Source organism: Podarcis cretensis, assembly GCF_951804945.1.
Source record: "Podarcis cretensis genome assembly, chromosome: 1".
Lineage (NCBI taxonomy): Eukaryota > Metazoa > Chordata > Lepidosauria > Squamata > Lacertidae > Podarcis > Podarcis cretensis.
The window spans coordinates 68,331,141-68,472,826 of NC_137170.1; the positions used below are offsets into that span (position 1 = coordinate 68,331,141).

Consider the following 141,686-nt stretch of genomic DNA (forward strand, 5'->3'; position numbering starts at 1 on the left):
GGGGCGGAGAACCTGTGTGTGAAGGAAAACTGTGTTGCGAAAAGGAAACTTTTTATGAGAGAATTGTTTTGAAAAGCACCAAGATTAGGAATCAGCTTTGTTTTATTTGCCTCAAGAAAACAGCGCTTTCTCTTCATGTGGCTCCCCAAGTACTTGAGGAGAATTCCGCGTGTGTGCTCGGAACGTCAGGTCTCCAGGGAAATGTTGTTCCAGAAAAAGAAGGGTGGGGAAAGAAGGGCGATAGCTGACAATCTTCGGGAAGGGGAGACACGGGGAAACGCCGAGCTCGCCTCAGCCTGGGCGCTGAGCGGAAGGAGGCGCCTTCCCTATTGGCGCCGGGCTGCTGCAGTGAGGCTCGCGGCCGCCAGGGAGAGCCGTTCGGGCGCCGCCTGCAGCCGAGCGAGGCGCGGCTGGCTGGCTGGGCGCCTGGCTTTGCGCGCAACTGGTGGCGGGGTCCTCCTTCTCCTGCTCGTCCGGGCGGGGTGGTCACGCCCGGCGGTGGCGGCTCCTGCCCAGTGCCGAGGCCGGCCAGGCGAAGTTGGGCAGCGGCGAGGAGGGGCGGCGTTGCTGCTGCTGCTGCTGCTGCTCCCTCTTCCCAGTATGCCGGCGTCTCCCCAGTTGCCTCGGCGGCGACGGCAAGCGGGCGGCCGGCAGCGGCAGCCGAAGAAGCGCGTGTGAGCGCCCGGAGAGCTCCTCTCCACTCACAAGGATGCTGGGGGGCGATGCCTGGCGGCAGGGAGGACGAGATTTGCCAGAAAGCGCTGAAGCTGCTGGTCGAGCTCTGCTCCGACGGGACGGTGGAGAACGACCGCTGCCTCGAGTTCAACTACTACCTGCGGGACAGCGGCAGACCCCGGCCCACAGACTCCGGTAAGCGCCGCGATCCTGGGTGGTGGGGGGCCGGGAAGGAACTTAAGCGGGACAAGGGGCGTCCATCGCAGGCTGGCTTTGGAGAGGTGGCGCGTCAGTGATCGCCCGATCCCATCCCTCCATTTTTCAGAAATCTCCCTCCGCCCTGATTTTGAGGCGACCAGGACTTTACTCCTACATGGTGAGGCCGGGGTTGATGTTCCCGGTCTGTGCAGCCAGAGAGCACGCCGTCCTCCTGGACACAGCGCCCAACCCTAGTCACATTTAGGCGCCAAACCCATTGGTTTCAATGGAATCTTACGTGCTGATTTGAATGGATGCAGAAATGAATCCTGTTGATTTTCACAGAACTTGCTCTTAAGCATGGCTTTAGGGTCATGCGTTTGCATCCTGATATTGGACCTGCTCACTCAGAGGGAAGTCCCTGGGAGTTGAGTGAGAGTTGCTCCCATGTAACACGTGTGTGTGTGCAGCGTTGCAGACATGGTCATGGGGCAGAGTTAAGGTACCATCTCTGAACTATTTTTAGATCCTGTGAATTTCTGTTGCTGCTGTAAGACCAGCACTTATGCAGGACTGTCGGAATAAAGACATCTCCAGGAACCAAATCATGGCTGTGGCTCTGGTTGAACTCAGAGTGGGACCAGGGCGGTGTGTCCAAAAGGCATCGCATGCTGGGAAGCTCTTAAGCTATTCAGATCTTACAGGAATTGTTTCTTTACCTTGCTTACACAAGCACGCGCGCGTGCACAACAATCAAATAAAATGTGACAGAGCGTTAAATTGCTCTTCTATATCTCCTACGAGTAATATAAGCATTTTGCAATATAACACATCTCTGTACCATTGGTTTCATTATGGAAATCAATTGGCAGCATACCTTGTTTTCTCTAAAACATGTTTCAGGGGTGGGGGCTGATTGTATTGGGACTAAAGGAGCAAAGGGATGCTACCACCATTTAATTAGTTGTAATCCTTTCACTGGGTAGGGTAGAAGTTGCTTGCTTCCTGAGCTATTTGAAAGCTAGCAGCTAACTTTGGTAAGTTGATTTGACCAGGATCAGGATTTAAGTGAGGTGGGCATGCTGAATTGTTAAACTGATAGGTGCTTCTGTTCTGTCTTGAAATGACTACTGAGCTCGCTCTGATCCTGAGTATACTTGTTTGGAAATAAGTCCTACTGAAATCACAGAGGATTGACTTATGCATAAACACACTTAAGATGTTGCAGGGTGGAAGGTAGAGGCAGGATGTTATACTTTGCAGCAGATGGGTTTTTACGTTACTGCTTTTCTTAGGAACAATCCTAAACTATGTCCCATGGTAGCATTTTTTTATTCACTGACAAGCTTTTGAGTCCCCTCCCTCTTGTTTCCTACCAGAGAGACTGCTTACCAGCCTTTTGGGCTGATTATGGGATTTATGTTGGATTATGTCTTTAGTGCAGTGCCTTTGGTTTATTTTTGATAAACGTTCTGATTTAAATGTTTCTTTCTTAAAGAAGCACCTCCAGCTGCTTTGTTGCTGCTCTACTTTCTGCAAGAATGTTGACCCATTGTGGCTGCTGAAGAAGATCAGATACAAATATGCACATGTATTTCCCAGATAAATCACCAAAGGCCTAAGCTAAATGTGCGTTGTTTCTGTGTGTGAAATTTTATCTAGTGCACATGCAGCTCCCAAGCACAAGTCTTTATTCTGTATTGCTCTTCAACCCATTTGCACTGGAAGCATAACTGTTCAGAGGGCTATCGTAGATCATGCACCTAACACAATATGATGCACATGAAGTGCTCTCATTGTATATAATACCTGCCTCGGCTTTTCTGATGATAACTTTACTACTAAGCTGTGAGTATGGGAAGCTACAAAGAAGTGCCTCCTTAGTGGCATTTATATTCTTCTGAAACTGGGGGTTACTAACCACAAAGTTTATTCTGCTGAACTTAGCGGGACTTCAAGGGGGGGAATTTTTGGATCACGCTACTGAAGTCATCCGATTTACTTACAAATGGAGCCCTGCAACAAGATGTTACAGTGTGCCACAGGTGTTACCAGGGCCTGTAGCTAAGTAGAATTGGGGGTGGGGAGTTAACATTGAATACAGGAGTCCCTCTCTGTTGTAACTTGGAACTTGATTCATGTATGTTTTATTTATATTGTTAGTTCTTGGACATTTAAAGGGGAATGCAATTCAATTGAACTGATGGATTTGGCCTGGAATGAGGTTCCAGAAGGAAGCTTAAGGAGCTGGATTTTTACTTCAACCTGAGATGTATGGGGTATTTTCGACTGGAAATCCAGAGCAGCCTCAGTAGCTCTGTCCAGCAATGTTAACAGAAGACTACTGTGTCCCGTAAGTCTGCAGTGAGGATGCAACAATGAACTGCACTGCATATTTCTCAAGCCGACCAGCAATGTGGGAATAAAGGCAATGGATAATACCTCAGCAGTGCTGTTGAAAACTGCTCACTTAGCTTGAATCCAACCTTCGATTGGGGTCTAATACTTCTGGAGATCACTGCAGAGTTGTTGTAGATCACTCAGAGCCTAAGCTGCAATAGTTCACATGAACTACACTGCAGGCCTGTCATAAACCATTTCCTCATCCACAGCCTTTCCAACTTGCAATATGGTGACGATGAATTGCATTTGGGGAAAGTGGGATGTGGTGGCTACACTGGTGTCCAATCCTGGTTACACAGAAACCTTGGATTTCTCCATTGGTTTCTTTGGGAAGCTCTCACTTCTTCTGTTCCTAACAACATTTAAAAATAGCTTCTCGGTGTGAACCAGCAAATGAATTCTCTTTAGACTATAAGAAGATTCTCTCTATGCTTCTTGTATCTGTGTCTGTTTTTCCCCATTCCTTTTAGAGGATGAAGGAGAAAGTGACAAATAGACTGAAGGACAATGGAGGAAAAGACCTAATGATATTACTGTGTACCTTCTACTCTCTCCTTTAATCTTCTTGCCTTGTTTCTCAGCTAGCTGATCAGCAGTTCTTAAAGCTGAGCAGCCATGTCCATTTTCTTTTCCAGTTTTCTGTGGCTATTGAGCATACTTGTTCTGTGTTGGGCTGTTCTTGGGTTCCCCGCCTGCCCTGGGGGTGCTTTTCTTCTAAACATTTTTTGTACATCTGCAAACCTTGAGGTTTCCTTAAGCCTGCTGATACCTCCTCTTGTGTGTGGATGCCCCCATTTTAGCTAAATAAGAATTGACACTCCACCTTGAATCTTGGAAACAGAGTAAATAATTTTCTTTATGGCGAGTCAGAAGCAAATTAGGTTCCACTGATTTTACTGTACAGTTATGCCCACAGTTTTATCATTTGATGTTGAGTGGCTGCTACGTTATACAAATTCTTCACTATTTTGTAATCCATTGGTATTCAGCTGCTGGGTTGAGATCCACACTGGGTAGTGGGCTGACCTTGGGTGGGTTGCAACAGCAACATTCCCACTGTACAAGTATATAGTGTAGAATTAAAAATAGGGTCTTTTTGCATCTTTGGGCTAAAGGTGGATCCTTGTTCTCAAAAGGTTCAGGACCATTTGATTTAGTGAATACGGCCTGTGAGTATATATGCAAAAGTGATCAATCCATGGAGATGTTTTCTAGATCACCAGTGCATGCACACCTGTGCATTTGTGGCACATTGACATCATTACAAGAACTAACTTTTCTTCATTTTAACTAAGCTTCCTTGCCTGGTCATCCAGAAGCAACAGTTATTTGCCACAAGCAGTCAATTAATTGGTTATTCACAAACCAAGCTTATTTTGTTGAGCCATTTCCTGCATTAAAATTAATGTCGAATAAGTTAAGTTTTAGTAGGGTTTACACAACCTTTATTTAAAATAATATTAAGTATTTCAAGTAAGAACACTTAAACATAAAGTTAAACCTAAGTTGGCAGGTGTAAAACAATTTGAGCATGGGCTTCACAAGTTAAACTATAGCTATTTAGTTTGTACTTGGTGTGATTGATAGAAATCTGTCAAAAGGAATTCATAGAAATACCATTTCACTTGTTCTTTGTCATGCTCCTGAGTTCCAAGTGACATTTCTGAGATGTCCAGGATGCTTTTCACTTGGACTGTACTGAAAGGCTTTCTCTGCCATCCACAGTGCTCTTGTACATACAGCTTTAGCCATATCCTAGGGAGGATATTGGTACAGTGGTGCCTCGCAAGACGAAAAGAATCCGTTCCGCGATTCTCTTCGTCTAGCGGTTTTTTCGTCTTGCGAAGCAAGCCCATTGACGGCTTAGCGGATTAGCGCTATTAGCAGCTTAGCGGCTTTTAGCGGCTTAGAAAAGGGGGGGGGAAACCCCCGCAGGAACTCGCAAGACATTTTCGTCTTGCGGAGCAAGCCCATAGGAAATTCGTTTTGCGAAGCACCTCCAAAACGGAAAACTGTTTCGTCTAGCGGGTTTTCCGTCTTGCGAGGCATTCGTCTTGCGGGGCACCACTGTATTGCTTCAGTCAGCTGCAATATAAGTTAGTTGAGTTTTAAAACCGTTGATAGCTTGTAGTTGCAGGCAAGAGGGTCCCATCGATAATGTAAGGTGGGGTATAGGTGTAAGGTGGGGTATAGATTTTACAAATAATGTGGTGGTTATTTGAGAACAAATAATGAGGTGGTGTCTCACAAGTAGCATGTGGTTAATAATGGCTCCCAGCATTCCCCATCTGCAACAGAAAAAGGATGGAGGCACAAGTCCACCCACATTCATGTGATTATGATTATAACCTGTTAATAGTACTGCTAGTTTAAGAGGGAGGAAAGGGTCAATCCAATTCCTCTCACCAGCAAATATTTCAATATCACGATATATCGCCAGCTAAACATTGCAATATCTCAGTATATCATGGTGTCTGAAATAAGGTTGGAGCTTATAATAATCTGGGGAAATATTTTTTTAAAAATAAAAATCTGAATTTGATGCATATAATTAAATGAAAATTTACTCAGCAATAGCATGCTTAACTAAACCATTAAAGATTTCTGGAGAATATATTACTGTTCTGTTAAGGGTTTTATATACCCATAGTAATACCTTGAACTTGGCCCCTTAACAGATTTGGAACTGGTGTAGATCAGTGCTAGAAAGCCTGGTCTAGGTGCCACGTGTCGCCTGAAAACTAGGTTACAGATGGCCATCCAACCTCTGCTTAAAAACTTCCAAGGGAGGAGAGTGTACCACCTACCAAGGGAGTCCTTTCCACTGTCGAACAGCTCTTTCTGTCAAAAAGTTCTTCCTGTTGTTTAGTCAGAATCGCCTTTCTTGTCACTTGGAACCATTCATTCGGGTCCTCCCCCTCCACAGCAGGAGAAAACATGCTGCCTCCATCTTCCAGGTGACACCCCCTCAGATATTTGAAGGTGGCTACTCTTATCTCCTCTCAATCTCTTTTCCAGGCTAAACATACCCAGCTCCCTCAACCGTTCCCCACAAGGCTGGGTTTCCAAGACCCATGATCATCTTGGTTGCCCTCCTCTGCACGTGTTACAGCTTATTAATATCCTTCTTAAATTGTGGCACCCAGAACTGGACACAGTACTCCAGGTGTGGTCTGACCAAGGCAAAATAGAGCGGGTGGCACTGTGGTCTAAACCACAGAGCCTAGGGCTTGCCGATCAGAAGGTCGACGGTTCGAATGCCCGTGACAGGTGAGCTCCCGTTGCTCGGTCCCTGCTCCTGCCAACCTAGCAGTTTGAAAGCACGTCAAAGTGCAAGTAGATAAATAGGTACCGCTCTGGCGGGAAGGTAAATGGCGTTTCCGTGCGCTGCTCTGGTTCGCCAGAAGTGGCTTAGTCATGCTGGAACCATGACCTGGAAGCTGTATGCTGGCTCCCTTGGCCAATAAAGCGAGATGAGCGCCACAACCCCAGAGTTGTCCACGACTGGACCTAACAGTCAGGGGTCCCTTTACCTTCATGACACTATATTTCTGTTGATGCAGCCTAGTATAGCATTAGCTTTTTTGCTGCTGCATCACACTGTTGACTCATGTTAAGCCTGTGGTCTACTAAGACCCCTAGATCCTTTTCAGAACAGAAGCTGGAGCCAAGCCACACTGATCTTAAAATGAAGAACGGAATCTTCTCCCACAGCACTGCTGAGGAACAAAAATTCCAATAAGCAAAGTTTCTTTTTCTGCCAATAAGCTCCACACTGTGGCTCTTGCTAGGCAGAGTAGAGACCCTGATACCATTCTTAGCTGGATATCGAGCTGGGTCTCTATTCTGCCTAGCAAGAGGCAAGGTGTGTGCCTCAAAGCAACGTGAATCTTATGGGGAGAAAATAAACTTTTTTTGCTGATCAAAATCTCCCTGCCTCAGCAAGGAAGCCTATTGTTATGCTAGGTCTGTCTCTAGCAAGAGGCATGGGGCTTGCACCTTGCAGATTGTGCAAGCAGAAAGCAGCTTTTACTGCAAAGTAAAGCCCTTTAGGCAGCTGAGTGGTGGCAGTGGCTTATGCCTTGCAGATGGGCAGGCAGGAAATGGCCATTTACTTTGCAGTAAAGTGCTGCTTTACAGAGTGAAAAAATATGAAACCTTTATTGCGGTCTGGAGTTCATACCGATAAGAGACAAAATAACGATATATCGCCCACCCTAACTTTCCTGTGACAGCCCTTAAGATATTTGAAGATGGCTATCACATCTCCTCTCAGTCTCCTCTTCTCCAGGCTAAATGTACCTGTGTTGACTGTGTTTGGTGCTGTTTGCCTGGCTTATATTATATTATTGGGGGTTGTACACGCAGTCCTCATAGAGTGTGGACATTCAGCTAAGAGCCCTATGTATGCAGGACCTCGTTGCATCTTCCAGTACAGAAATATGCACAGGTCTTGTTTGCTGTGGATGCCGGGACTTAATAAAACCATGTATAAATACAACCTTTTGGGGTGGTTCTTGACACATTGCTTTCCTAAATAATGAGATACACTTCTGTGCTTTCAAAGTAAAACCTATGCATTCACATGGCTTTATATTTGTTGCTATACATGAAGTGATATGTACATGTTTTAGGACTTTGTGTTTAACTCACTTTTCAGTGCTTGAAATATCACTGTGTGAAGAACACATTAAAAGAAATCCCTGTGCTGTGTGCTTTTCTGGCCATGAAGTTGAATGTCTCATCCTAGTTGGAAAACAATATATTGAGTTTACAAAAAAAAAGGGAAGGTAGTGTTCTCTGTAGCTCGGCAGAAACCCATCAATAGTAGACAGGCCAAAGACAGCTTGATTTATTCAGACAAGCCGTCTCATTGAGTTAGTAGAAGGCAATTAATGGGCTCTGAAGAATGTCTCTTCAGGTTTTCGAGGACTGGAAGAATGGTGGCAACAGCATGGAGCCAACTGAGGAAAAAAATACCTTTCTAATTAGTAGCTTGACTCCAACATTATTAATATTTTAGCTTAATTCAGGTAAAAATGTTTGCATTAGGGGATTTGGTCATTATAGGGAAGGTTGCTAAGAAGTATATAAGATGGTTGATGTTTCAGATGAATAAAATAAATGAAGAGCAATCATTTTTACTACTCTTTTACATACTGCACATAGTGAGTTCTCAGTTAAATCAATACTTCATTTAAAGCCCATGGTTTCCTGAGTGAGAATGAGCCTCTGTACAAGCAAGTGCCCCTGCTTAGGAATGTACTTCCATATGTATGGCAGGGTGGATGCATGTATGGAAAACCTGTTTTGCTTCCACATGCCCTTACAGGATCCTTCACTGTGCAGAAAATGTGTATCCATAGCTTAATGCAGTGCTTTTTTCTGGGGGGACACAGGGGGACGCATACCCCTAAAGATTTTGTGAATCTAAGTTTGGCCTCATTGAGGGGCAGTATTTCAGTATGAGTAGGAAAATGAGTACCCCTAAACATTTTTTTTTTTTAGGGAAAAAAAGCACTGGCTTAATGTAAAACAATTTATTTGATTTGCTATATTTCTTTGATTAGTGTATATATTTCTCATTCAAATGAATCCCAATAAATCCCAAATGTAAATCCCAGTTTACAAACAAGGAATAACAATAACATGGTGGAACGTAATCGAACATCACAAATACAGCTTAAATCATATAGCATAATTAACAGATCATCGGTGAAACAGTTACACTCTATAAAACACTGTTAACAAAACAGCACCTAAAAGAATAAGTCAAACATCACAATTAAAGCAAAAATCATATTATGCGTTTAGCAAATCAATACAGCATTTATCATCTATAAAACAATACTAACAACATTAACAGTATAGCAGCCAAAAAATAAACAAAGCACTGTTAAGTTCATACACACACTCTCTGCACTCTAAACTTTCACTCTATTTATCTCATTAAAACACATCCACATGATGCCTGTGGCAGCAACTCCCTTCTGAAGGTTCTTCAGGCTGGAGGTGGGGCAGCACAAGTGAAACCAAACAAGAGTATCTTTCCCTTCACAGTTCTTCCTCTGGAAACAGCTCCCTTATGAAGGCTCCCGGGGCTGGAGAATAGGCAAGGCAGGTAGGAAAAGCCATTACCTGCTGGCCAACACAGAGTCACGTAGTCCTACAGCATGTGACACTAGCAGCAGGCAGCACTATGGCAATGCACTGCTGTTAAGCTGTCATTTTCCTTGTAAATATTGACCAGCTACTGTCTGAAATATGATGAGTACAGATTCAGCCTAACTGATCTTGAAGCATCAGTTTGTTTTTACAGAAATGAAGAAATGTGGCACTGTCATTGAACTAGTTTCAACATATAGTTTATAATAATCATAATAATAATTTATTATTTATACCCCGCCCATCTGGCTAAGTTTTCCAAGCCACTCTGGGCAGCTTCCAATCAAGGGTTAAAAACAATACAGCATTAAATATTAAAAACTTCCCTAAACAGGGATGCCTTCAGATGTCTTTTAAAGAGAAGATAGCTGCTTATTTCCTTCACATCTGAAGGGAGGGCGTTCCACAGGGCGGGCGCCACTACCAAGAAGGCCCTCTGTCTGATTCCCTGTAACCTCACTTCTCGCAATGAGGGAACTGCCAGAAGACCCTTGGCGCTGGATCTCAGTGTCCGGGCTGAACGATGGGGGTGGAGACGCTCCTTCAGGTATACAGGACCGAGGCCATATCATGATGGGAATGAGTTGCACTGAGCCTCAGTCTCATTTTCCCTCTGTTTCTGATCACAAGATCAAAAGCTTTCATTTCGGATTAGCCACAGCTTGTCATTTTGTCCAAACCCAATAAACTGTAGTAAGTCTAAACTATGGTTTGTTTGAAATAAGCCAATTTTGAAGGTGTTGGCTGGTTAAGGAAAAGTCTCAGGAAATTTATCTGATATTTTCTTACATTTATATTCTCTCTCTTTTTCCGTCATGGAGCCCAAGGCAGTGTACATGTGGTTCCCAGGAAGTCTCCCATAGATCAAATCCAACCCTGCTTAGCTTCAGCAAGGTGGTAACGTCATATGCAGCTTCGCACCATGCCCTGGGATGTTGTGTGTTTACCCCTCTAAGGTAATTGCATCGGTGCAAGAGCTGTAGTTACAGTAGAAGCTTCTCTCCTATCAGCTTTTTAAATGGTCAAAGTCCATAGTGCCATGTCGAATGTGCCCCTTGTGGAAGACGAGGGCTGCCTTCCATGTGGGCAAACTTCTGGGAGTTGCATGACAATGCTGGGGGGGCGGGCAGAGGCAAAATGGGTGGAGCAGCAGATATGACTGTTACTTTTGCATGGTAGGCTGCATTCCAGCCATGGAAAAGTCAGGTTTCTACACACATGCGCGCACACACACACACACACACAGCCCTCCATGCAGGCAAGCAAGAGACATTTTCAAAGAGTACACTTTAAACAAGCAAAGGTACTCAAGAGAGAGTGGAACAGCAGTTGGTAAGGAGTGTAGCTGTCAGGGACTGGCTGGATGAGGAAGAGTGGTGGGAGCCAAAATATCTGATGGGAATTGGACTGCAAAACATCTGGATAACGCCAAGTTGGGGAAAGGTTGCATATTCTCTGTTTTTAAGAGCCAAGCATTGCTATTGCTATTGTTATTGTTGTTATTTACCTGGGCCTTTGGACCTCAATTTTCTGCATATTTTTTAGTTGGGGAAGAGTGGAGTTGGAGCTAGTGTGTGTGTGTGTTGTTGATGGGCATTTTGTAAATTGTCCAAGTAGTAACATTTACAGGTTTATGGATGCCTGTCTTCCTGCAAGTATCCTCAACCCCACCTGCCCAACAAATTCCAGGGATATGGAGCCAGTGCAGGAACACTGAGTATTCAATGGCTGTATTTAGTGCAGTAACAGCTTCTTAAGTCCCATCTCCTGAGTGAACATCCCACGCTTGTTCCTGTTGCAGGAGTAACAAGGCACATAACAACCTGGAGTTATCAAATGTTTTGCACTCCAATTCCCATCAAATAATCTGGACTACTGTGAGCATTTTCTCTAGTAATACTAGGATAGCACCTGTTAACATTGGTGGGCATGCATGACCTGGACCAAAGGTGTGACCTGAGATTGTCAGCCATGAAAAATGGTTTTTAGCAACTGCTGTGCTCCATACTCTTCCCCCAGAATGGGCCTCTTCCTTGAGAAACTGGTAAGGATCTGACCCTAGGAACTTTCCATTACAAATTCATAAAGGTCATAGGAGACAGCGGTGAAGCCCCAGAATAGGATGAAAAGAGAGATCAGGAAATACTTATGCAGATAAGGATGATAAATAGAAAGGCCAGACCATTAATCATGCTGAATTTCATTAATGCCACACTGAGTGGAAGAATGAGACTACCAAAACCAAATAAAGCTTTCTCTTCCTTATTGCCATGCTGGGCTGCATATTTTTGAAGCCCAGAAAACAAGCCAGTGGGCCCGCTGCTACTTATTTATATTAAAAACAGCTTCTGACAAATTACAGTGTAAATAGATGCTGTTGGTTTAACAGAGGATATAGGATTTTTGGAGCTTATGAGCAAAAGGAATGAAAAGTCACATTTGATCATTTATTCAAGTTAGGAGCAGATGCTTAGATCTAGGAAATTAAAAACCCCACAAAGTCAAGGATGTCAGATAGGCTCTGAATGAACTGTGTGAGACATTTTTATGCCAGTGGAATCAGGGTCTTGTCATTAATATTTTACTTGTATATGTGTGCTCTTATTTCTGCATGCAGGGCGGGCGGGGGAATAACCTAGCAGCATAAATTATCAACAGGAAAACTAAAAGTGAAAACACCCTGGATAGCATGTATTTTGAATGTTCTCTTGTTTGTATAGCCTCTTACTGTATGTGTATCATATGTGCACAAAATACCTAATTCAGTTTTGCTTTGCATTATGCTTGATAAAGCTAGTGGGTAGGGTGTGTTTTGCTTGATCTGTCATAGAGCAGAATATTTCTAGCAGAGAAGCCTAGCCATATAAGTGGGGAAGAAGCTTATTCCTGTGCAGCATGTGACCTGGTCCTGACTTGAGGCATATATTGCAATTTGGATGACACTAGTTGCTCTGTGGCTGTCCGTTGTGTTAGTACCATTATGTAACACTAGGGCTTTCACATTTAAATTTCAATAAACTGGCACTCCATATTCTGGAACAGGAGAAGAACTAGGGTGGAATCTGGTGGATCATGGTTGCTGAGACCAGGAAGGTGGGTCAATAGTGAAAAGAAAAGAAAGAAGAAGAAAGAAGAAAAGAGAAGAGAAGAGAAAAGCTTAGTTCAGCTGGGCCTGAAATTTACTGACTTATCAGAGCCAGATATTGGGGACTTACAAAGACAGTTTTACTGTCAGGACCATTAAAATAATGAATGTTAGGCATCCATTGATTCTGTGATATTTATGAATAAGAGGCTGGATTTTTCAAACAGGGCTTAAGTAAAGATAACTAAGTCTATGCAACCTTACACTCCCATGCCTCCCTTTTGGCAATCTGAGGGATTGCAGCTGCTGCCCCTGCCCTCTTTAGTTAGTGACTTTCCAAGAAAGGATGAGGGATCACACTTTAGATCGCCTCCTTTTAATATGGCAGGTTGCAAGCACTTTGCTACTTTAGAAAGAAAATTGTGCTGGGGTGGGGCATGTAATTGGCTAGGATAGCTCTAGGCCACAGGGATCTAATTTGGCCCACAAGTCCATTCTCTGCAAAGCACATCCGTTGGCCCCATGTGACCTGTGGGGCAGGTCAAGATGTAGCTGCAGGGGAACAATTGGGAATTGAAAGGGCACTCCCAGTTGTTCCTTAGCAAGTGGGAATCACTGATAGTACCTATCAGCTGATCGGCACCACCACTGAGCCCATTTGAAGTTGTCCATTTGCAGGTTTGGTTTGAATTCAGTCTGCACAAGCAAACCTTCACCTGCAGCTTTGCAGTCAGCTAGCTTGCCACTGGAATTAAGCAGCACAATGTAGTTGCAAAGAGCTTGCAAGACGCCACTTTAAATGAGGCAGTCTGTGCCACTTAGGACCCTCACGTCAATTTTCATGAGGTTTGGCAGCTCAGAGGGGCATTATGTTCCTAATTAAAATCACCGGTCCAAGAGGAATTGCTCTCAATATAATATTTTCCCTCTGTGATGTTACCTCACCCTCCATGCCTATTGACTGGCTGAGATGAAAAAGAGATTAGAGGAATTAAATAATGCTGCAACAGCATAGGGAAATAATGGCTGTAAACAGTGCTGGAGTAAAAAGGATTTAGGAAAATGTTTGGGGAATAAATGCCCACAATGCCCTGAAATTGTTCCCTTGCAGACATTTGGTGCAGCCTATTTCACTTCCTTCATAGACCTTTGTTTAATGTGAAGAATCCTTAACTGGGGTTAAATCCTTAGCAAATGTGAAGCTGAAATAAGCTAAAAGAAATAACCTTTTCTTTTAAAAGATGCCTTAATTTTAAAAGAAGGAATATATATAAAATTTTATGCTTGAGTAACTCAAAAGTGATTCAACTGATTTTGGTCAAACATTTTCATAACAGCACGAGCTCTTAAAGATTAATTTAAGCATGACAAATTTCAGCCGAAGGGGAAGAACATTTATAAAGTCGAGATAGTGTGGAATTGTGGGTTTATAGGTGGAGTAACTCTTTCAAGCTGAGGCTTAGGTTGTAGTAAGTTAGCTATGATGGGACTCAATGAGGAGCACACTTACCAACATTTTGACGCCTCTGCCAAAGTGCAAATGGACTCTAAATGAGACAGATATCCGGGTTTGGTAGCATTTTATCCGTGTTGCGCACAGTTATAAAGAATTAAATGAAGTGCAGGTTGGCAGCAACTTGAGCATTCTGGGCAAAGCTTGCAAATGAGCCAGTAGCTCTAAAATACCATAGTTTCCCCCTCCCTGTGTTTATGTAGGGCATGGGTAGGTAAACTAAGGCCCGGGGGCTGGATCCGGCCCAATCGCCTTCTAAATCCGGCCTGCGGACAGTCCGGGAATCAGCTTGTTTTTTCATGAGTAGAATTTGTCCTTTTATTTAAAATGCATCTCTGGGTTATTTGTGGGGCATAGGAATTTGTTCATCCCCCCCCAAAAAAAATATAGTCCAGCCCCCCACAAGGTCTGAGGGACAGTGGACCGGCCCCCTGCTGAAAATGTTTAAAGGTCCCCGACTCTGGGGGTTGCGGCGCTCATCTCGCTTTATTGGCCAAGGGAGCCGGCGAACAGCTTCCGGGTCATGTGGCCAGCATGACTAAGCCGCTTCTGGCGAACCAGAGCAGCGCATGGAAAAGCTGTTTACCTTTCCACCGGAGCAGTACCTATTTATCTACTTGTACTTTGACATGCTTTCGAACTGCTAGGTTGGCAGGAGCAAGGACCGAGCAACTGGAGCTCACCTCGTTGCGAGGATTCAAACCGCCGACCTTCTGATTGGCAAGTCCTAGGCTCTGTGGTTTAACCCTGACCCCTACTGTAGGGCATCATCACTGATCCCAAAGGGCTACACAGATTGTATAAAACTCTCCTCTCCAACCTGTTCCACTTAATACTCCATGACGTGCTCGTCCTTCCTTCACTTGAATCTGAAGCTTTCATTAATGACATTGTGGTCAGACTCAAATGAAAATAAATGGGGGGACGACGACAAAACACTGTACACTGAAAATATACAGGATCTAAACTGATGCAGCAGTGAAGGTGTTAAAATATTTTCAAAATATGCATTTCTGGAAGATTTGAGTTGAAAGGAAGTGACCTATTATACATATAGAAACTAATGGGGGAAATCATTAAAGACCCCAAATACTATAGCTGTACCCTCTATGCTATAAAACATTTAATACAGTTTTATTGTTTAACATTGGTAAATTGGAATGATTTTGTCAAATATATCTCACTGGTCGTTTTAAAACTATAATTAAATTGGGACATTTTTGACCCAGATATTGCATTAATCAGTGCTTTTTTTCTGGAGGTATTCAAGCAGTACCAGTACTTTTTTCTAGAAAAAAAGCTCTGTCATTAATAACATGTATTTTACAAGGGAAGGAGGGTTTAAAGCATGCCCCCAAACATGGTTCCATCATCTTTTTTTTTTTTTTTAGGCACTTAAAAGAGATATGTTCAACTTGTCTTTAACATTGTACTTGAATTAATTGGCTACAGTGAACATTAACAGTAAAGGGACAGGCTCTTAACCTAATTAGTGTCAGTGGCTAATGTTTAAGTACTCGGGTTGCAAGGCAGAAAAAGCAGTAACTGCCAAATATCTTTGGAGACACTGGCTAAAAGATGTCTGTTAATGGGGGTCTTCTGGCTTCCTGCAAGCAAGGTTGGGTCCTTCTAATTACTGTTTTACATAACTGTGACAATGTGGATTTTAATGGTATTTGTGGCTTCTACCAGCAGGCTCATAACTTTCGAATAATACCATTTAACTGAGAAATGGGGAAAGCTTTGTCCTGATACTTGTGAGGAACTTGTTTGTTTGTTTGTTTGTTTGTTTGTGTGTGTGATGTCTTTTTACTTCTCTTCGTCAGTGCTGTGGCAGCTCTGCTATGCCCTTACAGACCTGTCAGTCTGCCTCTGTTCCCCTCATCTGTCCTATGGAAGGTGGTAACAAGAGCCTAGTTTACAGGTAATGCAAGTGACAAGCTTTAAGCATTTAGGGGGAATGTCGTTTGAAAAGGAATTGCTTCCATAATTAAAATAGATGCCAAGGATGGGTGAAAAGGCTAGAGGCAGCTTCAAGGTGGAACCCAGAACAGGGCAATACAGTACCCCCCTCTCACCCACAGTCCTCCTTATGTGGTCATGTGAGGAGCAGGAAAGGAGGAGGGACCTGGTATTCAGGGATTGTTCTGGATCCGCATACCCTCCAATATTCTGCAGATGAAAACAGGAAGATTTCTCACCGCCCCCCCCCCCCCAACTGAACGTCATTTGTGTCTCCCCCTCAAGCATTTCCTAACAGAAGAAGGGCAAGTGCCACCACAACTACAACAACAGGACACAGCACACACACCTTCTACTGTCCTGAGAAAACTCCTTAAACCCAATTTTGTGTTATTCTTTGCTAGATTTACAAAAAGAAAAACACACACCAATAAATACATTTTAGAAAGGGGCAAGATTAGATGCAGGCGCACAAAGCACTTAATAAGCGCTCCACTCCCCCTTTCTTTCCGCCCAGGGCAGCCCTGCCCTCTGCCTGCCTCTCAGAGCTGGCACGTCACTAGGGGCTGGGCCTCGGTGGCCACAGCCTCTCATCCTTCTCGCCTTCTCTTCAGCAGCCACTGTGAGTTACCCAGGGAGGAGGCTGGTAGTGGCAACCATGGAGAGGCCACGGAGAGGCAATGGGGTGCTCCTTTACAGCCACAGCCGCTGGCATCGCTTGGGACAAATGCCAACTTATTCTCCTCCCCAAGCTCAACAGCAGTTGCACTGGCAGGGAAAATGGGGACATTCAGGGATCAAATCAGCAGCCCTGTTTAGGGAAGTTTTTAATGTCTGATGTTTTATCATTTTTTAAATATTATTATTATTATTATCATTAATTCTGTTGGGAGCCACCCAGAGTGGCTTGGAAAACCCAGCCAGATGGGTGGGGTATAAATAATAAACTATATTATTATTAATAATCATAATCATAATTCCAGGACTGTCCCTGGAAAATCAGGACATTTGGAGGGTATGGATCCCTCTCTCCTAAATTGGCCAGAAGACAAGCCTGAGGCTGACTTTTGACTACCATTTCCTAAAGAATAAGAATAAGAACTGTATACCTCCCTTCACCTGTAAATCTCAGCGGTTCACCACATAAAAATGCAAGATAAAAAAACCACAAAATACATAGTAAAATAAAGAATTAAAACAAAATGAATGAAGGTCATGATTTTACCTACCTTCCACCTGACATCACATATGATGATGGGAAGGGGCAAGTGGGTGTGGTTTGGGAAAAATCCAAATGAATTAGGCCCACGGAGTGGATATTCCCAAACTCTGGGCTAGATGGACTAATAGTCTGAATTAGTATAAGGCAACTTCCTATATTCCTATAAGTTGCTATGTATTAAGTTTCCAAGAGGCAAAAAATATTATTTGCATGCCTAGATTTCATTCGCAGGTGAATCACCTTTGCCTTGACCAAGAGTGGATTTCAACGTAGCCCTAAATGGGGTCCGCACTGCCCTTCGATCACAGCATGTTGAATCAGACCCTGTTGCAAAGCACAACTTAAATGTTCTCCCGCAGCCTCAGTACCCAGTCTGTAAAATGGAATTACAGCAACTGCTATTGGAGCATTTGCCAGCACTGTTGTAAGAACAGGCAAAGAAGTTTTACAAGCACTTTGCGCATTTATATTACACAGGTGCTTATGTATTAGGTGAAATCTTCTGCTCTTAAATTACTGACCCTCCATAAGGGGAAGGGCGTGAGCCTCTCCCAAGTCCTGCCCTGCCCCTGCTGTTCCCACCTGCCTTTTTTATGCCATCTTCAGAATAAAAGGCAACGTGTTGCACAAGCCTGTGGTTCCTTTGAAAACATTTGACTCCAGAGGAGGACATCTGGGATAAATGAATTGTAAATGCTGCCATTAATTATTCATCTTAAAAACTAAAGCAAATGTCACAAGAAAATAATAATAGGAGTCAAACTGCAGGTCACAGTTGTTTTAAGTATTTCTGTAGGCATGTTTGACTCCGGTTAGGCATTAGAGTATCAAATCAATCAATTTATTTTCCCCCCAGTATAAACCAAAACCACCAAAACAAAAGAAACCCAAATTAAATAGATCTCAGATTTATAATTTTCTGATCGAGTTATTAGTAAAGACAACCAGTTCAGTAAAGCTGCTCACCTTGTTTCATCTTTTTAAGAGAGATGTCAGGGAGAAATGCCAGCCTTTAAGCCTAACCCATTGAAGTTATGATTTTTATCTTTGGGGGAGATCCTGTACTTACTTACCTAGAATCCACCTCATTGAAGCAGCAGTGACACTCAGAAACTGGGAGAGCAATGCAGCCCTACCCATGCCACCCCACCAGTCACTACTAACTATAGCAATGGTACACCCCCAACCCTTTTAAAAGCAAAGGTTTTTGTGCTTTGGGAGCGATGTGTTAGCCTGCAATACAGGCACTCCTGAAAAATAATTTCATGTGGCTTGAACACATCAGAGGATTGCCCTCTGCCTTCTCTAATGGTTCCCAATCTAGACCTCTTTGCACATGGGAATAGGCTGTTGGTTTGCTTCTGTATCTGAGGATTTTCACTTGTGAAAATATGATGATCTCTCTCATCTTTGGCTTGGTCTGAAACGTTTTCCTTCAGCTGACAGTGCTGGAGCAGAGTGTATTATTTAGGGAGTCTCAGGGTGTATGTATGTACTAGCAAAATGGTGGCATTCGCCACCAAAACAAGTAAATCATGTTTCTCATCTCAGTGGTTTATGCTTAGTGGTGAAGAGGGCCTATACTAAGACCAACTTTGAGAAAACAGGACCTATATGCTCCAATTGTGACTACAGACAGATCTCTGCTTTAAAATGTGAGCTGTTTTGTGAATAAACATTTTTTCTTTTACTGCTTATGTGTTAAAAGTATAATAGCAACATAAGTATCAGTGAAGATATATACACTACATCTTTAACATTTGTTTTGAAAGACTGACAAATTATTCTGTGCAAGCAAACATAGTAGAAAATTGAATTGTGTGTTGGGCTTTCCTTCTGGTGTTTTTGGCTACTTACGATCTTCTACTCTTCTCCTGTGACCTCATGAAGAGGACACCCACACATTGTAATAATTGCTGTTTTTACCCCCATTTTATAATGCTGTTATGCTGTTTTATTGTTTCAGTTATGGTCTTCCATTGTTTCTTTGTTATTTCATGCATACCCGTAGAGACTTTTAAATATTAAGTTGCTTAGAAATGTTTTGAAATCTATAAATAGAAAATAAATTGGGGTGGGAAGAAGCTTCATTTTGTTAAACTGGTGATTTGTGGAAAGCTGCATTCAGTAAAATCTGTGATACCCAAATGCTAGTGAGGATGAAAACGGGCCAATGCATCTTTCGTTGCTATATTTCCAAAGGGAATATATATTTATCATTTCCTGCTGATCCTGGAAAGTCTTTTAGTACTTGAATCATCTCAGTTATGGCCCTTCTATAGTCCAATTGACTCCTGCTTCAACTTTGTATTTTTGTAAAGCCCCCTGCCCCACTCCTTCCAATCAGAGATCTGTTTTATTAGCCTGTTTTGTGCTTGCTTAGTACAAAGCTGTATTTTAAAACTTTCTGTATTGTGGATTTCAGCTGCATTTTTTGCATTAGTTTAAGCTGTTTCGCAGCTTTATTTGTTGGGGGGAAACAAAGAGATTATTTCAGTTTAAAGCTGTATTTTGCTTTTGATGTGCATCTTGTGACACGTCTGTTTTCAAATTGATAGAAAAACAAATGAGTGAATCTACATGACTGCTGCCTTAATTAACTTGGTTTTTGCTATGGGTTTTTGCTTTACTTTGGCTTACTCCCACCCACCCCCAAAATGTTTTCCCAACTACATAATTTATTTTCAGATATATTATTACCTCTGTGAAGGAAATATTGGAAGTTTATTTTGTTGTTCTTATATCTCCAGCAAATAAAGTAAAAAGAAAAGTGAGATACTCTTGCATAACAGTTAGTACTTTATATACTTAATATTGCTACCACACTGAAACTATTGGATTGATCGTGATGATGGTTAGCAGTCTTGGCACATAGCCATGATATGCCCATTGGTCAATTTTGCTTCCTTCTCTAACTTACAAAACTAGAATTCATAGAAAACAATACATAGGGACATGGCTGCGGTGTATTGTTCAATGTTGGATTAGATCTATTGCCAGATTTTAGGAAATTTGAAGAATAAATAAAGATTAAGAAATAAAGAAATGATTTGTTGCTTGATTTACTGGTCTATTAAAGAAGAAAAAAGTTCCTCACTTTTAGAGGACACCTGGTTTATTTCCACTTATTTATTAAATTTATATCCTACCCTTCCTGCAAAAGGAACAGCAGGTACCGCATTAGAAGCATTTACTTATGTGCAAGTATAAAGGGAGAATGACTTTTCTAAGATGGAGCCTGTCCTCTACAGGCTTCATATGCTGTTGTATTTTAAACAGCTCAGCAAATCTACCAGTCAGTTAATCGGGGCACCTTTTTAGTCAATGAATTTAATCTGTTAATGTAGCAAATTAACTCACTCAATGTTGTCATGCTATTTAAGTGCTCTTTTCCTCAGTTCTCCGGGACGCAGGTGGCGCTGTGGGTTAAAAGCCTCAGCGCCTAGGGCTTGCCGATCGAACGGTCGGCGGTTCGAATCCCTGCGGCGGGGTGTGCTCCCGCTGCTCGGTCCCAGCGCCTGCCAACCTAGCAGTTCGAAAGCACCTCCGGGTGCAAGTAGATAAATAGGGACCGCTTACCAGCGGGAAGGTAAACGGCGTTTCCGTGTGCGGCTCTGGCTCTGGCTCTGGCCAGAGCAGCGATGTCACGCTGGCCACGTGACCCGGAAGTGTCTCCGGACAGCGCTGGCCCCTGGCCTCTTAAGTGAGATGGGCGCACAACCCCAGAGTCTGTCAAGACTGGCCCGTACGGGCAGGGGTACCTTTACCTTTACCTTTCCTCAGTTCTGTTCCCTGCTTGTGGGCAAACGCAACACCATGTAACTTTCCTGTATCTTCCTGACCGACATTCGCCCCAAGCCGGACCATTGTGTGTCTTTGGATGGAGCTGCCATATTGAGGATTTCCCGTTTTCTTATGCGGAGAAGGAAACTCTGAGCACACACAACATGTGCCTGGAGTTGCTTCCTCCAAAGTGAAGAATAGGAAATTTCTTGTGGACAGGACAGTCCTATACGCATAGCCTGGACACCTGAAGCAAATTGTTCCATATATCTTATCTCCATTGTCCCAAGAGTAACTCATGTGTGTGTGTATAAATCTTTAGATCTTTAAATTAAGATTTCAAAAGACAGAATTAAATGCTTTGTCTGTCATGCTTTATAACTGCTAATTAAAGGTGGTAGCGAAGTAACATGCCATCCAGCCTTCAAAGCTCTTGTCTTAGCACAAGCCTTCTTGTTTTCTTGTATGCATTTCTTGTTTGTTCATTTGATATTATCCATTCTTTTCTTCTCGTATCGCTTTAGGGATTAAAAAGAGTGGAAATGAGTCATCTCAATATTTCCGCAGCCTCATTTTCACTCTTTTCTTTTCATTGTGCCTTTTTTCTTTCTTTCTCTGACCTTCTCCCACGTAATTAATACTAATTAATTAATTAATTAATTAATGTCTGGAAGTGCAGTTTAGTATACCAGGCATCAAATAGAGCTAAATAGATAAGAGTTTGTACCAGAAAGGGCATGTGGGAAAGACAGCAGAGGAAATGGTATATTCCATTGGACCAGCTTGGGGATTTAAAAGCGAGACAAGTTTCAAAAATTGGGATTCAGAAATCCATGGCCAGGGGTGATGGGGCTCAATAGGGAGGCATAGCCATTTCTATAACTGTTGCTTGTGCCAGACTAAAGGTGAGACCCAGTAGGTCCTGCGCTAGCCCTGAGCCCTGTGTCAAAATGCTCCATTTCAGGGTTTTCCGCAGGCTGGTACCAGTGGCATCACTGCCGACACTACCTTCAGCCTACTAGTTTGGCAGGCATGATAGGGCTCACCTTTTTGGTGGGACTTCCCTGCCAATGGCAGAGTTCTTCCAATGGTGATGGCCAGGATGGGGGACACTTCCACTCCATTCAACTCCTCCCTCCACATCGAGGGTTTGGATTATCCTGTTATTTATTTTATTTAGAGCCTCTCTAGTCCACTCTTCATTAAAAATAATCCCAGCATAGGGTACAATGTGCAAAACAAATACTTAATGAAAAAGCAGATTTCACAAAATCAGTATGATATTAAAGCTTATCATTGCAAACCACAAATCAACAAGTCAGGGCAAGCTGCTGAACTTCAGAACTAGTTCAGCTAAATACTGATAGGGGTGTGTGTGTGTGTGTGTGTGGTTTTTAATTGGCACTCAAAAGTCTCATGGGTTGGTGCCAGTCAAATCTGTGAGAGGTGGGCATAACACAATAGGTTACATCACTCTATCCATCCTTGTACTTTCTATTATTTTATATAGACGAACTCTGTCTCACATATACAGTCACAAGCTGTGAGTCCTAATTTGGATCAGAATCTCCACATCACCTCCACTTCATTGAAAAGGTGAGAGAAATCCATTCTTTCACCACCCACACTGTGTATGACAGGTTTACTAAGGGGTGCTATGGAGTGATTAATTCGTGTTAAGTTAACTCAAGTGTGAACTCTTAAGAAGTGGCTATAATACACGTACAGCAAACATGATGAAACACATTTAACAATAGTACTAAGTATTCATACTGCATTTTAGAAGAGCTTTAATGTTTTTGGTGCTTCCTAAAAATATTCTTGTTCAGACGAGCCTATACAGATGCTTAGAAAGTTGAGGTAATTTTATTCGGCTTTAGTACTTTAACTTTTGTACGTTTTAAAGTAGGGTTGTAATTTTTTTGTTTTATTGTCTTGTCTTTTTGTAAACCACTTTGAGGTTTCTTACAATCAAGCAATGTATAAATTGTGTGAAATAAATTAAGGAAGGAAGACTTATGGTTTCCAAAAAGGGTGATTTTTCCTAAAGTTGTGACCAATTTTCAGGGCACATTCTAAGCATTCTGATTAAGAGACACACCCAAGGTATTTTTTTGAGGGAAACTAAAACTTGTGAACTTTTTCCAGAGGAACTGGATCTGCATATCTTTTCCAAACTTGGAAATTAGTGTAGCTGTCTTCTATCAGAAGCTTTTATTGTGTCCATTTCGGTAGAGGCTTCCCATACAGTTTTCCCTTTCTCTGGGTTCAGACAGCTGCCCATTCGCACCACCTTCGTTTTCAGGCTTAAATTAATAAATGTGAGCCATAATGATCTGCGGCCTTAAAAACCCCTCATTGCCTTCTCCTCCTCCAGTTAGTTGTTCATATGAGGTACTGACATATCATACCTGGTTGAACAGCTGACTGGCCTTGCGGGTGTGGAGGAACTTATGAAGAGCTAATAATAAAGACCCATCTGACCAGCACTGCTATGGGGAAAATTTGCCTTCCTTCCATCAAAAACTACTGCTTTCTCCTTTCATTGTAGTCTCCCCTGACCTGCAACTCCTGTTGTTTCTTCTTTTGCTGACAAGCTGCCACTGTGAGCAGAGATCGTGAACATTTAACTCATGACCGTATATAAAAAGTTATTTCCTATTGTACCCAGAAGTTAATTCCTTCTGAACTGCCAACTGAAAAAATACTCATAACATCTACTTCTGGCATGCCAGATGTTTTTAAGAGCAAAAGAAAAGCAAAAGTACATCAGGCATTAAAATGGCTAATGTGGTATCTTAGGTATTATTCCCTGGGCTGTGGAGTCAAGAATGTATTTTTATTTTTCTATTTTTTATTATTAATTTTCAAGAAACAGGATATAAGCATAAGCATGACATTATCCAATGGCCAGGTCAGTAAGTATTTTGTATAAAATTTATAATATTTTGTTCATTCATATTCACAATCAGATTTTCAAATGGTGTCTATGGTCTAATTGCCTGAAACTACTGAATGTGAGATAGACTAATAGCCAATTCACATCACACCCCTCCATTCTTTCCATGATCTATGGAAGTATGTGAATGAAACTTTTATCAAGTAGGCTACCATCCACAGTCCTTACATTGAACTGGGTACCTTAAAAATCTGTATAGAAGCAACGTTAGCTATGCTCCAAAGATTCAAGTGATGTAGAGATTGAGACACCAGCCTTGATTGTTTTTGTCACTGGTATGAAGTGCTCTACTAACATGAGCAATGCAACACCTGAAATGGAAATTTGTCCACCTAACCCACAGTGGGTTTTTAGCGAACTTCTATTGAAGTTCTAGGGACGCAGGTGGCGCTGTGGGTTAAAGCCTCAGCGCCTAGGGCTTGCCGATCGAAAGGTCGGCGGTTTGAATCCCTGCGGCGGGGTGCGCTCCCGCTGCTCGGTCCCAGCGCCTGCCAACCTAGCAGTTCGAAAGCACCTCCGGGTGCAAGTAGATAAATAGGGACCGCTTACCAGCGGGAAGGTAAACGGCGTTTCCGTGTGCGGCTCTGGCTCTGGCTCTGGCTCTGGCCAGAGCAGCGATGTCACGCTGGCCACGTGACCCAGAAGTGTCTGCGGACAGCGCTGGCCCCTGGCCTCTTAAGTGAGATGGGCGCACAACCCCAGAGTCTGTCAAGACTGGCCCGTACGGGCAGGGGTACCTTTACCTTTATTGAAGTTCTAAATGTACATTCACATGGGCTAGCTCTGCCGTTAGACACAGTGAGATGGCTGTCTTAGGCAGTGGAGATATGAAGTGCTGTTCAGGTGTGAGCAGACAGACCCGTGCTGCACCCCATTAGCTAGACTGCACCCCTAAGATAACGTGGAGAACACTGTCCCATCACCAGTTCAGATGGCTTTTGTACATGGAGCTGTGGAGCAGGGGGAAGAGGAGCTTGCTCTTTTTTTTCAGGCGGTAAAATTTCTTGGGCCAGCCCTGACTTTCACAGATTTTTTACAGGTAGAAATCATTAGCTCTTGGTTTATATGTTACATTGCTCCACTAATGCTAGTTGATGCCAGTAATAGAATAACTAAAAGCTGCAACTGAAAGAACAACAATCATAAAAGACACCATACCTCTTTGTTTGTAAACTGTTACAGTTGTGGTGTTTCTGGTAACAGAACTCTGTAACAAAGAGGGAGTCGCCTTTTTGGACTGAGGCTGTCAGTATTAATGTCCTGGATTCTTAAAAACTGAAAAAACAGGATGGGATTCACCCAGTGAACCTCATCCGTGGAAACCTTGCTTGCGCAGTGGGGATTTCCTCCCTCTCCTTCCCCCTTCCATGTCCCCACACACCTGAAATTGGCCCTGGGGGTGGGTTTGGGAGCACCCCCAAGAAACAGGGCAAGCTTTCTGTTTGGCAAGCTGAAATGCTTGCACAGGATCGAATTCCACCCTTAGCTTTCTTGAGTTCTGGCACCTATTACTGCAGAAAGTTTCTCTGAGGAGTTTGCTGAGTCATGCTTAAAAGTCAAATAATTGGACGGCAGTGACACATCTTGTTTAGAAGGTGAGGAAGTATGAAAAAGCACTTTTGAATTATAAAGTGTTAATGCATTCCTAATTGCACTAGAGTTCTTCTTAAGATGCCCTGTGAATCAGATTTTCCCTGTTATTACAGCAGGGTAGTACATTTGGTGAGCTTGAAAAGAGAATGTATAACTGGTGCAGGTTTTCCCAAAACAAGACCTGACTAAATAAGAGGGTGGGTACAAAAGCAGCCACAGATTCAGGGAGAAAACTGAAGCTCCTCCTTAATGTTTTTTGAAAGTATGGAATTATAGATGAGTTTTCATAAAAAAATTGTTTAGTGAAGTGTTGAAAGATGCTTTGAATTGCTCCCACCTCCAGCCATCATCTTCCTTCTGTTGGCCTCTTGAGTAAAAGCGAATGTGGTCATTCCTGTTGCTTCTAACACTTTATAGCTTATGCATTTGGTTAAGTCTCTGGACCAAAGTAGATGAGATGTTTAGAGATTCTGAATGGAAACACTCTCTTCCCCCCAGCATCACTCGCTTGGTCCAGTTGGGAGCCCTTTGAATCTACTTTAAATTAAAAGATGGGGAGACCTGCTCTGAATTGATAGTAAACCTTTTCAACCTCCCACTGATAAATTTTGAGTGTGAAGGAAGCACCCATTGGTTATGCATGGTATGTGCCCATCCAACCTCACCTGTTCACAGTCTCATTAAATTGGAGTATTTCAGGATTTAGATAGCCTGCAATTCTATCAGTGCACTCCCATTAGCACTTTGTATTGATGTGTATGTAACATTACCCCAGTATAGCTATGGAAATACCCTATTTTAAGCTGCCTATGTGGTACAGCTTTTAAGATTCATCTATTACTTCCATTGAGTGCAATAGGGCCACATGAGCTTACATTCTAGCATTTCATTCAGATCTGTGTATAATACCTAGTCCACTTGCCCATGCTCTTCCTTTCATCCTCAGAAGCGTGTGTCTTCAGCTACTGTAGCAAATCCGTCCGACCCTCCTGTGAATCAGTGGGAGGCAGAAGAATAGAGTCACATGGCAATTTTCAACATTGAAACACTTAACTGTGGCATGTCAGCTGTCACATGGTTTGCCCTTTGCTAGCAGAAGCCAATAGGTGCTTCAAATACCTGTGAAGCACTGGAGAATGAATGGGTCATAATGTAGATTTAATTGCAGTTGCAGTCCTTTTCTTGTTGCTGCTGAAAAGCCGCAGGCCAAGGACTGTGGGCCAAATTGTTCATTTGCAATGCAGACATTCATATTAATCCAGGCAAGGCAATATGAGGGGGTGCTGCTTCAAAAAGTGTTAGAAGGATTTCTGAACATCTCCTGTCCTATGTAAACAAAGTATGAAAATACAAGGTGATCAGTAATGCTGTTGACAATCCCCAAGGAGGCCAGCAGCATTTACTTTAAGTGCCAGTATACATCAAGGCAAAATCAGGATTATTTACTAAATTCTATCAAGCAGTGCGAACATGTAGGTAAATGCTTGAAGTTTTATTTTCTCTCCTAAATGGCACCAATCTTCATATGTGACTGTCCCTTGGGAGGTAACTGAAGAAAGGCAACATTACTTGTGACTGAGCAGGTTCCTTTATGCTCTGGCTTTCTTTAAAATATTTTTGAAATCTTAGAACACAGAGTTCTTCCCAGCTTCCTTCATACAGAGAGGCAAAGCTATATAATTGTGTTAGGAGTTTTGTTCGCAACAAATCAAAAATAATCATAGTGCTGCTGCTTTGCAAGACATTTTTGCTCTCTTAAATTGCATTAGCTTGGTAATTTGTAGAAATACCTCCTGTACCTGTCCTAACTGATTTATGATGTGGTTTTATCCAGTCTCTGGGTTGAACACAGCCTGTATTTTTATTCTATTAGCATGTACCCACTTACAGCTAAATAATTTGTGTTATTGTTTGTTCAGATTTTATTCCTCCTGTGTCCCTCATACTCAGGGTGCATTATGACACAGGCACAAGCCCCCCCCCCCACAGAAGACTACATTAATTTAAATGTTACAGTAAGATTAAAAACTATAAAACAAAAATAGTGTCATGTAACATTTATTATATTTATGATGATAAAATTCTCTAGATGCCATACAAATAACAAGAGAATAAAGACATTACAACCAAACTACACTGCAGTGAAAACAGAATAAATGTAAGGGAGAAAGTAAGCTGAAAAGCAATATCCCATTCTCCTCAGTCTTGCTCCTACCATTATTTTGAAATACTTATTGATTGCCTTATTATTAAAAACCCTCAAAGCAGTGTATGCACTAAAATTATTGGTAAAATATCATTGCTCTTTAGGGCTAAGGTGAGCTGCTTTTCAAATCCAGAAAGAATGGTGAAGGCTCTCTTGCCTTCTCTCAGGACAATTTAAGTCTGTGGCTTTTGGTAATTTCTAAATTGGCAAGCTATGGTTTGCAGTTGGATGGCTCACAGCTTAACTATGGTTTGAACCTTGCCCACAGTAGGGCATGCTCAAGACAACGAGGTTAACATCAAGAGTGGTGTGGTGTGGCAAGATAGCTGGTCTGTCTGAGGTAGTGAGATGGGGCTCCTTCCTACTGCTAACAAATCTTTGCAATGATTTGTTGTTTTGAGGAGGGAACTGGCAGGGGAATAATAGAATCATAGAATTGTAGATCTGGAAGGGACCATGAGGGTCACCTAGTCCAACACTTTACAAAGCAGGAATCTTTCTGCCCCACGTGGGTCTTGAACCTATGACCCTGAGATTATGAATCTCATGCGCTACCAACTGATCTGCCATTGGGGGTTGTAATCATTTCTTGCATGCACTTCTAATATGTTGGTGGGTTGTTGTTTTTTAGACTTTGCAAAGAATAATTGATTTGTAGCTGTGGAGAATCAAAGCCTGAAGAAAAAATCTTTTAAAATGTTGTGTTAATATAAAAATATGATTTTTTAAAAAGGTAATAGGTAAAGGTAAAGGGACCGCTGACCGTTAAGTCCAGTTGCGGACGACTCTGGGGTTGCAGCGCTCATCTCATTTTATTGGCCGAGGGAGCCGGCGTACAGCTTCCGCGTCATGTGGCCAGCAGGACTAAGCCGCTTCTAGCGAACCAGAGCAGTGCACGGAAACGCTGTTTACCTTCCTGCCGGAGCGGTACCTATTTATCTACTTGCACTTTGATGTGCTTCTAAACTGCTAGGTTGGCAGGAGCAAGGACCGAACAACGGAACCGCCAACCTTCTGATCGGCAAGCCCTAGGCTCTGTGGTATAGAGTGACCACAGCGCCACCTGCGTCCCTTTAAAAAGAAAAAAGAAAAAGGTAATACCTGTGTGTAAACAACAGTAACAGTGAGAGTGAAAAGATCAGCTCTAGCTGAATCCTAACTGCTACTTCACGGGGCCTCTAACTGCCAGCTGCTACAAGGCACCTGTTCAAAGAATTTAGGATTCAGTATGACCTGTCAGCTTATCGAAAAACTTGAAAGGTCAGTGCCAGGTTAGATTTTGGGGATTGCAGATTCTTGTAGGTTGGAATTCAACATTTCATTTTTCCAGTAGTTCTGTCTGCACAAGTATTCATCCTTGCCAGATGGGACAATCCTCCCTTCTCCCCTGAACCCTGTTCTCCACCCAGCCGCCCAAGCCAATTTCAGTAACACAGAGGGCAGAGACGGAGGGAAATCCATGTTGCACAAGCAGGAAGTCCTTCAGCTGATGTGGTTGGTTAGCTGAATCCCATCTGTAATTAGTATTCAGCCATTAGCAGAACTGCTACTCCAATTTTTCACTGAAAGTAACTGTGACAAAGAGGCAAATAAAGCTTTTGAACACCAACAGGCCCCATTTCTGAGCTTTATTGCATGCCCAGTCACTATGAGTGGGTATCAGTGACGCAAGAACATTGCTTTCCCTATCGCTGCCTATTTTGTAGATTCTCTCTTTTAAGCTATGATCACACAGTGCTGTTTACATTCCCTGTGGGAGCTCCTCTTGCTTAATTTGCTGCCCTAAATGGGAAAGCTTTTATGTAAAGCTTAATTGGATGCGTGTTTTAGAAATGGTACAAGAAGAGGTTAAATGGATGTTGCAGGAAATGCAGGTAAATTGGCCTGGTTGCTGGCAGTTGTTTTATCCTGCAACATTTTTCAAAACCAGCTGTTCCGGAACCAGGAATGAGGATCCATCCCCTTCCACAGCAGAATAAGGTAGTGTCGAAAGAATAGCATTTCATATGCAAAAGGTACTTTGAACCTGTTTGAAAAAAAATCCCATGCACTTGGTTTGATTTCAGATTCCTAATACTGGTGTATCTTTGCTGGTAACACTGGCCTCTTAGCACATTTCCCAGCGCTTGAAGGAAGCTCCCTTGTGGATTCTATCTCTCTCAGTCTCAGTCTCCTTCCTAGGCTGGGTACTTAGCATTGATTGCTTTGGCTTTATATGGCATTCTCAGATTCACAGCCTAATCAAGTATTCATAAATATTGGTTTTCTCCATGAATTTTACATTTTGAATGGGATCCAGTTTCTGCCATCTCTTAGGCAATGATATAATGAAGCCTCCATGAATTTGCAAACATGCAACGTGACAATTTAGTATTTTATAATGAAGGATATAATGATCAAGGATTTTTGTGTTTGTGTTGGACAGATCAAATACCAACCTTCAGTTCTGTGAGCTCAAGACAATGCATAAACTACCACCAACAAAAACTGTTCCATAAAATAACATTTATGAGAATTTAATCTCTCTTTGGGGTGGGAGGTTAAGCACAATAATGCCTTTTTATATGAGAATTTTGGAGGTAGCTGGGGTGGGGGGAGAACCAGCTTTGTTGCTCCAGTGTGGAGTTTTCAAGTATTGATTTATTTTTTCAAAGTAAGCTGTTACAAGCTTTAACCTTGTAAAATTTATGGTGCAAGTTTTCAACATTGTAAACCACTCTGATGGGGCATAAGCAAAAATATATTTATTTATTATTCTACCTGTGGTTGTAATTAGATTAGAACAATTCAAGAGTAGCAATTTGTTGTCTGTCTGCGAAGACGTCCTAAACAATCCATTCTGTGTGTTTGATTGTGTTTGCACTAAACTGTTATTACTATATGATTGGGGCTGCTTTGTGCTAGATTTTATATGGATGTGTGTCTCACTCCCAGCAGGATCCTTTAAAATTGTATACAAGAAAAATACTTCATTATTCTCTCTTCTCCCCACTAACTGGATACAAGGCAGTGCCTACTATCAGTCGGTTGAAAAGACACAATAAGCATTCTGATTGGTACAATTAACTTTTCTCTATTTTACACATTGCCGTCACTTGGCTACTGAAATTGAGACTGTGTAAAAACATCAGCATACATACACAGAGTTCCTATTGGAACAACTAGTCTGCAAATAACAAATAATTACTATGCTGTCCTTATTCTGAAAGTATGTGTAATATCTACATTAAGTAGTTGAAAGGTAATTTGCTTTTTAAGATGTTAGTTCAAATGACTGGAAGGAAAGACGAAGGAGTACTAAAGAGCAAGAAATGTGTGTAATGTCTCTTGACTCGTATCTGAAATATGGCTGTGTTACTCTATGCTTTATTTAGAACGCACAGATGATTGACATGAATAGCTGTATCCTTCATGTTGCCTGTGGCAGCATTACTGTGAAGAGATTAAGTAGGCCTTTAGGTAAGAATTGTAATCTAATGGAAAAAAGAACTGGAAAATGACAGGGTTTTTTTTTAAAAAAAGGGGGGGGGCCTCCACTATCAGTTCTCTAGTCTGTACAGTGGTACCTCGGGTTAAGTACTTAATTCGTTCCGGAAGTCCGTTCTTAACCTGAAACTGTTCTTAACCTGAGGCACCACTTTAGCTAATGGGGCCTCCTGCTGCCGGCGTGCCACTGGAGCACGATTTCTGTTCTCATCCTGAAGCAAAGTTCTTAACCCGAGGTAATATTTCTGGGTTAACAGAGTCTGTAATCTGAAGCGTATGTAACCTGAAGCGTATGTAACCTGAGGTACCACTGTATTAGTATAGTCAGTTCTTACTTATCATATAAAATGGTTGGAGAGCATAGTGTTCTCTGCATGATATTCTTGGATATAAAATGCAAAGTTTTTTTCCCTGGAAGACTTCCTGTCTACTTAGATTGTGGGCCCTTGCTGCACTATACAGTATATTTAAAAGATTGTCAATCCCTTTTATCAGTTGTTACTTCCTCCAAAGAATCCTGGGAATTGTAGTTTGTTAAGGGTGTGGAAAATCATTGGAAGACCTATCTTGTCCTTACATAGCTGCAATTGGTAGAGTTCCCTGGGAAGGATTTATAAACCACTTATGAGTTTCCCTCAGACTAGAATGTTGCTTCCTTGTTACCATATAGGACCAGAGCAGAGCAGCAAGTTAAAATGGACCCTGTTCCTTGTTTTGCAATTGACCAGCTTCATTGTTTTAATTACCGTACTTCTTTTAACAGCCTGATTCAAAGTTCCATGTGTGCTTCCATAGTCATTAGGAAATGTTCTGTCCATTTTAATTATTGTTAGCAATCTGCAAAACCAGTCTCTAAAAGCAATATACTTTTAGAGACAGATTAAACCTAGGCATTTCTACTTGGAAGTAAATCCCATTGTGTTCAATAGTGCTTACTCCCTATGTCTGCTGCCCTTTCCAAATTGCAGAGTTCTGGATTAACATAACTAAGAATTGCAAATTAGTGATGGATCAATGTCTTCTTGTTGTATAGTAAAGGTGCCTATAGCTGCAAGCCTATAGACCCACTTGCCTGGAAGAATCTGACAGAAGTTTATAACCTATTCAATTATTTTAAGAATCCTGCATTGTTTTGTTTTGTTGCAAGGTGAGAAGCAATAGGCTGCAATGGGATAATATCATGCATTAATCCTGGCTGAGACCCTACCTGCTCGCAGACTATCTCGCCAGAGAAGTGCATGCTCTGGTTATTTCCCACTTAGACTACTGCAATGCGCTCTATGTGGGCTACCTTTGAAGGTGACCTGGAAACTACAACTAATCCACAATGTGGCAGCTAGAATGGTGACTGGGATTGGCCACCAGAACCATATAACACCAGTCCTAAAGGATCTTCACTGGCTCCCAGTACGTTTCTGTAATGGTTATAAGCGGTTACTTGATGAACTTCCGGTAGAAGTTGCTGAACCCGAGGAACCTCTGCACATCCTGAGCTCGCCTTTCATCCAGCCGCGCCGTCAGCAGAGCTACACACTGTTCCAAATCCCGCTTCCTCTCCACCAGATTCTGCACACTCGCAGCTTGCTCCGCGGCGCCGGCACCTCCAGTCTGACTCATGGTCTCCTGCCTGTGCACAAGTAACGTCAGAGACTGACGGATTGCTGTAATGGTTATAAGGGGTTACTTGTGCGTAAGTTGCCGTTACTTTTGGCTAGATCGCCTGGCTAACCATGCCTCGGCTGACAGCCCTCACTCCGTGGCTGTTCAGTCGCTTGCAGAATCCATCAGTGGGCGTTTCTTGAACCTCTTCCAGCATAGAAGCTGTTTGACGCCAAGTCTCCGCCTACTCTCCCTGCGCGGGACTCTTCTGCGCAAAGAAGGAGTGGGCAGAGGCGTGCCCGTGCTCTCTCCACTGGTCTCGGGTGAAGAGTCTTGGAGACCCCTCTCCGAATCCTCCACCTCCCTCCCTTCTCTACTGGTGTTAGTTGAATTCCTTCCCCCCTGCTGGTCCGCTCTCATGCATCGCTTTGGAGCCTTGCCTCCACCTCTCACTCCGATGTCAGTTCCCTGACATCCACCTCCCTCCCAGGACCCCCTCCACCCCCGGCCCGGCCCTGTGCCGTAACTTCGTCTCTCTCTTCGGCCGACGATGCAGGAAATCCCCAGAAGGAGCTGCCGTCATCCTCCGAGGACTCAAACCCCGCTTTCCACCCGCTCTGATTTCTTCCCGCGGGATGGGTTTCCCAGTTCGATTCCTCCTCCTCTGACGTTTCTCCCCCTTCCTCTTTGGAAGCAGGAAAACCCACAAAATCCTCTTCCTCGTCTGTGGTCCCAAATTGCTCCTCCCAGAATCTCTCTATTGGTTTGGGCTTACCCGGATACCTGTCATGGAACTCTTCCACCAGATATCCATCATCTATCTCCCCCGCGGGAACCCATGTGTTTTCTGACTCGGGCTCCCCTTCCCAAGCTACCAGGTACTCCACCTGCCGCCCCCGCCACCGCGAATCTAGGATCTCCATAGCCTGGTTGTGGTGTTCCCTCTCCTCTACTTGCGGGTGTGTGATGCCTTCTGCCCCTTCCCCCCGGAACTCTCGTTCCCCCCTGTACAGTGAGAGTAGGGACCTATGGAACACCGGGGTGGATCTTCATGTTGTCTGGCAACTTGAGCCTAAATGCCACAGGGTTCACTTGCTGCATCACCTCAAAATGTCCTAGTCGTTTCGGCCATAGCTTCTTGCACCCTCCCTTAAAGGGTAGCCCTTGGGTGGACAACCACACCCGGTCCCCCACCCTTATAGTCTCCCCTTCCCGGCGGCGCTTGTCTGCTTGCCTCTTATAAACTTCCTTGGCCCTCTCCAAGTTCATCTTAAGTTGCTGGTGCAGAGCCTCCATTTCTTCCACAAACTGTTCTGCCACAGGCATGCTCCACCCTTCCTCCCCCCCTCCCGGGAAAGGCCCTGGGGTGACACCCATAATTAGCCATGAATGGGCTCATCCCCGTGGACACATGCTCAGCGTTATTGTACGCAAATTCAGCCAGCGCTAGTCTCTCTACCCAATCGTTCTGTCTCTCGTTGACGTAGCAGCATAGGTATTGCTGTAAAATACTGTTTGCTCTCTCTGCTTGCCCGTTGGTCTCCGGGTGTCTCGCCGTCGAGAATCCCACCTCCACCTGCAATAAGTTCATGAGCCTCCTCCAGAACCTCGAGGTAAATTGTTTCCCGCGATCCGAGATGACCCTCGAAGGAGCTCCATGCAGCCTGAAGATGTGGTCAACAAACAACCTGGCCGTTTCCTCTGCCGTTACTGCATGAGAGCAAGCTATGAAGTGGCACATTTTGGTTAGCAGATCCACTACTACCATGACTGCTGTTTTCCCTCTAGACTTGGGCAAATCTGTCATGAAATCGATAGATACCACCTCCCAGGGTCTTCCCGGTGTAGGCAAGGGTTCCAGCAACTCTGCCGGGGCAGCCCTCTCCCCTTTAGCCCGTTGACAGCGGTCACACCCACGTACATACTCTCGTACATCTTCCCTCACCCTTGGCCACCAGAACTGCCTGGTAACCAGCAACATAGTTTTGTGTTGACCAAAGTGCCCTGCTTTTGGGTTGTCGTGAAGCTGTTTGAGCACCCTTTCCCTCAAGGTTTCCCCTGGTATGTACATCGCCCCCTTGTAGTACAGCAGCCCTTCCCTTTCCTCAAAGCCTCCCTGGTCTCCCCTCGCTTCCCTGAGTTCCCTAATTCTGGTTTGGGCGAATTCGTCGTGGCGAATCAGCTCGGTTAGTTCTCGTTTCCCAACCAACACTCCCCCACACACCCATCGTTCCTCTGGGAACACGTGTCTCACTTCCGGCGGTCCCTCTCCTTCCGTGTACTCCGGTTTCCTGGACAGCGCGTCTGCCCTCACGTTCTCTTCTCCTGGCACGTACCGGATCTCGAAGAAGAACTTGGAGAACTCCTGTGCCCACCGAATCTTTCTCTGGTTGAGAACCCGAGCCGTCCTCCAGTATTCCAAGTTCTTGTGGTCCGGGGACACCTGGATCTTGTGCTGGGCTCCTATTAGCAGATGTCTCCACTGCTGAAAGGCTGCGTAAATTGCAAGCAGTTCGCGATGATACACCGTGTAGTTTTGTTCCGACTTGCTCAGCTTCTGCGAGAGAAAGGCACACGGCCTCCAGCTCTCCTGCTGGGGCCCCGGCTGCAACAACACCGCTCCGAGGGCCCGATCCGGTGCGTCTGTCTCCAGCCTCATTGGCTTCTGCAGATCCACGTGCAGGAGTTGCTCCTCCGAAGCGAATGCCTTCTTTAGTCTTTCGAAGGATTGTTGGGTACTTTCGGTCCAGACGAACTTCCTCTTGCTACTGAGACAATCCGTGATGGGTGCGGTCAAGTGGGCGAAGTTTTTGATGAACTTCCGGTAGAAGTTGCTGAACCCGAGGAAACCCGTGCTCTCTCCACTGGTCTCGGGTGAAGAGTCTTGGAGACCCCTCTCCGAATCCTCCACCTCCCTCCCTTCTCTACTGGTGTTACGTTGAATTCCTTCCCCCCTGCTGGTCCACTCTCCTGCATCGCTTTGGAGCCTTGCCTCCACCTCTCGATCCGATGTCAGTTCCCTGACAGTTTCTGAGTACAATTCGAATTGTTGGTGCTGACATTTAAAGCCCTAAATGGCCTCAGTCCTGTATACCCATAGGAGCGTCTCCACCCCTATCACTCAGCCCGGACACTGAGGTCCAGCTCCAAGGGCCTTCTGCTGGTTCCCTCGCTGCGAGAAGTGAAGTTACAGTCAGAGGGCCTTCTCGGTAGTGGCACCCTCCCTGTGGAATGCCCTCTCTTCAGATGTCATAAACAACTATCTGACTTTTAGAAGACATCTGAAAGCAACCCTGTTTAGAGAAGTTTTTAAGGATTGATGTTTTTATTATGTTTTTAGATATGTTATAAGCCTCCCAGAGTGGCTGGGAAAGCCCAGCCAGATGGGCGGGGTATAAATAATAAAATTATTATTATTCCATCACCCTTTTTAGTAGAAAAGATGCTATGTGAATAAAGAAGTCAGATCATGAATAAGTAATAAAAAGTATTCCCATTGCTGTAGTTCATGGTAACCTATCAAATTTTATATTCTAGCCCTAGTGAGGATTAAAGGCTTCTTGCCTTTTTCATGCAAAAGTGGATAGATTTCAGAGTGCCCTTTCTCTTTCAGTGGGTTGGCACAGTAAGCTCATTTTACATTTTCTGACATTTGCATCTTTTCATACTTCAAGGGGATAAAGGTCCCTTCTTACAGAAATCTCTGCAGAGGTCTGTATGTGGCATCTTTTCTTTTTGTAAAGGGTGTTTAATATTTCTATAGTAAATTCAATAACATTTTGAATCCAAGCAGAATGGGAGGTGAACAGCAGGTGCAGAGAAATGTCCAGCATGAATGTATTTGCTGTTTTCAAACAAGCGGCTTCCTTCTTGGCGTAAACTCAATAGCAACTCAGCAATCTGCAGACAACCTTTTTTGGCTCATAAAGTGGGAAACTTGAAACATGGTACTTAGCTTTACAGAAAAATATTAGTGTTTTATTCTGAGCTATAGTATTAATGCTGGACTGTGTACTTTCTGCAGTATAGCACTCCAGGTTCGGAGAAAATTATCCAAAATAACCATAATTACACAGGTGTGTGCTGCCCATGGTCTGTTTGTCCCAGGATCTGCTGTGAAATTATTAAATAGAGCACATATTCTGCATGCAGAAAATCCCAGATTCGGTCCCAGTTTTTCCAGGGATGGCTGGAAAACTTGCCTGGAGTTCTGCTGCCAGGGAGTGTAAGCAGTACTGAGCCAGAGGAAACAGTGGTCTGACTTGATATAAGCCAGCTGCTTACATTCCTATTATTTGAGGCAAAGAATGGAGGGTATGTGGATTGGTGGACTTTAACGGCATGTTCCAGGAAATAGGAGGCAGTGTAAGGTAAGGTTTAAAAAAGCTGAAAATGCCTTTGAAAATTTACTTCCTGGCCATGAGAAGTGTTACTTGCTTCTCATCTGGCTTCTTCCACTAGGTATTGCCGATGTGTTAGTTTTCTGTATCCGTGAAGCAAGGTAAGCGGAATTTTGTGCTATATATCCAATTCCACATGTGTTGCAATCCCACAGATGCACTTGCTGTTGGCTATACAGTACTTCTCTTCCCCCTCACCCCCATTACAACTGGCTTTCTGCAGTGTAATGTGGAAAGTTTATGAGGGCTGGTTCCCAAATGACTTGCTGCTCTTTTCATACTTTAAGGGGATAAAAGGAGGGCAACCAAAGACCGAGGACTTCCGGGACGCCGCGGCCGCTGAAAAGGAGTGTGAGATAACTCCTCTGGGGGAGTCTCGAACAGTATGGAGATTTAGAGGGGTCGCGAAGGCTACGTGAACCCTGAAACCACAGGAGGGAATCCTGCGGGACAAGGTACCCTGCGACGCTGCCTGTGCTCGCCTGTGTTGCCGGCGTTTAACAAGGCTGGAGCTGCAGTGTAAAGGGGAGGCAACAGACTCCATGCTGTGAAGCCTCAAACTCCGAGGGAAAGCGGCGGACCTCCAACAACAGCGGAGAAGCTGGGAAGTAGCTATAAATCACTGTGGAAAAAGCAGTGGGGATAAAGAAAAACTGGAAATTACTTAGATAAGATTAAAGGAACGTTTTGATAAGAACCCAGCAGAGAAGAAATAATTGGTGAAAAGGAGGAGGAGTCCATTCCTGGCGGTAAGGTGAAAAGAAAGTATAGCAAGACGCTGGCAGAGAGGAAACAAAAGAGGAAAAGAGGAAACAAGCTGCCAGTGAGTGTGTGGTGGAAAGACCTCAGACACAAAGTATAAAGTGTCAGAGGCAAGGTAATAGTTGAACTACTATATCGATTAGGGAGAGGGGAAAAAGACTTTTCTGTTTCATCGGGACGGAGAGCGCTTTAACCAGCACGGGTTTCGGTGGAGGACTTTTGCTTTTAAACCTCAGGATTGGGGAGAATTGGGACTTAAACGGAGTGTGGAATATAGGTGCCTTAGCAGCGCTCTGTGTCTAAAGACAGGGACTGTGAGACTGTGTTTAAAGTTTGCTTAAAGTTTGCTTAAAGATGGTGAGACTCTGAAAGGACTGCCATATTGAGTGAGTTAAAGGGGACCCGCCTTCTTCATCCCCAACCGGATACGTTCTTGAGTTTCAGAGACAGCTGTGATTCTCTTGATTCTTCGGGATTTAAAGAGACATACACCCCGGGATGCAAAGTTAAAGAATACATTTTCGCAGGACCTTCCTTGCTCATGAGTTTGATAACCCCCTGAATCTGGAAGTGTTTCTGGAGGTTCAGGTGTTTACTACATTTAATTATAAGACTCTGAGGATTTAAATACGTGTCTGAATTTAGGTACAGTTAAAACTGTATTATTAATATCTGATCTTAATTAAGGGTTAATTTTTGTGCTGTACCAATTTAGTCAATTTTGGACTCTTGTTGCAATATCTGAGAGACGTTAACCTTGTTAACTTTGTTACCTCTATATCTTATCCACATAGTATATTACATTATACAGTATACTAGGAAGAACTAAACTTAAATATACAAATGCCGAACGGTTCTAAGAAGGGGGTGGCAACACCAGCGGAAAGGAGGCCTTCAAAACAAGAAGAGGGGAAGGAGGCAAGAGATATTAGAGATTATGACAGCTTGATGGCCGAAATAAGAAAAGAATTTAAAAATAATGAACAGTATATTGAGAGAAAATTGATGGAGGTACAAGATACTCTAGACAAAAAATTGGAGGAAGTGGTAGGGGAACTGAAAGGGAAAGTTAAGGATCTCTCGGTAAAAGCTAAGGTTTTGGAGGATTCAGTGAAAAGGGTTCAAAAGGACACGAAAGACAGTAGGAAAGAGATGGACAGGATTAGATTAGAAGTTAAAGAAATAGGAGCAACACAGGAAGAGTTGTTGGACAACATGGCTATGACGCAGATGCGTCAAAATCAATCTAACCTAAAACTTAGAGGAATACCAGAGGATTTAAATGAGAATATTAGAGTTAAAGTGGTGAAAGAGCTGGCAATATGGCTAGATAGAAAAGAAGAAGAGATAAACCATTGCTTGGTAAACATATTTCGAATAAGAACAAAATCGGCCAAGGCCAGAGGGAAAAAATTGCCAGGAGATGTAATAGCCATGTTTAACTCATTGGAGATAAGAAACAAAATTTTGAAACAGAACTATGTCAAAAGGTTATATATTGAAGAAAACCCAATTATTATTTACAAAGAGATTCCTTCGAGATTTCTTCTAAGGAGGGACCCATATAAAAAATTAACAAATCAACTGAAGAAAAATGGGATCTTGTATAGATGGGAGTTTCCGGAAGGTATTTCATTCTATTTCAAAGAAAAAAAGTTTAAACTGTCCACTATCTCAGAACTTCAAAAATTTGCAAGGAGATACGAGAAGGACCTGGGGAAAATGGGGGAGGGGGGAGAGGATGAACAAAGTGAAGAAGAAGAAAGAGAGATAAAATTAAGAGAAGTAACAGAAGAAAGGGAAGAAGTAGAGAAAGAAGATAAATAGTAACTCTTATTCAGATTTGATAACCTATTTATAACGCATAATAATGGCATTAAAAGCGTTGACTTGGAATGTGAATGGCATGAACAATAAAAATAAAAGGAATCAGATTGTACATATATTAGGGAAAAGGAATCTTGACTTAATCTGTCTACAGGAGACTCATGTAACCAATAAGCATAAGAGAATTTTAAGTAATAAGAAACTAGGACTTGATTTTGTGACTTCTGACAAGGTTAAGAAGAGAGGCGTGGTTCTATATATAAAGGAAAAATTTGATCCACGATTACTGTATAAAGATGATCAAGGGAGGGTGATAGTAGTACAGATGGTGTTTCAAGGAGAAAAAATAATTGTGGTAGGAATATATGCTCCAAATGATAAAAAATCAGATTTCTTCCTTGAATTAGGCAATAAGTTAACGGAATGGATGGACCAAAAAATAATACTAATGGGAGATTTCAACGGGGTGGTTTCACCAAACTTGGATAAATCAACAAAAAAACAAGATTCGAAAGAAGGTAAACTACCCAGGTCATTTTTTGACCTGATTAACAATCTAGGTTTGATAGATGCTTGGAGATTTAAAAACCCCACGACAAAGCAATATACCTTTTTTTCAAACCCAAAGCAGAGTTGGGGAAGAATAGATAGTATTTGGGTATCTAAAGAACTAACTCAGAATCTAAGTAAGGCGGAAATTTCCGCCCAAACTATATCCGATCATAATTCAGTCTTTATGGAAATAAAAGGTAAAGATAATAGACCAGGCAGATGGAGAATGAACGAATCTTTATTCAATGATCAGGGGGTAGTAACTAAGGCTAAGGAAACCATTGAGGAATACTTTAAGTGGAACTTGAATGGGGAAACAGCGGTAGAGACAGTATGGGATGCGGGAAAGGCAGTCATGAGGGGCTTCCTGATTCAGAAAAACTGCCATTTAAGAAAAGAAAGAGAGAAAAATAAAGAGCAAATTCTAATACAGATTATGGAAAACGAAAGAAAATTAACTATTAATCCTGATGAAGAGAACATAAAGCATAACATAAAGATATTGCAAACTAAATTCTCTATGATAATTAATCAAGAGATTGAGTGGAAAATAAAAATGATGAAACAGAGAAACTTTGAATCAGCTAATAAGATAGGGAAATACTTGGCGTGGCAAATAAGAGAGAGGAGGAAACAAAATACGATCTGTAAGATAAAGGATGGAGATAGAATCGTAGAGCAACCAAAAGAAATAAAAAAGATATTCCAGAACTACTACAAGAATTTATATAAAAGAGGAAAGGAAACGGACGACGAAATAAATAACTTTCTCCAAAAACAACATCTACCACAAATCGCAAAGGAAGAAAAAGAGCTCTTAGACCAGATGATTACACAAGAAGAGATTAAAAAGGCCATAAAAAAGATGAAAATCGGGAAAGCACCGGGGCCGGATGGCCTACCAGCCAAATATTACAAAACATTAAATGAACAAATATCCCCAATATTGTGTGAAGTGATGAACAATATTCTAAAAGAGGGGAAAATCCCCAACTCCTGGAAGGAAGCATATATTACATTAATTCCTAAAAAAGATGTAGATGCTTTAGAAGTAAAGAACTACAGACCGATTTCGTTATTAAATAATGATTATAAGCTGTTCGCAGATGTGATGGCAGAAAGATTAAAAAAGGTCTTGAACAACAGAATTCACAAAGATCAAACGGGCTTCCTTCCAGGGAGACAACTGAGGGATAACGTAAGAAACGTAATAGACATTATTGAATACTTAGATACCAGAATAGATGTTCAGGGCGCCCTAGTATTCATAGATGCCGAAAAGGCATTCGATAATGTTTCATGGGACTTCCTGAAGAAAAGTCTGACAGCGATGGGGATGGGAGAAAGATTTAGAAAAGGTATAGAAGCTATTTACTACGAACAAAAGGCAAAACTTGTAATAAATAATACAACATCAGAATTTTTTGAGATACACAAAGGAACTAGACAAGGCTGTCCTTTATCTCCCCTACTATTTATAACAGTACTGGAAATATTTAATAAAAGACTGAGGGAAACAACAGAAGTTAAAGGAATTAAGGTAGGATTGAATGAATATAAAATCAAAGCCTTCGCCGATGATATTGTACTAACTCTTCAAGACCCAAAGCATAGTGTAAAAGAAGCTCTACAAAAATTTGAAGAATTTGGCACCGTATCAGGACTTAAGGTTAATAAGAATAAAACTAAGATGTTGGTCAAAAATCTAACCAAGGAAGAAACGGTAGAATTAGAGCAAAGGGTGGGAATAATGACGGTAAAAAAGGTAAAATACCTAGGGGTATGGATTACGGCTAAAAATATTAACCTATTTAAAGATAATTACGAGGTCACCTGGAAAAATATTAAGAGAGATTTGGAAATTTGGGACAGAATGAGACTATCCTTCTTAGGAAGGATAGCAGTTGTAAAAATGAATGTTCTACCCAGAATGTTGTTCCTATTTCAAACTATCCCGGTGCTCAAAGGTCTAAAGCAATGCCAAGAATGGCAGAGAACCTTGGCGAAATACATCTGGCAGGGAAAAAGACCACGAATTAAAATGAAAATATTAGTAGATAAAAAGGAAAGAGGGGGCTTTTCCCTACCAGATTTGAGTTTATACTATGAAGCGGCATGTTTATTGTGGCTAAAAGATTGGATAAGATTGGAAAATAGAGAATTATTAGATCTGGAGGGCTTCGATAATAGGTTCGGGTGGCACTCGTACCTGTGGTACGGAAAGGTGAAGGCACACAGGGGCTTCCTAAACCATATTTTTAGGGGTCCAATATTCCAGGTATGGGAGAGGAACAAAAATCTCTTGGAAAGGAAAACCCCTTGGTGGATCTCTCCAATAGAGGTGTTGACTATTAAGAAAACTAATATGGAAGAGAAGAATGCCACTTATGAAGAACTTGTAACTAAATCGGAACACGGCTTGAAACTTAGACCTTATGAGGAGATAAAATCTCTTTTTACAAGTTGGTTACAATATTACCAGGTGAATGGTCTGCTAACTGAAGATAAAAAGAAATTAGGATTTGAAGATAAAAAATCTAGGTTTAATGTGGAGGTAATACAGGGAAAGAGTAAAGCACTGTCCAGGATATATGACATACTACTGGAGTGGTACACTAAAGATGAGGAGGTGAAGGAGGCAATGACAAAGTGGGCGATAGATGTGGGCTATAACATCGATTTTGAAAGGTGGTTAGAATTATGGAATAATAATATAAAGTTTACGGCGTGTATGGCATTGAGGGAAAATATGTGGAAGATGATATATAGGTGGTATCATACACCGGTGAAATTAGCTAAGATTTATAGGTTAAAGAACAAACGATGTTGGAAATGTGGGGAAGCAGAAGGCGATTTCTACCACATGTGGTGGCTATGTAACAAAGTGAAAAAATTTTGGGAACTAATATATAATGAACTTAAAAAAATTCTTAAATATACTTTTCCCAAAAAACCTGAAGCCTTTCTGCTAGGAATGCTGGGTAAAGAGATTAAAAAAGAAGATAAGAATATATTCCTCTACGCCACCACAGCCGCAAGAATCATGCTGGCACAAAACTGGAAAACGGAAATTATACCTAATATAAGTGACTGGCAAGTTAAAATGGTGGAATACGCCGAACTTGCTAGACTAACGGCTAGAATACGAGACCAAGATGAGCAAATATCTCATAAAAATTGGAGTAAATACTGGAAATATACTGAAAATAAATTGTAGATGACACTGGTGGGCTTCGATTAACTCTAACAGAGAATAACTAATATTTAAATTTAAGAGAAAATACGTGAATGTAGGATTATTTGATACTTACCAATAGGGTGGAGGGAAGTCCAGGACTAACTAAAGTCCAAAGGTTTTTTTTTTTTTTTCCTTTTTTTTTCTTTCTTTTTTTTCTTTCTTTCTTTTTTGTATATCTACATGTATGCTTGTATATCTACATGTATGCTTTTGTATATCTATATGTATGCTTGTAAGTTGGGTGATATGATGATCTGTATAGCGTATATTTGTATAGACATGTGTATTTTCAAAACTTGAATAAAAAGTACTTAAAAAAAAAAAAAAGCAAGCCAGGAAATTAATAAACAACAACACCACTAATTCCCAGCCTAAGTTTAAAATGTTTCTTTCTTGGCAGCTTTCAATGCTAGCAGGGGGTTTCTACTTTAAAAAGTTTCCAGTTTCATATTGTATTGTGCAATATTTATTGATGACGCAAAGTTCACAATTACAATAACACAGCAGTACCCTAAAGTGTGATTTAAGAAGCAAAAAGTTATTTGACTTTGCAGCTCAGTTTGATCTTTTTATATACTTTTTAAAGTATTGTGGTGTTTTATGTATTGTGACTTCACTGTTACTTTTATTGACTGTATCAAGTAAGCATTTATTGTAATTGCTGAGAGTGATTTTCTGCTTGAATTGCTGATATTTTTAGAGTTAATTTCATTGTGACACATTATATTCTAAATATATGATTGGATATTACTTTAAAAAAAAAAAAAAAAAAAAAAAAGGAGGGCAACCAAAATGGTCAAAGGCCTGGAAACGATGCCTTATGAAGAACGGCTAAGGGAGCTGGGCATGTTTAGCCTGGAGAAGAGGAAAGAAAGGTTGTTTTCTGCTGCTCCAGAGAAGCGGACACGGAGCAATGGTTCCAAACTACAAGAAAAAAGATTCCACCTAAACATTAGGAAGAACTTCCTGACAGTAAGAGCTGTTCGACAGTGGAATTTGCTGCCAAGGAGTGTGGTGGAGTCTCCTTCTTTGGAGGTCTTTAAGCAGAGGGTTGACAACCATATGTCAGGAGTGCTCTGATGGTGTTTCCTGCTTGGCAGGGGGTTGGACTCGATGGCCCTTGTGGTCTCTTCCAACTCTATGATTCTATGATTCTTATCCATGCCTTTCCCATGCGGTTCACTGTTTACTTACAGTTTGCTTATGTGTGTGTGAAAATTGTCCCGTTCATAGTTAATGTAGGTAGGCCAGAATTGTGTGGGATTGCTGTCTTGCTAAAGGGAAAGGGGCTCTTTTTAAAGGCAATAAAAGAAACACCAAGTTGATCCTTTATCAGGGGGTTATTTGCTATGCAAGAATAGAAAACAAAGCATTAAAGAGATGAGACCTCATCGCCCTTTGAGTTGCTGGAAAAGCTCCTCCAGAACAGCAAAACAGTCTCTCACTCTGTCTGTCTGCAGCTGGCACTGGGATCTTCCGTTAAGCAAGAGCATTACTGGGCTTTATCCTATTTTTAATATCAGTTGATGTGCAATGGGAGGAGTGCAGAAAGAACCGCCATGGTGCATCTGCAGCAGCACAACCGGATGCCTTCATCTGCCCCAGCTGCAACAAAACATGTCTCTGCAGCCACAGCAGGCGCTGCAACCTGCAAAGGCACTCTCCCCCAAGGCAGATGGATACCAACTATGATGATCTCATCAAATTTTTCCACTCTCCTAACTGGTGGCTTCAAATGACTGGCAGGTCACCAAGAGTTATGGCTGTCCAGTGCCTTATCTTATCCTTGGTGTTTTGTAGTGCTAATTATATTGCCAGTAGAAGGTAGGAATGCCAAGGTGCATTGAATCCGCTCACTTGGGGTAGTGCGGGGGGGCGGGGAGCATAAGTGTGACAAAAAGGCAGCCGGTTCTTGTATACATAAAAGAGCTAAGGGAAAGTAACACATCTTTGTAGTTCAGATTTCTCCTTTCTCTGTTTGTGTGTGTATTTCTAAGTTGTCTGCCACTTCAATGTTTAATGCTGTTTAGTAACTCTTTAGTGCTCTCTCTCCTTTCTGCTTTGCATTCCCTCCTTTGGGAAAGACAACAACGGATGACAATGGGGCCGTGCTCCTTAAATGTGTTTTCTGAAAACATGGAAGCATTTAAAGTTTAAACTACTGCTTTTACTCTTCCTTATGGGGAGGCATAAGGAGCCTGAATGCTATAAATTGGACCTCTGGGGATGCTCACACTCTTAGATCTTAAGCGGGTAGGGCTGGGGAAAAAGGAGTTTGAATTTCACACAGATACATATAAAAATGCAGTCAGTAAAAATATGTTTTCTTCCTGACAGTAGTATGACCTAGTATTGTTGAAAACCTCCTTAAACACAGCAGAGAGACTGCAATCTCCTGGGAAAGTAAGGTCACTGGTTTGAAGCAGTGCATGAACCACATCTGCTGACCTTGATGTACCACCATAGAAAATGAGAAAAACAAAGGGAGGGGGAGGAAAGCTTTGATAGGCCATCTCAGCCTTCGCCAAGATGGTCTGCTGGTAACAGTCACAAGGTAGCTATGCCACACCAGTTTCCAAGGAGATAGGACAAATACCTTGATATGGTGAAGATTAGAATTTCCAGGCATTACGATAGTAGAATTATATGCCCCCTCTCCTCTGCCTTGATATTTAGAATCTCCTGTATGATATAAAGGAGATTCTGATTATCTGCAAGAATAAGTGGGATACATAGCCCCCAAAATTTGTGTTTACTGTCAATGTAGCTGAGCTGTGGCCTTTACAGCTGTTGAGGTGCTGGTGCACTGTTGTGATTCTTTTGAAAAGTGAGCTTGTAAGAAAAAAAATCGCCTTTACCTTGAAGATTAACAAAGGCCTGAAAACTGTACAATTCCATTGAAGCTTCTGTACATTTGGGCAGCCGGGGTCTGTTGCAAGGAGGTGCAAGTTCCTGACTCCAGGCCAAGAAATAACAGCCTGCAGGAATATATTTAGGCCTAGATAAATAGGTTCAGAGGAGCTGAGCTGCACCAAGGAAGATGTAGTGAGGTTGAGGGTAAATCACAAGTGTAAGTAATATGAAGGCGACTCCATAGGAATAGAGTATTTTAACGCTGGAGAGACAACTGCTTGGAACACTCCTTACCTGAGGCAGCTCTACTCCAAGGATGCCGCAAGGGACTTAATAGCTATGAATAGTGAAAGGAATAGGGCCTGCCTGGTGTGAATCATATACTCAGTAATCAAAGGGATTGCTTGCAAACCATTGCCTTGTCAGCAGCACCATTTAGTCATAGTAAATTGTGTGTGTGTAACTATGAAACACATCAGCATAAAAAAAAAATACCAGGAATAAAAAAAAGGAATGTGCTGAAAAAGCAAAGAATTTCATTCTACTGATCCATTAGTGTCTCCTAAATGCATGACTACAAATATATCCTCAAGAGATCAGTGGCGTCCGGTGAAAGTTTTCATAGGGGACAGTTAGGGCCACAGGCACCAGCTTGTGAGGGCGATTCAGGGAGGGTGATATCCTGATATGCCATGTTTGGGCACCGCGCCTCCCTCCCAAATCTGGGCAGAAGCTCCCTGGGCTTGGGGAAGTAGGCACCAGGGCTTTGACAAGATGCTGGAGCCCTTCTGCCTCATTCCCAAAGCCAGGTGGGCTTTGGGAAGGTGGCCAGAGGGCTCTTGAACCCCACCAGAGCATCACACCTCCCTCCCTAAGCTGGGCAGGAGCTTCCTGGACTTTGGGAAGGGGGCACCAGGATTTAATAGTCTAATTTACTGAGAATATTTGGGAGACCAGCCTAGTCCCCCTAGTTCATTGATCACACACACACACACACACACACACACACACACTCTTCTTGATTTGCTCACTTTCTGTAGGTGGGGAGCTTGCATCTTTTGTTGTTTGCTTGAGTTGTGTGTTCTTTTCCTTCTAATGTTAACTGCCTCGTGAACAATAAACAAATGAAATAAAAATAAACAAATGAAATAGTGAGTCGTTTTGCAAAGCTTCTTGTAGGGCATCCTTACTACACTTTGACTGTCTCTTCACTGCTGCCGGAACCCCATTGGTGTAGAACTCCTGTTGCTGGGGTCACAGTTTCCTAGCAGTCAGTGAGAGGAGATTACTTTTCCTTCTTCCTCACTCTAGAACAGGCATAGGCAACCTCGACCCGCCAGATGTTTTGGGACTACAATTCTCATCATCCCTGACCACTAGTTCTGTTAGCTAGGGATCATGGGAGTTGTAGTCCCAAAACATCTGGTGGGCCGAGGTTGCCTATGCCTGCTCTAGAAGCTAGCAATTCCATTGCAGTAGTTGCCCCTTCTCAGAAATTGCCTTCCACAACTATAGCTAAACGTAGTGGGGGTTCAGGGGGTACTTGAGGGTATGCAGCACCCACACACCTTTTTGTTGTTGTTAAAAAGTGTGGCATTTACTGTAAAAACTTCATGGTATCTACTGGCACCTATTTTTCTAGAAAAAAAGCACTGGCTAAACATATAGATGCAGGAAGGAGGCCACGCCTCCTGGCCCCAGCTGAACATCACACCTCTTGAGCCCTAGGTATCTGTGAAGAAAGGAAGATGCTTTCAACAGTACATATGAAGACTTGCCCATTACAGACATCACACACCATGCCTAGATGTCATGGGGAAAGAGAGCACATCATCAGGGATGGGGCTAGGAATGAGGCTGTGGTTGTATAAATCTCCCAGGCACGGGGCATTGCGTGAAAAGAGCAGTCTCATTTCCCACACAGTTTTGTGATTTTATTTTTAATCGTTCTTTAGCAGCTGAGCAGCCTTCCTCTGTCCCACATGGCCGTTAGTAGCTCTCCTGTAACCCTTTAAAAATACCTGCAAGGCTCTCTTTCTCTCCCCACCCGCACCCCACTGCTGCCTTTCCCCAAGTAGCGCTTCACTGTTTGTGAATGTTTTCTGTATATTTGGTGCAGCACATATTTAAGAAGCTCTGCAAAAATCTCTGTAAATGGCTGTTTCTTTTAGCCTCTTTCTGTTGTTTCTCTCTGTAGTAACCCAGATGTGTCAGCATGGCTACAAGATAAGATAATAGTAGGATTTTGTGAAAGGTGAGCAAATTGCCTATTCTGTCAGTTCCCTGTGACTTAGAACACCCCAGGAAAATAGGAGGGGAAAGCTTTGCTGGAAAAAAACCCTAGCAAAACAGGTGAGCCATTTGGAGGCTTCCAGGTTAAAGAACCATTTGAAAGAGGGATGGTTGTTACCCAGAATTATAGACTGTGGGTTGTTATAGCCATCGGGTTTTTGGAAACATGGAAATACTCTTGACTTCCACTTACCATGTACAATACAAAAGGCCTTTCTTCTTTCTGTTGCCGCTTAGTCACCAGCAAGGATTGTTGTACTGCCTTGGGAGGTCCCTGCTAAAATTTATTTGAGGGCCTTGTGAATGAGTACCCAAATAAAAGCCTGACATTATTATCCACAAAAGGGTAAATCGTCCTGCATGACAAAAAGCATCTGTGCTCTTGCAGCTGTTTTGAAAAGAGAAACAGCTACTTTTCACAATTTCAGCAACATCTTCTATGTTAATCACGTACATTTTTTGAAGGCTGTGTGATGTTCTTGTGTGTGTGTGTGTATACACTGTTAGGTTGTGGGCAAACATAGCAGACGACACAGCGATTTCTCCAGAGCAGTTCTTTATTTGGACAGAACTGAACAGCAAACAGCTCAGCCGGCCTGCTTTTATAGGCAGCCGGCTGTCAACATTGTAGCAACAACAACCCAGGGTTTCCCACCTAAAATAACTGACGTGGACCTGAGTGAAAACTATCTACAGTATCCCCCTGCTGGCCCAGGGTGAGAACTTCAGTACATAACATAAACAGTGAGACACACACGAAACAAAAAGGGAAACAGGCTTTTTATTATTTCATTTATGTAAAATCTTGATACCTTGTCTTACCATCCATTAGGCTCCAAGAGGTGTCCGAATGCCAGTTGGCATCCATCTGTCTCAAGAGACAATGGAGGAACGAGCCTTTGGGATTGAAGTCAAACCGTCGGAGCCTGCTGTGGCTTTAGAGACCAGTATGGAAGAGACATGTTTTGTTGCAGCTGGGGCAGATGAAGGCTTTTAATTGTGCTGCTGCAGATGTACCATGATGGCAGTATGAAACAGATCAACTGTAAACCGTGTTAAAAACAAGCAATGCACGGCAGAAGCTTTTATTCAGTTTGTTTTCCTGCTGTAACAATGTTCTTTCTCCCAGGGGCAGAGCTAGGGGCCCTGGCACCTGGAGTGGCACACATGCCGTGCACCCAGGGGTGGGGCGATCCGCCCACAGGGCCGATTGGTGCGGCTGCACAATCCTCCCCAGGGGCCGATCTCAGTGTGGCACCGCGATCCTCCCCTACAGCGAGCCAGAGTAAGAGGGAGAGCTGCAGCTTTGCCGCTCGCTGCTTTGCCGCTCACCGGGCTTGGGGGAGTCCCAGGTGGGGGGGCACGCCAAATGTCAACCCCTTCAGGATGACACCCGGTGCCACCCTGCACCCCCTTCCTACAACCCTGCTCTCTCCAGGTATTACATTTGTGCAGGGAGAACGAGGTGTGTGTGCAAAGGGGCCTGCAGAATAGGAGAGAGGAGGAAGAAGTGTGGAAATAGTGGAGCAGGGGAGACAGAGACAGATGTTGGAGCAGGGAGACAGATGACATAAAGCAGAGGCTTTAGGTTTTCTTGAAGTCTGGATGATAAATCAACGTGTCTTGTAAAACAGCATTCGGTGAGCATCACAAAGTTCTGTGCTAGTTTGATGATATGTCTTTTTTTCTTGAGTGGAGAGTTGGGAAGGAAAACAGTACCAAATTTTTTACCTACACAGCAGCTTCTATGCACAAAGAAAATTGTTTATTTATTAAATTGGTATACCGCCCTTCACCCAAGGTTTATTTCTGTTAAAGCCTTTGATTTTTCCTTCCAGTGTTGACATGTGTTTTTTTTCCTTCTTCTTTTCAGATATCACAGTGAGTTTACTGTCCTTAGTTGTCACAGCATGTGGACTTGCTTTGTTTGGGGTGTCTCTGTTTGTGTCCTGGAAGCTGTGTTGGGTTCCTTGGCGAGAACGTGGCCTGCCTGGAAACAAAGACAAGCAAGAGTCCCTGAACTATACAGACACAGAGACCAATGACCACGAGTATAGCGAGGATTACTTGGGACAACCTACCACCTACCCCGACTCTTCCATGAAGATTAGCCACACGTCCCCTGACATCCCTTTGGACGCTAAGGCAGGGACCAAGGAAAACTGTGTGCATAATGTCCGGATGCATCGACAGATCACGGAGCCAACTCCTTCTGCACGGTCAGTAGCACCAGTAAGGAACAGAGTTGCCCCCAAAGTAAAAAAAGCTTTACTGTGCCAAAAAGTATCCCTTACCTAACAGGCTCCTTGGTCACCAAGGACTGCACAGGTGGAGGTTTGTGTTTGCTTTATCAAGTGCAGGAGCAGGATTCTTGATGGGGAAGGAAGAAGGCATCAGAGACTAATTTAGAGATAGCATTCCTAATCATGGGAGAGATGGGCAAACAATGCATCCCCTTGCCTTCATTCACCAGTTCCCATGAGCCTGAGAGGGGCCTTGTGAATAAAAGTACACTCTAAATACTTTTGAGTAAAGGCCTGGTTGTAATCGAGACAAAGGAGCCAGCAAACCGGTGTGGCTGGAGGATCAAACATAAAAGGCCAGAGGAAAGGGGAAGCCAAGGAAGAAAGGACCACTACAGTTTACTGTATTCAGAATGGGAATTAGGAGAAGGAACCAAGGGGATCACTTCATTTTCTCCAACCGCCTGAGGCTTGCCTGACCACCTTCCTCACACTGGGTCACAAACCAGCATCCTGTGTGAAGCAAAGGAGGCAGAGTCTCTTGGGTACCCCTTGACACTTTGTGGCTGTGTGTCAGTAAGTGTGTTGGTCTGCATTGGTATAGCTGGTGCTTCAGAAGATGGAAAACATCCCAAAGGATTGCAAGTCAGTAATTTGTCCACACTATGCCATCCCATTTATTGTTGTTTGGCACATCCTCTTCCTCCTTTTTACAAAAAAGGGGAGGGTAAATGCATTTCAGGGTGTTTTCATAATGTGGGTAAAAGTCATGTAATTTCAGTACAATTTTAGAACTCGTGAAATCATCCATCACACCTTTCTTCCTTGTATACAGTTTTGGCTACAACTTGGGACTCAGCGATACAGCTGCAAATAAAACATTTTAGGTGTGTTTTAAGTGCAATACACAATGTGACACTAGATGGCGATGATGAGCCTTTTGGAAAATTCAATGTACTCTATTTTTAAAAACGCTTTAAAAAGTAGCATTTTCAGAACAGTTTTTATATGTGTGTAGATCAGTGTTTCCCAACCTTGTGCCTCCAGCTGTTTTTGAACTACAACTCCCATCATCCCTGACTAGCAAGACCAGTGGCAAGGGATGATGGGAATTGTAGTCCAAAAACAGCTGGAGGCACAAGGTTGGGAAACACTGGTGTAGATTCCACCTTGATCTGAAAAGTGTTATAGATGTTTGGTTTGAGAAATCTATACAAACATTCTGACTCACCTGTTAGTTGTAAGCTTTTATACCATCATTATTTATGTTATTTTACCTGTATCAAAAAAATCCTATTCTCAATAAAAATAATAATAAAAAAAATAGCTGAGCATGCTGACTAAGCACTTGCCCCAAATAACAGGAACAGTTCAGGAACAGTTAAGCTTTTAGTAATATTGCAGAGAATTAGCGAGTCAGACTTGAATGGCATGTACTTTTGCAAATGTTGCCGTAGCAGCTGGACGTTTGCAGGCAACGTATAGAAAGAGCCCCCCATATTTTTTTGCTGTTTTATGAGCTAGACGTAATTGCCAGGTTGTTGAAAACCTATAGTAACTGAAGGGCTGCCTCAATTTAATCTTGCAAAGTATGTTCATTTTCACTTACCTCTGCAGCTGTGGGTGCTGATATAGCCCTGCAAAGAATTCAACAAAAATAGAACAGGTTAACAAAACACTTGCGAGAGTTTGAAATAGGAAGTGCTAGGTATTAGCCACAGCTTTGGTGGGATGGGTGGGAGGTGAAATCCCCAAGGGGGAAGACTGACTGAACAAAACTGCATGAAGAGGAGTGTATGTAAAATATGGGAGAGCTAATGATGGTGGGGCAGAGTCAACATAAAAAAGTGCTGAACTGTATCAGATCTATGACTAACCCAGTGCAGCTCAGTCTTGTTGACTGTGTCCAACCACCTCACAAGCAAGACATGATGAAGATAGCTTTCCTTTGCAGTTTGCCCCATCATCTGGTAAACAAAGGTATATTATCTCTCCAAACACATGGGGTGAAATTCCACATTGTGCTGATACGCATGATCTGCAAAAGCATTTTAGCTTGTGGGATGGAAAGACCTCCCTCTCCTCCCTGGCACACTGTTTGGGTTTTTTTTTTTCCTGACCTCCCTCCTGAGCCAGTTTTAAGGGGCAGATAGGGAGAGGAGAAGGGGAATCCCAATTGTGCAAGCAGACGTTCTTGCACAGGGCTTCTGCCAATGGGGCACCTTAGGCGGTCAATTTTTTATTACAGTGGTGCCTCGCAAGACAAAATTAATTCGTTCCGCGAGTTTTTTCGTCTTGCGATTTTTTCGTCTTGCGAAGCACGGATTTTGGAAAAGCTTCAAAAATCACCAAAGTCTTCAAAAACCTCAAAAAAGGCTACCACACTGTGTGCTATGAGTTGCTCCTCGAAGTGAATGCACGGTTTTAAGAAAAAGGAAACAAACTTGCAAGACAAAGAAAACAAACTTGCAAGACATTTTCGTCTTGCGAAGCAAGCCCATAGGGAAATCCGTCTTGCGAAGCAACTCAAAAAACGAAAAACTCTTTCGTTTTGCGAGTTTTTCGTCTTATGAGGCATTCGTCTTGCGATGTACCACTGTATCATAATGAATAGTAATTATTACACTCATCTACCATAAACTTGTCCCCGCCTTTCGAAAGCTATTAGTATCGTAGCTATACCACATCTTATGGTAATGAAAACCATAAGGTGCATTGAGTAGATAAATGCGTACCTGTTTATATTGCTGTGCACAGTAGTACCTTGGTACTTGAACAGCTTAGCTCCCAAACAAATTGGCTCCCACGCCTTGATATTTTAATGGTTTTGGGAGTCAAATGGACTCCTGGAACGGATTAAGTTCGAGAGCCAAGGTACCTCGGGGAGTAGCAAGGCACTTTTGACCTCTGGCGAGATTTAGAACAGATGAATGACCTATATAGGTGGAGCAACTGGAAGAACAGAACACAGCAGCAGCAGGGCATGAGATCCCATAGTCAGAAACTGAGTGTGAAAGCTGTGGTATCCACATAAATTGTTGAAGGGATCAAGGATGAATTAGATTAATATTTTGATCGAGAGGCAATGTAAAATTTGCTTCCAGCTAGGTTACAGTGAGAGGAACCATCAAGGGATAGTGGAAATTTCAAAGGGGGGAAAGCACCACCAACCTCTTACCTGTTGCCCAGGTGATGCAGGTGATTGGAAAGAGAGGATGCAGTCAAGTTAGAAGCATGATTGGTAAGAAGTACACAATGACTGATACAAGTTGCATGGATGAGTGGTGTGGTAGGGAAACTATATCAAAAATGTTCTTAATTGTCCAAAATCATGATTTCAGCTTTCATTTTTTTAAATTATTATTTTTTATTTCCTTTAACACTGTAGAGATGCTGTAATCCCACCTGTCTAATCCAGTCTGTTTTGTTGTTTTTATTCAAGGCATAATTCATTTCGAAGGCAGCTCAATCTCTCAAACCCAGACTTCAACATCCAGCAGATCCAAAAGCAGGAGCAGCTGACAGGGATTGGGCGCATCAAGCCAGAGCTGTATAAACAAAGATCGGTGGACACAGATGATGGGAGGAGGAACAATAGCAAATCTTGTGGGAAGCTCAACTTTATTGTGAAATACGATTGTGACTTGGAGCAACTGATAGTGAAGATTCACAAAGCTGTCAACTTGCCAGCAAAGGACTTCTCTGGGACTTCAGACCCCTATGTCAAGATCTACTTACTTCCAGATAGGAAAACAAAACACCAGACTAAAGTGCATAGAAAGACCCTAAACCCAGTGTTTGATGAAGTTTTTTTATTTCCTGTTCCTTACAATGATTTGAGCACGAGGAAACTCCACTTCTCTGTATATGACTTTGACCGATTCTCCAGGCATGACTTGATTGGCCAAGTGATAGTGGATAATTTTTTAGAGTTGTCAGACTTTCCCAGGGAGTGTAATCTTTGGAAGGATATTGAATATGTCACCAATGTAAGTATGACCCCCTCTTTTTATTTTGAGATTTTATTTTCTGCCTCTTTGCATTGTTGCCCAGCTTATCTGCTGTCAAAGTGGTTGATTTGTGATGAAAGTCACCCCTTATTGTATCTACCTGAAACTGACTTAGTCCAAAGACTACATTCTATATGGAGGAAATACTGTGGTGTTATATAAAAGCTTGTGCCTTTCCCCTGAATTTCATGCTTAAATATTATTTTCCTTGCTAATTTGATTTTCCATTTGCTTATATGATTTATCACAGAGAATTGATAACTTTTTAGAGATTGGTAGGCTCCTGTGTTCTGTTCTGATAAAAATTATTGCCTTACATTTTCCAGCTAGAATTCCAGTTACATTCCCAACCCCCATTGCTTTCCAAGAGGCATTCTTGATTCTGTAAGTTCAGTTTGATAGATACATTTCCATAATCTTTGGACAGCTCTGAAGACTTCACCAACCTAGGAGACTTCTTTCCTTGCAGGAAACTGCGCAGCAGAGCAGCAATGCTGATCCTAATAAATTGTATTTAGGGATAAGGGAGAAATTTGATTCAGTTCGCATTTAAAGGTGAACCTACGTAATTTGCTCTCTCCTAAACAATAGGTGAACTAAAGCACAGTCACTGCGTTTTAAACTCTCCTTGGGAGCATGGAGATTGGAACATGATGAGCTCCTCCCTTTAAAATTTACCACTACAGCACTGGAGAACCACATATTTGTCTCTTGACCGTGGAGTTGTAGAAAAATACAATATTTATTCATTATTACTTACTTCAACAGTTTATGTACTGCTTAACACCGTAGTCTTAAACTTTGCCCGATAGCATTTTGGCAGCTGGTGCAAACTTTTAAACCCTGGCGTTATATGCTGGTAGTATTCTGACCCCACCAGCAGTCAAGCCCAGGCTTCCTCAAACTCGGCCTTCCAGATGTTTTTTGAGACTACAATTCCCATCATCCCTGACCACTGGTCCTGCTAGCTAGGGATCATGGGAGTTGTAGGCCAAAAACATCTTCTAGAGGGCCGAGTTTGAGGAAGCCTGGTCTAGCCACAGCATTTTGTGAGGCTTTCATCTGCTGTACTCTCCATATAGTTTTCCTCTCCTCTCTTTACAAAGTATTGCACCAGCAGCTGTCTCATGAGGTTATTCACAAACAAGAGGAAGGAAAACATTTTAGGATAACATTGAAGCTCTGCCATCCTCAGCTGTTGAAGGTCTTCTGCTTCCTTGCTGCCCCTCATGCATGGAACTGTCATCATAATTCCACTTTTCCTACTTTCTGTCCTCGAAACCTACCTTTTCTGTGAAGCTGGGGAAGCCCGGCCAGATGGGCGGGGTATAAGTAATGAATTATTATTATTATTATTATTATTATTATTATTATTATTATTATTATTTACAAGCATCTATTCCTACTGTTGTTAAGCCTAAGGGAGCAATCTTAACCTCCCAAACCTCTGGTAAGACTATATGGAACAGTGTTGCCACCACTGCATACAGCGGTCAGGGCGGAAGCTTGATTGGGGGCGCTATTTTTATGACAGCAAACAGGCAGCAATCCATAGGCAATTACCCAGTCATTAAGCAAAGATTCGGCAGCCATAATGTACAAAGTTAAATTTGCATTAAATGAAATGATGCACTATGTACTTACTAGATGAGAGACTTCTGGTTTCAAACCATCAATCTGTTTCTCTCTTAAAATCCATGGCACTAATTCCACAATAGAAATAGTTATGGACCCTAAATTTTGAAACCTATAATCTCAGAAGGCCTTAAATATTCCTAACAGGCAAACATTTCTTCTTAACAGTTATGGGGCGGTTAACAATTTCACCAGCAGTAAAAACAACAAAACCAGATCCTTGCTGGTGAAAGCTGTATCATTGGATGCTACTGTGTCCATTTTATTTATTGATTTGTTTATTAAATTTATTTACCACCCTTCATCAGAGTATCTCAGGGCAGTTCACAGAATAAAATACAAGATAAAAACCACAAGTAAATAATTTAACAAAAGCAACAAAACTGGTTTCACAAATCAGAAAGTAGTTAATTTCCTCCAAGACACTATAATCTTATGAAGTCCACACACATTTTTATCTGGATACTTTTCAGGCTAACAGCAGAGCATCCGAATTAGTTACATGCAGAGCAGAATTTTAGCACATCTGTACATTCCATACACATTCTTCATTTTGTTGTTCAGATGGAAATTGGTTGAAAGTGATTTAACTTCGGATACACTGCCATTGATCTATTATGCTGTACCCTGGTTTGTACAAATTGATCAAGGGATTCTGGTATTTATTTTGATTGTGGGACATGCCCCCCCCCCCAAGTGCAAATGAGTTTCAGCAGGAGCCATAACCCAACTGGAAACTTCCTTGATGAAAAACTCAAGATTAACGACATTTTTACAGCACACTGTTTTCAAATTAAGATATTACAGCTTTATAGTCTTTGAATATTTGCAGTGTGATTCAGGCACTAAAGTTATGGACAGCTAACAATATAAACCAAGAACTCTTGCATATTTTAGTTATCGTTTCCCTATGTTTCCCTGAGGTTGTTCTCAAACACTGTAAATGCAACCTCAACTCCTTGTTCTGTACCCTCCAAAGCAGCATAAAATTCATTCTATCAAATATGTGGAATCTTGCCAGAGCTCATGAACCTTTCAACTGAGCTGTGTGATAAGGAAAACAGAACTGATTTATTATAGAAGACAGAAAACAAAACACATTTTGACCATAAAGGTAAAAGGTAAAGGTACCCCTGCCCGTACAGGCCAGTCTTGACAGACTCTGGGGTTGTGCGCCCATCTCACTCAAGAGGCCGGGGACCAGCGCTGTCCGGAGACACTTCCGGGTCACGTGGCCAGCGTGACAAAGCTGCATCTGGCGAGCCAGAGCAGCACACGGAAACACCGTTTACCTTCCCGCTAGTAAGCGGTCCCTATTTATCTACTTGCACCCGGGGGTGCTTTCGAACTGCTAGGTTGGCAGGCGCTAGGACTGAGCAGCGGGAGCGCACCCCGCCGCAGGGATTCGAACCGCCGACCTTTTGATCGGCAAGCCCTAGGCGCTGAGGCTTTTACCCACAGCTCCACCCGCGTCCTATTTTGGAGTATTTTGACCATACTCCACTCTAAATCTTGGCTGTTTCAAACTTCAAAAGGAAATGTATTTTATGTATTTTGACCCAAAATATATTTACCATATAACCAACTGCATTTTACTTCTGATTTGGGACTGGTGTTGGCATTATTTGGGTCAACACTTTCCGAGGGATTATTATCCATTTAAACATCTCCCCCCCCCAACCCTAGTCACCAGAAGGCAATGTAAATAGGCAAGTCTTGTCCTACCATGAAAAACTGAGGAGTTCCCATGACGAGTTAGGCCCCCACTTCAATGTTTATATGATCTCACCATGGAGATTAGATGTATTATTGCAATGCCCACAGGAAAAGACCGGCCATCCTGAGCCATTGTTACCCCCAAAAAAGGGGACCCTTTCAAGAGCAGCCCAATAATAGGTAACGGTAAAGGGACCCCTGACCATTAGGTCCAGTCTTGGACGACTCTGGGGTTGTGGCGCTCATCTCGCTTTATTGGCTGAGGGAGCCGGCGTACAGCTTCCGGGTAATGTGGCCAGCATGACTAAGCCGCTTCTAGCAAACCAGAGCAGCACACGGAAACGCCGTTTATCTTCCCGCTGGAGCGGTACCTATTTATCTACTTGCATTTTGACGCGCTTTTGAACTGCTAGGTTGGCAGGAGAAGGACCAAACAACAGGAGCTCACCCCGTCACGGGGATTCGAACCGCCGACCTTCTGATCAGCAAGCCCTAGGCTCTGGGTTTAACCCACAGCGCCACCCACGTGGCCTCCAGCAAATAGTGCAGATAACTCTTGGAAGGTGTATGGTGCAGTTTTACTGCTGAAGCTAATCCAGCTTCACCCTAAATGCTCCCCAGAAGCAGAGCCTGCCTGGGAGCTGTATGTACACTCTCCTGATCTCCTTAGAGGACAAACAGGTATCTAGGTGTAATTAATTAAACATAGTAAGCATGTCAAGGTAATCATAATCACAGAAAAATATTGGATTATCATTGTAATCAAACATTGGCAAAATCTTGAGTATCATTTTTTCCAGTTTATGTTTAGAATAAGTCCAGATGGAAGGACAAACCAGGATGCAGGGCCAAGGAGGAGTTTAGGAAATACAGCTGAATATGGGCGAGTTGATTTGAATCACTGATGAAAATTGGTTTCTTCTCTTGCTGATTTGAAAATGTACTTGGTTTAAATCAAGCTACCCTACTCAGGAGCAGCAACAAAAACCTGCATGGAATTAATAGCTCCTAGTTCCACAGCGTTATACCCTTATCCCTCTTCCGATCAAAGTAAAAGTTTCCTACATTGTCTGCAGCAGATTATTATATCATTTCAAAGATTGCTCTAATTCGAGACAATATCGTAATGTTGTCTGTGATTGCAAAAGATTATACCTAGAAGAAGAATCTGTCATTTCTCAGTGTATCTGCTCTCATAAGCTGATAATGAGGAGGAAAACCAGTCTAACAAAAAAGAAAAGAAAAACCAGGAAAGATAACAGTCCTTTCAATTCTGAGGTGCTCTGCTTCTTAAGACATTTTTTATTTTTTATTTTTTATTTTTGTAGCTGAGAACATGTATTTGATGCAGCACAAAACAGGTACAGCAATCACTGAAAACTTGAAACATATCATTGACTAATCCAGCAGGCTGATCTACAAGCCATATGTGCGCTGAGATTTCTGAGTGGCTCCTGCCCTGAAATAGTTTCCCAGGACAAGCTGCACTCAGTTTCATAGGGAAGTCATTTATCCAGCGATGCTTTGCGGGGAGGAGAGGAGCAATTTCTTCTGTTAGAAGAAATAAAGGGGGAAACATGAGGAGAAGGAAATGCATTCAGGCCCCTTGCAATTACCTAACTTGATTCTTTAATAATAATAAAAATGCATTACGTCACAGTCTTCTGACAAGCTCCTTCTCCTGTAGGACAGTTTTGTGAATTCAAATCTCCAGGGCCCGATGAGCTGCACCCAAGAGTATTAAAGGAGCTTTCAGGTGTAATCACAGAGCCTCTCTATAATCTATAATCTTTTAGAATTGTTGGAGAACAAGTGAGGTCCTTGCAGACTGGAGGCAGGCAAATGCTGACCTCATCTTCAAAAAAGACCCAGATAACAACTGACTGGTGAGCTTTACACTGATACCAGAAAAGGTCCTATAAAAGATCATTAAACAGTTGATATGTGAGCACTTGAAAAACGATACTGTGATTACAAGTCATCTCATTTCTTTCTTTTTGAAAGAAAGCTAAGTGGATCAGGGAAATACAGCGGATGTAGTGTATCTTGATTTCAGTAAGACTTTGGACAAAGTTCCCCATGATATTCTTGTGGAGAAGCTAGTAAAAGGTGGGAGAGACAAGGGAACTGTCAGGTGGATTTGTAGCTGATGGACTGACTGAACCCAAAGGGTGTTCACTAATAATTCCTTGCCATTCTGTAAAAAAATGACAAATGGGGCGCCACAGGGTTCTGTCCTGGGCCTATTGTTGTTTACATATTATAAATGACTTGGATGAAAGAATTGAGGGTTGTTCATCAAATATGCAGATGACATAAAACTGGGAGGGTAACTACTGGCGCAGAAGACAGAATCAGGATTCAAGATGACCTTAACAGATTGGAGAACAGGGCCAAAACTAACAAAATGAATCTCAGTAGGGACAAAATATATAAGAAATAGATCTACACTAAATTATAGAGTAGCAGTGAGTAGAGCTACATATATACAGAGCTATATACATGCAAGAATGAATTTCAATGGGGACAAGTGTAAGTTTCTATACTTAGGCAGGAGTAACCAGCTGCACAAATATGAGGGACACCTGGCTTACCAGTAGTACATGTAAAAAGGATCTAGGGGTTTTAGTAGACCACAAGCTTAACATGAGTCAGGAGTGTGATGCAGCGGGGGGGGGGGGAAGCTAATTCTATTCTAGCCTGCCTCAACAGAAGTATAGTGTCCAGATCAAGGGAAGTAATAGTACTCATCTATTCTGCCTTGGTGCCTTGGTCAGACCACACCTGGAGTATTGTGTCTAGTTCTGGGTGCCACAATTTAAGAAGGATAATGACAAGCTGAAACATGTGCAGAGGAGGGCAGCCAAGATTATCGAAGATCTTGGAAACCAAGCCTTAGGAGAAATGGTTGAAGGAATTTGGTGTGTTTAGCCTGAGAGGCAATACAATAGCCATCTTCAAATATCTTAAGGGCTGCCACATGGGTGATGATCAAGCTTGTTTTCTCCTGCTCCGGAGGATAGGACCCGAACCAGTGGCTTCAAGATACAAGAAAGGAGGTTCCAATTAAATATCAGGAAGAACTTTCTGATGGTAGGAGCTGTTCAACAATAAACAGATTCTCTCAGAAGGTGGTAGACTCTCCTTCCTTGCAGGTTTTTAAGCAGAGGTTGGATGGCCATCTGTCATGGATACTTTAGTTGAGATTCCTGCATTGCAGGGGGTTGACTAGATGATGTTCAAGGTCCTTTCTAACTACAATTCTATGATACAATTATTTCTCTGCAAGAATTTTTGGAATCCCCAAAGGGAAATACGGGACTAATGCATGTAACCTAAAACCTGCAGTGCAAAGAAATCATGGGAATGTAATCCACTTTGTGTGTTTTTGCACCATTTCCATTCTGCACATGAAGCTGTCCATAGATCACTGTGCACTAAACTTTGCTGAATATGTGTCCTTGCCTCACTTTTCTGAGATGGCATGAACAGTTGGCAAGAGCAGTGTGAGGGCTGGCTGGAGGCTGTCCTCAGACCAATAATCAAGTGTCACATATGACATTTATTAATACTTTTAAGTTGCATCATTTTACCTATCTATATGGCCAGAGCAACCTTTTTCAATCCATCCTGGCTGGGACTGATGGCAGCTGCATCTGGGGGGCTCCAGGTGGGTGGACTAGAGCCTCAGGAGTAGGTAGAAAAATCTGTCATATAGATGGCTTGCAGGGGTGGAAAGAAAGACATCTGGTTTTGGCATTCCTTCTTTAATCAAGTATGCAAGGAAGGTTAAACAAGGTCTTGGCCCTGTAGGTCTTGTGCAGATAAAAAAGTGTTGAGAGTCAAGAGATGTAAATTTCACGGGGGGGTGGGGACCGTAACCACAGAGAGAGAGAGAAAGGAATATAATTGCTCTTCACGCTCTGCACAGAAGAAACACTTTTTGTAGCACCTCGGCTGCTTCTCTGCACTATCAGCTCCCCCCGCACACACACCAACTTGTTTTACATTGTGCGATAATTCACATTTTCCAAGCCACCTTTCCAATTCTGGTTCCCTTTTCTTTTTAGAAACTGACAGGTTTTAAAAATATGTTATGCTAGTTCCTGTTAAGTTGGAATTAAGTAATTTGTGCCTGGAGACAGGCGACAGCTTTCTCAAAAGGTTGAAGGTGGCATAAGCAAAGCATCAGGTCTCTCTGGTGCACACACCCAATGGAGCTGACAATAGGATTTATTGTATGGTTCAAGGAATCCAGCTGGTGCCAGCTGTTTTGGAATAGAGCTCCCATTATCCCCAGCCAGCACAATCAGAAGGTGGCCCAAGATGGTCCTTCAAAACTTTTGAAGAAAAAAACACCAATATATAGATGGTATATTACACCAGTAAAAATGGCCAAAATGTATAGAACAGAATTGAAGACCTGTTGGAGATGTACAGAAAAGGAAGGTACCTTTTACCATATGTGGTGGGAATGTAGACATATTAAAAAGTTATGGGAAATGATATTCAATGAATTGAAAAAAAAATGTTTAAAATAACATTTGTAAAAAAGCCAGAAGCCTTTTTGATAGGTATTTTAGATCAAGAATTACCAAAATTAGAAGCCTGGAGAAATGCCAACAAAAGAACAATGGCAAGAAAAATTGGTGAACTACACAGAGTTAGCGAAGTTAACAGACAAATTACATGAAAAAGATAACAGTGACTTCAAAAAGGAATGGGAGCTATTTACAGTCTACTTGCAGAAACAACAAAAATAAATGGACTCATTGGCAGGATTTGAATAAACTTTCACAATTTTATTGAGTTTAAACATAGAGGACAATATTGCAACAACACCTAATAGTATATATACATGCAGAATATAACAATGTAACAAACCAGAAGGGGAAGTTGAGGGAAGTTGGGTGGGGAGGGAGAAGACTGTAAATGTAACGCTAAGGTAGGATTGGATATTGATATGTGATATATGGAATTTGCAATTATAAAACCGCAATAAAAATTTATTTTTTTAAAAAAAAAACCAACCCAAAACCTATCTGATAAGCATTGTGTGTATGTACCACTATTCTATCCAACCATTATGCCTCTATGTCATTTAGCTGTTTGGGGCATGAATCAGGCAGTCTTCGCAAGCTGGAAAAAAGGTGTTTTATGCTCCCCCTTTGTCACATTCCTAAGTTCGTGTGGGATGCTGATGGCAAGTGAAAACCTGGGAATGCAAGAGCCTGATTTGTGTGATTTTTCTTTCTTCTGAGATGGGAATCATTGTTTGAATTGGGTAGCTTCATGTGTAGGTGACTACATGCAGTAGGAAGAGAAAGGAGGAAAACTTCAGGTGGACCCCGAAGTATGCTTTATTGAACCCAAAGCTGTTCAAATATAAATTGTTCTTCAGGAGCACAACCAAATCCCTTGGTCTTGAAATTCTTTTGCAAAATACATGGTGTGCCCATGTCTCATACTAGCTATATGCATGACTGAGGGAAGAAATGTATATTCTGTGCTGGAAGATAAGAGGTCTTGATGCTGGCCAGTCATTTTGACTTGACACTTTTAAACCCCCTTAGAGAGAGGCTTAGCAGTAGTAGGCTGCAGGGCTCTAAACTTAAGGAACTAGAGTCAGTCATGGCTTCCCTGTAAAAAAACACACAAAAAAAAACACATGGAAAATGCAGCTTGTTAAGGGTACTGAAAGTGCTGTTATATCATTTTATAGTATGCTACCTGCACAGATTGGTTGTGTGCCATCCAGCCTTCACACCAATTAGTGACCTGGGTCTGGATTCTGGACTCAGTCTGGAGGAACATTTGAATTAAATGAATTGAATTAGGTGCATTAAAAATGGCATCTGTAGCCAACCATCTAGGCTGGATGGTAGGAAGAAAAGAGAATCTAATTTAGTGTTTCAACATACAATTTTTTTTTATTTTAGATTTTATTGGGGGGTACTATTGCTGCAGTTTTGTGTAAGCACAGTAAAATTCTCTTTTTAAGAGAAGCTTGTTCTTTTTTTCTAAAGTACATATTCATAAAAAATAATGTTATGAAATTCTCCAACTGAAGTGGTATTTGGGGCATAATAGAACCATGGAATAATAAAGGTGTGTAACTGGAAGATTCTGCCCATCCTTAATGGCACACGTTGGGACTATATTCCTAGTTTGGGCTTCATGTAATAACATTTGCAACCTGCAAACTTGTGGTAGAGCAGATCACATGGAATGTCCCCACCCCAGTCCAGCAGGTGGTTGCTGGAGTCAGACATGTTCATCCTTATTCTCTCCAGGTCAGCACCAATGTCATTTCTCTTCAGTGTTTCTGCCATCACAGCCGCATCGCCACTTTTGCAGTCTCCTCTACATTTCTGTTAGCATCCTCCAAATCACTTTGAAGTTGAGAAACAGTAGTTTCCATCTTCTTCTTTTGTGTGACCTCAAGAAGCTACCCTCCTGCAATGCTTTTGCAAAGTTTTTTGCAGATAAAATCGCTCAGATTCAGAAGGAGGTAGACTCCACAGTGGGAGCAGGGCCAGGGCGGGAGAGTGCTAGAGTTCTGTCTGGTCCTGTTATATGGGATCAATTCCAATCTGTTACCTCCGAGGATGTGGACAGGCTGCTTGGACGAGTGAAACCGACCACCTGTCTCCTTGATCCTTGCCCATCCTGGCTGATAAAAGCGAGCCGGGAAGGGCTGGGCGATTGGCTTTGCGGGGTGGTGAATGCTTCCCTCTGTGAGGGAGCCTTCCCAGACCCGCTGAAAGAGGCGGTCATTAAACCGCTTCTTAAAAAAACATCTTTAGACCCGGCCAATTTGGCCAACTATCGCCCAGTCTCAAATCTTCCATTCTTGGGCAAGGTGATTGAGCGGGTGGTTGCTGAACAACTCCAAGCACGCCTGGAGGAAACGGACCATTTGGATCCCTTCCAATCGGGATTCAGGCCTCACCATGGGACTGAAACTGCCTTGGTCGCGCTGGTTGATGATCTCCGGCGGGCTAGGGACAAAGGTGAGAGCTGTTTCCTAGTTCTGCTGAATCTCTCAGCGGCCTTTGACACCATCAACCATAACATCCTTCTGGACCGTTTAGAGGGGCTGGGAGCTGGGGGCACTGTTATACAGTGGTTCCGCTCCTTCCTCCTGGGCCGTGTTCAGAAAGTGGTGGTGGGGGATGAGTGTTCAGACCCTTGGGCCCTCACTTGTGGGGTACCTCAGGGTTCCGTCCTCTCCCCCATGCTTTTTAACATCTATATGAAGCCGCTGGGAGAGATCATCAGGGGGTTTGGACTGGGTGTTCATCAGTATGCAGATGACACCCAGCTCTACCTCTCCTTTAAATCAGAACCAGTGAAGGCGGTGAAGGTCCTGTGTGAGTGCCTGGAGGAGGTTGGAGGTTGGATGGCGGCTAACAGATTGAGGTTGAATCCTGACAAGACAGAAGTACTGTTTTTGGGGGACAGGAGGCGGGCAGGTGTGGAGGATTCCCTGGTCCTGAATGGGGTAACTGTGCCCCTGAAGGACCAGGTGCGCAGCCTGGGAGTCATTTTGGACTCACAGCTGTCCATGGAGGCGCAGGTTAACTCTGTGTCCAGGGCAGCTGTCTACCAGCTCCACCTGGTACGCAGGCTAAGACCCTACCTCCCCGCGGACTGTCTCGCCAGAGTGGTGCATGCTCTGGTTATCTCACGCTTGGACTACTGCAACGCGCTCTACGTGGGGCTACCTTTGAAGGTGACCCGGAAACTGCAATTAATCCAGAATGCGGCAACTAGACTGGTGACTGGGAGTGGCCGCCGGGACCACATAACACCGGTTCTGAGAGATCTGCACTGGCTCCCAGTACGTTTCCGAGCACGATTCAAAGTGTTGGTGCTGACCTTTAAAGCCCTAAACGGCCTCGGTCCTGTATACCTGAAGGAGCATCTCCACCCCCATCGTTCAGCCCGGACACTGAGATCCAGCGCCGAGGGCCTTCTGGCGGTTCCCTCATTGCGAGAAGTGAGGCTACAGGGAACCAGGCAGAGGGCCTTCTCGGTAGTGGCGCCCGACCTGTGGAACGCCCTCCCATCAGATGTCAAAGAGATAAAGAATTACCTGACATTCAGAAGACATCTTAAGGCAGCCCTGTTCAGGGAAGTTTTTAATATGTAATGCTGTACTGTTTTTAACACTGATTGGGAGCCGCCCAGAGTGGCTGGGGAAACTCAGCCAGATGGGCGGGGTATAAATAATAAATTATTATTATTATTATTATTATTATTATTATTATTATTATTATTATCTTTGTGCCACAGCTGCTCATGTTTGGCCTGCTTGAGATTAGCTTTACGCTCAACCATAGGGTTGCCAGATTTCAAAAAGTAAAACCCAGGACACCCTGGAAGTTATTGAGCTTTTTTTATATACACACACCCGAAATGTTGGTTCCTCCCACTTTTGCTTCTGCAGCCCCCTGAGGCAGGAGACTCAATAGGAAAGGGAGATATTCTAGAATTCAACACATCCCTTCCATTCACAGAAGGCTCCACTGGAACAAAGAGCCTTCCGTGAGTGGAGGAAAACTATTGGATAAAACTCCTTATTTATTTAAACCTTTTAAAACCACATCTCATTGCAATTGCCCTCATAAAGCAGTGTGCAAATTAATTGCACAATAAGCATAACTCTTGGCACTGAAATATTTTCCCCAGTTAACTGCAATGTTTCTGTTACATTCAAAACATTCTAGTTTTAAGAGAATCTGCAAGTACAGCAGCCAACGCTTGAAATCTTGGTTCTCTGGAATCTTTCCCTAGAATGAGATTATATAAACTTTGTCCTTTTTATATTGGCCAAGCCTTGGAATTGCCTCCAAGCAATTTTATACATGCTAGTTTACTGTCAAAATGCACAGTATCCCTGATGGAGCGTTTTTTGGGCGGGTGGGGGGGGGAGCAGACCTTTATCTCACTTTTGTTTAGTTTTTTAAACAAGTCAGAGAATATCCCCATCTGTTTCTTTGCAGATGAAACTATAGAGTCTTTCATTAGCCCTGAGAATTCATCTCTCAAAAAATCCTAGTGTTGTTGATGCTGGTTAAATTCATGAAGTCTAATGAGAATTTATTCGTCCCCCTGAATTGCACATACTGTTCTTGTTTGAAATGCCTCAGGCTATTTTTAGCCTTAAAAATGCAAGATATCAGAACCATAGGTCACCCTCGATTGAACAGGGTTTGATCCCTCTCCACCCCCACCCTGAATTTTTTAGGATTTCATGTCTCTGGTGTATGCAGCCTGTGCTCTTCTAGTTTTTTGGGGTTTTTTAATATAATTTTTTTCTTCTTCTTCTTTTGGAAGCTGTCTCTCTTGAGAGCATAACTGGGTTATATTGGAGACAAATAATTTAATTTAATATTAGATTAAATTACATCAGATTCAGTGATGCCTGCAACACCGGTTAGATTCCCCAAACGATTCTGGGAAATGATTCCCCAAATTTCATGGGAAAAGAAGAGAACTAGAACGTCACATTTGCCTCATGCACATTAGCTCAAAATATTAAAGAGAGGGAGAAAAAGCAATATTTTGCAGGGTCATGTAAAACATCTACTTAAAGTATTACAAGCTCTTTCAAGCACCAATGCCATGGATTACACATTCAAGTTAAAATCTAGTGTACTTGCTTGTGACCAATAACCACCTTGATTTTTCATATTTCCCCTCTCCTTACATTTACCTTTAATAGGTGGCCAGTTTCTTAAGATCTGCTTCTTGCTCTGACTCCACATTGTGTGCATTGAGTATGAATCAAAACCACATTGCAGAGGCGTGCATGTGAATGGTGTTACCTTGTGAGCAGGTCTCATCTTGCAGGCCTTTCCCATTTTCAAAATGCTGTCAGCGACTCCCATCCCAGGAAAGTCTAAAGATAAGGGCAGATTTCTTACCGTCCTTTTTTTATTCACAGAGAGAGGCTATAGAATCCGGCCTCTTGGATAATGGTGTTGTCCCGAGTGAATCTCCAGCCCCCGTCTCTCCCACTTCCTCATTCATCACCTCTATGGGTGCTGCTACAGTGCCCTCTGTCTTTGAGCTCTTTGTTCTCCTACTTTAAAGGCTCTCTGGGTCCTGGGAGAGGGGAGTCTGGAATTCTTTCTAATGACGTGTCTGCCAGGTGTTGCTCTGGCTCTCCTATGATTTCCCAACTTTCCCCCTCCTCTGCCTCTGAGCTGTGACCTCCCTCAGACCCCTGTTGTAAATCTATACTGTCTTCCTCTTCCTCCTCCCTGGAAGGGTCAGGCTGAGGAGGTGATCTTCACCATTCCTCCTCTGCCCAGTTCCTGACACCCATTGAGACACCCTTTGGCAGGTCATAAAATCCAATGGAAAGTCTTATATAAATTAGCTGGCTCACATATCCTCACTGTTCCATAGAATACCATAGAATTGTATCGAGTTGGAAGGGACCCTGAGGATCATCTAATCTAACCCCCTGCAATGCAGGAAAATGCAGCTGTCCATTACTGGGATCAAACCTACAACCTTGACATTGTCGGCACCATGCTCTCACCAGCTGAGCTATGCAGCTTCACCCACATTTGCAAAGACGTCTTGTGGAAGCCACAAAATAAATAGATAGCTCTGCCTGGCCGGGGCAGGGGCACATAATTAATCAGAAAACGTCTTTCTCTTTCTTCCCTTCCTCACAATGAACTTCTTTTAGAGAATGGAGCATACAGAATGCTAATTACATTTTATTTAAACAAGCCATAGCTTTGCTTATCCAAAGTTAGTTTTGTTTTACTGCTGCTCCTCTCATGCTTTTGTTGTTTGATGAGCAGTGTGATCAAACAAACTATGGTTAGCCAATGGTTCAGAATTCACATGCAACAAACAGCAAGCCAAAGTTAAAACTAGCATGGTTCATAAGACAACAACAAACCATGGCTTCAGATTGTGTGTTGCTGGCAGTAAAGAAATCAAGACCAGGGTTTACATATCTCACTAAGCCATGGTTTAATAAACAATGGTTTAGCCTTATTCACAAGCGAGACCTCTATTGTTTCCACAGAGATACTGCTGAAAATAGCTTATGTGGGTGAATTGTACTCATTCCACTTTTAATATGGAGGCCTACTTGCCACATGAATTCTCTGTCCCTCCCAGGAGCCGCTCACTATGAGGAGCAGGAGTTAGTTTTTCAGTTTTTCTTGGAACTTGAAGAAGAGTCCTTGTTCCTTTGAAATTATGGAAGGACAGTCTAAAGTAACCCAAAGGGAGGGCTTTGTGATTTGAAATATCTCCATCTTCTAAGAAAAGAAAAAAACTTCCTTGAAGCATCTTGGTATATATTTCTTGTTTTTCATCATTGGGCTGGTGCAGCGGTCTTGTTTTTGTGTAGGAAAAATGACCACTTGCATTTGTATTGTTACAGTATTTGAAATCTTTGTAAGAAATTCCCTCCTAGACAAATGGCAGGCATAACTTGTCACCATCACGAGTGCTTAATCATCCAAGGCCCTTTTATCAGAGAGAAAATGAATCAATCTGGAAAAGAGCTGGATGTTAGGTATTGACAGCTTAATTAAAATTATAATAGAGAAAGATACCAAAATGGTTGTTAGAATTTCCCTTTGCCAATCTATTACATATGTTTTCCTAACCACACTTTGCATTCAGAAGCATAAGTAGAATCCAGACTTTAATAATAATCTTAGAGGCTGTTTTTTGTCTGAAAGAACCAAAGTCTCAAAACTTTATGCTGATTTCCCTAAGGTGCTCAAATTGCTGGCTCCTCTAGAGGTAACTAATAGCAGTCCTAGGCATGTCTACCCAGAAGTAAGTCCAAATAAAATCAATTATATTTGCACCCAGCTAAGTATGAATGTTGTATTTAACAGTGAACTACTAATGAGGTTTCTGTGATAGTTCTCACAACACTGTAGTCAACAGGTACTTACAAAATGGCACATTACTAAATATCTAGTAAGTATATGCTTCAACAGTTGAAAAGAATTGAGATTTTATATCAGGTTGAAAAGGAAAGGGATAGCAACCTACCTCATTTCAAGATTTATGCATTTTAACTGTGTGTAGAGGCTGTATTGCTATCACTGGTATGACATGGTAAATAAATACTTCCTTGCTGTTTATCAGACTACTGCACAAATCTGAAAAATAAAATGTTTCCATTGGTGTATTGGAAATTGTCCATCGGGCAGGATGATCTGCTACACAAAAATGGCACAAAAATGGATGTAACATTTTACAAGAAATTCCATTGTACATGCAGACACATTCACTTGATATTAAGATGACTGTTTTTAATGCCTTCAGCAATAAATAATTGTGCTTTGGGGATATAAGTGTGAACCTATCATAAACCCATTGGTTAAGACTGGTACATTTCAGTTTTCTTTTCTAGCTTTTCATTTGATATGTAACAAAGATAAAAACCTGCTAATGGTGGAGATAGTCCAGATATTGCTGGCAAAAGATACCAAAATGTAGAAATACGAAACTACATCTGTTAGGGTGTTGTGGAAATAGATAAGGCATCACAATTCACACCATCAGTTCTCACCTGGGACTCAGCTTCATTGGCAAAGAAAAGGTGCTTTATATGTGTTGTTTATGACACTAGTGACACCAGATGGCGCTTTGGAGTTCTGTTTGAGCCAACCCGATTTATCATACAACGTTTAAAACACATTTAACTGAAATGCTTCTTTGATGTGTGTGGATCCAGGCCTGCTTGAAGCACCTGAAGTGTGTTTTGTGATGCACTTGATTGTACGGTCTGCCTTTTTTTTTTTCAGCTGCAATGTTGGGCTCATAAACTTTCCTTATTATTATTTCTGATGTGAAAACAACATTTACATGGAAGTAAGTTTGGGCCGTGCCAGATTTTTTGGAGGTTTGTTTTTCAGTGCAAACATTGATGAGGCATCAGTAATGTGGGAAATTTCCCACCTGAATTGATTTCCCACCAAATCATTTATAGTCCTTAGTGTGGAGTAATGGGGGGAAATAAGATACTTTGCTGGTTTCAACTAATTCAGTGTGCTAGTGGAAGCCAGAACAAGCACTCCCAAATGCATTGGGGGGTTTCTCTCTCCCCCCCCCAATCCGCAAATCCACTATGGAAGGGTGGGAGAACCCCAAAATAGCACGGTGAGGCGGGGAGATCGTTATGACTGGCAAATAAAAAGGCTTGTGCTGAGAGAATGATTATATCAGTGGTACCCACTGCCTTTTCGAAAACGTGAAAAGGTTTGGAAAAAATGTGAAGACCATTCATCCCAGCTTCAAGTAAATGCTGTTGCTTCCCTGGAGCCGAGGGCAGGTTCTTAAAATACTCGTGTGGATAAAAATAAAGGTAAAGGACCCCTGACAGTTAAGTCCAGTCGTGAACGACTCTGGGGTTGCGGCGCTCATCTCGCTTTACTGGCCAAGGGAGCTGATGTTTGTCCGCAGACAGTTTTTCCGGGTCATGTGGCCGGCATGACTAAGCCGCTTCTGGCGAAACCAGAGCATCACATGGAAACGCTGTTTACCTTCCCGCCAGAGTGGTACCTATTTATCTACTTGCACTTGGACGTGCTTTTGAACTGCTAGGTAGGCAGGAGCTGGGACTGAGCAACGGGAGCTCACCCCGTCGCGGGGATTCGCACCACTGATCTTCCGATCGGCAAGCCCTAGGATCAGTGGTTTAGACCACAGCACCACTCACATCCCAATACTTGTGTGGATACCCAGGGACAAAGCATACATGTACAGCTGTTGTGTCTTCATGTGCATATGTTTTAATGAGAAGGACTGGGATGATAATAATAGAAGTGGGTGGTTCATATTTGAGGTGTCGCCTGTCATTTTGTATTTAGACTGTCACACTGAAGCACAGAGCAACTGTCCCTTTTTAAGGGTACTTGGATTATACTTCAAATGTTTTAATAACATAACTTAAAAGCTACTTTTATGTGCATTTTCTTAGGGAAAGTATTGCTGGATTCAGAACCCCCTGACCTAGTAGATCTGGAAGCCAGAGGCTTTGAATATAGTGTTGCTTGAAGCCTCCTGCTTTGAGGATACACCTTGTTGTAAAACAAGTTCCTTTAAATATGAGCGTGGTCTCATCCCAGAAACTTGTTTTTAATATTGAGATTTGGTCTTTGTAAAATAGGGAAGGCAAGAGAGTCTCTGAGCTAGACCAGATTAAAGGGAATGGCTTTCTAGCCGGAGGGGATGGCTTTAAGGCAGTCCATTAGTTGCCGTAATTAACAGCTGCAGTTTATCCCAGAAAATCACCAGTCCTTAGATCACATCTAAAATTGGCATCTTTGTTGCATTTTTTCCTCCTTCAGCAGGGCTCCTGTGCTTTATTAACAGCTGCATAAAGGATAAAAACTCAGTAGGTGGAGGTTTTCCATTCTACATTTCCATTCTGACAAAAAAACAACATTGTCCTGTTTAATGTCTGGTTATCATAAAAGGCATAGGGAAGTTGCTAAGAGGAGAATATGTGTCTTAAAAATGAGTATTCTTAATCATAGGCACCTTAGAATTTTCTTTATTTATTAAATTTGGATCCAGGAAATCTGCCATTACATACACTGTACAGAAATGCTGTCTCATTCAGCCAATGGCCACATTTGAACATCTGAGCCATCATTTAGGGTGTTGTGAATGAATGTGGCCTCCCCTTGGGCTTGCACCCACACCCACAACCTCCTTGTCTGCTTACACATCCAAGAGAAAAGGAGTTCAGAAGCTTTCACTTTCAGTTCACCATGTCATCCCAACTGAGGACTATGGTTAAAATTAACCATAGTTAATTTTAACAAGCCAGCTGCTGAAACCACAGTTTAAGTTGGGCTGTTGTTGTTAATTCATATCGTGCTTGGCCATTGTTTTAACATGATGCCTGAACACAGCCAGTACTTTTGGACCTACATAAACCTCTTTAATAGCAGTTGGATGATCTTTAACTACTCCCCTCATTTTCATCATTACAATAAATCTGATTTTGTTGTTGCACAAGAGGGTTTTGCACTTAGCAGACACATAGGCCATTGCAGTCATTCATGATATGAACCCTCTGAGAGTTTTAGCAAAGCTTTATATTAAATGTCATCAACTGTATTGCTAAGTGAATGTTTTTTTTCACTGAGTATTTCTAGATTACAGGTATAATCTCTTTCACTATTTTGATTGATTATATATTTAAGCACAGACATTTCCTTACAGAATTCAGAACCTGCAACGGCTAAGGCAGTGTCTACTTCAATTCCCACTAGACAAATATTTGATCAGAGTCATAGTGACAATTAATTGATGGCCATTCCAAATTCATTATTAGGCAAATGAAGCTGTTCCTTTCGCACAATGGCATTTTTTTTGCTCACGCTCCCTATGCACCCTTGTGCCTTCTCCAAACCCACTCTGGAAGGTTGAGGGGAAAGGTCAGAACAGATTGGGGGTCAGGTAGAGGAGATGTAGGCAATGTAGCATTGCACTGCCAGAAATCCTGCATAACAGAACTGCTTTGTTGGGTACTTCCCAAAGTGTTTAGCTTTGCTTTCTAAATTAGATCACTCTCTAGGGCACTTATAAAAAAATCAAGGCAAACTACCTCATCCAAATTGCCCTATTTTTCTCAATCCATTCCCCCCCCCCTTTAAAATCCACATCATTGTGCAGTGTGTCTTCATACTGGAGCTGGTACCCTCAATGGCATGACACTGTATTTTTTTGGTGCCTTATTTATTTTATTGCCTTATTTATTTTATTTATTTGTTTGTTTGTTTGTTTGTTTATTGTAAAATGCTTTGAGGCATTTTCTACAATCAAGAGGTATATCAATTTCATGAAATTAAGTGATGAGGAACCAGGATGTAGAAGCTGTTATGTTTCAGTAGTAATAAACTAAGAGTAGGCTTACGTTTCTGCACTCTGCCTCTCATCTAGTTAAGCTGGTTAGTCCAATAAAAGGTAACTCTGTTTCTGTTCAGATTTCAATTTTCTACTACCTGTTAATGCTTCAGACTGTTGATTACATTTTAGTATCATTCTGGTAGGCTTCTCAAATATATCCACAACCTTTAGCCTAGTAACCCAAACCATCCGCTGAGTATCATTGCTAATGTAATAGTCTCTTTAATTCTAAATGCTCTGTTTCAGAATACTGAAATGTTTTCTCTATAGGCCATTGAAGCCTATTACAGAAAAGTAAACGAAGTCCTGAATGAAATTGTGTGACTGTGATTAAGAGCGTGTTACTTTAAGGCGAGCGCTGCTGATAAAATGAATGTGACATGTTATTATGTGTATAGTGTCATGAAAGCTTTGTCACGGAGTGCTTTGTATAGGCTTTTGTTTTAGCGCTAATGCTTTCCCCCTTCTCCACACAGATTAAGTACCTGAAGTACAAGTAGGAAACCATTTTCTTACAAGCAGCCCCAGTGGAGGCTGGTCCATTTAGTGTGAATGGGGCAATGGGGCGCACCAACCAAAAGGGCTTTTAGGGAATCCAGCTTAGCCTGAGGAAGGCGAGAGGATTGCTGGCGTGTATCTCAGTCTGCCCTCAACCCCTTATTTCCAAACAGAGCAGAGGTTGGCACTGCTTGCCAGCTTCCTTCTCCTGGGCCTCAGCTTTGCCCTTGTAGAACTGAGTGGGGAGGAGGGGAGAGTGGGGACAAAACTAGAACTGGCTGTCTTTGCCTGTCAGGGGCTCTTGATCCACCTGGATCCCTACCAGTCCCCAATGGGCACCAGCCACCACTGCCATTTATTTTACACACGAGTAAATGGCCTCAAAATGACTGTCTTAGTTAAGGATGGTAGCCTACCAGCATGGTGCCTGGTAGCATTCAATATTATGTTGCACTCACGTGTTCAGGGATCCCAGAGATTTGCAAAGCTGCAATGTAACATGTGATCACAACACCTTTAAAAACAATCACATTTCAATCTGTCTTGCATTCATCTAAATAGATTTACCATTGGGGTATTTTTGAAGAGAGTTCTGCACTTACAAACACCTTATGAGCTCTTCAAAGCCGTTCCTTTACTAAATTTGGATTTTTTTTTCTTTTTTAAGTCATAAAAGCCTACCTTATGTAAGCCTAATCATGCTTACAAAAGTTTCTTGTACAGCTTGATAAGGATCTCTCTTAGCACTTGCTTCTGCCGCCTCTCTCGCCATCAGTACTGCCTAAGCATTGAACTTCTATCCCTTTCAATATGATCTGATTAGAAGTAGACTCTCATAGACAGTGCAGGAAATGAGTAGGCTAGCGGGGGGCACTAGGGGGCGCATCGGAAGATGGCTGACAATAACATCTCTCCGACCCACACGAGGTAATTTGGAGGCTATGATGGGAGTAATTAGCCTCCCTACCCCACCCCCGGATGGTGGGGGGGGGACTGCCCTTGCCTGCTGTGCCCTATACCACCCCCAAATTTGTCCGGATGGGGGCACTAGGCACAAAGCCCTCCTGTGGGATTCCGGCACTCCTGGACGCCGTCCCTGATCCGCGCCACTAGCTGCAAGAACTTCAAAAGAAACAATTTGGATGAAGGAATGCACATATCTGAAGGAAGGAGGGGGAGTAAAAACAGCTAACAGAAGAGATCTCTGATAAAACAAGACAAGAATAAAACATGAGAAGATATGCCAAGATACGGTATGGCAAATGACTGATGGGGGAGGGGGAAAAACTTTCCTTTCTTTCCTTATGTGATTAAACAAGAATCCCCTCCCCTCACGAGTGAGAATTGTCATTTTAAGGACTTAAGCTGTGGATTTAAGGCTGTGGAGATAACCTTTCAAACCAAAGCATGTTTTAAGAAGAGCGTGGAATGTATAAGAGCTTTGGAATGACGCAGTTAAAAATGCCGTCGCCATATTGGGAAGTTCTGTCGGAGGACTTAAGTCTGAGAGGAGAAATAGAGAAATAGAGCTGTTTTTATATTGTGGGTGAAACTCCTCAGTGGGACTTAAGAATGACAGTTCTGTAATTAATGATGGAAAGAGCGCTGTTATCTATGAAGGTGATGATATATGAAAACCATCTCGATTTGAGGATTGGAAGAATGGAAAATTCACACAGGATTATTATTGGTGTTTATCGGCTTAAGGAGACTACCAGAAGAGATCATAAAGAAAAAAGAGAAAATATATGAACAAGATGTGATGTGGAAACAGCAAGATAAGACTGGATAGAATTATGAACTCTGTTTGGACTGATTTGGATTGATTTGGACATTAACGCAGTAGCAAGAAGATGATCAGAATCCCCCTTCGGATCTTGAAATATGGGTCCCCCCAACAAAATTTAAAATTCGGCTTTGTAATTCGGAATTTATGTGATGTGATTTAATTTGATTTGATTGGCTGGTTAATAAAAATTATTTTTTTAAAAAAAGGAAATGAGTAGGTTGGCTTGTTCACTGCAGCTGGTAACACAAGGAAGGCTCTTGCTAAGGAAAGGTGAATGGCAGTCAAGAGCCAAACTTACTTCTAATGTTTCATTCAGGTATAGCAACATCACTGTGCCAGTATAGCTTCTCCTTCCCCTCCCTTTGCCGGTCCATTAGATGGGATTTAGTCAAGACTGACTGTTCTCTCTCCCCCACCCCCCCTTTCCTCTCTCTGAGTATTACGAGATAATTTTGTTCCTGTGTTCATTCATTTTTTAATTAAGTTGTTAAGAGACACAGGGTTTTGGGTGGCCATGTGTACTCATATATGAACTCAGGCTACAGCAGAGGCCTGTGCACTTGTCCGTCTTCTTTTTCAGTGTGGATAATTGAGACGTGCTGAGTGGAATAATCTTTAATTTATTAAGATTTCACAATTCATATGCCATCTAGGACACAGGGGAGACTTAAATTTTCTCCCTGGTGCTGGTGATGAAAGGAGAAGGTGCTGCCAAAAGAGCTGCACCAGTGTAAGATTTCAAACGACCAGATACTCTTGCTGTTTGTTTATAGCACCCAGTGAAGCCATCCTGCTCCCATAAGAACGTCCACTTAAACAGCAGAATTCCTGCAGCCCCCCAGGCTCGCCAAATGTGCTCTGGGGATCACCCCAGGTTTCCAGAGTGGATTTGCAGAGAAGCATGGGAGACATACCTCTTGAATTGTCTGTATATAAATCCATAACTCGTGTCTTAATGGAGATGAGACTCAAAAGATGTGAATTCTTGGTTGGTGAAAGTCCTACACTCAAAGACCTTTGAGCATCGTCTTACAGTCAGGAGCAATGAAGGCAGAGGGAAGCAGATCCTCCGCACCCCTTCTTGCTTCCATGCTTCTTCCTATGCTTATTTTAGTTCAGCTATTCGTTGAAGGTTGGTTATATCTAAAATCATTCTTAGGCTGGCTTGTGCCCAGCATGTACTGAAGCCTGACAATCTAATTGGAAATGAGAAGGTGCAAAATAATAAAGATTGCATCTTTATTAATTTTCCCCCACCACAGTAAATTGCCATGATCCCTTTGGTCCACTATTTCCCAGCATTTTTTTCCAAACAGCTCAGCATGTGGTAGAGGTACTTGTGCTACACAGTCGCTTTGGGCTATATGAAAAACACACAGTGTGATTTATCAAATTTGCTGGTGTTTGTCACATCATTCTTTTGTATTTCAGTTTTATTAAAGTTTGCCAGGAGCTGTAATAGATGCGAGCAGTGCAGGCCAAACAGTGGGTAATCCTCTAAGGATTCAATCCGAGCCTCTGTTTGATTTGTAAAGCTGGCTTTTGAGCATAGGTGCACCACATGTTCTTCAAACCGACAACATATTGCCTGTGGCAAAATTTGAATTGTACATCTGAAGCAGTACTGAGCCCCTGTGTTTATCACTGCCATGGTGTTTCAACGTCTTATATTTTTTAAGGCTCTGAGGCAGAGATTCAAACCGTGAGTTTGATTTCTCCTTTTAGCCCTTCTTTTGTGCTTTTCTGGTCATGGGTTTTATTTTCATTTTAGATAGCTTCAGCGATGAAGGGAGTTTTGTCTGGAACACTGTGCATTAAGTTGTCCAGGTTGCCCTAAGTTGCGCTAACAGAGGCAGACACCGTGACATTGGAATTCAGGCACACCAAACGAGTCAAGTTCACACTTACTAAGAAAGTGTTTCCACAGAAGACTCTAGCATAAGAACATAAGAAGAACCTGCTGAATCAGACCAATGGTCCATCTATTCCACCATCCTGTTCTCACAGTAGTCCTCCTGATGCCTGTGGGAAACCTGCAAAGTAGACATAAACACAATTCAGCCCACCTGCCACTCCCAGCGACCGGTACTCAGGGGCATACTGCCTATTGATAGGACTTTAAAATTATTGATTGGTCTAGAGCTGCATAGGAGTGATAGCATACAAACAGCCAGCAACTCCCCAAACCTGTGGGTGAGTGGAATAGGGGACGCATCACCTGGACCACTAGCTGACAGACGAGTGTAGTGTTTTATTATTTAGCAAGAAAATAAATAAATGATGAACATCCTTCTCATCCAGAAAGAGTTTAAGCACTTACAAGTAGAAGAAGACATTTGTCGCCTCTGGAGATGGGAATTCAACCTCACAGCAGGTAGCTGTGGGTTCTCCTCCTTGCTCTTGTCAACTTCTCTTGTCTTGCACAGATCATGACATTAAATTTCAATCTCTGATTGGTTAGGGACCTCTAAATGGGCATCACCCCTTTCCTGGAGGGGGGGTGTTAATAATTAATTCAGTTTTTGCAACAACAACAAAATCCCCTGACTGTTCCTCGTTTTCTGTCCTACTGCCTTGTTGATTCATCTCTGATCTCCGGACATCTCCTGGTTTCCCCCTAAAAATAGGTACTTATTCTGAATAGTGTCCCCTGATGTGCTGACTTTTATCCTGTTATCCTTAACATCTGTTATCCTTAACATCTGTACCCCAACGTACTAGATGATGATGATTGATTAAATTCATTAGTCACCTTTTTTGCCACAGCAGTGCAAAGCGACTTAACAATATTTTAAGCAAAAAAAACAGCATTAAAGCCAGCATTATATTTCCCCCTCTTGAAATCCTTTTCCTATGTATAAGATACTGTCAGCACATGTTTATATACTGAAACGTGTTTTCGCCAAAATGGTAAATCTAAAACTCCCAGCACACTGTCAGTGGAGATAGAGCAGAGCCATCACAGCTAGTAGCTGTTGAGAGCCAGGTCCTCCATAAATTTGTATAATCCTCTTAAAGCCAGCCATGTTGGTGGCCCTCATTGCCTGCTAAGGGAGCAAGTTCCATAGTTGTTACCTGAAGAAGAAGCTCTTTATCTGTCCTGACTCTTCTGACATTCAGCTTCATTGGATGTGCCTGAGTTCTAGTGTTATGGGGGGGGGGAGAAAACTTTAATTTATCCACTTTAAGCACACCATAGATACCCCTCTATCTTATTCACCTTTTTTCCTAATCTGAAAATCCTCGAATATTGTAAACTTCTCTCCTTGGGGAGTTGTTCAAGCCCCTTGGTCATTCTGGTTGCTCTTTTCTGAACCTTTTCCAACTCTACGATATGCTCTTTGAGGCAAGGCAACTGTACACCGTATTCGAAATGCAGAATTATAATATTGTCAGTTTTATTTTCAGTTCCTTTCCTAATTACAGCTATTGCACACTGGGTTGGCATCTTCATCAAGCTATCTGCTATTACCTTGAAGGTCTCATTCCGATTCACTTACCACCAGATCAGAACCCCATGTGAAATTAAGATACAGTGGTACCTCGGGTTAAGTACTTAATTCATTCTGGAGGTCTGTTCTTAACCTGAAACTGTTCTTAGCCTGAAGCACCACTTTAGCTAATGGGGCCTCCCGCTGCCGCCATGCCGCCAAAGCACGATTTCTGTTCTCATCCTGAAGCAAAGTTCTTAACCCGAGGTACTATTTATGGGTTAGCAGAGTCTGTAACCTGAAACGTATGTAACCTGAAGCATATGTAACCCGAGGTACCACTGTATTTTTTTTTACCCCTACATGCATCACTCTACCCTGTTTACATTGAACTGCACTTGCCATTTTACCACCAATTCATTCAGTTTTGGAGGGGTCCTTTTGGAGTTACTCAAACTCTCTTTTCGTTTTAATGACACTGAACAATTTTGTATCATCAGCAAATGGGGCCACTTCACAGCACACCCCAAAATCTATATCATTTATGAACTAATTAAAAACACAGGTCCCAGTACCATGTTTGCATTTCTCTCCATTTGGAAAACTGTTCACTTATTCCTCTCTGCTTACTGCTGCTTAACCCATTTCTGATCCACAAGACAAGCTTTCCTCTTATTCCATGACTGCTAAGCTTACTCAGGAGTCTTTAGTGAGGTACTTTGCTGAAAGCTGTTTGAAAGTCGAAGTATGTCATTTGGCTCAACTCCAGCTATATGCTTGATGACACTCTCAAATACCTAATAGATTTGTGAAACAAGATTTTGCCTTGCAGAAGCCATGCTGACTCTACTTCAGCAAGTCTTGTTCTTCTAATGCTTGGTTATTTTTTATCTTTAACAATACCATCCTAAAGGTAAAGGTAAAGGGACCCCTGACCATTAGGTCCAGTCGTGACCGACTCTGGGGTTGCGCGCTCATCTCGCTCTATAGGCCGAGGGAGCTGGTGTTTGTCCGCAGACAGCTTCCGGGTCATGTGGCCAGCATGACTAAGCCACTTCTGGCGAACCAGAGCAGCACACGGAAATGCTGTTTACCTTCCCGCCGGAGCGGTACCTATTTATCTACTTGCACTTTGATGTGCTTTCGAACTGCTAGGTTGGCAGGAGCTGGGACCGAGCAATGGGAACTCACCCCGTCGCGGGGATTCAAACCGCCGACCTTCTGATCGGCAAGTCCTAGGCTCTGTGGTTTAACCCACAGCGCCACCCACGTCCCTAATACCATCCTACGTCAATACTAAACCTTGATCACCAGAGGGTCACCATTATCCTCATTGTAACAGGCATTTCTGATGGAGAAGTTTACACTGATGAGTGAGTCTGATCTTATCATAGCATATGTAATTCTAAAAGGATTGTGTTCTTACCTTGCTTTCGTTACAGAAATAATGCAAAATAAATGCAACTGCTGTTAATGAAAATATAAGCTTTGGAGACAAATTACATGAAATCCTAAATAAAGATTTAAGTATTGAAATTGAAGAGGCAGGCCTTTCAAATTTTCCACTCTAGTTAATATGATTTCTTCAGGTAAATTAGCTTGAAGCGTTAAGAACATCCCTGTTTTACTACAAATCATTATTTCAATTTGATGCAAAATGTCATGGAGATTTCTAGTTTCAAGATCACATATTAATATGACTCAGTGGAAATGTACATAGTAAGCTTTGTGCTTTCTGGTGTTTTCAAATTCAATTATAATCAAACAGCCCTAAAAAGAGACTTCTTTCCTAGTGTAGATTTTTATTACCAAATGGGAAAGATTCTTACGATTCAAAGAATACAAACGTGAAATTTTACTTAAAATAAAATGTTTCCTAGTGTTAGTAGGGCAGCCTTTCCTCTCGGTTAGCATATCTGCTTGGCAGGAGTAACTGGGGCACAGATAATAATGACTTGCTTCTAGCAGGCAGCTATGCTTACAGGAAGTGAGGGATGAAATGTGAGAAACTTGAGGAACTTCCTGCAAGGCCTCAGGAACTCTTGAAATGGTTCAGAGCAACCTTCTCCAACCTTGTTCCCTCACGTGGTGAATCATTTTCATTGTGCAATTATTTGGCTGAACGCCACCCAGTACCTCACAAAATATTGCCTCTGAAGGTGAAGATTTCGTTTAACTGTACTTCATACCATCCTTTATACTAATAATTAATCCTTCCCGGGTGGCTCCTTCTGTAGCCAAAAGCACAAGCCATACACAACAGCAAGGTACAGAAATGCAGAAAAACTTGAGAAAACAAATTAGGAAGGTAAACACAGAGAAAGCCCAGCGAGGACATAGCATGCTCAGTGGCCATGGAATGTTGCCTGGCTTTGAGGAAAAAACAATGTACATATCACATCTGTTAAAAAATAATGGCTGGAATGTATTACGGCAGTAACAACACAAACATTTGAATGTATGACAGCATCAGAAAAGTGATGTACAGAAGTAGTTCGCTCCTGACTGCTAAATTCTGATATGGATCTACACAGAGGGAAACCCCCCCCCCCCCCCCCGCTATAAATAAGTCAGAAATTAATTCGTTATAACAAAAGAAAAAAAGTTATGTAAAAATTGCATAGAAATTTTATTTTGCTCTCTTGCGCTTTCTGGTGTAGCATGTTTATAATACATCCAAAGCTTTTTTCTTTTTCTTTTTTTACTAATGTAGCTGAGTCCCCAGAGTGAAAAGTGGGCACAAACATTGTCCTTGCTTTAGATCCATATTATATCATGGCAAACATAAATTTATTTGGGATATTTTAACTGATGCAGAGAGACATTTTCAATACTGTTCCAAATGTATTTTATTGTCTTACAGGACAAAGTGGATCTTGGCGAGTTGATGTTTTCACTTTGCTATCTTCCAGCTGCTGGTAGACTAACTATTACTATAATAAAAGCTAGAAATTTGAAGGCCATGGACATAACAGGAGCATCAGGTAGGAATGTTTTTTCATTCCAATTTTAATGTACTATTTAGAAAGTAATCATACAAGTTTAGCATATGACCATCCTAGCATACTCTTTCCTTTGAGTACTATAAATGCTAGAGGAGGGAAGTACACTTGGTCCTGAACCATTTCATCAGTATTTTTCTGTTCTGAGGTAATGAAATATCCCAGAGGCACATTCCTTACAAAAATGTGCAAGGGGTCTGCATTGATCCTCTTTTAAAACATTGTCAGCAGTACTTTGTTACACAATTAATCAAAAGTATAGCCAGGCATCAGGGATAAAATAACTCTGCAGAGTAGAAATACATCCCAAACCGACCTGAAATTGCAGGTAAGACACACAATCCACCCATTACCAAACTACATGGCTGTTTTAATTTGGGTAGAAAAACCACCCCAGTTTATTTCCAATGCTTCTTGCAAGCATTTGAGTTGGAGGGGCCACACACTGTCATCATATGTACTGAAGAAGGGCAAAACTGTGATTCTGCCATCCACTTTGCACCATGATACGGTGGTCAACAGAGGGCAGAAAAACTAGACATCATCATGCAGAACAGTGCCACTACAGGTTTTGACTATCTCATTGTGGGTGCGGCATATTTTATTGCATATTTCTAGTCCTTTAACAAATTCTGTATTTCAAATCAACCCTAGTTTTTAAATGGAGATCCTATTGGGGTATAAATCTTCCCCCACAAATGAATAGTGTCATCTAAGACACAACGGAGAGCGAGGTTATTAACTGTAGAACATTACTTTTATTTAAAATACAGATGACAAGATTATAAGGAAAAGGTATCAGAGAAACAAATTTGCTGCGTTATTGCTTTAAACTTGTGATTATTTTGAAATAAACCAGTATGCTTGTTATGTCCTTCACACAGATCCCTACGTGAAGGTTTCACTAATGTGTGAAGGGAGACGATTGAAGAAGAGAAAGACTTCCACTAAGCGGAACACCCTTAATCCTGTTTATAATGAAGCCATAGTCTTTGATGTCCCTCCAGAAAACATTGACCAAATTAACTTGTTTATAGCCGTTATGGATTATGACCGGTGAGATATCTGGACATCTCTTCAGACTAGTGACCTGATTGAATCGAATGACAGTAGTTGGTTTTGTCTTCTCACTGAGACCTCTTTAAACTGCCAGAGAGGAAAAAGAAGATCTCCCTTTGACAAAAGAGCTGGGGATGAATGAATGGCAGCAGGGAAATGGATTTGGGTGGACTTAGAATGAGTGATGGACAGAGAGTGTAGGCAGTGCTGGATTTACGTATAAGCTAAACAAGCTATAGCTTAGGGCCCCACTTTCTTGGGGGCCTCCAAAAAAAATTAAAGGGGAAAAAAAACCTGGATGTACATTTACAAAATATAATATACTTCTTCTTAATTGTATTTCAGTTCAACAATTACTTTGATAAAATACATATTTTGTTATGTGCAAATGGCTTTAGATACCTATTAGGGCCATAAATTACCATATAGCATATATTCAACACAAAAAACTGTGACAATTTGTTGTTGACAAAGGACAGCTGGACATATAAAGGGCACCATTACCTTCAGTAGCTTAGGGCCTCATCAAACCTAAATCCGGCCATGAGTGTAGGTTGGGAAAAGACAGTGTGGCTGTGAGAGTTAGAGAGAACAAAGAAGATATGGGATGAGGGAGATGTTAAATTATATATTTAAAAGAATTAGGATAGTTTAAGATAGCCATGCTAAGTCGGGAAACTGGAACTATTCAGATTCTGTATATAAAGACTGCTTGTTCTGCATGTTATGTTCCTTAATTCACATCTGGGTGGATTCTCAGATAAATATGTTTCACCCCATGCATTTGGTGTATGTGTAACTTGAGGTAATAGCAGCAGGTATTTTGAGAGAGATCTGGACTCAGTAGAGCAGCTGTGGAACTGACTTTAGTGACCATTTGGAGGCAGACCCTTGTGAGGGACTGCCGGGAGTGTCACACTCCCCAACTCCTCCTTTAATGGAGTGCTTAAAAATATTGGAGTTTCGGACCAGTTAAGAGAGGTGATAGCCTATGAACTTGTACACATCGTAGGCTGTACTCTGGATCTGCTCATTGGTGAGATTTCCAAGGCTTTATGAACTGGAAAATCAGTTAACATTGGGCAAGTCTTCTTTCTCCTCCTTTGCCTCAGTTTGTGTGTGCTTTTTGCCTCATGTGATGGGGAACCTTCCTGGTAGGCTGGAGGTATGATACCTTAAATGGTGCCTCCAGGCTACGGATACACCAGAACCCAGTATAGATCTAGGTGCAGTAGCAAGGGAGAGGTGTACACTAGCACACACATAACATTCCTTTCTGGCTTCACCCAACAGAAGCTGCTTTGGTGGGTCCACACTGCCAACATGTTCCCTAGAATTAGTGAAAATGTTGAGAGTATGAACAGTAAATGGGACTTTAAAAATGTCATTATGCCTTTACATGGGGCTTGCAGTTGTCTCCGCCTGCTCTAATTTATATACAAGAAGTAAACTTCCATTCCCTGAAGACCAAAATACACATGCCGCTAAATAGGTATATGCCTCTCACGTGAAGGTTTTTTTAAAAACAACAACAACTATAAATTGCATCAGCTAAGGGAGGTTGATAATTAATGGGATCAGAACAAACAGGGGTGTGGGTGTGTTTATTTAACTCTTTCCTCCCCTGCTATGGAGTGAGGAATTTTCTGTGCAAATTTCCTCTTCATGTTTGCTCAGATCCCATTAGCATTAAGTGCAAAAAGATACATTTAAAGTCATGTCAACTTTAGTCCTTAGATGTGTTTCCAAATGCTCACCCTTGCTCAGAGAGGGTTTGAATTACACGGTTCCTGGATGTGAAATTTTAAGAAATAAATATTATTGAACCTTTTCACAGTGTAGGTCACAATGAGGTCATTGGAGTCTGTCAAGTAGGCAACGATGCAGAAAGCCTTGGGCGAGACCACTGGAACGAAATGCTCTCCTACCCTCGGAAGCCCATCGCTCACTGGCATTTGCTTGCAGAGGTAAGACTCCTTCGCCTGACACATTGCCTTTTCTATTATGCTAGAAGCTCTTAAAATGACCCTAGTGCTGGAGAAAACACCTTTCCCCCCCCCCTCTTCAAACAAGAATCCATTTGCTTAGACTAAATCCTTTTAAGACACATCGGAATCCGGAAGCTTAAAGCAAGACTGATGTAAAGATCAAGCGAAATATGATCCCGAGAGATTTTATTTTTAGTGCAATGTGAAAATACTTCCAACTTAAAGGTAAATCCATATATCATGCATATGTGGATTTTTATAATATCTAAAACTTTGGGTACATACACCAGTACATCCTTGTGTACTGGATTACGTCTGTCTTTTACAGATGGTGGTGTCCACTGGATTACACATACGAAGAAACTACTAACAGGGCTTATGGTTATGTTTATATACAAGACAGAAATAATGATTTATTATCTGGTAATAATGTAAGTCCACGCCAGTGTCCAGAGGGCTCTCAAATTATGTTGGAATTAAAAATGTCCTCAGAGTTCAGGACATGCAGTCGAAAGCTCTCCTCAAGTTACAATTAGATTCCTCTGTTTCTTTTGTCTTCATTTAGGGCCCTATTCCACAGAAATGTTATGCGGGCCTTCTGCGCATGGATGGCTGCCGAAGAGGCTTCCTCACTCTTTTAACCTATTCAGCAGAAATTTGGCATTCCTGTTGAACCCTTTCTTAGCCATTTTCTCAGGGGCCATTCCGCAGAGTGTCCAAAGGGGTAAAGACATCCCTTCAATTCCATTATTTAACCCTCACCCGCTTTCCCAACCCCAGAATACATTAATCCCAAACCACAAGATGCAAAACTTCTGTTTGTTAGATGGAAATGTACATTTGTTTCTGAAGCTTTCTGTAGTTTTGATTCTAACATAGATACCCATGTCTATCTGTAACACCCATATTGTCATCTATACTCCTTAAATGGATTGCATTGTTAGTCGTGTTGTTTCAACCCACATAATGCATTTTTTGAGATGCATGGAAAATAAAACATTTTATTATGATAAGTATTGTCATAGGTGGAAAAAAATGGAATTCCTTTGTTTTACATACCTAACCCCACTTTATATACCTAACCCCATTAGGTCAGTGGTCAAACTATTAGTAGACAGTTTTTGTTTTCATACTGTATGGATTACAATACAATAGTGATACGGAAGTTCCAGTAAGTTGTGTGTCATATCCCTTTTAACCATCAGTGGCAACTGCCCCCACAAAACCGAGAGAGCAGTACTGTGCCTTTGTGACTGACTGCACCATAGATTTAAAAAATAATACAGGGGCTTACTGCACTACCCAAAACTGAAAGAGAACGTGTTTCAAGGTTCTGAAGAAATATATAATTGTGTGTTTGTGTGTCTTATTAATTTTAAAATGTAGTTGTACAGTAGGAAAAAATAAGGGGGGGGGGAATCATTAAAGTACAATTGAACAAAGACAGATCTCATATCATTTTTTCTGTAGAACAAGATAGATAGATGAGGTATAAGACCAGGATGCAGAATTCAGAAGAAAAGCAGGAACCTTCACAGATTCTTTCCAAAAATCAGGATCATGTGGAGCAGAGGGCTGGAACCCTTTGGAGGTTGAATTACTAAAAGTCAGAAATGGAAACCACACATTTGCAAACATGTCCGGTGTAGCTTGGCCTTTGGGCACATTTCAGAACAGCCCAAACGTGTTTTGGCCAATGACTGTTTAAAGGTCTTCTTCAAGGGCTACAAAAACATAATAATACACCACATGAATAAAAAATGGAGTGCATATTGAAGCTAGAGACTTTGGTGCCACGTGGGCTTAAAGAAGTATTGGATTTCCTTCCACACTTGGAGACATGCCCCTGGGGTTGTTGTTTTTTTTTGCACTGTCATGTTTAGAAATGAAAGTCCTTGATATTTTTATCACAAATTAACAGCACCTGTGTGTGATTCATTAGAAAATACGTCATTTGCTGCCTTCAGACAACAATTCCAGTTGCCAGTTAATGTGAGCAGAGATATGGGCAGGCCATTTGTCAATTTAAGTAAGTATACATAGGCTCATACGCAATTTGTATATGTTCTTACAGCCCCTGAAGAAGTCGTCACTTGTGCAGAACCCATGGCCCTCCAGGTGTTACTGAACCAGAACTCCCATCAGCCCCGGCAAGCACGGGCAATGGCTAGGCATGATGGGGGTTGTAGTTCAACAGCATCTGGAAGGCCAAAGGTTCTCCATACCTTTGTAGGCCGAAAACACTTTGGGCTGTTGCGAAAATAAAATCCATACATTTCTTCAATGTCTTGAGAAACACTCTCTTTTGGTTTTGGGTTCATTTTGGATTCTCTCCACTTTTTGCATTTCTTTTTCACTACAGTACAACAAAACTACAAGCTACTCCCACCCGTAGCATTTTGAGAATTTGGGTCTTGTGGAATGAGTCATGCACTGAGTAGTTTTGACAATTGGAAACCACCCAAGTACAATTAAAGAAACAAATATAAGAGTTAGATTAAAAAGAATAGATAACAGTATTAGGCCTATTCTAGTGATTTAAAAACATTTGGTGAGAAAGCCTGTGGACTTTACTCTTCTCCAGGCACGCATTCAAATTGAAAGCAAATAAAGTAGGTTTGTGGTACAGCCAGACTTGTTGATTTTATGAGATGGTAGTCTTTTAGCAAGTTTTGCTATTTAGATTACAATTTGTTTGGCCTAATTCAAATTTGTTATATTTGCTTTGCAGCTCTGATCCTAAATGGTTTGAAAAATCTGAGCCCCCGGTCATCTCCCTTTGGGGAAGGCCGAATAAACTGTAGTCCAATTAGCAAATCTTGGAGAGAGACTTTCAACACAGCAGCAACACCTCATCTGGAGAAAAACAAACAAACAAACCACTAAAGCACTTTTTACATGGTATGCGGAGATTGTTATAAACCAAAATGTGAAATGACTATCACACCCTTAATGGAAAATACGTAGACCAATACATCTTTGTTACCTTTCTTGAGGGTGAGGAGTTGGGTATTTTTGTCAATCTGAAAAGCCAGTGCGTAGAATGTTCGATATTAATAATGGGCATCACTAAAAGTAAAAAAGAAAAAAAGAAAAATCAAAAATACAATTGTAAGCCACAGTCATTCTGCTATCAGGAGCACTGTCTAGTAATTAAAAAACTTAGATGAAACATTTATATTCTGTTTGTGAATCCATATTAAGTTGTCAAATAACTGTTCCAAGTTCGTAGAATAAATCATTTCCATAACTACCACTTAATCTTGTCCTGCTAACCATATATATTTCAAGTTGGCATCGGCAATGTATTATTATTTAAATCTTGCATAGTAATATAATAGAATTTGGATTTTTGGGTTGGGTTCAATTCAGCCTTCCTTTTCAGATTGGACCAAAACAGTTCTGGGATGTTGGGGATCTGGGGATCTGTATGTTTCTTGCTTTCTGGCATGGGTATAACTGTGCATGCTCGCAAAAGCATCCAAGTCTGAAACATGAATTACTCCAAGCCTTTCCTATCACCTACTGTTGCCTTGTTTTCTTTGGTAAAAATGCCAACAGCAGAAGAGTTTGTAGCTCTTTCCTAGCCCACTACCTTCCTGATGGTATCATGAGGATTTCCACACAGCACACGTGAAGCCGCATACTCCAAAATAGTACATTTTAATGAAGCCCCTTCTAAAACAGGAATAGTTAAGAACAATAAAAGCAGTAAGATTTGCAAATTAATTGTACTCCCATCATTTCCTCTAGCTATATATTTTTTCCTGATAAGAGAAGAAAATAATGGCAATTATAGAAAATTCATAGTTTCCAATATGATACTGGACAAGGTTCAAAGTTCTTGCATGCACAGAATGAGGACTGATCACAGAATGGGACTTTCCCCCTTCTCCTCACCCCCATGGACCTCCTAAATTTGCTCTGGAGGATTGAGGAACCTCCAGAACAATATTAGAGCACAGGGGAGGAGATGGGGGGCAGTCCCACTGTGTGAGCTGGCCTCATTCCCCACATGTCTACCCCACTTAGCACCACCTTGAATTCCACCCATTGGATGGAATTAGATATCTATGCAATTGGTTCCTTTTACAGCAGGCCATATGAAATACAGAAACTGTAACAGATTATGCTGCAATGCATTGCAATTTAAAGCAAACTAAAGGAGCATTTTTTGTTATGCCATATTCAGGCGCAGTATCTAGGATCATAAGTCACAGATACATTTTTTAAAAGATGAATTCATACATCATGTAGCCCCCTCATAGCCCTCAAGTACAGAACAGACTATATCCATCCTGTGACAGTTTCACATATATGGAATGGGTCTGTGTATCATTTACGTATAGGTGTTTGCTTTTTTTTAAGGGAACCCTAATAAATATACATGTGCTTACAAGGTAGTCTGATGGCTTCTTTCTTTCTTTTTTAACATTTTACAGCTCCTGAGAGCAGGAAGCAAGTCCCTCGTGGCCACACAGGTAAAAATGTTTACACAGAAAAAGATAGCTGGGGGCAGCCAACTTTTTCTATGTACAACTCCCCAGGAAGGGACTGCATGGTATGGTGTACCGTCACTTCTTGGGAGTATTTTTAAAGACTTTTTAACCTGCACAGCCACAGTGGACTTAATAGCTGATCAAAGCAGCTGTAAAAGGTTTAAAAAGAAAGAAGGCAGCCCTCAGACCATCTCGTAAGAACTGTTGCCATATCCAGGTGTGTATCAGTTTGTAGATTATGTGGACAATTACATATATCTACATTCTAATCGACACAAGAGCTGGGGGGGGGGGTTGGAATGGTTAGGTTTGCTTTTAAAAATCTGTAGCAAATAAAGTTCCTCTCACCTTCCTGCTCCACCATTTTTGATGAACATCTCATTTTGGAAATTTTCTGGCTCCCTCTGCTGCTACATGTCAAATTCCCAGGTGAAAATACAGAACGCTTCTCCCCGTTGGGATTACTTGAGAGGTATATTCATTGTTCTTTGCAGAAGTATTAACTGAATGTGAGGACTATAGTCACAGAATTAAGCTGCACAGAGTGTCCCATAATAATTAGCATTGGTAAATATTACTTGAGCTTGTCCCCACACCTGAGATCTCAGCCTACTTCCATGTTAAATTTAATGTTGACATTAACCATGGAAGGGTTTGGGACCCAAGTCAGGAGTTCAGCCTTCAAATCCTTTTTTTCCATTTGCAGTGAGCGTGCATAAAAGTCCTTAAAAGAGGGATGAATCATGCCATCATTGAAAGCACTGGAGATTATAGCAGCACTTCTGAAATATTAGAGGGTAGGGAGAGACGGCAAGCCTACCTAAACTGCAGGAAACCAGGCTAAAGGAATCAGTGGGATACTTATTTTGGAGCTATCTTTTTCTCAGTGCTCAGTATTCAGGAACACTTAGAAGTACAGCCTTTTTAATATATATATATTATGGCTAATGAATGGGGAAGGGAGAAAAGTTAAAAGTAGGCATAACTTAAATTGGACCAAAGCAGCCAGAAACGTCCTGAGTTATCACAGTGTTCTTTCGTTCTGTCAAGAGCAATGTACTATAAAATGACTGTACCTCAGAGTAAAATTGGAAAAATAATGGCAGTGGTATTCATAAGGAAAGAATTCTGCCATACAGTCCATTTAAAAAAAAAAAATACGGTAGCTGCTTCTGTGAAAAACCACAACAGAATAATACTACATACAAAAAAGGGGGGGGGAGGGAGAGCATTAACGTCTACTCTACTTTTGTTCCCCCCGTCATTAATAGTTGCTTCCTTCTTCATAATTGTGTTTTATAGTGCACACACACACACAAAAACAATTGAAAGAAATAAGATGTGCCAAACTGAGGTGTGATATTAATGGAACTATGCATTCTGTGTGGTATATCTTCAAGCACTGCATTAAAAGGTTGTTTCTAATACAGTGGGTTGGGCAAGGAACTGCAGCTGGAAGCAAGGCTGGGTCCTGCAATTCTCTCAAAGGGCCTCCATCTCCGTGAAGGGAAATGAACTGTGTACATCTAAAGGACTGTGATGGGGCCGCACTCAAGAAGGATGGGCAACACGGATGCACACCTCCACTGCTAAATAAGCTAACAAAAACGACGCAGACAAGGCATGTATAGAAGATGGACTGTAAGCATCTGGGCTCTTTTTTTCCTCTGTTTGTTTTCCATTTCCTCACTGTTTCTGTTTTCCTTTGGCCGCTGCAGAGTGAATACAGGTGGCTAACAAATGGAAACACGCCACGGTGTGCTTGTAGCTGCTTGGAAAGCTGTCTGGCTTTCTCATCTTGCCAGATCAGGAGGCCTGTACCACCACACCTGATCTGAGGAGGAGGGAGTGGTAGAAACCATTGTGACGACAGCGCTCCTCAGGCATTCTGCATAGTCGTGATGCACACACTTTGCTTCATCACTTTCCACATGATGATTTAAACAAGCGGGGAACCTCCATGGATAGAAGTAACTACCTGGCTCATAAATACACCATCCAATTCACCTTTGTGTGAACCACTAAAGAGGGCTGATGTGGGAGGGTGAAACACAGCTAGCTTACTAAGTGGTTACAAGCACACCAGGATGCAAATCAGTGATGGGGAGCCCTCAGCCTTCCAGATGATGTTGGGTGCCCAACTTCCATCATTCTCAAGGATTGTGGGAGTTGTAGTCCAGCAAAATCTAGAGGGCCTCGGGTTCCCCACCCCTGGTGCTCAGGCACGTGACTTGGTAAACAGTAATCTGTATTCACCAATAATTATCTCTCAAATTTGCAATGTTTTGTTTGGTTGCATGCTGGATAGTCCTCCTCATTTTTTTCTTCTTCTTATTTTAGGCTCATCATGAAAGTATGTAAAGAGATCTGTTGTATTTAAATATGAGTTTGCTTTGATGACACACAGACATTGTACTATACTTTTAATATTTGTTGTTCAATGAGTAGTCCTGGTACATCTATGTTCAGTGTCTAATTTGGAGCGTAAACCCACATCCTTGTCAAGGCTTTGTTAGTTTGGTGGACTTTTTTTCTCTTCGTTCAGTAGAGGTAATGCATGATTGATTTGCAGTAACAGTTTGAGGGGCGAAATAAATTTAACATTTCTTAATTTTATAAAAAAGTATAACGTTCTTATAAACACAAGTAAAATGTACTGTGGTTTCATTTATATAGATCTAGTCTGTACGAATTATTTTGTTCTTAATAAAATGACGTAAGAAATTGTGCTATTGTAATTTATGCCTATTTTGTATTTATATATTAAAGTTGAAGTGAATGTTTAAACAGCCCACATTCAGTGCTTTAAAGGTGTTTTAATTCCATGTTCCCTGATAGCAACCTGTGGAGTAATTTTCTCCAAATCAAAGCCATAAATTAAGGCTGGAAGCAAAATAAGCAAGTACCATATGCAACAAGGAGAGGACAATGCAACAGATACATTATTTGGGTTCCCTGTTGGAATGGAAATCTGCAGGGTAAAACACACTTTCTGCAGAGTTAAGTATTATTTCCTTAAGCACCACTGAGCAATTTAAGGGCAGTGTTGCAATTTGGTTCACCCACCCACCATGTTTCACATTTTAATTTTTCAAATTGACAAGAGTATAATTTTCTTGTTTAAATGAGTAAGACTGACTTTCTATCTGCCAATGTTTGACATGTCATTCAGGGAAATTGTTAGGTGTGCTTAGGTAGAGTGTGGTCATGCATGGAAAAGAGGATTTGGGAATAACTCAGACCCGTTCTGAGCAAACTCAGACATGTTTCTTTTACTCACCGAGAGACATTGCAGGGTGACTAATGCTGAGAACCTATGCACACGTACTTGGGAGTAAATCCCACTAAACATGGTGCTGCTAACTTCCAGGTAAACATACATAGTATTAAAAAGTAAAGCAATATACCAGTTGCAGGGAATCAAGCGGATAAAGTTACTGCTCTCATGTCATCCCTGTGGATTTCCTGTAGGCATCTGGGGTTAGGCACGGTGAGAACAGAATGACTAGATGGACCTTTGACCAGATCCAGCAAAGCTGTTTGTATGTCTTTCTATCATAGGACATATTTTATAGACATGGGATGACTTGTACAAGGTTCCTGTCATGAATAAACATGAATGCATCATATGAATAGTTCACCCATTCTGTAAGCTCCTTTCCCTACTGTGTTCCAATACTGCCATGGAAAAGCATGTCCTTTTAAGGCCCACTCTTGTGGTCCACCCTGAGCATTTATAAATATAGCTTCTGGCTTGACAAATAAACACACACACAAAAATCTATAACCCATTTGATGGTGAGGTAAAACATAAGCATACACTTGTTTTTCCTGTCTAATTATAAACAGATGAAGTCACTTCCCGCTAGCTCCATCTCCCCCTAAAGTCATTTGTCAATGCCTGGTTTCCTTCTATTATAAGAAAATAAGTAAAGATATTTCAGACTTTTCTCAAAAGCCATACAAATAGAAAAGGTTATGCACTTTAGCTAAATGCCATTTTACTTCTGTTTATATTGTAAATGTTGGTAATGTTTTGTGCAACATAATCTGCATAAAATATGCAGGCATTTCTCCCCTTCCATTTCTCTCTCTCTCTCTCTCTCTCTCTCTCTCTCTCACACACACACACACACACACACACACACACACACCCTTCTGGAAGTCTTGAGCTGAAGCCCCATTATTTCCAATTTCTCAAGGTTGATCACGAGGGCTGCTTATGATTCAAAAAGCACCATGAACTATTCTCACACAGATTTGTTAAATCTGAATTGGAACAATAGGAAGAGCAGGAGTGCCTTCATTTCCTTGATCCCCGAGCCAGTGATCTGAGGCCAAAATGATTTCTAGATTCAAGCGCTTATCTGTCTCCAGTGTCTCTTCTTATTAACATTCATTCCTCCCAAAAGGAGGACTATTGTTCATCCCAGTGTGCATATATCCACACTACAAGCTGGCAGATATAATGCATACAGGTCAACATCCATTATCAAAATCAATGCAAATTCCTTGGGTTGTGGGCAGTTCTGACCCTCTGCTGATGGAAGGCTCTTTGGTCCAGCAGAGGCTTCTGTGCATGGAAAGCAGAGAAGGCAGTTCCTTTCCATTCCCTTTCTCTCTGTGTCCCCTCCCAAAAATTTTTCCTAGGCACTTGCAGGAACCCCTGGAATATGGAACATGGGAGGTAATGGGGAAAACTGCAGGAGAAAGGGGGGACTTACAAAATTCACTACCTCCCGCTTTCTGTTTGCGAAATCCTCTCTTGGCTCAGTTGGATACACAAACCATTGTGCATACCTGATATATGAAGGCACCAAAAATAAATCAGTTTATTGCATGATTGCCATTTAAATGTTTTACTTTTATTAATACAGGTTTGGCTTTATTTAAGTACTTATCTGATAGATCACGGTTATCAATAAACTGCTTCAACTTACCTGATAGATTTGACACAAACTGGTTCAGCATTAAGTTTGAACAAGGCAATAGACCACAAGATAAACTGCAACACTCTGAAGGCCAACAAGGCCTGCCCAACAAGGAGCTGAAGGGGGCACACACAGGTCTCTCTCTACCGTTTTATTCTCGCTTCTGAGGTAGGTTTGTCTGAGGGACAGCATTTGGGCCAAGGTCACCCAGTGAGCTCACGACTAAGTTGGGATCTGAACCTCAGTCTCCCCAGTCCTTGCATGACACCCCACAGCCCCACACTGGCTTTCGGTGAACCACAAAGCTGAATGCGGCCAATCTGGGACCAAGCCAAACTCGGCCTATATATGGCAGCCTATCAGGGGCCCAAAAACTCTGTCAGCCTAGGACTGTGAAAGCAGAGGTAGTTAAGTACCTGGTAGGTCACCATTGTGGACATGTTTCCAAGTTGTGCCTGCAGTGTGAGAGAGACTTTGCCTGTCCCTTAATGAGAAAAAGTGCATTTCAGGAACCATTTAGAATCGCCTTTGTCTCTGTCTTTGAGCTGATTTGCCCTTTTAACACAGTGATCAATAATCTACAGACTATATATAGAATAGTTTGCCATTTCCAATTTAATTAAACCACAAGCCTCAATTTCATTCATGGAGTCACCAAGAAGGTCACATATTTTAATTTATGTGGTAAAACTTAGAATACTTTTAATGTTTTGGAATTGCAAATTGCTGTTATTTATGTTTTCCCCAAAACAACCGTGAACCTGCCTTGTAGGAAAACTGATTGTTCAAAAAGATTTAAATTGAGGTTGCATAAATTTGAACATACAACTTGCCAGCGCTTCCAGTACTGCCGAGAAATTTGGAGCCACTCTGTGCCCTCTTTGTTGTAGGCGCAGGACTGCAGCCCATGTTTCCAGGATCTCGGTTAACATTCAGACAATCTAATGTCTGCAATGTGTTTGTTGAAAGAAAACATTTATTTAGTGCATTTGTAGCCAACCTCTCCAATGAGCTCAGGTATCATACACAGTTCTTCCCAGCAACTCTGTGTTAGTCTGAAAAATAGTGACCGCTTCAAGAGAGGATTTGTACCTGGCTGTCCCCAGTCTTCATATAAAACTACTGCACTAACCTCAAAGAAGTTCAAAAAAGCTTTGCACCTCATTCCTGCATTTCACTGTCAGCCCAAACTGCCTGATGTACTGTAAGGCAGCACTGGAGCAGAGTGAGACGGTTCTTGTTTTTGCTCTAAAATAAGAGCATTCATTTTTCACCCCTCACTGCCAAGAGAGGCTTTGCTTGTTGGAAGCTGTTAGCAATTGTTCCAGCCAAAGGAGGTACAAATATCTATGAAACTGTCCCTAATAGTACTGCTCCTCTAAATCAATGGCTTTAGGGTTTCCTCTATGTGTCACATCCTTCCTGTTTACGTACACTTTTAGTTGTTGTAATAACCTAAGACAAATTCAGTCAAAGAAGCAGTCTCGGGAGCAAATGCAGGAATGTAAGTTTTCAGAGTGTGGATAATGGATCTTATTCTGCATTTAACAGAGATACATATCTGGGGTGCAAAGCTGTTCAGAGACAAAAGGGCTAATTTTCCATTCTGTTATCTTTTTCTCTCCAGTTAACACCCTGCTAAGATATCTCTATGAATATGCATCTCTAAATCATTACTTTAATCCACATACTTACAGAAGACACACAATTCAAATAGAACTACATAGCTCTTTTGGAAATACTCATAGGCTAAATGTATGCACATCAGTATCTTGAATCTTTTATTGAAGGTTGTTATTCAATCTGTGTTTAATTTGTGGGCAGGGGAGAGATACTGGTGCTCAAGTCTGTTTGGAATCACTTCTGATCTGGAAGCTGTTCCCCCTAATTTCCAATATTCTTACCTCTATATGGAGTAAAGACCACTCTCTGGTAACCCAGTAGTTAAGGAAATGCATTGTGCAACTACTTGTGCACACTTCCTGCCATTCTGTGAGGGCCTGCCAGATCTCACAAGACCTCCTCTAAAGATGTGGGGATCGATACCATGGTGCTCTACAATGAGTGAGGCCATTGGTCCATCTCGTATTATCTACACTAACTGGCAATGTCTCTTCAAGATTTCAGACAGTTCTCTCCCTAGCCTACCAGGAGACCTTCTGCATGCAAAGCAGATGCTCTACCACTGAACCATGGCCCTTCCAAGAGATCAAGGTCCTGTTCTCTAGCACAAATAGAGACAATACCCCTGAGGCACAATCAGAAGATGCTTCTCTGAGTGACACCCTGCTTAAGGGAGTTGCAACAACAAAGAGACCCACTGTCCTTTGTTGGGACCTCATCACAGCTGACACCACTACCCCTTCCCCACCCTCGGGAGCACTAGCATTGATAGGCCCAGTTTGGGTCCCTTGACCCAAGGCCAGTTAGGAGGCTGAATCTTCCCTACCAGGGAGGATGCCATAAGTCCGTGGCCTGTTCTAGATCCTGGCCCTGAGCAGTTCCGGGACTGGGAAACCTGTGGCACTCCAGTGTTGGACCCCAACTCCCATCAGCCCCATAAATTGACATGGCCAATGGAGTGTCTAAAAACAGAGTTGGAAAACCTGAGGTACCCCAGCTGTTGCCAGACTATCACAGGTTCCCCAGATCTGCTCAGCACTGGTGCAACAGCTCCAGCTCAGCCAGGTCACATATTTGTCCTTGCTGTGGTGAAGGTGGGAACAATCCCATTTCTAACATCATGGATTCTCAGATTAAGTTCTGGCATTGAACACTGGTACAAATTAAGCACAGCATCCAGTCTCCTTCAAACATCATTGTCTCTTGTAAGGTAGAGTCACAAAAACATCAACAAAGATCACAAATGGTGAAAACAACAGAAAGACGTGTTTCTTTTTTTCACTCTGCTTCTAATTTATGAAAAGGGAGAAACATCAGGAACCTATTCAGATCCAAAATACATTTACTTAGGAATGGGCATGATGCTGCCCGGGGGTCTGTTGTGAGGAAGGGTAAGATACAAATTAAATTAAATTAAATTAAATTAAATTAAATTAAATTAAGCACAGATAATCCATAAATTTCAATGGGAGAAATAGACTGCAATCCCATAACTTGCAGTAAGTCTCAGTGAATGTAATAGGTTCAAAGTAGTCATGTTTTGGATTCCCCTGTTAAGCTCATGCACACTCCCTTCTGTTTATATTAGCTGGACTTGAAAATGCTTAACTTTGACTGGATTGTGCCAAAGAATTTAAATAAATGACCATAAATTCTTCATCTGTAATACCAACCAGAAAAGCACATACGTCCCTGCAGTGCTACTTCCCCTCCAATACTTAATGGCTTTGAATTCCTTTCTTCATCACAATCTCAAACAATATGTTTTTGTTTGTTTTGATATTTTCTTCACTCCAAGACAACCAGCATGGGCCCACTTTACACTGTGCCTCAAACTGCAACTGGTTTGTAATTACTGTCTGAAACCCAATTAATAAGAGCTTGCAGCCCCCTGAAAAGATATAATTAGGGAAATTATTTTGTACATACATTTCGCCTGCACACTCAACCATCAATTAAATCATTACCCTCTAATCTGGTTCTCAGGCTGGGAAATGTTCTTTGAGTCAGTAATTCCGGTCGCCACCAGAAGCTTGTTTTCAGATAGTTTTTTAAGTGAAATTGGTGAGCTTATTGGATGAATTAAGGTAAGTACGTTTCTGCTATGGAAATGAGGGCTAGAGTGCTTTCTCTCACTTTGAGATGCAAAAAGGCAGCCACCTTTTTGAGACTAATAGCTCTTACTTAACTGGCTTAGGTTCAATTTAATCATGATGGTGATTGGGTACATGTGGTGGCTCCAAATGTCTGCATTTAGCTTCCCACATGGATCTGGAAGATAAATGCGCTCTCTGTTACTGCATGCACTGCCAGGCCTATAATGGTGGTGTGAAATTAGAATCTGGTTTACAGCAGACATGTGGTGGCCCCAACCATGTAGTAGTAATCACACTGTCTATGGAACATAAAAACTTTTATTTTAGAGGAGATCTTGCATGCCCCTATTCGGTTGAAACACCCTTGTTAGTTTCGCTAGCTGCCACTTAGCATTCCAAACCAAACAGTGTCTCACACTGTCACCTGGGATGAAGAAGTGGCCCCACTTCTTCTGCTGTTCTTCTGAAGAGCATAGCCTCCAACATTTCCCCAATGAAAAAATGGATGTCCTATTCCATAGTAATGATAATATTTTTATTATTTATACCTCACCCACCTGGCTGGGTTACCCCAGCCACTCTAGGTGGTTTTCAACATATATAAAAGCATAATTAAACATTTAACAACGTCCCTATACAGGGCTGCCTTCAGATGTCTTCTAATGGTTACTTAGCTCCCTGGCTCGGGAGTCTCATAATTCCATACCCTCCAATGAAAATAGGGAGGTCCTAAGGAAAAGTGGGACATTCTGGGATCAAATCAGAAACCAGGATGGCTTCTGTAAATAGGGACACTTGAAGGGTCTGGAAGAATTGCCTGTGCTGTTTCTTCCACCAGAGAAGAGAAGTTTGTCTGATGCCACTTAATGTCTGGACCAGAGGACCTCTGCTTCTTCTGACATCTGGACTTAAGGATTCAGCCATACTCTTCTGCAGATTCTCTTTGGCTTGCTGACAAATTTTCATTCTAGAATTATCAAACCAGCTGTGCTACATTATCTCTTTCTCCAGAGTCTTTTTTCTCTTCTGCCAGACCAAACATGTAATGCAGCACTGGGGGAACACTATCTCCTCCCTGATCTGAGTTAAGGGGAAGAAAACAATCAGAAAGAGAAAATATTATGATAATTGGTCATTAATTTTTGTTTATGCTCACATTTGTGCTGTGAATATTTTTGGCAATTTGGGGGATATGTTCCATTATTGTGCTTTTGAATAGAGGAGGCCAAGAAAGGATGAGGGAGTTCACTGCAGAGTGGTGCCCAGGAGTTGTTTAGAGAGATCATTAGAGATAGGAGTGTTGGCAAACCACTGAGGAAGAATGACCTCAGTACTATCAAGTTCGAAATCTCTGAGAGTGGGAATTTGGTAGAAAGTCCATCAGCCACATTTAATTTCTGGGAGGAAAGAACTTCTCAATAAAGAGACATTAAAAAGGAAACTGTACAGTGGTACCTCGGGTTAAGAACTTAATTCGTTCTGGAGGTCCGTTCTTAACCTGAAACTGTTCTTAAGCTGAGGTACCACTTTAGCTAATGGGGCCTCCCGCTGCTGCCGTGCGATTTCTGTTCTCATCCTGAGGTAAAGTTCTTAACCCAAGGTACTACTTCCGGGTTAGCGGAGTCTGTAACCTGAAGTGTCTGTAACCTGAAGCGTCTGTAACCCGAGGTACCACTGTAATTAGAAAAAAAGCTGAACATTGTATTGACTTTATTAGTCAAATTTCTCTAGGAGGAGGAGAAATTCTCCAACAGGTCATGCAAATAAGACCCACCATTAGCAGTGGCACCAACATTTTTGGTCTTTAGCCACTGCTACTTGTGGCAGCTTGACCACAATTTTAAACCATCACTGTACCAAAGCCTGTACCAAATAATATGTAAAATATTATTTTATTATTGATTAATTATAAACCCACCATAGTTAAATTGGGACCTCATGTTCAGAGGCAAGAGACTTCTGAGTAACAACTGCTGGGAGATACAAGGCCTGCTGCCTTCATGCCTTGCTTTCAGGTTTCCTAGCAGCATTTGCCTGGATTAAATGGATCCTTGGTCTGATCCAATAGGATGTTCTTCTCTATTTCCTCAGCTTTTGTTTTTGTGTGGTGTTGCGCATGTGTTTATATAAATAACATTAATATAAGACCCTTTGTTCTGGATCAGACCAATGCCAATCTGGTCCAGCATTCCATTTCCAATAGTGTGGCCAGTCAGGTGTTTCCAAAATCTAACATGTCAGCCAAGGTGATGATGTTTAAAAGGTTTCCTTCTCCTTTCAACTCTTGTCTGTCATCCTTTCTACTAACTGTGTTGGAGGGATATATGAGAAAGTACCCGTATTTTTCACTCTATAACACGCACCCGACCATAACACGCACGTAGTTTTTAGAGGAGGAAAATCCGTAGGCATGCCACCCGTAGGCATTCCCTCCATAACACGCACAGACATTTCCCTTACTTTCTAGGAGGAAGAAAGTGAGTGTTATGGTGCAAAAAATATGGTAACTTGCTGTTCAAATTTGGCATGCCTTAACTCATTAACTCTGCTCTCCTGCCTCTTTGCTCCCTTCCCCCAATCATAAATTTGGCAAATGTTTTCTTTTAGCAGTAAACCTCAGCACATTTAAACTTTACTCTGTGCTTTGCTTGTTCAAACACTTTCCAAAATATTTCCCCCTTTGGTTTATCACTTGTTTTTAATTAGCTTTATTGGGGCCAAAACTATTTACTGTGGTGGGCTGCTGTGGAGGGACACAGACATCTCAAGGATTAATGAGTTTGAGAAAACTCTTTTTATTAGTAACAGAGGCTTATAATAGAGATTAGTTGTTGTGTCACAGTTTTGACTGTACAAAATATTTCTGTTGAAAAAATGTGATGTTTGGCTTTTTCGCACTATTGCTATTCACAGCAAATCATCAGCTTTTCTGATCTGTTGAAGGCAATACAAGGGTGTCACTGACACCAGCCTCAAATTATTCTACTTCAGGCTTCTGACCTGATTTGCACAACTTATCTCCAGCATTGTCTTCTTGGACATATTTTATCTCACAGCGCTATCCTCTCCATGTCTTCTCAGACCTGTTTTGCTCAGTGGGCCTTACTCTCAGTTAAATGGGTACAGCAGCCTTAACCATGTTTTTCAAGCTTTCAGGAAATCTGCAGTTCAGAAGGGCTACCTTTGCTGCAATGGACCACCAGAGGTTTCCATCGTATTGTCAAGAGTAGCCTTCCCTAATCTGGTGCTGCCCAGATATTTTGAACTACAACTCCCATTAGCCAGCATAGCATCTGGGATGATGGGAGTTATAGTTGGACATCCAGTTTCAAATTTATCTTCTGAGGTAGAATGACTAGTGTTCAGGCTCCTTCAGGCTTTACTCTACAAAAACAAAACAAAAATATGGGAGACAGAGGAAAGAAAAAGAAGCAAAGACTTGGGAGGATATTGGAACACTTTGGCAGACCTGATATGCCCCCAGTGCTTTAAAATAAAAAAGGTGTTGATACTCACCATGAAGTTGTTACTGTAAGTGGCACACTTTTCACATTGGGGGATGGGAGAGGTGTCGGTATTGTGTACCCTTAAGTACCCCCAGGAAAAAAAGCACTGTCTACTCCTTTGGGGAACGAGTTTCTGAAAGGATCAAATCCAGACCCATCTTGACTGCATAAGCTTCTTTTCTCAGATATAAGGTGCTAATTATTACTACTATTTATTTTTTACATAACACCATTGAAGTCATAATATCCATAACATCAAAGAATAAGACATGGAGTGCCTGGCGTGCTCTGGTCCATGGGGTCACGAAGAGTCGGACACGATGAAACAACTAAACAACAACAACAGTACAGTAACTGACATTGACAACCACCATGCTTCCAAGCTTGTATTTCCCCACTCTTTATATCATTGTTTCCCTTATCCTTTTTGTGGTACCGGGCTCTGATCTGCAGTGCACAAAATAGCACCTGCATGAATGATATTTCAACACTATAATTGTAGTATATGTCGCCACTGGTTTCAGAGCAGCTCCCAAAGGATGTCTCGTAAGAGGATATTAATCACATGCCTGGATGCTGAGAAGGAGCTTTATACAGGCTGGACCTGGTAGAGGATTATTTAATAGGAAATAACAAGTTCTTATATCTCGGTAAATAAATATATTGCCTTAACTGCAGTTTCCTGGCCTAAAGAGAATATTACAATGACCATTCTTTCAAATAGGGAAAATGACTGTTAGCCTATTTAACCAAGACATTTAAGGTTACATCTCTGCTGAGTGTCTTGATTGTTTTAGAACTACTCTCTCTAATAGTAAACTCAGTGGGGGCTGCCAACACAGGATTAGAGCCAAAATCGGACCACTGAGGAACATGAAAGAGGTTTCAGCATGCTCTGGGAACACCCAAGTTTTGCCAAAGTACAAATATATAACCTAAGAGGACAATATAAAGAAACAAAACCTAGACCAGTGTGGACTGAGCATACTCAGTAGTCATGGAATGAAAGTGTCAATAAAACAAATAAGAACAAAAAACTAGGATTAGGATACCCTTCTTGAGCTTCTAACAGTTTATAGGATCCTGAAGCATGGCTGCCTGGAATGCTGAACAGGAGCATTCCAGGCTGTGAGTGTGCACTGCAACATTTTGCAGGATCCAATAAGGATCCAATAAGATATTATCCAATAAGGGAGACCCCTGAACTGATTCAGGGTCACAAGGATGTAGCTGGTGCAAATTTGCATGTGGATAAGCACTGATGCTCATTGTAGACCCATTGAAGAATTTGGTGTAGATCTTTCATGTGAATGGAGATGCACATCCTTCTCTGGAGTTCTTAGTTATTAATGTACACCTAATTACTAGCATCGAATATAATTGTAACTTGATTGTTATAAGAAAATAAACTCTGGCTCTTACCCATATAGTTGATAGATAACAAGAGGAAGAACATACTTGGAAAGAAGCAGTTGAATGCAGTTGCTATTTTTTTGCATTTCTAAATCTCATTTAATTAAGCATTTGAGGCGGAGATATTTAATGCTTTCCAAATACATAAATGAAATTATTAAAAGGTTGTAAATTTTATAATCAAGCAAAGCACATCAAGCAAACATTAATTTATTGTAAATGTAATAATACCTACTATATAAATAACTCTGGAGCTAATCAAGGCACAAGAGTATATGCTCAATTAGGTATGACCCTTATAAAAATGCTTTTAATTTTAGAAAGAAAGAAAGAATGACAGAGTGGATGCTAAGAAGCAGTGCCATGTTTTATACCGGGGAACCTTTCACATATTAAAAATATGTTGCACTTTTCACCAAAGTTCCTACATCTATTTAACCACAGTGATAAAGTGGATGACAACATTTATTAAGAGTGTTGTTCTGAATAATCATCTTAGATGCAGTATGAAAATTACCGCCTTGAAATGATAAATCAAAATGATGGGCACTTCACAATGGGATGCTAATTGGAGACAAGACAATCTCGTCCTGCATGAAATTGAATTTGAAACAGCTGAAGATGTGCCTGTTTTTATGAGAACTGTGAATTTGTGATCTGAATCAGTGAACATGCCACTAAATAAAAGAAAACTCCCATCCCTAAATCAAAACAATCTGCATGCATTTAATAATGCAGACTGTAGGGATGCAAAGCAGGGTGGGTTTTTCCATCTCCTTTCAGGCAAGTGACTTTTTTTCCCTATATGACATTGTAATAAATATTTGGGGTTTTTTAAAAGCAAAATCTTGAAGCAGACCCATTAAGTAACTAGACACTGATATATATTGAGAAAAGATTTAGCTAAGGCAACCCCTGCTGGCACTGCAGTCCTAAGATGCAGTCCTAGATACACTTACTTGGGAGCAAGTTCCATTGCACTCTATTTCCAAATTATATAACTCAACAGCATGCTCATTAAGCTGAGTAGAGCTCAAAAGCTTAAAATAGTAGCATTCATGTGGAGTCTTTTTCCACTACAAAGAGGCACCAACTTAGTCATGCAGCCATGATTGCACTGATAAATTTATTTATTTATTTATTTATTTATTTATTTATTTATTTATTTATGAATTTATATGCCATCCTGTACCCGGAGGTCTCAGGGTGGTTCACAGATAAAAGTGACACAGAGTGTGGAGCTCCGTTTGGCCTTTTGGCTATCACCATTATGCAATTATAGGAAACACACACACATCTGGGACGCTTTCAGATTGCTGCTGTTTCTTCCTCTGAGGTAACTTCCATCCCTCCCCACACTAGCTTTCTAGTAGAACTTCACTATCAAGACAACTGCTGCAGGTCACAGTTACTGGTCTACAGTGTAGCTTTTTCTCCTCTTCCTCCAGTATTAGTTTGGTACAGCCATCATCACCTGGAAACAGCTACATGGCTGGGCTTCTGGGAAGAGCAAGCAGCTGCTGTCTTCCAGAGTTGAAAAGACCAATGTCTTTCCATACCCCAGTGCCAATGTAACAACATTTTTCAGTGGGGATGCAGAAACTTAAAGGCCAGTTAGCTTAAAGATGTGTTGAAAACTAATCAACGTGGCTTCTGCAAAGGTAACTTACATTTCATTTTTTGAATTCAACGAACAGGTAGATAGGGGCGATCTCACAAACAGAGTTCCTCACTGAAAACACCTCAGCAAACTTACGGTAACACATCTGGTAAAGATAACAGGTAACTGGCTAGAGAAGAGGAAGCTGGGGAAATAAATGGGCAGTTCTCATGATAGATCCCAAAAGGATTAATATTGAGAAGTGTGCATTTTTTGTTCAAAAATTACCCGGAGTCAGTGAGGGATGTGGCCAATTTGCCAATGACACCATTTTATTCAGGGTGGTAAAAACAAAAATGGGATTTAATGGCACTCTAAAAAGTGTCTCTCCAAATTGGGTAAATGGGCATTAAAATGTGGTACACAGATAAATGTAATCAAGTGAAACGTGATGCTCCTAAGATCCTAACTCCACATCTAAACTCCCACAAATATAAGCTACTAGTCATGAAATCAATATATTATATTACTTTCCGGCTTAGCGGCAGTGGGCCTCTGAATGTTTTTCATGTTGCTAGAGAGCGCAACTGCAGAGGGCTGCTTTCCTCATGCCTTGCCTTTTGGGCTTCTAATAGCCAACTGGTTGGTCAATGTGGGAAACAGGATCTTTTAAGTTCATTATACAGTGGTACCTCGGGTTAAGAACTTAATTCGTTCTGGAGGTCCGTTCTTAACCTGAAACTGTTCTTAACCTGAGGTACCACTTTATCTAATGGGGCCTCCTGTTGCCACAGCACGATTTCTGTTCTCATCCTGAAGCAAAGTTCTTAACCCTATTTCTGGGTTAGCGGAGACCTGAAGCGTCTGTAACCTGAAGCATCTGTAACCTGAAGCATCTGTAACCTGAAGCGTCTGTAACCAGAGGTACCACTGTCATCAATATCAAGGGCTGTAGTTCAGTGGCAGAACATCCACACTGTGTGCAGAAGGTCCCATCTTCAGTTTCTGGCATATCCAGAAATCCCCCATCCTCCCCTGAAGCCCTGGAGAAGTCACTGTCAGTTAGGGCAAGACCCAATGTAAAGCAACTACCTATGTTATTGATGGTCAAAATATCTAAACCAGATGTGATCAAATCTCCATGTGCAGTCAGATATTAGTAAATAAAACAACAAGCAGCCAGTTCTTTGGAAGCACCAACTGTAGGAAACAGCAGCCATTACTGAGACAGGTTTCAACATACAACTTCATAGCCCCGAGGCTCTTCAAGGTGTGCATACCTGAGCCATGCACTCAAGATGGGAAAGATGGCAGGCCTTGGAGGCATTCTGTTCCTCTAAGTGTCTTCGGTCAGCAGTCTGGCAATCTCTCGTCCCAGATCTGGGCACACTGTGCTTTCGATAGCTTCTCAAAATCCTATCACAGGCTTTTTTTCTTTACTCCCACTGATTTCTAGGGGGGTAAGAACTACCGTTTAACAATGCAGTACAACATTTAATCTCTTGGTGCTTCTCAAAGTGCTGTTTTTGCTCCTGTGTGCAACATATAATCGCTGTCAGACATGTGCTGCGTTCCTGTGTGGCAGGATTCGAAAGATATAGTCCGCAGCTTCTCACATAGCATGAAAGATGAAAGCATCCATATAGTCCCACAGCGACTCATTAAAACATTTTAGAAATGTGGCGGAGTGCACATCTCATGCAAATGACGCTTGCACTCCATTTCCCTCAGGATTTTTTTTCTAAAATAAACATACTAATAAAATAAATGTCTCAAAAATCCTTAAGAAGAAATTTAGACTTGAGTATGTGACTCTATGGAAACGCCCCATATATGGCATGCACTTAATAGGGGGACACACAGTACTAATGTTTAGGGCAGGCCTGCTCTGAATAATCACCCCTGGGAATTGTTTCTTTTTGAGGGTTTTAGGAATTCTCCGATAGATTATTTCATCCACCAAGAACATGAAGGATAGCAACCCCAGTGGCATGCGGTGAAATTTGTCACAGGGGCACAGTTAGGTCCAGAGGCGCCAGCTTGTGATTGGGGGGGAGGGAGATGATGTCACACATGTGATGTCCTGTCCATAGCTGTCTACTTTCCCCTTTAATTGCAAGGAATCCTATAAGGGAATTTCCCTTTAAAAAAGGGAAACATTGACAGCTATGGTCCTGACATTGCGTGCGTGATCATCATGTCTCCCTCCCTAAGCCAGGCAGAAGCTTCCCAGGCTTTGGGAAGGAGATACCAGGGGAACATTTTGGAGACTAGCCTAATCCCTCTAATCTAATGACCACATGCTACTGAGCAACACTGTGACAAAAACAGGAAGAAAGTGCAAGTTAAAAGGGAGAGTTATGTATAAAGTCATGGTAGGTGGTGAGGGGCTAGAAAAAGAAATGTTTGGTTAGCCCTAGAGACAGGATTTCAGCATAGCAGCCTGTCTAGTTTTGTAGATCCTCAGGAAAGGCCCTTCTCTCTGTTCTACCAGCCACTGAAGCGCAGTTAGAGTTAATTTGATAGAGGGTCTTCTCCGTTCTGGAACTTTTTACGAGGGAGGCCTTGGTTAGCCCCCTTTGATCTGCAGGCATTGGGATTTTTCTTTAGACGTGCCTCTGACCTGCAAGCTGTCTTGAAAACACATCATAAATTGCTTTATTTATTACCCTCAGCAGCCATGAGCTGCTGTGGCAAAATACAGGAATCAAATTTAAGAAACAAGTAACTATATCAAGAAGATAATCCAGTGTTAGTCATAGGCATTGCAGACCACTTGCAATTGGTGGACTGATGTCACTTCAATGGGTCTGCTCTGAGTATTATTACCTTTTGATATCACCCAGGGATTTATAAAGGAGATAGAAGTCTGACCGCTAAGCCAGTTTGAAACCAACTGAAGTTTAAGTATAGATATAATATTATTTCCCAAATTCATCACATTCTGAACATTTGCAAGACTGCCGTGTTGCAAGGAAGATGAAACAGTACTGGAATTTTTACACACACACAATCATAGCCTTCATTCTTTTGCACTTGATAGGATACAATCTGTTGTCTTTCAAATTTATACAGTATATTTACAGATAAGATAAAAATGCATGAGCCTAAACAATCTGGCTATGCAGTGACAATAAAAATGTAATCATTTCTGTCAGATTTCTGGTGAACAAGCCAAGAGCATTTTCTACCGCCTCACATTTTTAATTGCTCAACATTTACATTACTCCATTACTGCCTCAGTCCATCAATATAGGAAATGACAGCAGTGAACAAAACACAAATTGACTTCAGTCCCCAGGGCTTATTCATGCACTAGCAAGCATGATTTAGGAACTGAGAATACCTGGATTGCAATTACGGAATGATCGTCCTGCAATTATGCCTCTCATTTCTTCACAATAGAAGCGAATTATTGCCATATTCAGGACTGAGTGTGAATATAGAGGCTGGCTTTGTGGGCTGTTGCAAACTGGGTGACCCAAAGGAAATAATTCCTTGGATTTTAATAAGGCTTAATTCAGTCCTGTAATGGAAGAAATAATGGACGATTTTCATCTTTAAATGGGATCTGAGCCCAGTTAGCATTGGCCACTGCTAGAGTCTGATCTGGCCAAGTATAGAATTAAGCAACCAAGTGTAGGAAGGAGGGAGGGACAGTTTTCATGGATGATGCCTGAAAATTCATTTCAGAAATTCAAGCTTTTACTATAAACTACATTTTCCTCTCCTTACATGCTTACAAATTCAGCTCCTGGGTGTTTGTTGAGAGGCTATATCCGTATATATATGTAGCCCACTCCCTCAGGATTTCCCCATGTTTGGCAAGCACAAATGCCCAAATCCAAGTTGCAAACTAGAATGAATACATCACTTTTGTATTTGGGGGAGTATATGTTGTGAATGTGGGAGTGTTACCTTACTAATCTGTCTATTACTTTGATATGTCCTTTCCCCAGGCAAAACAATCTCTTTAGTTAGTTTAGCAGCAGCTGGCTGTCTCTTTGTAGGAAACAGAGGAAGGCCTTCCTTGATTCTAATTATGATTTCATGGTTATTGGGTGTTTATTACTGCGTGTAAGGAACACTGGGTGTTTTATGGAATTATTTCATGCCCACGCCTGAACTTTCTGGCATTAGTCACACACAAAACAGTATTGACCAGAACTGAACTGGACCCAATATGTCAGTGGTATTTCACATTCCACTTAGAGTCTCAGTAAAATGCCTGTGTAATACCCAGTATGATTCCTAAGCTGTTTTACATATAATCACATTTTAATCCATGCTAATGTATTGGTCTTTGCCTGAAACTTCGTTACATTTTCTGGCCTTCCAGCACTTTTCTTTCATCTGCTCTGGTACCCGTTGTGTTTATTCTGAATAGAAGCAGCCAATGAATCTTCACTGTTCTGACCAGTTATCTTACAGATCATTTTGCATAGTCCCACTCAGGGACTTAAACTGCAGCTTCATATAAATGTTCTCATTTGGACCTGGGACAGACATCTAGAGGAAGCTTCACACCAAGCAATGACTCAGAAAGCAAAGCCTGAAAATGGGAGAATGAGACAGCATTAGAATTCAGGGCAGTGATGTTAGAAAGCTGCCTGACAATTCTAGAAGGCTGCAGGAAAGAGAGATCTATGGGCATCACAACAAGAAGGGAATAAGCAAAAGAGGTATTTTGTACAGTTTGTACTGTAAAGGAAATGATTTAGCCAACTCATATAAATTAGCTTTATCTATTCAGGGTGCCAGAATCAAACTGGATTTCATATATCGATGGTCCACGGTATGGTAGAAAGAATCAACCCACATGTTAATATTAAATTGATTTTAATGTTGACATATAGCTATAGGGGACGCAGGTGGTGCTGTGGTCTAAACCACTGAGCCTAGGGCTTGCCAATCGGAAGGTCGGCAGTTCGAATCCCCGCGACGGGGTGGGCTCCCGTTGCTCGGTCCCTGCTCCTGCCAACCTAGCAGTTCGAAAGCACATCAAAGTGCAAGTACATAAATAGGTACCACTCCAGTGGGAAGGTAAACGGCGTTTCCATGCGCTGCTCTGGTTTCGTCAGTTATGCTGGCCACATGACCCAGAAGTTTTCTGTGGATAAACATTGGCTCCCTTGGCCTATACAGCGAGATGAGTGCACAACCCCAGAGTCATTCATGACTGGACTTAACTGTCAGAGGTCTTTTACCTTTGTATAGCTATAAAGTCTTCCAAATGGTAGCTGGCAGCAGGAATGGGTGGAAAAACTGATGGTTGTCTGTACTAATAGATGAATGGACATTTCCTTATGGACTCAGACCCAACTTAACTGAAGTCTGGAATGGCTGTAACGGTGCCCCCAGTAATATATGGAATCCAGTGGATTCATGAACTCTTGGGGGGATTTTCTGGTTGCTGTGGCTGTTGGTTCTTCAGAGGCCCTGATCTCATCATGGAACGGTGAGATGGAAAGGGCCAATTGCTCTGAAGTGTAAAGGGAAGTTTTCCTTCTGCACAAGGGAAGTTTTCCTTCTGCACAAGGGAAGTTTTCCTTCTGCACATATGTTTTCCCTTTGCACGTAACTGATGCATTATGGGGAAGCATTGCTTCTTTTCTCTTGCATTCTGGGAATGATCTTTTCCCTGTTTCTGCACACACTGTACAGACCTGTTCCAAACACCAAGACATTCCTTCCTTTGCTCAATTCATCTTAAAGTTCATGTTGACCTGTTCTCCATGCATAGCCGAGCACATCTATAGAACTTGATTACTGTATTCTTTCATGTTATGATCAATCATTAGTAATTGTTTTATGCTATATCAATCTTTAGTTATAATTTAGTTAGGAGGTTTCATGCCTGTTTGGTTCCAACCTCGCTTCCCAGCCTTTAATCTATCGGTGATTAATGTTCACATGTAATTCTCACCTCTCACATGTAATCCCCGCCTTGCATTTGCATTAACCAATAGGCAATGAGTTTCTTTGTGTTTGTATCAACCAATCAGCCACAAGCACACCTGTGGCAATGTTTGCAATATTCAATAAAAGAGAGTTCCCGGGGTTTCCCCGGCAGACGCTCCACATGGCACCCACTGCTCGTCTGTCGTGATTTTCATTCCTACATCTGGTGACCCCGACGTGAAGTGCCCTCTCCAGTACTGTGGAATCTGGGTTGCTTTTCAGGGGAGCATTAGGAAACGAAGCAGGGAGGACGTAAGCTTACTGTGTGACAGTGATGGTAGTGAATAAAACTTCTCTTTCACCATTGTATCCTCAACTTGCCATCCAGCAAAGCTATTCCTAAGGTTAACAGGCAGTTGAAATCTAGCCCAAATGTACAGGTTTTGGAACACTCAGACGTCTGTTGTGCTGAGCTGAGCTTAAGTGTATTTTAAGGGTGAAGTTGCTCACATTTGCACTCAACACTGAGGAAGGGCCATAGCTCAGTGGCGAAGCATCTGCTTTGCATGCCCAAGGTCCCAGTTTCAATCACCAGCATCTCCAGGTAGGACTGGGAAAGGCTTCCTGCCTGAAACGCTGGAGAGATGCTGGCAGTCAGTGTTGACAGTGCTGGGCTTGATGGACCAATGGCCTGACTTAGTAAAATCAAGCTTCCTATGTAGCACTATTAATATAATTCTGGAGGAGCTGTACAGAGAACTGTTGGGTCAGGTTTGGTAGGAACTCTTTCAGTTGTTTTGGCCCTGTAATGTGGGCAAGATCCTTGAAAGTGTCTAGCCTACCATGCGCAGTGCCGAGACTTGTCTATCGTGCCTTGTGAGAGCAAGTGGGGGGAATGAGTGGGAGGCTCTGAAAGGTGCTAAATGATTTGTTCTTGGAGGGTGCAGAAAAAGAAAACAAGCAAATTGGTCTTTCTCATGTAATTGTTGTTAATGTGGGATAGATAGTGGGATAGAGGCTTTTTGCAAATACGTATTCTGGCTAACATACATTTTGTGTTTGTGTTACATTCATGTTTGGACAAAAAGTTATTTCAGGGCAAGCAATTAGGGATGCCCAGTCGCATGGAACCATGTAGTTCTTCTTTACAAGTTAGGGCTGCAAATCTATAATCTAATATAGAAAGCCTGCATGAGTGAGAGCTTCTTAACACTTCCAAGTCTTCCTGATAAAAATCTCACATCTACAAGTAGCTTTTCACCTTACAGGCAAAATGTTTCTTTTCTTTTCTTTTCTTTTCTTTTATTTCTTATTTTCAAAGAGTTTAAAATAACTTAAATAACATGGTGCTGCTTATTATTATTATTATTATTATTATTAGGGTGTGGCACGTTCCATTTTGTTGTTTTTCTGTATTTATATAGGAATTCCATCCCTTTTAAGTTTTCTTTTGCTTGTTTATTAAGCCATCCCGAGAACTTTGGTATGGGGCAGATTACAAATGCCATATGCAGGGATGGAGGAGAAATTTGATTCAGTTCACATTTCAGCGCAAATTCACCTAATCTGCGCTTTCCAAAATACCTTATGAAATACAAGAATGGATGATATTTTAGGAACGCTGTTCTGCAACAATGTGTACATTAGGCAGTGTGTGCACTATATAATGATGGTGAATTTTCATGACCACTCATACTCCCCCACCCCCCAAAAGCAAACCGATCTTGAAAATTGAGCTTGGAAAAAATGAGAAACTGAAACTGAACTAAAATAGACCTATTCTTCCATCCCTAGTCACGGATAAGTAAAATAGCTAGACAGAAGACTCCATTGCTGAATTTTGTAGCATATAATCTTACTGGAGACAAACGGAGTGTCATGTGTTGTTTGTGTCAAAAAAACACCCTTCGTATGCATTATAGGAGGGATTCAAGCTGCTGTATTGGGGGCAACATGAAGTATTACAGAATAACACAATAGCGGAAGAGAGATCTCCATGAATGCCGATGTGCGTCATTACCATAAATCCATCTTGTAAACATGCTGCACTTTTCATTCAGCACAATGCATTAAGCCAGCATGATCACATAATCTTTTTTTTAAGGACATTCTGCTTTTTCCAGCAATTACTGTGTAAAGAGTTCATTTTAAAAAGAAAAGGGAGCTTCCACTTCTCACTGCAACCCCCCACCCTCCACCCCCCAAAAAAACTGGAACTGCACCAAATGAGGATTATTTGCTATTAGCTTTATTACATTGCTTCTCTACATTAAGGCTATTTCCTGTGCTTGGCGAATGGTACATGATTCCCTGACTACAAGGGTACAGAGATGAAGGTCCGATTGTTGCGCCCAATTTAAGAACCAATGAACACCGGGATGTAGTGTGGGGCAAGGATCTGGGTCTGTAGTGCTCCAGGTATTGATAGCTGGAAGGCCATAGGTTCTCCATAAAATGTCTCTGAAAAAAGAAAAAGAAATCAGCATGGATATCCACACTATATCATCACTGATATCTGCTATTTAAATATCACTTGGGCTGGAGACGGACCCTCATGATCTTGCAAGGAGACAAGCTGTTCTCCTGCAACAGTGCTAGAGTCTTCACTTCTTGTCCATTAACATATTTGTTTATAAAAAAAAGTATACACTGCTATGTCATATAAAATACCAAAGAGGTTTACAGCAATATCTAGATACAAAAGAAAATCCACGCAAAAATTCAATTTATATTTAATTTTAAATTTAGCTTTCAAGAAGTAATGTTACCACTCTACTCTGCTTTGGTAACATCTCACTGTGTCCATTTCTGGATACCATAGTTTAAGATGGATATAGAAAACTGGAACACAGTTGCGACGATAAGGAAATTCAGATGTTTTTGTTATTACTACTAATAGTACAGCAGTAGTAGTATTTATATTCATTGAGTATTTCAGTCCCAGAGCAGAGAAGAATGAAACAAAGCAATGAAGATATACGGGCTGGGAGTAGGGATATATAAAAATTACAGGATTCATAGAAACAATTCCAATAAGTAACATAAACAGATTAGCAACTCCATCATAGCTCAGTCGGTAGAGCATGAGACTATTAATCTCAAGGTCATGGGTTTGAGCCCCACATTGGGTGAAAGATTCCTGCGTTGCAGGGGGTTGGACTAGATGACTCTTGCGGTCCCTTCCAGCTATACATTTCTATGATCACAAAGCAAATAAAATAAACATCAGTGAGGAGACCAATTAGATTTCCAATTTCACAAAATACTTGGTTAAATAGGCCATCCAACCAACTAAAACAACAAAATTGTTTTCCCGTCCCATTTCTTGCCTCTGGAGCCTGATCACTTCCCCTCTGCCACTCCCCCAAAGTCCACTCTAGACCCACAGAATCTCACTCTCTGGCTTACGAGCAACTTGACACTTTTCACCTCCTACCCACCCGGGATGCTTTTCAGGTGTTGTCGGACTCAAACTCCCAGCATCCGCAGCTAGCATGGCCTGTGGTCAGAGAAGATGGGAGTTGTAGTCCAACAATATCTGGAGTGCCTCACTCTATCTGTGCTTCAGAGGGAAGGTCCTGTTGCGATGCGTCCAAGGGACGCAATTGGCAGACCCCCAGCTGACTCCAGCCCACCAGTCAGTTGCCGGTCAAACTCCAGTCCTTGGTTCTCCATCAAAACTGTGACTCAGAGCTTCAGAAGCCTTTCAGAAGCTGAGCATGCAAGCCAGCAGAGATAACAAACTCTTCACAATGGAAGGGTAGACAGAGGCATATGTAAAGCATATTTGCAAGCAGTTTATTCAGCGTAGATCAGGACAAAGAAAACATGTCTGCTCTCCTTCATGTCCAAGAGCAAGAAGCAAAAGGCAAAAGCTATACACAAAGGGAAGTTCCCAGCAAGCTGTGCTGGAATGTAAACAGACATGTGACATACAACAGCTTCACACATTTGTTTATGTGGAACAGAACATCAATATCCTAACAGGTCTCCAAAGGTTTCAAACAACAAGAAAATCTGAATTTGACTAAAGCTTTGGAAGAGCTTCCTGGTGATAAAAGCTGTTTACCAGTGGAACAGGCTGCCTTTTACGGTGCTAGATTCTCCTTCGTTGCAGGTCTTTAAGCAGAGGCTAGATGGGAAGATGCAGCTGAAGGTTTGCTCCTTCAGAAAGGGATTGGGCTGGTTGTCCTTTGAGTTCCCATTGAATATTAAATTTAGTAGGTGGACAAGTGAGATGTTTTAAGGGTACACCTGAACATGCAAAATGGGGTGGCAACAAACGTGCTCACAAACTGCCATGTGCTCATATTCTACAGGTAAACTAATCTGAAAGCCATAATCATCAGTTCCCTGATGGATGGACACTCATGAGCAAACCTGGATTTGCCTCTGCATCATAGTGCCTTGATGTCAAAACCCACATCCTCAGCAATATCTAATGAATGGAGACACATGGTGTAACATTACCATGCTTAGCATTTATCAGTCCTCTTATGTGACAGCCATCAAAGTGCTGTGTGTTTGTATGGGAGAAACACTGAGCAGAGTGGTGTCAAGGCCTTGCATCTTGTTTGCATCTGAAACGGCAAAATTACCATATGAAAACATGCTGCTCCTTCTTTGTTGCCATATAAATAAAGTGTGAAGCACAAAAAGAACAGTGGACCACCAAAGCCCTGAAAAATATGGAAAATGACAAAAGGTGGTAGGCTGCCAAAGCTGTACATCAAAGAAACAAAAAACACAAAATGTCGAGTTTTAGTTGTGCGAACGTAATAGCCAGAATGAGATGCACAGACAATTAAAAAATAAATAAATAAAAAGCAGTTGCCATGGAAACATCAGCAATATCCTTAGGTGTCAGGAAAGACAATTTGCAGGATGGCTTTCAAACACTTTTTTTTATTTCCAGTTCTGTATTTCTGCAAGCTGCTGTCTTTGCATCAACTCAGCGAAGTGTTTTTGCTAAAATAATTAATTTAGCCATCTACCGTCTGCCAATCCTGTATTTTTCTTTATTTCATTTTTCAAAACGGGTGATTAGAAATGGGAAAATCTTTTGAAATGTTGTCAACTAGCATTTTTGAACAAGTTGGTTTAAGCTTTATATATGGGAGACAATAAATGAATAGGACTTTTCAGAATTATGACCCAGTTTCTTTCTTTGATCTGGACTTTGCCAATTCATACATTTCAGATTCCTCATCTATGTACTTTCATATTTTCCTGCTTTACAATAATCTGCTTCCTAGGAGAGGCGAAAAACACTCTAAGCTTCGCCTAAGTAATTTGCACATCAATTTGTTCCCTCTTCAGTTTGCAAACAGCAGCGGAAACAGCAATAATACAAAGATGTGCTCGAAATTAGTAAAATATATAAATTTGCTAAGCCAGTGCCCTCTTTATGTACTTTCGCATGCTCATGCTTACCCACTGTAAGCACTGCAGGATGTACCCATAATATTTAACGGCAAAGGGGAGGATTTTACCCTAAACTAGTATAGTTCCTATTCACATCCACACCATATATTTAAAGCCCTCTTATACCACTTGTACTGCCATGGCTTCCTCCCCAAAATCACACAGTTTGTTATGGGTGCTGTGAACTGGGCCCTCTGAGGGGTCTCCTAACAACTGTCAGCACATTTAACAAAATTTGCTTTCCAGCATTCTTCAGGGAAAGCCATAACTGTTGAAGTGGCCTAAGAGTGCTTTAAATCTACTGTGCAGATGTGACAGCTGTTCTGCTTTTGCTTTCCTCTGTAATATATGGTTAGGACTGAGCAAGAAGCAACTGTTTCTCTGGCAGGCACTTTCTGCAACTTATCTCTTCTTCTGTTGAATGCTATAGGATTTTCTACCACAAAATGTGGTGGTGGTCACTAATTTAGAGGCTTTGAAAGGGCCTCAAGGAAATTTATGGTTGTGAGTTTCCCACAGGTCTGTACATATGATGGTCTTCCTATGTGCATTGTCCCTGAAGTGGGACTTCAGGTTTCCTTCTGTTTCTTTGATTTTGTGACTACAGTTCAAAGGAAGTTAGAAGACCTTGACAGAATTGTTGTTGACATAGCGGCTTAAGAGGCAAGCCACTTTAACTGGAACTGAAAAGAAGAACAAAAAGAAGAACGTGTGTGTGTGTGCGCGTGCAATATATAAACAGCTTCTTTAAATACCGCAACAATTCTGTGACTTACAAGCCTTATCATAACCAAGTTTACTTGAAAGCAAATAATAAATTTTGGAGAGACAGCTCCAAGAAAAGTGTTATAAAGTATGCTTGCAAAGCACATCTGTATTGTCCAAAATTCTGCATTACTCCTAATATATCCCTTGGCAATTCTAAATCAGCAAGGCTTTCTGTAAGCAGTTCCTGGATGAGCGATAATAATGACCTCTCTCTCAAAAGATAAATAGCTTTCCTGTGCAAAGTACATAGGTGGTCCCACAACACTGTGAGAAGCACGTGCAACAGAGATGACATAGCCAAAGGAAAGGAGATGCAATATGTAATCTAACTTAGGAAAGAAAGCAAAATGTCAACAAATAAAACTACTTTGCAGAAATGAGCCTGGTGGATTTGCCTGGTGTCTTTGTTCATATGGGAGTTTTGCAACTCTGTTTCAAAAGTGATTTCAGCACAGTGTGTGCACATATATTTTATCCTAAGGAAGATAATTCCACAAGGCCCTCTTCACCTGCAGTAGGATGACATCTTGCCCACACCTAATGGGAAGGAAATGATTGTGCTGGAGTGCATCTTTTTCAAAACAATAAATAACTGGGTGGATAAAGAACGTAAGTTTGTATAAAGATCAGACACTGAGTGGGCCTGCTGTTCTTTGAGACAGTTTTCATTTGGCTATTTTTAGAAATATAGTTAAACAACTGCTATAACTCACACTTGTTTTCAAGAATTCTTCACAAAGACTAGCAGAATCTCTATTCGTTTAGGATACAGTTATGAAACTGCTCTTCAAACTAAATCATCTTCAACAATTACAAATGGTAATTTAAATCACACACTGTCAGTCAATAATTTCACTTAACAGATTTCACCTCCTCACTTTCCTAAGCATAAAAAATATATAAACCCACACTGGCACAAAATAATTTTGACCACAGTTGTTAATGCTAAGTTGTACTCTGTTCTAAATAGCAGCTGCTTGATATACAAAAGTACTTTCAAGTAACCCTTGATCTCTCTGATGGCTGTGAGTAATGCTGAAAATCAACACTCTGGGTTGGATACCTATCTGGTGCAAAACAATAATTAGAGAGATTTAACAGAATACAACAATTTACAAAGAACATTAAATTGTAGCCTACACATGAAAATGCACAAAATTCAACCCAGCTTATAACAATAAAAAATACAACATAATACTCATTAAAAGTAAGATGGGCCTGGGTTAACGGTTTGTTCTTTTTTTAAAAAAAATGGATTCAGATAGAAAATCCATAATTTCTTAGGATTTGGATTTTTTTCTGAATGCTTGCATTGTATATTGTTATGGCTGCAATTTAGGTCTAATGTGTTCAACTTCCCAAAAGATGCCAAATAGTGCCTGTTTTTGACATTTATGGTGATAGACATAAGTGTCCCACTCTAGCTAGACATGATATGTGCATGGAAGTAAGCTACCATGTTACTGACTCTAGTAGCATGGGGAAAATATAGATTAGGGGACACTTTTCAATGCTGTTGGGTAACTGTCTTTGCACCCAAGCCTGGTTTTAAAGTAAGGGGATCTAGCACCTCCAGTCTCTAAACTTCTCAGCAGGTCCCAGATCCTAAACTCCAATACAATCCTTTGGGTTTTAATGAAACGTGCTTCAGAGAAAGTTTACTTAAAATCAAGTGGCCCAACCAATGGAAATAAACGTTTTTGAAATAATGCGAGCAGTGCTTTGCCAGTACAACAATCTCAGAATTGCACTAGCATGGTAGCCAAGCCAATATATTAGCATGGTGCAGCTGAAATAGCCAGCCAGTAACTGTTAGCTCATCTCACACTTTTCAGTGCATCACTTTCCTAACTGCAAAAAGTCTAAAACTGCAAAAAGTTTTTGTTTTTTGTTTTAAAAAAGAGGATTTTTTTATGCCCAGGCTGATGAGGCACTTCAATCCTCTCTCAGTGTGCAAATCTACCTTTGCAATGTGCTCTTAAATCCCTCCCATAAAATACAAGCCGATCTCAACCACTGTGTACCTGCCATAGGACAAGGCTGCACATAAGTAAGACGGGGTGTGCATGTTTCAATATCTATTATGTATTTATTGGACATGAGCCCAGAACAGATAATTAAATATCTACACTGATCATTAACAGGTATTTTCACCTTTGCTCCTGATTGTTCACTTACTTATTACTTATTTTCAACATGAGTATTTCCCAGGCTTAGATAATGAAAAGACAGGTCCGTGGCAAAACAAGGACAAAAACAGGTATAAAAGGACCATATGGCAGCTCTAATTTATTCTGCTGTTTCTTGGATGCATTACACGCTCATATAAATCTGGCTTTTTATTTATTCTTTTTACTGGCAAGCATCAGACGTGAAGCTTACAAGAATGGACATTGTTGTTCTTTTAGGGCTCTGGGAGCAGCCATATTCATATAGGGTCAATCAGAGATGCTGGGCGCAAAAGGACTATTTGGTCTGGGGACACAATCTTGAAGGGGGCATCACATTTAGGCACTTATGGATTTGGGGTTTGTTTGTTTGTTTTGGCATTTGATAAGTTTCACAACTTCTTTATATGCACATTGGACCAAACTGTGACTCTGTCAGCTTAGAGCTGCAAATTTAAAGAAATGAGATTTGATTTGGTAAAAGACATGATGCAGATTTTGTCATATGCTTAGTATCACCTATGACGTTGCATGAAAGCATACCGTCCAACTTTTTCTGATCAAAAACCAGGACATGAGTTTTATAGTACTAAGTAACTTGTAAGCAAGCACAATCCACTAGGATCTCCTGTGCAAGTCTTCTTCAGATGAATAGGAGCTATGCAACAGCACACTGAGAATTGTGCCCTTCAGTTTTAGAAACTGACAATATTTAGCTCAGAATGTAGTATGTATGTAATTATGCCTTGCATGCTGTTCATGTTTCCAAAACACTGAGACTCTGTACCCAACTACATCTGTGTTATTTTCTGCATATTGCTTAATTATGTAATGAGCAGAAACACAAAAATGAGTCGTTTTCACCTGCTGCAAAATTACTGTAAGGAAACTGACAATCTGTTTCGTTAACTCGTTTTGTAGTGTGGGCAATGCTTTTGTCAGATATTATATTGTTGTGTGTGTGTTTTTTAAAAAATCTCTAAAATAATTGACAGTTTAAAGGGACTGACTAAGCCCTTTTAATTTAAAGAATAAGCAGCAAGGGAAGCTTCAGTTCAGCTTGTGAATGGGACTGGGTGGGACAAGTGGCGGTATGACAGAAATCTTATACCAACTGGGAGATACAAGTTATGTTCTTTAAGCAGCTGCCATGCTAGAGAGGAATAAACTGACAACAGGATGAAATGAAATGAAACAGATTGAACTATATAATAACCACACTGAATTTTAGTACCCTGTCACATATTCATTAACAGTGCAATTCTATCCCCGTCTACTGAAAAATAAGCCCCATAGTGTTCATTGCTGCTTACTTCCAGGTAAGCAGGTAAAGGATTGCAGCTTCATTTTTCAATGGTAGCATGTCACTATCATTGGGCTTTGCAAATTATTGCCATAGTTCATATGTTTCTATAACTTGTACATTTTTTCTTACACATGTTGATGTGAACTCTTTTTGTCTGGTTATAATGACCATTTCATATACTGCATAAGAAAAGTTCTGCTGCATCAGATTGAAGAACATAAGATAAGCCTGCTGGATCAAGGCCCATCATGTCCAGGATCCTGATCAATCAGATACTGCTGGGACGCCTGCAAGATGGACGTCAGCGCAACAGCACTCTGCCCACCTCCTGGCCTATCTAGTCAAGCATCTAGCAATGGCCATCCAGCTGCTCTAAGAAGTCCTCAAGCTGGACATCATAAGAAGAGCCTGCAGGATCCGGCCAATGGCTCATCTAGTCCAGCATCCTGTTCCCACAGTGGCCAAACAGATGCCCATGAGAAACTCTCAAGAAGGACCCAACTCTCTCCCCTCTTGTGGTTTCCAGCAACTGATATTCAGAAGCATCACTGAGGCAGAGCAGAGTCGCCATTGCTGGTAGCCTTGGAGAGTCCTCTCCTCCATGAATTTGTGCAATCCTCTTTTAAAGCCACTTAGAATCGTAGAGTTGGAAGGGAACCTTAGGATCAGCTAGTCTAACCCCATGTAATGCCGGAATATGCAGCTGATCCCCTTTCAGGGATCCAACCTGTGGCCTAGGTGTTATCAACACCACACTCTAACCAACTGAGCTAAGTTGGTGGCCCTCACTGCCTCCTGTGGGAGCAAGTGCCATAGTTTAACTAAGTGATGCATGAAGATGTGCTTTCTTTTGTCTGTCCTGAATCTTCCAACGTTCAGCTTCACTGGATGTCCAGTAAGTTCTAGCAGAGGCCAAATTAGGGCAGCGCGATCACACTGGGCACTGAGTGTACGAGACGCTGCAGGGCATCACAACTAGGATGTAATGAATTGAGCAGAACGGAAGGCAAGAGGCAGAGGGCGATGAATTTGGGCCTCTCATAGCGTGCCGCTGAAATATGAAAGACCAAAGTCTGTCTCTGGTTCTACTGTTATGAAAGAGGAAGAATAACATTTTTTCTATCCCCTTTCTCCATGCCATACATAATCTTGTAAACGTCTATCGGCATAACAGCGCTCTCTCACTCCTGTCCCCAGCAACTGGCATTCAGGCACATACTGCCTCTGACACTAGAGGTCATAGAGCCAGGGCTTTTTTCTAGCTGGAACTCAGTTCCACCACCTCTCAGGTGGGCGCCATTGCCATTCTAAGAGGATGAGGGAGGTCTTCATGGTGAGTTCAAGCACCTTCTTTTTCTAGAAAATTAGCACTGCATATAGCCGTTGTGACTAGTAGCCATTGATAGCCTTATCCCCCATGAATCTATCTCATCTCCTTTTAAAGCCCTATCAGCTGGTGGACAGCATCACACTTTGAGGTAACATATCCATGTGAGGTAACATCTGTGAGGTAACATCTGTGAGGTAACATATCCATTAAGAAGTGCTTCCTTTTTCTGCCCCATACCTCTCAATATTCAGCTTGATTGACCAACTCCTGGTTCTAGTTTCATTAGAGAAGGAGAAAAAAATCTCTCTATCCACTTTCTCCACACTGTGCAACAAATCAGGATTCATCACCATGGATATACTCAACAGGGAGTCACAGTCAATCTTAACTATCATTCCTGTATTTTTTCACACCCCTTGCCACATTCACACCCTGTGTTTATAGATGAATACTTTAGAAACCTTAAGAGCAAGAGTGACACGTCTTAAGGCAAAGAGCCAGCTATCTATCTTGATCGTGGGGTGAACGTCATTCCAGTTCTGTCTGTGAAGTTCCTTGGAGAAAGAGAAGGATCCAAATGTAAATAACTAAGGCCTGATTCAGACATAAATTGGGTTTCATAACTACTTCCCAGAAGGCAAATCACAGGGGTGCCACTCCATCTGGCTAGTTATTTCTGTGAGTGACCCCACATATTTTGATCTGGAGGGAAAATCCCAATTCAGGGGTGGTTTCTCTGGCATAATTAAAATGAACCATGCGCTACACACACAGGGCTACAAATGTGGAATAGGGTCCATGCAAGGTTGATTCCTGACAGTGGTGGCTGGCAGACAGCAGAAGTCTTCCCAACAATGGTGGGTGGTTGAAGATCATCTGAGGTACTGAAACCTTCTGGCCTGTCATATGTAGGATTGGGCATTGTGTGCTTATTCCCAGGCGCTTCTTCCAGCAACAATTATTGTTGTTGCTATATTTGTAAGTCATCCTTTGGCAGAAAAGGATGGTGCACAACTGGTAAGAAAATTGCAGTAAGGCAGCGTTACATCAGAACAAAGCTAAAATCACAGGAATAAAAAGGATCAAGCACTTATTATAAATTTCACTGAAACACATTCAAGTGTTTAGGATCAGAGAGTAAATCAAAAGTCATGACACACCTTGACCTACGTCTCTGTGTAAATATTCATAGTAATGGAATAAAATGCTACAAAACATTGAAAGAGTCAGGTGCAACACTTAGTGTAGAATAAAGGAATACTTTGCCATGTATAAGGCTTTTACACCTTTTTTATTAGGAGAACAGCACAATCCTACAGATATTTACATGGAAGCAAGTCCTACCATGTCCAATGGGATCACCTTCCAGGGAGAATATTTAGAACTGCACCCTAATATAAACTTTATGGGAAGCAGAACATTTCAAGGGAACAATATTGTTTTTCCTATATTACTGGCTTGTGATGATACCCGGTTTGCTGAAACTTTTGGTATGAGCCCTGTGCTCGTTCCTCCATTCATAGATGCACAAACAAAATTCTAATAGCGTCTTAACCTTCACTTCTATGCTTGGATGCAGGTCTAATGACCTGCCTGATAATAGCAGTCTAAATGGAATCATAACACTCCCAAACAAGATTCAGACATGAATCAGGCAGACTAAAAGCTCTTATTAGCCTTTCTGCTTCCAAGAGCAAGAGCGAACTCTTTCTCACTGTTTGATCTGCTAAATGTCTTCCTATTTTTTTAGAAGTTAAGTACCATTTTAAAATCCTTCCTCCAACCTATTATAAAGGATAGTGCAGCCCAATCCTCTGTGTGTTTACTCAGCCTTACTGAATTCAGTGAGCCTTCTTCCCAAGTAACTTTATTTGTTTAGTTAGTTATAATATAGTATTCAGAAAAGGAAAAGCAGAATGGTTCACAACAGTTTTATGCAAAGCCATACAATAAAAATCATATAAAAATGTTAACATCATAAATCATCTATTATGGAAAGATGCATATTCAATGGTATATCACTGTTATAAGAACACTCGTTTATGCACTATATTTGCGCATGATGTTGAACAACAAATTGTGTGACAACATCATGGAGCCTTCTGGAGAAGAACCTAAATACTGTATGTAGTGTGTCAGTTTCAGATTATTTCAAAAATGCAGAAATCTATAGAAAGCATGTGAATGCACAACTATATACATATAGCTTTTGAGATGAAATTGGAGTTTATCCTATTTTATCTTCACAACAACCTTGTAAGGTAGGTTTGGACTGAGCGATAAACCTGTTTTAAGTAAATGGTGATAGCACTTCACGGTGATGAACCTACAGCTCTCATTGTCTTTTGAGTTGTTCTCAGGGGAAATAAAGGCCAAAAGAGTTCATCTGGAAAAGAAAAGAAAAAAAGGGGGGAGACAATCCCAAAACACAACACCCTGGATTCTATCAGGCAGCTTGAGTAGATAGTCTACCTTCCAGAAATCCTCTACAGCTAAACCAGCCACAGAATTATTTTCTTTTCTTGTGAGGTCAAGGTGTTATCTCAGTTGCAAGTATGGGACTTCATATCACTTCCAGGCTTTCATTCAGATAACCTGGTTTTCACCCAAAGCAACAATGGAAATCTATTATTTTACAGAGGCAGATGGCTGCCAACCAAAATGTCATGAAAAAGTCATATGAGGGGAAATAAATGTCCAGATCATGTAATATGTACATAGGTTGTGCTACTGAAACAGAGATTTTGACAGCTTATCTAATACCACTTGCTAATTGGAAGGCTTTAAATGTCATGTGAAAAGGAGGCCCGTGTGGTATTTCTTCAGTGATAACCTTTTGTTCAAATAGGCTATCTAGCTGGTATTCCACAAAGGGAACTCTTTGGGTACCAGGAGCAATTATTTAAAGCAACTAAGTGAGCCATGAGGACTGAATAAACATCATCCTCTTGGTTACTGAATGTGCTTAGAGAGAGAAACAGGTCTGAGCTTACTGGCATTTTATAAACATTCACAAATAAACTATATGCACATAGGTTCTAATAAGTATGAATTTGATGAAAGTTCTCTGTGGCAAATTTTTGGCTCAAATTTTGGGGGCAGCAGGACACAAAGGGAGCCAAACTCCTTCCTAGCAGGAATTTGGGGGGCAGGAAGGCCAAAACTTGTGGGAGGAAAATAGGAAACCCTCTGACCTATGTGTGTAGGGTAAATAAAAAAATAATTGGCTGGGTACGTGGAATCAAAATGTGGGCGCTTTGGACACTCTCCAACAGGAGAGACCAATATCAGATTTAAAACACACAAAAGGCAAGCAGGACTATAACATGGGAGTATGGGCTGCTAATCCCTCTTTATTTTATTTGCATACAGCTGTCCTTTTTTTTTATCCCTCTTGCAATGAACAGATCACACACTGTTAAATTTAAAATGCTTTACTTACCTTTCCAAAGGTCAAGTTCATGCATTTATCCACACAGCAGCAAGAAGAACACGGGCAGAATACTCTTGGATAGCAAGTGCAGAAATATAGCTTCAAAGACATCCTCTAAACTTGGAGCAAAGCTTAGACATGTCCTCCCTGGTGGATTACATGGCACATAGAGAGTGAGGGAAGAACAGGAAGAGAAGCAGCCTCACTTCCTCTCTCACAGATGTGAGGGGATGTGGCCTAACTGAGTCTAGGAACAGAACTCTCTAGTCTTAACCCATTCATACACTAACTAACACTCATGCATAGTTATGTTATGACTACAGTCTCCCACAAAATTTTGATGGAGATAAATTACTACTGCCACCTAGAGCTCTCCCTACACTTGCCACATAGCTGTTGCCATTCCCCAGCCGTTTCCTCCCTCACTCCCCCAGAATGAGTTGATGTGATGGCGTTGCATCACTACTGGGGTCTTCTAGATCTCTTAACTGTGAGAAGAGTGTTCTCTTTCTGCTTATAATGGACGCCAGGATCTGGCACATTTATTAAAAAAACAATTACAGGTCGTAATTACTGGTATTTTTATTATTCTTATTTATTAAATTCTTATACTGCCCTTCATTCGTAGATCCCAGGGCAGTTCAACTTCCAGAACACACAATGGACTTCTGTGCAGCCTCTCAACTGATCGAACATTGACTCTAGGAACGAGTTCATTTTTAAGAAAGGTTTCGTGTTGGCAGAAGTGTGCCTCCTTAAATCATAGGTAGTTGTATCAAAAGCTACAAAGACAAAGAGAGGAGATTGCTATCCAATATATGTATTTAGCTGGAAATAAATGCCACTGAGTTCAGTGGAACAGGCACCCAACTAAGTGGCTTAGGTTTACAGCCATAGCCCTACTGACGTTAAAAGGAAACAGCTTGGCTTAAACCCTTTCCCCGTTTAAAATTGCAGTGAATTGCATCTTTAAAGCACCTTACTATTTTGGTTTTACCCTCAGTGACAAGGATTCTTTCCTTACATATATTCACTTTGCTCCCAACCACTTTTTTTGTGTCAGATGCTTAAACTCATAAAAAACGGACCTCTTGTTCTCAGGCCCATTAGAGGCCCTGGAAATGACAAGCCATGTATCTTATTCTCACACAGAAATAGCCCATGAATTATTAACCTGACCCAGAAAATATTATAATAATCCACTAGCAGGGACCTCTTGAGCATTGTTGGTGCATAATTCAAACCCTTCATCTTGAAAATCTTCCTGGAGGTGGAACAAAACCAAGTGCTGAAATACATATAGCAGAAAACATAGCAAAGGCTTCTGTGTGTGCAGAATAAGACAGAGCGTACCTATTGCTAAAGTTACATGTCCGTTTATTAAGAAATAAATCCCATGTGTACTTACCTGACATGCATTCAAAGATCAGCCAACAATGTACTTTTGGATCTACATTCCAGGCACCCAAATTTAGACAAGCGAGCAATTCCTGGAAAAGCTGGAACATATTTTGAAGATAATATGAATGATATTTGGATTGTCTCTTTGAACAGTTGTCTGCCAACAAGTCCCATCACAAGGATTTCCAGATTTGCAGCAGAACATTCCCACCTCCTCCTCCTGCATGTGCACCACACCCTCCCCAGATCTGCTCCAGAGGGTCGGAGAAACCCCAGATTTAGGAGGTACACAGGGGGAGGAGTCAGGAAGAACACTGTGCAAGCAGAAAATCTTGCACTGATGCAACAATTGTCTTAATTCTACATAGTGTTCCAACCTAGGATACAACAGTTAAGACAACAGAGGGCTGGGCATGCATCATTTTTTCTTATAATTTAATTTCATAGAATTTAATTTTAAAAATGCAAAACCTGGCGCCAATTTCAGGGCTGTTGGGTATAATAATAATAATTAAACATTATCTGTAAGTGTATAAGAATGACAGCAAATGAAAGTAAGGAAAAAACAAAAGCCTATAATATAGCGCTTGTTTTGTAAGACAAGAAAGAGATTTTATATTTTTAATACTGCTGCACTTCTGATAGAGCAAAATAATGCTAGTGCCCTAAAAAAAAACCTCTGGGGATGTAGAGGCTGTGCTCCATTCCAGTTTTTATCAGCAAAGGTCAAAATGTGTTTTTCCCAGAAGCACAGCAAACCTCAGTATTTCTCCTATGGCCTGATCCAACAGTCAGCATTACAGGTGCAAAGGAAGCAGATTATATGGAATTTTAGCTTCAAGTCTGCTGCTTTCATAAATGGGGAAATGATTTGTGTAGCCTCTGTGAGGAACAGGATTAGACCTTGCATGCACACATATTTTTGAGAGGGATTAAAATACTAGTAGACTTCACACATACCTAGCATTATGGTGTCCAAAATCAGCATTCAGAACTACCCTGTGGTGAATGGGAGGGTGTTTCATAACCTGGGTGCCATCACCTCTCAACCCATAAGCAGCTGCCACCATATACACACCTGGCGTTGTATCCAACAAGGTTGTCTCGTTCACCCAAGGACTTCCTCTTGCACAACCCAACTTTTCCTCCCTCTCCTGCCACTACATGCCCCAAGAAATATGATCTGGAGGGTTGAGGGAGAACAGCTACACCCGCAGGTGCCCTTTTACAGATTTGTGCAAAGGAGGGGATGGACTTTATCCCACAACAGAAAGGTCCTCACCCACTCCTATCGGAAGGTTTACCTGTATGCAGGTTAATTTCACACTTGTTTCACACAAGTATGACAAGATGCAAGATGCAAAAACAATCCCATCATGTATCTGTCTACATTCCTGGTATTAGGAGCCAACTCCTAATAAAATATTTGAGGGGTCTGCCTGCCCCCATTGATGGGGATTGCCATTCAAACAGAGTGTGTGAACCACGTCATGTGATTGATTATGTGGGGTGAGGCTTACCTCCCCCCCAATATTTTATTCAAGTTGGCTCCCCTACCCATGATCATTAAACAGTAAGTGCATTCTTGCATTATAAAATTATTCGTATCTCACAAGCCTAGGGAAGAGACTAAATTTATGCCCAAACACGGTAAGTAAAACAACCCAATTCAGGCATATCTGTGTCATGACAGGCAGCAGCTGCTTCCGAGACACTGTTACTCTGCTAGAACAGGCCAAAACAAGATGTTGACATGAACCACCTGCAGATTTTTCACATTCTCTCAAGAAGAGAGAATATTTAGATCCTCATTACTTGTATGAGATCACCAGGAAATCAACTATATCTCAGTTGTTGTTGTTTAGTCGTGTTTAAAGGTAAAGGGACCCCTGACCATTAGGTCCAGTTGTTACCGACTCTGGGGTTGTGGTGCTCATCTCGCTTTACTGGCCGAGGGAGCCGGCGTACAGCTTCTGGGTCATGTGGCCAGCATGACTAAGCCGCTTCTGGCAAACCAGGGCAGCGCACGGAAACGCCGTTTACCTTCCCGCCCGAGCAATACCTATTTATCTACTTGCACTTTGACGTGCTTTTGAACTGCTAGGTTGGCTGGAGCTGGGACTGAGCAATGGGAGCTCACCCCGTCACGGGGATTCAAACCGCCTAGGCTCAGTAAGTTTAGGATCAGCAAGTCCTAGGCTCAGTGGTTTAACCCACAGTGCCACCCGCATCCCTCCATGTTACTGCCTATTAATTGGTTTTGATATCTTTTGTACAGATCCACATGAACAAACAGACCTTAAAGGTCTAGATTTGTAATTAAAAAATTAATACAGCTAGTAAATAAATAGGCTCCATGTTGAAGACTGAATATGGATGACTGCTTTGCCAAATGGTAACTTCACCATGCACTATGTTTGTTCTATCTATCTATCTATCTATCTATCTATCTATCTATCTATCTATCATCTATCTCTCTATCTCCTGTCTTTTCCCCTGATGGGACTCAAGGTGGCTTACAAATAAAGATAAGAACCACTAAAAACATAGAAAGAAAAAAATCATGAAAATCAATCAAACATTGATAGAATTAGAACTATATACACACATATATAATTTATTAAAAACCATACCAACAATTACAATAAAAGCAGCATGGCACCAGCCCTTTCATTAAAAGCAGTCAGTTCCCCAAAGTTTTTTGGAACAATAAAGTCTTCGCCAGCAGGAGGAAGGACAACAAGAAAGGAGCTGTTATATGTATAATAAGTGTGTGAGCCTTTCCTAAGTATATTTTTATAATTTACCATAGAAATGCTACACAACTATACATATCACTTGGTTAGCTGGTCACCTGGATTGTCTTGCTATGTCCGCTGCTTTCCTGTGTTGGTGGCAAGGAAAAATAGGTTTTAAAAAGGGAAATTCCCTGGATGCCAAGATCCATGTTTGGGGCAAGTACTCTTTGGTGAGAGAGAGCCCAATCAGAGATTTAAAATCAGAAAATATGCAGCAAGTAAATTGTGGAAATACAGGCTGTGAGATCTTTAAAGTATGCCCTACTGAGTTCCCAAACCTCCCTCTTCCCTTAACTGTCATGGGCCAGGAGTCAGCTTTGCCTGCTGAACAGCAGCCTGAAGGGAGAGAAGGCGGAGTGACCACCAGCAGCTGATCAGCCTTCACAGAGAAGACACTGATGAGAGCCAGATGGAGCTGGCCTTCTTAAACAGAGCTCTCAGCAGCACTCAGATGCTGGAAACAATGCCTGTAGTTCCTAGCCCTAACTTGCTGCTTCCTGCTGGACCTTTGACTCTGTGATTATCTGGATTCCCTGCCCTGTGGACTGTCGGACCTGGTATGTGGATTCTGCTCTTGGACAAGTGTTCCTCAGAGACTCTTAATCCCTGCTTACTCAGACGGGACTACAGCATTAGCACATGTTTGGTAATTTATAAATGATTTACTTGCAAATTCTCCAAAGGTCAGGTTTGTGTGCTTTTCCATACAGCATTCAGAAAATGTTGCACAGGCAGTAAAACTTGGTCTAGTTATAGTGGTGAAAATTCCTAAATTATTGGTATAGGAACTCGAGAAAGGATTGTGAGAGCCATGCGGTCTGAGCTTGGGGCAACCAGTTCACACCTCTTTACATGCTGAGCTGCTTGGGTAGACTGGGAGAACAAAGGCTTGATGAGTTTCTTCCCAAGATGAGGGGAGTGACCTAGCTAAGCTTGGCAGGACAGCTTACTCTATGGCATTAACCCCATGTTGGTTATAAGAGACTGGTTATCCCACACCCTGGAGTTCTGATCATGTACAGGAATGTAGTAAGATTTTCCTCACAATATGATAGGGCAATACAGATGAGTTGTTTTACTTTTCAAAATCTCACCTGTCCTCCATGGAGTTCAAGGAGCCATGGAACTGAAGGCAATAGACCTCATTCCTCTCCATGTTATCCTCCCGGCAACCCTGTGAGGTAGTTCAGGATGTCAGAGAGTAAAAATGCCCACCCAGCAAGCTTCACAGGGATTTGATTCTAAATAATCACTCCAACTTTCTTCCAATATACGCTGACAAATGATTAGCACTATTCACTATTACTCAAGGTGCATTCAGCCCATTGAGTATTTGTATAATCTGATCAAGGGATAAGGTTGCATTGTTTACACCTGTTGCACCTCCTTGGTGCTCAACTTGCAGCAAACTAAAGCTTGCAATAGTTAGGGCTGATTTTACTGCCTTCTTGACTGTTGGACCCACTATTGGTCTTGCCCACTCAATCCACCAGAGCCTATCTTCACATGCAGAGGATGTCCCTAACTTACTGAGGGTTTGAGTCCTATTGACTAGCTTCACATGGTTTAGCTGGCCAGTTGAAGCCGTTTCCTGGGCTGTGGCTGCTGTCACATGCTGAAGAAGAAGAAGAGGAGGAGGAGGAGTTTGGATTTGCTATCCCGCCTTTCACTCCCCTTAAGGAGTCTCAAAGTGGCTAACATTCTCCTTTCCCTTCCTCCCCCACAACAAACACTCTGTGAGGCGAGTGGGGCTGAGAGACTTCAGAGAAGTGTGACTAGCCCAAGGTCACCCAGCAGCTGCATGTGGAGGAGCGGGGACGTGAACCCGGTTCACCAGGTTACGACTCTACTGCTCTTAACCACTACACCACACTGGCTGACAGCTTCTAGAAGCCACAGGTGAGAGCTAAGTGCAAAGTGGGGAGCAAAGGTAGACGAACTACCCCAGAAGGAGCATGATGCATCTCCCACCAGAGGTACTACCCCTCCCCTAACACCCCATAAACCCTTCACTGCCCCACTGGAACAAGATAAGCATTATGAAATTGTACATTTTTAAAAATGAGAGATTTCTGCATTGTTTCCTCAGTTGTGCTTCATTTCAACCTCCCAAGGGTTGTGCTACCACAATGGCAGAGATTTAACTGTAAACAGTCTTTGCATGATTAGAACTGATCTGAGACATTTCCATGATCTTCTTTCTGTTCCGTTGTCTGAAGCAACAGGATGAAGGTTTTATTTCTAAGGGAGAAATTTAGCTCCATTAAAGAAAGAGATCTTCTACAGAGACATTTCTGCAAAATTCAATTTTAATGAGATTTTCTTCTGTACACTTTAGAAGATTAAGCACCATTGAAGAGAAGCCATTAACTAATGCAAATGAACTGTTTGGGGGGAATATTGCCACCAGAGTTCTTACAATTGTAAGAACTTTCCTGCAACTTTTGCTGCTGCCACAGTTACACAAAAGATATAAAGTTGTATCAAATTAGCCCTTACTGTGGGGCTGATTCACCCAAGCGTCAAACTCGGTGTAGTTCACAAAGTTCCTGTGCCTGTTTTGTTTACATGCACTGTTTCTATTTTCAGGATTCACCCTTCTGGTTGTTTGCGGTGGGATGTGTGCAGATAATTTTGTACAACCCTCATTCTCTCTCTCTCTTCTACCATTATGCAATCAAGTTAGCTGAATAAACCAGTTCCCAATTAGTCAATATGGGAGCAAGTCTCAGGTCAAACTGTGATGGGGAGCTCTGTTTCAAAAGTGTATTTATCTAACTATTTGTCTATAAAGATCATTTCTACCCTGCCTTAATAGGGCCCCCAAGGTGGCTTGCAAAACTAAAAATAGAAATACAATAGAAATAGAGCTTTAAAACAGTGCTACTAAAACACAATCAAGCAGCAAAGATCAGTTTAAAACAGAGAAACACCTTTAAAAGCACCACCAAAACAGTTTTTACAAGCCACCTAAAAATGTAAAGAGAAAGGAGCAGCCAAACCTCTATAAGTTGGAAGTTGTGCATAGGAAGAGTCCAGCTGCATCAGACCAAAGACCCATTTAGTCTGCCCTAGTTCTCACAGTAGCTAACTAGATGTCTTCAGCAGAGCATGAAGATAATAGCTCTCTCCCAGCTCTGACTTGTTGCCTCTGATATTAAATGCACTCCATGTTGTTGTTGTTGTTTAGTCGTGTCCGACTCTTCGTGCCCCCATGGACCAGAGCACGCCAAACACTCCTGTCTTCCACTGCCTCCTGCAGTTTGGTCAAACTCATGCTGCTAGCTTCGAGAACTCTGTCCAACCATCTCGTCCTCTGTCGTCCCCTTCTCCTTGTGCCCTCCATCTTTCCCAACATCAGGGTCTTCTCCAGGGAGTCTTCTCTTCTCATAAGGTGGCCCAAGTATTGGAGTCTCAACTTCAGGATCTGTCCTTCCAGTGAGCACTCAGGGCTGATTTCCTTAAGAATGGATAGGTTTGATCTTCTTGCAGTCCATGGGACTCTCAAGAGTCTCCTCCAGCACCATCATTCAAAAGCATCAATTCTTTGGCGATCAGCCTTCTTTATGGTCCAGCTCTCACTTCCATACATCACTACTGGGAAAACCATAGCTTTAACTATACGGACCTTTGTTGGCAAGATGATGTCTCTGCTTTTTAAGATGCTGTCTAGGTTTGTAGACAATGCACTCCATACTAGCAGCCATCATGACTAGTAGCCGCCAATCGCCATTTCCTCTTTGTAATTTCTAATCTCCTTTAAACTGTCCAGGTTGGTAGCCATCACTCCATTTTATGGGAATAAACTCCATAGTTGTGAATAATTTTCGTCTGTCCTGATTCTTCCAACGCTCATTTGTTTCAATGTTGCTGTTTGCCCATTTCTCAGACTCCCTTCCTTAGAAAAGTCACTTCAGAAACAGGGAAATGCCCTACATCTTCCACAGGGACGACAAGTGCAAATAATGCATTCGACTTCCACAGCCTTTGTGGTGCTTCAGCCACAATGGCCCTGCTCCATCACCTAACCTACCATGTTTCTGAAGACAACAGTACATGGAGCAAAGCCTAGGATAATAAGCAGAGTGAGAGGGCAGGCTCTGTAAGAACAGGCACTCCTTCAAATGTCTAGTTATCATTATTGTTTGCTGTCTTGGGGCATTCTCCTGACCCTCTACCTCAGCCAGTTTGGGAGGTATAGGGCACACAGGGGAAGAGAGGGGAAAATGTCCTGCTGTGTCAAACATTAGTAGTACAGTTAGGTACCTGCAGACTGGGATTAATGATCTTATGGTTGGGCTCCCTTTAAATGGTGATGTACTTAGTTTCTCATTTCAAATTGTGCCATGTTTGGGGACCCTTCTGCTCATTCTGCTGAGTGGAGCCTTGATTTCTGTCCCCAAGTTCTGTCCTGGTAGTGCCACTCACCAAAGCAGGGTGTCATGATTAGTTGACATTGCCTTTCAAGGGTAAAAGAAACATCAGAATAGAGTATAGGAAGTAGCTCAGGCAGGCCAGCATAAATAAGGAGGGTCCGAAAAACAACATCTCAGGACTTGTAAGAACGAAACTAAAACTGTGCATCAGTTTGTCTAATAATCCTGGTCACAGTGTTGCAGAAGCATTGCCAGATGGTTAAACCTAGTGAATTGCGAGCACAATATTTTCCATCCCATGGTTTTATGTGTGCATATGACTCACTGACAGTTCCATAATCTTTTATTCCTGATTCTGGTTTTCTGATGTGTTACTGCCTGTTTGGGTCTCTTGACCACTTCTTACTGATGAACTGTATATATTAACACATCAAATATTCCTTGCCCTAGAATTGAACACACACACATGACATATGGCTCTAAACTTTGTATGATCAGATGTAGGCCTTGAGGATTTGAGAGATCAAGCAGCTCATCTGTAATTTTTATACAGCTGGTGCATTAATCCCATGGCTTTCAACCTGTTTATTGGTCCTTTCATCTTTCCGCTCAGATATTTTTTCTGCCCAATGTAGTCATAATCCACACATTGCAAGATCCTTTCAAGTTTATATAATAAGAGTAGCTTTTCACGGAAAATGTTGTATGATCTTATGTTCATAATTTGTGTCCATTGTTCATGTATGAAATCTATATCCCCAAAAGCTCAAGGTGGAGTCCAGAATTTTATAATCATAAAAGCCCCATGAGGCAGCTTGGCCTGAGAGATAATGCCTAGATAAGGGTTAGGAAACCTCTGGTCATGACTTCTGGGTAGCTGCGCAATGGCAGACGGACAGGGATCTGACAGCTCCAGCTGAGTGCTGTCAGATTCAGCTCCACAGAGGGTGGGGGAGCATGAGAGTGACACCCCCTCCAAGAAAGCCTCAGAAGGGTACCTGAGGTGTTGAGGGGTCCTGCAACTGGCAACGGCAGTTTGGCGGGCTCCTTTTTCTATCTCCATTGCTGGGAAGTGTGGAGGGGGGGGCAAAAAATCCGGTCAGTGAGGCAACAACGCACCCTGGGGAGCGAAGCTTCTGTTCCAGCCTTTTACAGTGGTCACCTTTCCAAAAAGAATCCAAGCCGACAGAAGCATGAGAAGTATTTAATTTTACCAATTCGGCAAAAAATGGGAGTTTAAAAAGGAAGTCCGCTCCCATCTATGGGCACTTTATTGTTGTAAGGCTTGTTGATGTGAATTTTAGTTGCATTCAACACTACCACTGGCATCCTATTTAAAAGGCTCTTATTCCATTTACCAGCATATCCATTTACAGTGTTTACATACCAAAGTCCAATGAACAACAATGCAGGCAGAACATATGACTGAGCTGCTGAATGGGGGGGAGAATGTGATGCCAGCTGCATGGCGGTCCTATATGGGTGGCTTTTCATTTAAATTAGGTACCACATCATCAGGGCATTTGGGCTCTACCATGCATTCTGACTGCTGTTCTCCCGGCTGCTGGAGCATCCAGTTAGGATCAGAACCGTTGCACAAAGGTCATGCAAGCTTGCCACCATTCGTGATTCTACACCAACAAGGGCCTGAGAAAGTCCTGTTCACAATCATGTTGTGTTACTAAGTGCTAAGTGAAAAGAGAATGGAATCTAATTATTCCAGTTTGGAAAACCTGTAATGGGGCATCATTAAGGAAAGAGAAATGGAAATTGGAGGGCATTTTTAAAGAGGAGTCCACAGCAACAGGTTGCAGAAAAGAATGCCACAGAAGGCGGCAAGAAAATATTACTTTTCTTATATGAGAACTGAGCTATGGCCTTGCCCTCTTTTGTTATCTGACATGTTGCAGAGATGACCTAACATGTTCTGTGGTGGTGGTTGTGAGGCATCTAATCATAGCCTGCATTTTTATTGAGGCTTGATCAGGGCCTGTATTTTAAAATGAGCTTAAAGATTTTCAAATGTTCATGCCAGGCAGAAGACCAGCTGCCTAAGAACCTTGGCAAGATGTTTATTCTCCTGGACAAGGGGGCCCCCTGATTTATAGCAGAAAACAATTCTCAAAGTCAAAGGGAATTACAGGCTGACAGCCAAGGTTACACTGACCCTACATATTACAGAAGATAAAAAAAAGAGATAAACATAATTAAGAGTGGGTAAATAGTAAAATAAAACCATGTGCCTCCCATTAAACTTGAGCCATATTTTCCTAAGGTTGAAAGGTCAAGAGCAGTGAAAAAGGCAACTGGCTTGGCTGGAGAAGAGGTTTTCTTTCTATCTTATTTTGAGGCTGGAAACTGTTCCTTCCTTTTTTACTTTGAGAAGGTTTATTTTTCTAAAAGGCTATCTATGCTATGTATTAAATATATTGGCTTAAATGTAATTATGCAAAGGATTTAGAAAGAAAGAAATGTTAAATCCTTATGCTAGATTCTTATTTCATATAGTTGGAAGAGATCACAGGGGCCATCAGCCACCAGCCCAGCCCCCCTGCCAAGCAGGAAACATCATTAGAGCACACATATGGTTATCTGTTTAAAGACCTTCAAGAGAAGGAGATCTTTCAATGATGATGTGAACTCAAGATCCTTGACATCTGTTTAAGATAAAAATTTAAGATTAAACCATTTGTTTTGGAGGGCAATAGGGCGAGGTGAGCTGGTAATTAAGGTTCCTTGTTGAGACACATGTAAGATATATTACTACTTATTTGTCATTTATAGATAGAAGAATATATATCTTTTTGTTTCCCATAAAAGGACAAGAGGAAATGGGTGTATCTTTTGTGATTGGTTCTAGCAAACAGCCAATAGGAATTTCAACCAGGCTGATTGGACAGAGGCAGCCACAGGAGGAGCAAGGGGGCTGGATTAAGGAAATATAAGTGCTGGCCAGAATGGCAGGAGGCCAGGCCAGAGCTTGGTAACCATATACCACTGTGCCTCTCATTTATTTGTCTGACAAATAAATTATTATTTTAATTTCTCTATTGCTGCGTTGAATATTTCATTCCAGCTAAGCGTTAACCACAAGCAGGGTGCTACAGTTGCTTCATTCATTCATATATGTATGTATATATAATGGCCTTGATGCTAGATCAGTTGAAATGAAACCATTCATCCTCCTAGACCATCCTAATGGTAGTAATATGCACTTTAAATATGCTCAAGAGGCACTTAGTTGCTATGAATTTTAACCTCCATTTTCTGCTACTTCCTTGCTACAAGCTGTTCACAAGTATTACTTTTAACATGGTTAGCATCTGGTACAAAAGAAATGATATACCAAGACACAAATTACTCCAATTTCTTGATAAATGTTTGACCTTATGCTTCACCATAGACCATATGCATAGTTCTTTCTTTTTTCAACTCCCTTAATATTTCCACCCAACATTTTAGCAAATGACACTGTCCCTCTTTTGTGATATGTAATTTAGAATAATGTCAGTTCTTATGCACAGTTCCTATAACCGTGTGAACTTATCAGCCATTGGCATTCATCTAAGTTGATCTTGACCAGACTTCTTGCTTTTTGCATAATACACAGCAAGTTGCTCATATTAAGCTACCAGCTTAAAAGACATCTGAGCAATGGCCACAGGTAGTCATTCGACTTGCCCAAGTTCAGATCTCCTTCAAGCCACTAAGTTCATGTGCAGCCTTGGGTCAGCCATTTCAGTCTATCCTGCTTCACAGCCTAGCTTGAGTGGGGGAGTGGGGGAAGACATGCCCTGGGCTCTTTAGAGGAAGACAGTAGGAAATAAGCAATAACATTTCTTGACATGAATACAAACATGAATATTACTTATTTACAGCCCACTCACCACAAATAAAAAGTTACACAATGTAAAATAAGATTGTTGAAAGAGGCAGAACAATCATGAGGCAGTTGGAGATTGTCTTAGGGAAATGGCAATGTTTAGAAATTTTGCAGCTTGCTTAGTAATTTAAAAATCAGAAGTCTCCAATAAAACGATCGACAGACACTCTGAAGATTATCCTGGGAAGGACTGTGTAATGCAGTATTCTTCGCCCCCCTGAGAAAATCTACATTTTAAAAGAAGACGTGCCAATGACTCCACCTCTTAATTTTTACAAGGACAGTACCTGCTGAGCTGGGCCACACAGCCCTTGCGGGTTGATATCTGATAGTCTCTGTTTGACAATATGTTTGGCTTCCTTGGCAAACAAGTAGAGATAAAGATAGCAAGTAAGAGAATGAAAGACACAACTTTTTTCAGCAAATCCTTCAGGCAGATTTGGAAGAGTCCACCTTGATCTGGAATACTAAGTGTTCTCTCCCAGTTGTGAATCATGCAGATCACCATCAAGTTTCCATTCTCTATAGCCCTGCCCCACCTGTTTTGTATGGAGACAGTAATAATGGGTAGTGATGGAGTTAAACATTGTCTCTAGTTATTTGTGGCTGGAGCTAAGACTCCACCTTTTAGCTTGTTCTTGTGGTTATTTTCTTTTTCTGGTCCAATTTTGTAATGTTGATCAGTAACCTTGTTCTAGCCCCACAAAGGGAGCAAGCATATCTTATGTAAAATAACTTAACAAAGCTTCATCATAATATGGTGGCAGACAGTAATGGTGACCAAGAGCACTTTCAGTGCAGGAATATTGCTTTTGTGTGTCCTGGCCTTACAAGGCTGGAGATATCAACATTCACATTCATGAAGTCAATTTTCTTAAAATACAGTATTTAGTTGCTCAGGAAAATATACACAAACGCTACCATACTTCCCCCCCCCTTCAAAAATGGTTTCAACTGAATAAATCCATCTCTCTTTCAGGAGTAACATTGGGATTTAATATTCTGGTTTATACTGGCAGTCCAGAGTACAGCTGAAAAGTATAACAGATTTGGGAGTCGTGAAAAATGCTGTGTATTTTGAAAGACAATATAAAAGTCTAAGAAAGATTATGGACCTATATTTGCAGCTTTTCTTGTGTGGACTGAATTACACTGAAGAGATTTGAGGACTTGCCTTTGCAAATAAAGCTGTACTTAAACTGCATTGGGAGAAAACATTTTTTAAAAAACAAAAACAAAAACCCTCACAGATACAGCATTCTGTCTTTCCCAGGGATTGCTGTGATTTCTTGTGGACTGAAGAAACTCTATCTATTACAATTCAAGACTTTAAAGAAGGAACTTCACCATTATTATCTGAGCTTAGATAAAATAAATAAGCTTTAGTTTTAATCTCTTCTTGTCTCTTTGAGAGAAGGCTCATCACCATTACTATCTGGGCCTAAATAAATAAGTTTTTGTTTTAATCTCCTCTTTATCTGTTCTAGGTTTTGTGATTATTTTATTTTTATATTACATTGTTAACCCTGGCCTTCCTCTAAATAACTCTGAGCAGCATGCAAGCCTCTTCCTCTCCCCATTTTATCTTCACAGCAGCCCTGGTAAGCATCCACTGTAGCAGTGAGGTATGTTGCAGCTGACCCTTGGTCACCCAGATGTTGTTGGACTCCCATCACCCCTGACCCAGTAAATAAAGTAAAGTAAAGTAATGCTGTGGGAGGTTATTGTTTTTGCTTGTTATTATGCTATATATTTTTGTATTGTTAATGGCCCTTTGATCTTCAGATGAAGGGTGGCATAGAAATAATAAAATAATAATACACTGCATGCCTAACTTTGGAGCAGGAAGATGGAGCTCAATTGATGCCATTTACCATACTGCAGAGATGGGAGGCTGTGGTCCTCCATATGTGGTTGGATTCAGCTGTCATCTAGAGCGTGACTAGCTCCCATCTCTGCTTTAAGGGACTCTCCCTTTTAGGTTTGTGGAATACAAGCCCAAAGTTCAAGGAAGTTGAAGAGAGAGAAAAACCTGGTGTTACTACTTTTACTTTTTAAAATTTTATTAGAAGACCTATGGATGCATTTTTCCATTAAGCAAAATGTCCAGGAAATCGTGTGAGTGCATGAAAGGGCTAAATAATCTTCTTAAGGAGGATCCCCTCTATCACAACTATAAACAATAACTTATTATCTCCTGCCTCTTACAATGAGTGGGATTCAACTCATGAGACCTGTCAGTGGAAGCCCTGTACAAGGTCTTCCATTTGTGCAACGGAGCTTCACCCTCATGCCCCCTGAAACTGGCTTTGGGAGACAATTCCATCTGGCAAACAAAAACGCTTGCCCTAATGGACTGATAACCTTAGTATGACATTGAATTCCTGCTCATGTCTCGAAGCTCTCCCTACCTCAACATAAAACAACTCTAGCTATGGAGAGAGGATCATGATAGTTAGAAAAGCAGACCTCCAATGGACCATTCACAGAAGTTGTGTTATCTTATATACCATAGTATGGCTTACAAAACAAGTGCTGATGAACAGGTTACATATAAAGAACCCCACATCTCTCTTAGGATGCCCAAGTTATGAGCACTAGGAATTTGCCAAGTGTGTCCGTGCATTCTGGTTAGAAGATAAGATCTACTTACTTTACCAATGATTATGGAAGAACCCATTTCTAAGCACAATTATAGGTTAAACTGCAGCTGGAATAAGAACTAGAAGATTTAGCTTAGCCGAGTTCTTAAAGTATAGTGTTGCAAAAGTGAGAAGCCAAAGACAGCATAGACTGAGTATGCAGAGATAGTGTTCTGGCACAACAGAATAGATATGTACAGCAAATAATAATAATAATAATAATAATAATAATAATAATAATAAAATCCCTTGATAAAATTCTTGGAGGTAAGGGGGCACTTTCCTAGTGCATAGAAAAGAGTAAACTGAGAAAATGAGTAGTTCTGAATGCCAAGAAATTCATGCTGCAAGGCTTCATATGCTCTTGGTTCACAAACAGGTCAATAAAATCAGAGCAAAGCAACAGCTAACTGTAAATTTATCCCTGCAGCATTTTATGAGACCAATTCTTAATCTTTCTAAAGCTTAGCAACTTAACTCTACTTCCATGGAATCTTATAGAAGCTACAAAACTCCCAGGGTCTAG

General features: G+C 41.7%; 1 protein-coding gene across 5 annotated transcripts; it reads left to right on the top strand.

Moving 5' to 3' along the window:
* The first annotated feature begins 410 nt into the window (after positions 1-410).
* On the top strand, positions 411-93,299 carry SYT9 (synaptotagmin 9). Of its 5 annotated transcripts, none has more exons than XR_013836352.1 (8): positions 612-870; positions 50,647-50,992; positions 54,459-55,005; positions 82,877-82,997; positions 83,900-84,071; positions 85,912-86,041; positions 86,628-88,963; positions 91,992-93,299. XR_013836352.1 is itself a non-coding variant. In XM_079967719.1 (7 exons), the coding sequence occupies exons 1-7, from the start codon at positions 723-725 to the stop codon at positions 86,733-86,735; spliced, it is 1,572 nt and encodes a 523-aa protein (XP_079823845.1). In that variant the 5' UTR covers positions 411-722; the 3' UTR covers positions 86,736-93,299. The 5 variants fall into 5 exon arrangements, 3 of the variants coding, with proteins under 3 accessions (XP_079823845.1, XP_079823844.1, XP_079823843.1); XR_013836353.1 differs by having other exon boundaries at positions 86,628-86,786; positions 88,794-93,299; XM_079967719.1 differs by having other exon boundaries at positions 411-870; positions 86,628-93,299.
* Positions 93,300-141,686: the final 48,387 nt, after the last annotated feature.

What these genes read in the sequence shown, in the direction of transcription:
- SYT9 (XM_079967719.1), top strand. Translation starts at nt 723, where the DNA reads ATGCCTGGCGGCAGGGAGGACGAGATTTGCCAGAAAGCGCTGAAGCTG. An exon ending in ATATTGAATATGTCACCAAT is followed by an intron (nt 55,006 to 82,876) that starts GTAAGTATGACC and finishes ATTGTCTTACAG; the next exon opens with GACAAAGTGGATCTTGGCGA. An exon ending in GGACATAACAGGAGCATCAG is followed by an intron (nt 82,998 to 83,899) that starts GTAGGAATGTTT and finishes TCCTTCACACAG; the next exon opens with ATCCCTACGTGAAGGTTTCA.